Genomic DNA, 144,179 nt, shown 5'->3' with positions numbered 1-144,179 from the left:
AGTTCCTTGTGCCTTTCTCATGGACCCCACCAGACCTCAAGGGCAGCGGGGGTCTTTGCATCTCTGCATGCCCAGCATCCGGCTTGGTAGGAGCTCAGAAAGTGCTGGATGAGCTGAAATCAAATAATGTTCCTGTCCACCCCGTCAGGGGTCCGCCCACTCTCTGGCTTTCAGGTCTGAATGGTACTCCTGCCAAAACAGTGTCTGGGAGATTAACATACAGATTCTGGAGTCAGTTTATTTATTTCTAATTGAAGAGAGGGGACCATCTTATTTCGAGGGGACCATCTTATTTCAGGCTGTCCCTCCTGGTATTTGCAAGTCTGGTCTTTTCTAAATGTTAACTTTTCACAAGCTAAATTATTCATTCATTCCTCTAACCCAGTGACATTTTGATTGCTGCATTCACTGTTTAAATTTTGGATGAGCCCAGGTTCTCTTTGCACCAGTCTCGGCACAGCGATAAAGGCAAGGGGAGGGGAAGGAACCGCTCGCTCTGCCAACCCCAGCCGCACCGGTAATTCTACAGACCAAGTGACACTTGGGCCGGGAGAGAAGGAAGGCATCTGCTTTCAGCTGTGACATTCTTTCCCATGGGAAATGCTTGCCCATGTGTTTCATTCCTGCCTTTTGCTTTTGCCTCTTTGCCTCTTACCAGCAGAACAATGTCATATTTTTTCCAGAACACAGCTCAGTCTTGGGTACGTGGGATGAAACGATGTCTTGAAATATAAAACACGAAAAATTTTCTAACTAGTGGTGAATTTGGGAAGAGTTCATGTAAGGGAATGCGAGTGTAAAAGATCATTTCTCTGCATGCGTCGTCCAGTAATGATGCAGATATTTAAATAAGTAAAACAGCACGCCACTGCTGTTGTCCTTACATTCACAGTTCTGGCGAGGCAGGAGTGAGGTCTGGGCAGTAGGAAGGGAGAGTGTAGCAGTAGCTTTGGGAAGTCAGGGCGAAGCTGGTTCTTGAAGGCTGGGGCAGAGCTGCTTGGGGACAGCCTCCCAGATGAAAGACAACAGGTGCCAGGCACTGTGTTAGCTGCAGTCTCAGATTCAATCCATGCAATAGTAACTAAATACCCATTTTCTTCATCTCCCCATTTTATGTATGGTGTATTTTTCCCTTTGTTTTTCAGTGAAACCACCCCACCACCTAAAACATGAGCTCTTTCTGGATGATAGGTTCACGTTGTTGTCCCTGCCCTTTTTAATCTCTCCATCTCATTTCTGTTTGACTGTCATTGCTTTGGCTTCACATCTCTCCCCACAACGCTCCTGAGGTGCCCTTTCCCCTCTTGGGTCCCGTGGCCACCTCTGGCCCTCCTGTCTGCCGGTGTGCAGTGAGCCAGCAGTTGGCAGTCTCCTTCCGAAGATGAACGTGGCCGAGTCTGGAGCAATTGGCAAATAATCGCACAAAGCTATATTTTCCTCCCTAATATCCACTTAACAAATGTTTGGCGAATACCTACTATGGAGACAGACAGATGAACAGAAATCCTCGTACATCTTGTCAAATCATAGGTGATATGAAGTATTAGACACAAGGCAAAAGCGCTGTGTGGCCCCAGAAGGCTGCCCTTTTGGGAGCTCATGTAAAGCTTAACAAGAGTGGTGATCTGAGGCAGATGGGGAGGGGTCTCGGGCTTGCAGGGTTCTGAAACTCATTCGGTTTGGATGGCCCTTTAACCAAAAATATCTTCTATCCTTTTACAAAAACAAAAAATGTCCATGTGAACACATTGCTAGAACTGCTCCCATGGTCTTAGAGGATTGTGTAAATGTGAGTCCAGAAGCTTAAATCTCACTGGCTTCACAGTAAATCTGTCGCTGGAGATGATGTTTGAGTTGGGTTTTGAAGGCTGTCTAGGAGTTTGCCAGAGAAGGAAAGAAGGCAATAACCCACCTGGTAAAGATATAGTATTTGCAAGGGCCAAAGACATGAAAATGATGTGTATGATGGCATTGATTGTATGGGGTGAGTGATGGGGGATGACACTGGAGAAAACGTCCTGGGGTCAGATTGAAGATGACCGTGATATCTCAGGACTTTTGATTATACCCTATATCATATGCTAAAGAGAGTTTTACACAAAAAATAGTATGACCAGATTTGTTTTTTCAGACGACTCTTCTGGAGCAAGATGAATAATAGCTTGTTACTGGAAGTACCTAAAACCCTTGATGACTGATATCATCTACTTACTGAGTTCAGAATTACTATACTGAGGTTTCAAAGAATGAATTCGAGCTATATATTTCCATATAAATAGATCCTGGAAACATACAATGAAGTGGATAAAGCAAGTTGCAGAATATTGGAACAGTATGGTATCATTTACATAAAAAAATGTATAAATCTTACAGAACCACATCGTGTTCTGTTTATGGATGCACACACCAGAGGCCCTCAGGAACCTCACCACACTTCCCCTAGGAGCAATGATTCCGTATTGGCTAATTAAGAGTTCACGGCTACTTTGTAGAATGTAACTATCATCAGTAATGAGAATCAATGTAACTTATGAAATATATACATGTTAGCAAATGTTAACTATTGATTTTGAATAGTGGATACACGAGTATCGTTCTATTATTCTTTATTATTTGTATTTTGTTCAAAAAGAAAAGAAACAATTTGGAGTGTAAACATGGGATAATTAAAGAAAATTTTTCTTTCCTGTTAACTGATATTAGCTTGATATATACACGTACAATTCTTACGTTAAAAAAAAAAAATCGGAGGGGTCAGGGGTTTCTTAATCAAGGATTTCAAGGGAGAAACCCACTAAGGTAATCTTTAGTACCACATAAATATTGAAAGACTTGTTCTCAACCTCTGCATTAGGTCTCAAATTGGACCCACAATTCACTCGCTTTAGAATCTCTGTTCAGATTTGCATGAGGCCTCCAATGCATTCTGATCCACCCCAGTTGGCCACACCTCACCTGTTGGTTTTTCAGACCCAACACTGAGCTGACAAAAGTCGCATGGTGAGAGGCGGCAAAGGTGCCCAGCTGGAAGAAGACAGAAGCCAGCCAGAACAAGGCCCCTGCCTGGAGCACCAGCCAAGGTGCAGCCTTTGGAGTCAGTGGGGCAACGAGGCACAGAGCCTGGTCCCTGCGTACCTCCGAGCTGCTCAGATGGTTGCCTTTTAAGTACCTGGTTCCTCTGGAGGCCAGGAGGTTTGCTTTTCATCTTCATAGGAAGGAGAAAGTTGCTCTTTCTCTTTCCAAATCAGCAACTCTTGCTATCATTTAGTAAAGAACCGAGGAAGTGAGGCTATGTGGGCAACAGATGTGGCACTGTAACTCTTGGTCCTATTCTCAGTCTGTCGTAACAACACAACAGACGTAAAACTTCCTTATTCTTTTCTTATTTCATATATTTTTCCTTGGACTATTTTCAATCTTCAAAGAATAAATGAGTTGTCCATTAAGCTGGGCAGTTTACCAAAATGCTGCTCCAAAACAGAAAGAGTGTTTGTCGTTTTCCTACTGCTGAGTCAGGGAGGCCTTTGTGGGGGAGGAGGACGTACTTGGGTATCTGCTGGGATCCGGGGAGGGTTTGGGGGTTTTTCATTCCATTTCTGTTATTGCCTGGAAGGTTTCCCTCTCTGAGACCCTTATGCTTCAATATTTTGCTCAGGCCATTTGCAGGGACTGCAACAAAGCCTTCAATTGTCACTGTTCAGAATGAAGACTGCATTTTCTAGTCCCCCTTCCAGCTCGGTGTGGCGATGTGACTCAGTAGCACTAGTTTGATGGGATGTAAGCAGAAGCTATATATGTGGTTCTTGAAAAGTGTCCTCATAGGAAGGGGGCAATTCGTTCTTTACTCCTTCTTCCTTCACTGTGATAACTGGGGTGTGAGCAGCCATTCTGGACCTTAAGTTAGAAGCTATCATTGAGGTTGAGGATGACAGAGCTACGTTATAGAAGCAACTTACCTCCGTATGATTGTGGACACCAGCCCTGCGTTGCCTATGTTTCCATGGGAGGGAAACAAGCCTGTCTTGTTTCTGGTACTGTTCTTCTTGGTTTTCTGTCCCTCACAGCCAATCTCAATTTATAGCTCTCTTTTCACCATTATGTTGGCATCTCAACCTCATCAAGACCTCAGTCCTCTTTATTCCAGATTCTCTCTTGATATTATTTCCTTCCCTATCCGTACTTTCTTTCCAGCCCATGCTAGATACTTCATGCTATGACTCAGAGTCCTATGGCGACCTATTAGTCCGCAGGGCATAAAGAAATTGATCTGCTGTCCTCGTGGCCATGCAATGAAGGATCTGTTTGTAGATCAGTTTCCAAACGAAAGCCTGCTTCTCACAGCTGCAGCTACAGCCCAGGGGATGACAAGTTTACCATCAGTGGATCCTGCAGAGGAAGCAATGGCACCGAGCACAGCCCCAGGCTGTGTCCTGCCTTGTAGACAGCACTGGGCAGAGCCCGTGGAAGGACACATGCTCATTCAAGGAGATCAGTGGGTACAGATGGGTCTTTTAGCTGTTGTCTCAGCAGAAGACTCAGCAGCCTGAGAGCTGCATCCCAGACAGGGAAGCACTGCAGAAAATGAGGTGGGACTGGACCCCACCACCATTACGCGGGTTAGGAGGCACCGCCACCTTCTTAATGAGAAGGAAGCTGTGATCTGCAGTCAGCGTTTATGGCTCTGATATGGATGCTATGTTGGAATACTTCCTAATGTACATGTGAGTTCAGTCAATCGCAATAAATCCTTTTGCTATCTTTGTGGAGCTCTGAATTCAAGAACCTAGCTAGATATAGTTTATATAGAAAGCATGAATTAGAAGGGCTCCATCTGAGTCAAGCATCTCACCCCCAGATCGGATAAACTGAGACAATGATGTCTTTGTGGGCTTCACCTTTGTTTGCATCTGCTACTCCCAGGGTAGAATGAGGCCCAGGCTCCTGTGTGCTTAGAGCTGTAGCATCCTACACAGTAGTGATGTGGAATTATGCCTTTCTCTTCCACTGGACTCAGGGGTTCCTTGACACAGGTCTCTACTGACTCATCTCCATATCCTTGCAACCAAGACTGGAATGTAGGAGATTTAGAGACGGCATGTGATCAGAAGTCGGAAGGAAAGTTGGATTATGGTTGGCTTTGTGGTCCATGTAGAATTGTGTTATGACTAATAGAATGGCACACTAGGCCCACGTGATCTGTATTCACAGCTCTCTCTCTTGTACTTGATGTGTATGAGAAAGAACAAGTGGTACAAAATAGCGTGGCTCCTTACCCCAGGATATCCTGGCATACAGCCGATAACAGGAGATGCTTTGGAAGGAGGAGAAGGGTGTGCCCTAGCTGCTTAGTGTAGGGTAGCCAGTTGGCCTGGAGCTATGGTTCCCTGAGAGATGGGCTGACCCACTCAGGGGGGAATTGTGGCTTTGGGGTGACACAATCCTTAGGGGGCATCTTAGGTAGGGGATAGTTGTTAATGCCCAGGTGGAGGTTATCAAGTGGCTCTTCCTTATGGGAGCCATGGATCTGTTATCAGACAGGGCTTTCCAGAAAACATCTCACGAACTCCACCAATGGTCTCTTATTACTCACACAGCTTCCCCATTACCATTTTCCCCTTTCTTTTCCTACAAAACCATCCCTTCTTCTGACCTGGGAGGATGTCCTGGGGATCTCTGAATAACCAGTGTCTCAGCATGAACAAGAGCATGACATGAATGGAGGATGGACAGATGGGTGGCTGGATGGGTGGGTGGACAGGGAGATGACTGAACAAACAGGAAGAAATTGATGATAACAATAAAGGAGTTAAACCAGGAATTAAGGCAGAGGCATAGGACATCTCTCTGTGTCATCTGGTTTGGCTGGCGGATAAGGACCTAGTTACTGAAATCCAACAGTACCCTAAAACAGAACTGGGATTTGAAGCACACCCTAGTCTAAACCCTGCTCATTTGTTACCCAGTGCTTGTAAATGCTTCATGATGGCAGAACCTGCACAATTAAGACAACAATGGACATCGGAGAGCAGTGATCAGGGGAGGAAGGAAATATGTATATATTTCCTGGAAGATTTTGAGAACTGGCTTATTCACGTGGGTCACCTATTTTTGACAAAATGTCATCTTACAGAAGCACACTACTCAACAAATGTCAGCACAGGAACGCTCCTGGCCTCAGGCCACCCCAGAGACCGGTGTGCTTCTGTCCTCAATCACCCTCCATTGTCTGGTGCAATGGCTTGGGTGGAAACCAACTTTGTTTGCCACTGTGTGTTTGCCAACATTTTCAAATAGCCCCTCAGTAAATCTCAGTATGTGTTGATGCTGTAGCAAATGCTTAGCCAGGCACTTTTTCTCTGTGATAGGTCTGGTGGCAAAGCTGTCAGCAACTTGCGGGCAGGAGCCCAGTCTGTTCTGGCTCCCACCATGTGCCCAGCCCCAGCAGAGTGCCAAGCACTTGGTAGAGGTCAGCTGTTTGCTGAAGGACTAAACGAAAGGTACCACTGTGAGGAGACTGGGGTGGGACCTGTCTTTTCAGGACTAGGGAATGGTCTGTTTACAAGGTCTCTGGGTCCTGACTCCTCATATACCAACTGTGGGGCTTAATCAGTCTTATTTGAAGGTGACCATGGAGGGTTGAGCTTCTCATCACCCCATACGGTGCATGGGGAGGAAACAGATTAGTAATGATGTGTTTCTGTAGATATTTAGAAATGCTACTGGCAGGTTTCTGCACTGAGCTGGGACAGGATGAATGGTGCAGAAGGAGCACCTGCTGGCTGCTGGCTGTGAGCATGGGCTTTGGGTCAGCTGATTCAGGATCCGAGTGGCTGCTTCCACACTTATTGCCTATAATGACCTAACCCCTCTGAGACTTGGTTTCTTCATCTATAACATGCTTAGGATTGTTTGACTAAATGTGACAATACCTAGTACACAGTTAAGTGCTCAATAAATGATCGTTACTATGTTAGTGATTAATTATAGTTCTTGGATGTATTAGGTCCCACCAATAATTGTGGGGTTTAGGCAGAGGAGGAACACAAACTGGCCGGTTTACTGGAGGCAGAGGGAGATGTGAGGTTTCTGATACCTCCGTGTTCCAGCCACCCCTTGTCTTCTTCCCCTGAAATAGCTCAGGATCTGCTTGGCCCATGGCAGGCAGGGGCCTCTGAGAGATGCCCCAGGAGCAGGTAACGGCCAACTGACCAGAAGATTTGCATGAGGGAAAGCTCTGGAAAGGACTGAGAAAGAGTGACTAATGGGAAACAGGCACTCTATTCAGGTCCCCAAATCATAAACGTATTAAAAGAATGATGTGTATCGGAGGGGCAGAGCAAGATGGCAGAGGAGTAGGAGACCTAGATTTTGTCTGGTCTCAGGAATTCAGCTGAATAGGGATCAAACCATTCTGAACACCTACGAACTCAACAGGAGATCGAAGAGGAGAGTAGCAACAACTCTCTGAACAGAGAAGCGACCACTTACTGGAAGGTAGGACGTGCGGAGAAGTGAATCCGAGGTGATATTCGGGAGCATAGACGGCGGGGGAGGGGGCCTCCGTCGGCCGCTTCTGGCAAGTGATAGAGCCGCGGAGCACAAAATCGGAACGTTTAGAAGCCAGCTCCGCTGAGGGACGTCACTGCAGTGGCTAAGCGGGGGGTGGAACACTCCCGGGACAGTGTGGTCTCAGGACCCTCGGGGTCACAGAAAGACCGGGGGTGCTTGAGTGCGGCCGAGCTCCCAGGTAGCGGAGCGGGGAAGCTGGCTGCAGAGACGGAGCCGAGGCACGGGCTCTCAGGTCGGGGTTGCCATAAACTGTGATCCGCGGCCCAGTCGGGCCACTGCTCCTGCAGCAGGGACCCAACAAGTGGCAGATCCGGGGAGACTCCCCTTCCTCTCCCGGGAGGAGCGGCGCGGGAGCGCACTGCAGGGATCTGCTGGGTTTGGAGACTCCACACGGGGTCGGGTGCCAGAGATAGAAACGCTCGGTCACAGGCCGGGTGAGCACGGAGTGTGGCCGGAGACCAGGGAGACGGGAGTGACTGCTTTTCTCTGGGTGCGCACTGAGGAGCGGAGCCCTGAGTTCTCAGCTCCTCCGGGTGGAGATTGGGAGGTCACCATTTTCGCCCTGGTCCTCCAAAGCTGTACCGAGAGCTTGCAGGGAACAAAAGCTCCTGAGAGCAAACCCGAGCAGCTTGCTTAGCCCGGACCGACAAGGGCGGGGCAATTCCGCCTCCGGCAAAGACATTTGGGAACCACGGCAACAGGCCCCTCCCCCAGAAGATCAGCACGAACAGCCAGCAAGACAAGACCAAGTTTACCGATCAAGGAGAACGGGAGAACTCCAGCGCTAGGGGAATACTGCACATAGAATTCATGGCTTTTTTTTTTACCATGATTCATTAGTTCATCAAAGTTAATTTTTTAACTGTTTTTTTTAATTTTACTTTTTCCCTTTTTCAACCAACATCTTATCAATCCCTTTTTAAAAAAAAACATTTTTTCTTTTTCATTTTTAGAGTCATATTTTATCACTTCATAGTAGTTACCCTTATTTTTGGCATATATATATATGTTGTTCTCTCTTTAAAATTTTGAGATACAGTTTCTTCTAACAGATCAAAATATACCCAAAATCACTAGTGTATGGCTTTGTTCTAGTCTCCTGCCTGATCACATTCTCTCCCTTTTTTCTTTTTTTTTTTTAAATCTTCTTCTTTCTTTTTTCAAACAACTTATCTTATCAATTCCTTTTATAAAATCTTTTATAATTTTCATCTTTACAGTCATCTTCCATCCCTTCATTGTATCAACCCTTATTTTGTACATATATGTCTTTCTTCCTTTAAAATTTTAAGAGGCACTTTTTTCTAACAGACCAAAATATGCCCAAAATCTAGTGTGTGGCACTGATCTATGCACTAGGCTGATCATATTTGATCATATTCTGCTTTTTTTGTATTGTTCTGTTTTTGTTTTTATCTTTTTTTTTTCTCTTTCTTTTTTCTTTCCCTTTCTTTTCCCCTGGTTTCAGGTCTTTTCTGATTTGTATACAGTATATTTGCTGGGGACATTGTTAACCTGTTAGCATTTTGTTCTCTCATTCATCTATTCTCCTCTGGACAAAATGACAAGACGAAAGAAATCAACTCAGCAAAAAGAACAAGAGGTAGTACTGTCAGCCAGGGACCTACTCAATACGGACATTAGTACAATGTTGGACCTAGAGCTCAGAATCATGACTTTAAAGATACTAGCTGGGCTTGAAAAAAGCATGGAAGTTATTAGAGAAACCCTTTCTGGAGAAATAAAAGAACTAAAATCTAACCAAGTTGAAATCAAAAAGGCTATTGATGAGGTGCAATCAAAAATGGGGGCACTAACTGCTAGGATAAATGAGGCAGGAGAGAGAATCAGTGATATAGAAGACCAAATGATGGAAAATAAAGAGGCTGAGAAAAAGAGAGAGAAACAACTACAGGATCACGAGGGCAGAATTCGAGAGATAAGTGATACGATAAGACGAAACAACATTAGAATAAGTGGGATCCCAGAAGAAGAAGAAAGAGAGAGAGGGGCAGAAGGTATATTGGAGCAAATAATAGCAGAGAACTTCCCTAATGTGAGGAAGGAAACAGGCATCAAAATCCAGGAGGCACAGAGAACCCCTCTCAAAATCAATAATAATAGGTTAACACCCCGACATCTAATAGTAAAACTTACGAGTCTCAGAGACAAAGAGAAAATCCTGAAAGCAGCTCGGGAGAAGAGATACATAACTTACAATGGTAGAAATATTAGATTGGCAACAGACCTATCCACAGAGACCTGGCAGGCCAGAAAGGACTGGCAAGATATCTTCAGAGCACTAAACGAGAAAAATATGCAGCCAAGAATACTACATCCAGCTAGGCTATCACTGAAAATAGAAGGAGAGATAAAAAGCTTCCAGGACAAACAAAAACTAAAGGAATTTGCAAACACAAAACCAGCCCTCCAAGAAATATTGAAAGGGGTCCTCTAAGCAAAGAGAGAGCCTAAAAGCAGCATAGATCAGAAAGGAACACAGACAATATACAGTAGCAGTCACCTTACAGGCAATACAATGGCACTAAATTCATACCTTTCAATAGTTAACCTGAATGTAAATGGGCTCAATGCCCCAATCAAAAGACACAGGCTATCAGATTGGATTAAAAAAAAAGACCCATCAATATGCTGTCTGCAAGAGACTCATTTTAGACCCAAAGACACCCCCAGATTGAAAGTGAGGGGGTGGAAAACCATTTACCATGCTAATGGACACCAAAAGAAAGCTGGGGTGGCAATCCTTATATCAGACAAATTAGATTTTAAACCAAAGACTGTAATAAGAGATGAGGAAGGACACTATATCCTACTTAAAGGGTCTATCCAACAAGAAGATCTAACAATTCTAAATATCTATGCCCCTAACATGGGAGCAGCCAATTATATAAGGCAATTAATAACAAAAGCGAAGAAACACATTGACAACAATGCAATAATAGTGGGGGACTTTAACACCCCCCTGACTGAAATGGACAGATCATCTAAGTAAAAGATCAACAAGGAAATAAAGACTTCAAATGACACATTGAACCAAATGGACTTCACAGACATATTCAGAACATTCCATCCCAAAGCAACGGAATACACATTCTTCTCTAGTGCCCATGGAACATTCTCCAGAATTGACCACATCCTAGGTCACAAATCAGGTCTCAACCGGTACCAAGAGATTGGGATCATTCCCTGCATATTTTCAGACCACAATGCTTTGAAACTAGAACTCAATCACAAGAGGAAAGTCAGAAAGAACTCAAATACATGGAAGCTAAAGAGCATCCTACTGAAGAATGAATGGGTCAACCAGGAAATTAAAGAAGAATTTAAAAAATTCATGGAAACCAATGAAAATGAAAATACAACTGTTCAAAATCTTTGGGATACAGCAAAGGCAGTCCTGAGAGGAAAGTATATAGCAATACAAGCCTTTCTCAAGAAACAAGAAAGGTCTCAAATACACAACCTAACCCTACACCTAAAGGAGCTGGAGAAAGAACAGCAAATAAAGCCTAAACCCAGCAGGAGAAGAGAAATCATAAAGATCAGAGCAGAAATCAATGAACTAGAAACCAAAAGAACAGTAGAACAGATCAACGAAACTAGGAGCTGGTTCTTTGAAAGAATTCACAAGATTGATAAACCCCTGGCCAGACTTATCCAAAAGAAAAGAGAAATGACCCAAATCAACAAAATCATGAATGAAAGAGGAGAGATCACAACCAACACCAAAGAAATACAAACAATTATAAGAACATATTATGAGCAACTCTATGCCAGCAAATTAGATAACCTGGAAGAAATGGGTGCATTCCTAGAGATGTATCAACTACCAAAATTGAACCAGGAAGAAATAGAAAACCTGAACAGACCTATAGCCACTAAGTAAATTGAAGCAGTCATCAAAAAATCTCCCAAGAAACAAAAGCCCAGGGCCAGATGGCTTCCCAGGGGAATTCTATCAGACATTTAAAGAAGAATTAATACCTATTCTCCTGAAACTGTTCCAAAAAATAGAAATGGAAGGGAAACTTCCAAACTCATTTTATGAGGCCAGCATTACCTTGATCCCAAAACCAGACAAAGACCCCATCAAAAAGGAGAATTACAGACCAATATCCTTGATGAACATGGATGCAAAAATTCTCACCAAAATACTAGCCAATAGGATCCCACAGTACATTAAAAGGATTATTCACCACGACCAAGGGGGATTTATCCCTGGGCTGCAAGCCTGGTTCAACATCCGCAAATCAATCAACGTGATACAATACATTAACCAAAGAAAGAACAAGAATCATATGATCCTCTCAATAGATGCAGAAAAAGCATTTGACAAAGTACAGCATCCTTTCTTGATCAAAACTCTTCAGATTATAGGGATAGAGGGTCCATACCTCAATATCATAAAAGCCATCTATGAATAACCTACAGCGAATATCATTCTCAATGAGGAAAAGCTGAGAGCTTTTCCCCTAAGGTCAGGAATGCGGCAGGGATGTCCACTCTCACCACTGCTATTCAACATAGTATTAGAAGTCCTAGCCACAGCAATCAGACAACAAAAAGAAATCAAAGGCATTCAAGTTGGCAAAGAGGAAGTCAAACTCTCACTCTTTGCAGATGATATGATACTGTATGTGGAAAACCCAAAAGACTCCACCCCAAAACTGCTAGAACTCATACAGGAATTCAGTAAAGTGGCAGGATATAAAATCAATGCACAGAAATCAGTGGCATTCCTATACACCAACAACAAGACAGAAGAGAGACAAATCAAGGAGTCAATGCCATTTACAATTGCACCCAAAATCATAAGACACCTAGGAATAAATTTAACCAAAGAGGCAAAGGATCTGAACTCAGAAAACTATAAAATACTCATGAAAGAAATTGAAGAAGACATAAAGAAATGGAAAAACGTTCCATGCTCATGGATTGGGAGAACCAACATTGTGAAGATGTCAATGCTACCTAGAGCAATCTACACATTCAATGCAATCCCCATCAAAATACCATCCACTTTTTTCAAAGAAATGGAACAAATAATCCTAAAATTTGTATGGAACCAGAAGAGACCCCGAATAGCCAGAGGAATGTTGAAAAAGAAAAGCAAAGCTGGCGGCATCACAATTCCGGACTTCCAGCTCTATTACAAAGCTGTCATCATCAAGACAGTATGGTACTGGCACAAAAACAGACACATAGATCAATGGAACAGAATCGAGAGCCCAGAAATGGACCCTCAACTCTATGGTCAACTCATCTTTGACAAAGCAGGAAAGAATGTCCAATGGCAAAAAGACAGTCTCTTCAACAAATGGTGCTGGGAAAACTGGACAGCCACATGCAGAAGAATGAAACTGGACCATTTCCTTACACCACACACAAAAATAGACTCCAAATGGTTGAAAGACCTAAACGTGAGACAGGAGTCCATCAACATCCTAAAGGAGAACACAGGTAGCAACCTCTTTGACCTCAGCCGCAGCAACTTCTTCCTAGAAACGTCACCAAAGGCAAAGGAAGCAAGGGCAAAAATGAACTATTGGGATTTCATCAAGATAAAAAGCTTTTGCCCAGCAAAAGAAACAGTCCACAAAACCAAAAGACAACTGACAGAATGGGAGAAAATATTTGCAAATGACATATCAGATAAAGGGCTAGTATCCAAAATCTCTAAAGAACTTATCAAACTCAACACCCAAAGAACAAATAATCCAATCAAGAAATGGGCAGAAGACATGAACAGACATTTTTCCAAAGAAGACATCCAAATGGCCAACAGACACATAAAAAGGTGCTCAACATCGCTCGGCATCAGGGAAATCCAAATTCAAACCTCAATGAGATACCACCTCACACCAGTAAGAATGGCTAAAATTAACAAGTCAGGAAATGACAGATGTTGGCGGGGATGCGGAGAAAGGGGAACCCTCCTATACTGTTGGTGGGAATGCAAGCTGGTGCAACCACTCTGGAAAACAGTACGGAGGTTCCTCAAACAGTTGAAAATAGAGCTACCACACGATTCAGCAATTGCACTACTGGGTATTTACCCCAAAGATACAAATGTAGGGATCCGAAGGGGTACGTGCACCCCAATGTTTATAGCAGCAACGTCCACAATAGCCAAACTGTGGAAAGAGCTGAGATGTCCAGCGACAGATGAATGGATAAAGAAGCAGTGGTATATATACACAATGGAATATTATGCAGCTGTCAAAAGGAATGAGATCTTGCCATTTGCAACGACGTGGATGGAACTGGAGGGTGTTATGCTGAGTGAAATAAGTCAATCAGAGAAAGACATGTATCATATGGCCTCACTGATATGAGGAATTCTTAATCTCAGGAAACAAACTGAGTGTTGCTGAGTGGTGGGGGATGGGAGGGATGGGATGGCTGGGTGATAGACATTGGGGAGGGTATGTGCTATGGTGAGCGCTGTGAATTGTGCAAGACTGTTGAATCACAGATCTGTACTTCTGAAACAAATAATACAACATATGTTAAGAAAAAAGAAAAAGAAGAAGATAGCAGGAGGGGAAGAATGAAGGGGAGTAAGTCAGAGGGGGAGATGAAGCATGAGAGACGATGGACTCTGAAAAACAAAGTGAGGGTTCTAGAGGGGAGGAGGTAGGGGGATGGGTTAGCCTGGTGATGGGTATTAAAGAGGGCACATTCTGCATGGAGCACTGGGTGTTATGCACAAACAATGAATCATGGAACACTACATCAAAAACTAATGATGTAATATATGATGATTAGCATAACAATAAAAAATAAAAAAATGATGTGTATCAAAGTAGTTTGTGAAACCATGGATCAGTCCACAAACTGTAACTATTAGCATTACAATGTGCTTATTATTGTGCCGCGCGTGTCTGTATGTGTGTGTTTCTTTCAGGTTATGTGGGTTAGGCTATGTTCCTTAAATGTTAATGCTTCTATTATTCCTTAAATGTCCCCCCTCCAAAAAAAATTGGAAATGAGCGTTGGATCCAACAAGCATTTCTTGAGGGTCTGCAGATTTGTGCAGGGCACTGTGAAGTTACAAGGAAGAGAACCCCTGCCTTCATGGGGCTCACAGCCCAGTGTGCCTGCGAAGCCACACTGCCTTCATTCAGCCTTCCAAGGAGGCCAGGTAGAGGTCCCCTTGGCTTTCGTGTCACTGCAAGTAGCAGAGCAAAATTAGGCTGCAGGAGGCTGGAAGTATAAACTAGCCTTCCCTGGTGAGTGCACAGCCACCTGCCGGGCCACGCCACCTGCCTGGACACACATGGGGTGTGCTCCTGCCCAGGGGAAAGCAGATCAGGTCATTCTAAATGCGGAAGAGGAGGTAGGTTTCTGGCCTCCAAAGCACATGCCCCATCCGCTCTATCTTCCACCTGGAGCAGGGACTTAAAACCCATTTTATCATTTCAACCCATTTTGTCGAAATGCCAGAGTCCTGTGCTCACCAGACGCCGCTACTGATGCTTATGAGTGACGTCTGCGAGGTGTTGCTAGGCAACCAGGCGGCTCCCTGCACATCCCCCAGCCGCTGGCCCGGGCGTCACATCCTGCCTGCAGCTCCAGGCCGCTCCGGGCCGCCATGGCGCACAGGTGCGGACCCAGCCTCGCCTTGACCCCCGCGTTAGCAGTTTGCTGCCCATCTGGTCTCCCAGGTGGCCAATTAATGTTGGATCCAACCTCGGAAGCGGCCACTGGCTAATTTATGGGGCATCAGTGTCTTGAGTACAGTGTCCCAAATTTCATTAGAAAAAAAAAAAGTCTGCTTTGGTTCTGGCTCCTCCCCTAAGTGGGTCAGGGTAAATTTAGACAAGATCTTTAGTGGCTCTGAGAATTCAATTCAATTTGAACTTGACCTTTGAAGACACCCTGTTCTCAGGGGGAAGATGTTCCTGCCTTGTTACTTTAGGGTTTTGCTTTAACTAAACACTATGGCCTAGAAATGACCTCCTTCAGGATCGAGTAGCCAACAAGTGACTGGACAGATCCCCTTTTGTGGCTGAGAGAAGGGTGGCTTTTCATACCCAGAAATCCTCTCTGCTTTCCCCAGGCATCAAAATTGCCAGCACAAGGGACCGTACAGCCCTGCAGCCCCAGAGCCCACAGGGGTAAATTCTGCCTTAGCAAAGCTGTGGCTGCTCCAGAATGCCGGGAGAGGAGCAGCTTTGGGGCTTCATTCTAGTTGAATGGGGACTAGGAAAATTCCTGAAACTCTCCTCATGCCCCGCAGCCGTGAAAAGTCAATTGTTTCTATCTAAATAAAGGGGTGAGGGGATAATAGAGATGAGAGCAGATGGGCTAAACAGCCCTGTCTCCCACTCCCATGCCTGCCCCAGCCAGCCCCAGTGCCGCACCCACCAAAGTCACAGTTTTGCTCACACGGAAGGTGTGGGGTGGGAAGGCCCCTAGGGCAGGGCACTGGCCCCTCCCTAGTGAGGAACACATATTTTAAGTAAACAAAGTAAACCCGTGGTCATATCCGAGGGTGCTGGGAGCCCCATCTTGTTCTGTGGTTCTATACTTTCCCTTCAAAGGATTACATTCTGCGATGTAGAAGTGCCTTGGACAATTTCCCTGCCTTCTCCAGAATCCATGAAGCAAATATGAATAACGTGTCCCCAGTGCCCAAGTTCATCCTTCTGTGTAAGGAGTTCTATGAGGGTTTAACAGGCCATGATCCCTTTAGAAAAGGTACCATATTAATATAAGAAACAGTTGTGAGTAACCATTACTTTTCGTGATCGCACTGAGAAAAGGATTCTGGTCAAGTAGGTCAACTGAGCCTATGTTACAATCTTGAAAAGAGCTGCAGTCAATGAAATTTAAGACAAGACTTAGCCGCAAGCTCCAGGGCAGAAACAAGTGAGCTGAGTTGGGCCCAGGTCCACTGGACCACCTAAATGTGTTCCATAGCAGGGTCACTTCAACATGGCGGCCTGGCCCCACTGCTTAGCCCCAGGCGGGGTGGGGAATGGGGTGGGTATGAGGCAGCTGCAAGCATCTGTACAGTAAAGCCTTGGGATGAGTCATGCTTTGTCAATTATTATCGTGTGACCTTGAGGCAATCAATGCTTTTCCAATCCTCAGTTCCTTTAGCTATAAGGTTAGGACATGATTTATAGGATAATCGAGAGAATGAAATGAGATGATACTCACTTGTGTTTCTTGAGCAGTTCTTGCAGGACAGACAGTGTTGACCCACTGTTTCAGTCCTCACAGCCATCTTATGAGGCAGCTGTGGTTAGCAAAAACCGAACTCCAGAGAAGGTAAGGACCATGGCTGTAGCCACACACTGTGGTAGAGTCAGGATTGGTGCCCATGTCTGTCTGACTAAACTTCAAGCTCTTAAATTTGGTTAAGATTATGGCTCCCCATCTGTGCTGTAAAACAGAATTAATTCTGATAGGGATTAATTCTTTAAAAATTTCTGACACCCAGGTCTCATCCCAGAGCAAGTATATCAGTAAGTCTGGAGTAAGAGACAGGTTTTATTTTATTTTATATTTTGTATTTTATTTTATTTTATTTTTTAAGCCCTAGGTGACTCCAGTGTGCAATGGTATTTGGAAACCACTAGGTTAAGAAATTCTCTACTGGTGGTTCTCAATCCTGGCTGCACAGAACCACCAGGGAAACATCTAAAATTTACCAATGGCCACACCCACAGGAGTCTGATTTATGTGGCTGGGGGAAAGGCCTTAAGTTACTCTGGGTGATTCTCAAATGCAACCCGGTAGAGACTGCTGTGCTAAGTTACAGGGAACCCCCAGAAAATGGTTGCATTCTTCAGTTACTTAACACATCAGGATACTCTTAAGGTCTCTTCCAACCTGTACTTGTAATTCCCTGGGACAATCACTACTCACCTTTGTCTCAGCTGGTTGGCTCAAGGGAGGAGCTCAAACTCTACTTCTCCAAGAGCAAGTGAAGCTAGGAAGAAGCAAAGGAGCAGGAAGCAACATGGCGGGAATATTTGGCCCATCTGGTTCTGCTTCATACATGTAGTCAATTAGTTTCTTAATAAGCACAGTTCTGCCTTCATCTACCCTCTTGGCTAAAGGAACTGGAAGTTTCTTTTATTCTGAATTTGAAGAATTCAGTAAGAAAAATAATAACCATTTGCTTAACTTTAAATTCTCTTACATCTTTGTTAACATAAAGTAGCACTTCTCTATGCTGTGAAAATTTGATCTTCTGTTTGGATTTCTTCATATTCTTCATACACATATTTAAAATTTTTTGGACAGTTATTTGAGTCGGGATGGGCTAAGGCATGATGCATTAATGAACAATTCCCAAATCTCAGTGGCTTAACACATCAAGGACTTCTTTGTCCCTCATGCTGCATATTTAAAGTGGGCCCGAGTATGACAGTCACTCGGGGACCCAGCTGGATGGGACATGTGCTTCCACAACTGCCAAGGCACAAGGTAAGCGGTGTACCTCCTGGCTCTTAAAACTTTCAGGGGAAAGTGACAGCTATTGCTTTTTAGCCACACCCAACTTCCAAGGGGGTGGGAGGAGCGATTTTTATTACGTGCTCAGGAGTACACGGAATATTCATGAAGAACTCTCATGACTAACACAACCACATTCACACTTAGCTCCTTTTTTATTAGCACTACCTTGAGAACACTGGTACAGTCCAGAGTCTAACTCACACGTCCGCGGGCATGAACCCATGATAAACAGAGTAGATGATGATGTTGGCATCACGAGGGGTGCCAAGACTGCAAGTCTTCTGGGAGGACTATATTGGGATGGATGGCAGTGTCCTGAGGGTCAGGATGGACGAACAGCTATTCTCCCTTTGGTTTTCTTTCCAGTAAGGTTTAGCATGGCGTCACATTAGATAAACATATCAGTTCAATATACAAAAGTCATTGAAAATAATTTTGAATCAATCTTGGAAAATCTGAAAGGAGTATTACATGCATAACTTTGACAGTACTTCTTAGAGTTCCACTCTCTCCCTTCCCTCACTATTTCCACCTGGAGAAACCTTATGCATCCTTGAAGACTCTTACCAAACAGAGCAGCCTGTGATCCTCCTAGACCATCGCCCCAGGCAGAACTAATCCCTTGTATGCGCTCATTCTACACTTACATATACTATTATGATGCTTATTATATTGTATGATAATGTGACATTTATATAATCGCTTTATTTAACAAAACCTAGTTCCAGGCACTATTCTAGGTGCTTAATAAGCATTATCCCCCTAACTTACCTATTAGGTGATTACTACTATTCTTTTTATTTTTCACAGGAGGAACAGGCTCAGAGGGCATAGGTAACTTTCCCGAGGGCATCTGGTGAGAAAGCAATGGAGCAGGATTTGAACCAAGTAAATTGGACACCCTTGACCTGGTCATGAGCCTCTTGGGAGCAGACAGGTCACATTTTTGTTTGTATTTCCACAGGCCTAGCCCAGTCCCTGGTCATTAAGATTGTTTTTTAAACAAATGAGCACAGTATTCAAACCTGTTGATGGACCATAACTTATTAGCCTGTTCCCAAATTTCTCTGTATAATTTGTGCTGTCATGAAATCTGTTTTACAAATTACCTTGATTTCACTGGGGTTATTTGGGGGTAAATGACCCCAGGTGAAATGATTCAAGAAGTATGAACAGTTTTATAGATGATTGCTTAATCACGCTCCAGAAATTTGGGATTTAGAATTTAGAATTCCACAAGCTGTTCTTAGGCGTGCCTATTTCATCATAATATCTTCAGGGTTTTGTTTTTATTCTAATCGATTAAAAGTGAATTTAGAGGGGGCCAGTGCTGGCCATGGGTTGATGAATGATGAATCGTTCCAGGATTACCGTGGGGATGATGAGGTTTGGAGTCCTGGAACCCTGCTGAAGTTTATTAGCTCACTGGGAAGTTACAGAAGCTTCTGTCATTGGAATGGAGTGGGTTCGTTCAATCTAATGGATGGAATCTGGCCCAGGAAAAACCTATCCCATTCTTTTAGATTAGGTTGTTCAGGCCCTATCACTGCCTCCCAAGCCCTCCTCAACCACCCCCAGGGCCTGGAGTCCTCATTTCCCCCCCCTACAGAGACAAGCCACTTCTATTAAATTACAAATGATGGATGATAGCTCAGAAGTGCCAACTTCCTTGTGACAGATCAGAGCTTAAAAACAAAACAAAATGCAACAACAGGGGAATACGAATACGAACCTTGCTGTGCGATTTTCTGTCCCTGAAGGGATGGGAGCTAAGAGGGAAGACCGGTTCTTCTGGGCCCTAGGCCATGGGCCGGACTGCTGGCCCAGCCTGAGAGGCCACCGAATAAATAAGGGCTTCCTTCAGTTTTTATCTGAACCACGGGGGGTAGATCCTGGAGTTTGGCGGTGGGGCCTGCAGAATCCTGAAGAGAAGATTCTAAAGCCGGGTACTTGATGAGCAGCAGGTGGCGATCCTGGTGGTGATGTGGCTAATAAGAGGAGCTAAAAACCATCATGGCTTCTCTGGGTCAACACAAATGTCTTTAACCAGGATGCCTTCCAACCTTGCCCCGTTCTTATTCTTATATCACAGTAATCTAAAAAGTAACTCCCCTGCTTTAATTATCTTCCAGTGGATTTTTCCCCCCACCTAGCCGAAAATCCGAACACTTTCCTGTGGGCCACGGAGCCTCTCCCAAGCTCCCTGGTCTCTCCCCCTCTTGCACAGGCTACAATGGCCTTCTTCTGCTTCCTGAAACAGGCTGGGCGCATGCGCACTCCTCATCCCAGCTTTGCACTGGCTAGTCCCTCTGCCCACCTGCAGCTGACAGCTGCTTTTTCCTCTGCTCAAGTGGTATCTCCCTAGGGGAGTCTTTCAGTACGTCTACACCACACTCCCACCTCTGTTCTCCGGGTTCTCATCGCTAGAACAGAAGCTCGGCAAAAGCAGGAGCTTGTCTTTTCTGTTCATGTCTGGTGTTCGCAACCCCTAGCAGAGGATATTGCACACAATAAATCTTGATCCTTACAAGCCTGGGATGTAGGTATTATTGTTGCTGTTTTTCAAATGAGTCTTCAAGAGATGGCCCAAGGTTGTACTACTTTAAGTGTTCAAACCATAATTCAAATCCAGATTTTTCCACTAGCAGTGCCACACTGATTCTAGTGACCCAGGGTGTATTAAAGACCCAGTGTCATCAGATCCATTCAAACAGCCAGCTCGCTTATGACTCAGCCTGATTTCTTGCTATACTGGTTTTCAGTGCACACTGCATTCAAAGAAAGATGTGGAAAGGACTAAATGCAAACTAAAGACAAGCAAGGTGAGCAGAAGACGTACTGGGGGCCTTGTGAAAACAACTATGCCTAAAAGTTAAAGACACCAAAGTGCCTCAATGCTGTAAGTTGATTGATAAGTGTCTTAATTATTCATGAATTGCCTCCTTTTTGGCAACTGGGGAATGCTTTGCTTAAAATAACCAAAGCATGTCCTTTTGGTTTAAAAATAGACACGTTACCATCAACTGATGAATGAGTAAACAACATGTAAGTGCATCCATACAATGCAATAGCATCTGACTATAAAAGGAACGAAGCACTGACGCGTGCTACAGTATGGCTAAGCCTCGAACACACTACGCTAGGGGCGCCTGTGTGGCTCAGTCGGTTAAGCGTCTGCCTTCAGCTCAGATCATGATCCCGAGGGCCTGGGATGGAGCCCGCAAGGAGCTCCCTGCTCAGTGGGGAGCCTGCTTCTCCCTCTCCCCCTCCCCCCGCTGTGCTCTCTGTCTCCCAAATAAATAAAATCTTTTTTTTTAAAAAAGAGACTGAAACACAAATGTACTAAATAAAAATTAAAACCAGGGAATGCACAGATATTAAAAAAAAAAAAAAAAGCCCAGGTCGAGTACAGTTTGAGGATATCTGTCTCTGGGCGGCTGGTGCTGGTCCCGACCCAATGGGCAGGGCAGGCCCCACGTGTGAGGGCTGCTAACTGGGCTCCAGGAATCTGCCTCTGCCTCTTTCTTCAGGACGTAAAAGCAAGTGGCATATTGAGGACAGCTCCTGAAGATATTAACAGACACTCCCTGCAGGCTGGCCCCTGATTCACCTGCTCCCCTTTCAGAGCCCAGCATTACCCACTTAGCTGCCCAAGGCATTCATGTGGACAGGAGTCCAAATGATTTCATCTGACTTACTGTCTTGCTTTTGCAGGAGTTGGAGTAGTTCCACAACAAATGGACTCAAGCATACATATGCCCAACTATTAGAAAATTGGACGGTCGGAAAAGTTCCAAACTGGCTTTCAAAGCACTGCATGGTGTGGCTCTGCTCACTCCAGGGTCTGCTTCCAGCCCCATGAGCCTGTCACTGCTCCCATCTGATGTACTTACTGCCACCACCTCTGCTCCTACTGGCCCCCCCGCCCCCACCCACTCAACAACCTCTCCTGCCTTCTCACTGAAACCAGACAGCACGTTCTCTCTGGGGCACACTGCCTTCGCTGCCTGCCAGGCAGCTTCGCCTCTATTCTGCCAGCACCCTGGTTCTCCCCTGCTGGGCAAATCTGTCAGCAGTTGGCTCAGGGAGCGAGCGACATGTGAGTTACAGGAGACCCATGAGATTTAGGACTCCTGGGGCTTTTACTGGAGCCACTGGTAAGAGATCTTCTTTCTCCAGGAGTTGAGCAACAAATAGGAACTGCTGGGGGCCACTGTAGCTGACTGTTGGGAGCAGAATCCTGATGGCGCTGTTGGAGGCTCTGGATTGTGACTGCACTTCTAGCACTTTTCCAGTTATGAGTGCCAACGATTTCCCTTCTTCCTGCTGGCTGGTTGCTTCCAACTGGAGAAACACTAATGCACCTTCCAGCATTTACCGTGGGCACAGGATAGGCACAAAAGTAAGGTTTGTTGACTTGTTAGTTTGTTGGCACCTATGTCTAGAGTAGTTAGGCAGAATATTTTTTACATTAAAAATCGTTATTCTGGTAAAATGTACATTAACATTCACCATTTTAATCATTTTAAGTGTAGAGTTCAGGGGTATTAAGTACAGTCATCTTGTTGAGCCACCATCACCACCATCCATTTCCAGAACTTCATCATCCCAAACAGAAACTGTACTCATTCAACACTAACTCCCTGTTCTTTTCTCTCCCCTTGTAACCTGGTAACCATTATCTTACTTTTTATATCTATGAATTTAATTACTCTAGGTACTTCTTAGAAGTGGAACCATACAGTATTTGTTATTCTTGTGATTGAGCGGCTCCTTTCACTTAACATAGCATCCTCAAGACTGGTGCATGTGGTAGGCAGCACGTATGTGCCAGAATCTCCTGGCTTTCTAAGGCTGAACAGTATTCCAGTGTGTGGACAGACCACATCTCGTTTATTCTCTTGCTGACTGACAGGGTGTTTCCACTGGTTGGCTTTGTGGATCACACTGCTGTGAACATCAGTGTGCAGTGTTCAAGTCCCAGCTTTCAATTCTTCTGGGCTATGACCACAGCTGCTGGAGCACAGATGATTCGCTTTCCCTTCAGGACCCATCATGCTGTTCTCCACAGTGGCTGCCTCAGGAGTGCCCCAAGGTTCCAGTGTCTCCACGTCCTCACCGATAGCTGCCATTTTCCATTTTGGGGGAAAATATTTAAAGGTGGAACTGTGGTAACACTGGGAACCAAGCTTATTCTTTCAGCAAGTCCAGAGAAGGACATTCGGCCTGAAGTAGTTCTTACGCTCTTTGGCAGCATCACCTCTTTAAAAACCCCTACTCTTGTCACCTACTGACAGGTCGGGTGACATCTCTCGGTCAGGGAGGGAAGCACCGGCCAGGTGATTGGCCACTCCCACTTTCCCAAGGAGGGGAGAGGGAGGGAGGCTGGGCACATTTGGATTTGTGGATAACAGTTCCCTCACACCTCCATGCCCGCCATGTTTTCAACCACAACAAAGTCGCCTTTTCATTAACCCCAGGACGCTCTTACAGAGAACAGGGAAGCTGTGGCACACCACGCACTCAGGGTGTGTTAGTTAGGTGAGGTGTGTTAGAAGCAGGACCTCCCCTTTCCCTGATTCCCCTGGCTAGGAAAACTGTCGCTTGAGCCCTTAGGAGAGGATGCAGGGCACGTGAAACATGAGGTCCCGGCACAGGCCGCCATCTTGTAAAGGCTTTATTTCTACTTCATCATGGTCTCATACAGACTCCGAGGCACCATCCTTTGATTCAGTGTGGTACCCTCCTGACTTTTTGTAGTGCTTTTCCTTAAACAAGAAAATTTTGAGTAAACACTGTATATTGCCAGTTCATCGTTAACAATAATTTAAAAATGCCATTGCTGTTGTATCTCGATGCAAGAGGACAATGGTAAAAGTACAGTATGAGGGATTCACAACGTATTACGGTGGGACAGATGACTCACACTTACAGGCAATGGTGAGACCACAGTAGCGATATGTACATGCACCCCAGCGCTTCGAACCCAAAGACGTGCGAGTCGAGTAGAGGATGTGGATTATACAGCGAATTTGGTAAGCCCAGCTGAGGACTCTGTACCTTTGTAAGAATGCAGATGCGTATCCCCTCCTGTAGAGAGGATTTCTGTCTTGTCGACTGGCTTCATGGCTCTTTCACTACAAAAAAGTTCATTGAATCAGACAGTCTGACGCATTTCAAAAAATTCTTAAAAAACAAAAACACTGACAAAATAAAATCAACTTAAAACAGTCTAATTCAACGTGGAAATAAACCAAACCAGTGTAACAGTGCAAATTTAACAGAGAGGCAGTCAGTATTGAGAGCAAGGGTGTTCAGAATCTCTTAAAATGTACATCTTTAAAACTTTTATTTTTTTAAATTTATATCTTATCTAGCTTTTTTTTGCTTAATATACTGTGTGTAAAAAAGATGGAGACAAAAATAGTTTTCTGAGCTATGAAAAAAATTAAGTTATTACAGGCACGTTTACGGTTTCGTTCTAGAAACATCTCAGGTTCACAGGTTGGACATTCAGCAGCTGTGTGTTTTTTAAAAAACATTCTTTGACCTTGGGAAAGCTAGATCTCTTCTTGTGGGCGGAGCTTGGTTGATGACAACGGTGTGGTTATGCAAATTATAGGGAATCATTCCCCGATAATCCATGCAAACTTGCAGTCGTCACAGGTGTGTCTTCTCCCCGGGTGGCTCCTCGTCGCCGAGCTCCTCCAACGAGGCTGGGTCTCCGGGTGACTGAGCCGGTGAGGCAGTAGGGGAATGGGAGGCCCAACGGGACGGAGGGCGACGGTTTGCTGGTCTCTCGGGCCTGGAGAAGCAGGGTTCTAGGGATGGAGCTAGTGCAGAACAAGGTAGTTCCTTCAAAGCCGAGAAAGAGAAAGACAGGGTTACTCAGACTGACAGTTCCTTGGGGGGGGGGGGGAGTGACTCTCCCCAAACACACTTCTCAACAGACTCGAGGTCAATGCAATGGACCAGGGGCAACTTCAGAATGTTAATTTATATTTGCTCAGGGAGCATAATTTAAAATGTTAAGTGAAAAATTCAACTCGGATGATCAGTGGCACAGTAATGAGAAGATAGCAAATTATGATCAAAATATGGCAATGCCGTGAGATGGATATGTTTGCGCAGCATCTTCAGAATTGGGCTGGAGCCGATGGAAGGTGGGGAAGGCCACAGGCCACCTGGTCACATCCTGACCCGGCTGACCCCAACCTTTTGGCGCTCCTGAATGATCTACTAGCCACAGTGACCCGGGCCTAAGAGGCCAACCTCCCTATGCTTTGGTCTGTTGGAGGCCCATGAAGAGACCCATGATTTATCCAGCTGCATTAGCAACGAGACTCACCTTAAAACGAACTCTGCTACTGCTTATTCCAAGTTGACTGGCAGTGGGTTAAACAAACTCCCACCACATGGAAAAAATGCTGCAGGCAGAAATTTTTTAACTTTGGTCTAGTTTTAATGACCTTTCCTTGCTGCAGCATTTTAAAAAGTGGAATCAGAGTGCTTGTGCTTCTGTCACAGGCATCCTATGCCTTCTGAGAATAGATCATGCACGACACACTCAACCGGGGGGCCAAGCATCTATCATACTTCTCAAGGGCCCGTGCTCCTTTTCTAGTGTTAATGAGTGTCGATCTACTTAGTCTGCAGGATAGGAACCAAGGATGCCCACACCTGGAGCATGCTGGTGCCCGGGAGGGCCGTGGGGGCGTGAGAAAACGGTGAGTTCCACAGGGCGGAACCCGGCCGCCCAAGGGACACTCAAACGAGAAAAAGCCGAGATGGTAAGCCACTGCAACGAAGAATGCCAGAGAACACAGGCGCTCAGAGCCCGTCAGGAAAGGCGGCAGCGGACCGACAGAGATGTGACGAGCAAGCGCGCAGAGGCCGGGATGAGGGCGGTTTAGTCTGCGGAGCAGGGAGTGACAGCAGAGACCAGACGGTGGGCTGTGTCCATGGGCAATGGGAGAAGGAGGGGGAAGAGGGAAGGCGAAAGGTGGAGCGCCGGCGTGGTGCTTCTGGAAGACTGATGGAGTGAGGTGGTCCCCGCCTCCCCCCGGGCCCAGCGGAAAATTGCATGAACACTGGAGACTACTCCTAACCGTCCGGGCCTCTTTGTGACTGCACGTCGTCGTAGCACAGTATGGGGAAGCCTTGATTAGAAAAGCACTCTGCTGATGGGAATCATGGCAACCAGGAAGACCTCGCCCACGAAGCCCAGCCTGAAATAGCTGAAATGCAAACTAGGCGGGGCGAGCTGTCCTCCCCTCACCTCAGCCCCTCCCTGCGCATGCCCCGCTTATGCGGGGCTTGGGAAATCTGCCACCTCTTAGTCTTTTTCTGTCTCTGCTCCTGGTATTAAGATTTGTGTGTTGTGTCGTGTTTGTATTGTGTGTGTTGTGTAGTGTATAAGCGTGTTGTGTAGGTGTGGCATCATGTGTCGGAGGATACGCTGTGTGCGCGTTGTGGGCCATCTTGTGCGTATTATGTGCTGCATGTGCTGTGTATGAGTGTGTGGTGTGTGTTACACGTGTGGCAGGGTGTTGAACGTTGGGATGGCTGCTACCATAGGTTTTTTTCCTACACCACTGCAGCCCTTTTCCACCTGGCCGATGCTGAACCAGAACGGGCTTTTGATCAGACAGTGTGGTGCCACCTCTTCCCCGTGTGAACGCCTAGAAGAATTGTGTGACCACGGGTTCAAGAATGAGCCTTTTCTTTAGTAACACACCAGCACAGACAAGCAAACCATCTTGTCCTTCCCTGAAAGGCTACTGCAGTGGGCTATGCGGCCATTTTATCTTGGGAGCACCTTTCTCGTCTTTCAGAGCCAATCGCATTTTTGCATTTAGCACTCCAAGTTAAGACCAGTGGGTGAGGTGGGTGGGCAACTAATTCTTGATCAAATGCTATGCTGGTATTTTTTCAGCCTTGATTCAGGCTCAGCAATTCTGAGGCTATTTTTTGGAACAAGGGATGGCTTTGCTGTTGATTCATTATTGAGTGCTTACTGTGTCATCTATGGTGATCACTTGGAAGGACAAGATACATTTGGATTTATTCCTTCTGGTGCAGTTGTTGAAAAAGAGAGAAAAGCTTCATTGTGTTAAGGTCACACCTCATTACAGCATCTGGTGATGTGCATGTGCCTCCCGAATACCAGTGAGCAGGTGCAGCTGACTGGGAAAACACTGGGCTCACAGACCCCCACAGGCCAGGCCTCTATGCCCGAGACAGTCCCCTCTCTGGCCAATATTCCTTTACCCCCTGAAAGCAGAGAGCAGAAATCTCTGGAATGTCTGGCCTACCAATCGGTCCCTGAATTTTATGGACCCCAGGCCAGTGCAAGCAGGTGGCGGGCTCTATGGACAGGGCAGATCTATCCGGTATGATTCGGCCTCATTTCTGAGTGTCAGATACCAACCCCAAATTACACAGAGGACCTTTCCAGATGGTGTGCAAAGAAGGTAGAAAGCACTTACGGCGTGAGGCAGGCAGGGCTAGAGTCCCCATGGGGCAGTTAGTAAGACAGTTTGGTTCTGGACAGAACAGACAGAGAAAGAAAAGAAAAGCAAGTAGGTTGGAAAGTATTTTTTTAAAAAAAAGAACAGTAAAAGGTTTAAAGTCAACAAGCCTGGTGGCAGTTCCAGGGACAGCTATCAGGAGAAACGTGAGGCCCGCAGAAGCGGGCAGGCGCCCTCGCCCGTACACAGGCCTCGCTCTGCCTGGGTCCAGGTAGTCCGGAGCACGGAAGGTCCCTCGGGCCAGAACAGCAACAGACCTCTCCCTTCTGCTTTCTGTTCTTCCCTCATTTGCCCTTTAGCATTTCACATTTCAGAAACCCTTTGGTGTGCATAGAGATGGGAGTCACATGACTGTTGTATTTGAAACAGAGGATTAAATGGTCTGTTTTAGTCACAGTGATCACGTGGTCATTGCTCACGCTGAAAATTTCCCCTTGTATTGTCCACTAGACCCGGGAGGGAAGAATAGCACTGCATTTCCAGATTATTCTTTTCCTTCACCCCACAACTCCCCTCTTAGCTTCTCTGCAGGGTGGAGCTGGTGCTACAGCTTCAAAGAGAAAAATATAGCTATGGGGCGGGAGCGAGAAAAGACAAGGGAAATTTACTGTTGTGCCCCCCCACCAGGGAGGTCCCTGTCCAGGCATCGGCGGAGCGTTCAGGGAAGGGCCCAGAGCCGGGCGCTCAGGGCAGGTTGGATGATCCGCATTAGTCCTGGTAATTTTGGAATGAAAACCCAGAACTACTTACTACATAATTTATGGAGTGATGGGAAAGGATTTCCAATAGGCCTAATATAGGAAGTCAGTTTAGACAAGGAAGAACTCCACTGGAATCTAGAACAAGCAAAATTCCAACAGAAAAGGAAAAAAGAGCCCACATTTACTCTCTGCCAGTGAGGCTCCACACAGGTTCTGAATCCCCCCAACTTGGCCAATCATCTCTTTGGTATCAAACACACCCAGTGAGAAGAAAATCTGAACACTTTACACAGGACCCAAGTGGCAGGGGGACAGGCACAGTTCTGAACTGATAAAACCATTTTCACGCCTTGGAGCTGTGATTTAGCCATTAAGCGGTTGTCTTTCTACTATCACAGATTGCCTGGAGCAGTTGTTGTAACTCAAAGCCCTTTTTGGTTCCTAAACATGAATTTCTCTTTAGTTTCTAACATTAATGGACACTGCAGACACACCCAGTTAATGCTTTGGGACAGAGCCCTCATTTCCCCGAATTCCTCCAGAGCCTGAAGAAGGTGGGGCATTCACACAAATAAGCCCTCTGCAGTAGTGAGTCACCTACCTCAGGCCCCTGGAAGGATGCGGTAACAGAAGCCCGCAGAAGACACCATTTGTCACCCAAGAACTCTCAACCTTGGTATTTGTTCTTCTCAGAGCATGTAAACAACTGTATCACAAAGACTCGTATATTCGGAACGTGGCCAACATACTATCAATATTAGGTTGAATGAAATGGCAATTGCCATTTCTGTAGGTCACTGGCAATTTCACGTGGTTTAAACTCTGTATTTTGAGCTGACTTACCACTTGGTGGGTTAGCCTGGGAGCCACTGACCACCATCCCCCCGCCCTCCCACCGGGGAAATGTGCAAACACACCTGCCTCGTCTCTGCACCTGTGAAGCCAGGGCTGCAGCCCAGGGAGTGTGTGTCTCTCCTCTCCGACCCTTGCCATCTGCAGGAGCCTCCTGGAGAATGGTTAGGGGTGTCTGGATTCCACGGGTGTGGAGTCTGTCCACCTGGGCTAGTGGTGAGTCGGCCTCACCCTCCAGTCTGCACGCGGGATCCCGGGCCGAACAGTGTCTGACAGTGGCGGGGACCATGTGCGGCCTCACCGCCCCAGGCCCACAACCCCATGCCTTCGGTCCCAGCATTACTGTCAGGCTTTGTTTCGCTCATTCCTGAAGTGGAAACGCGGATTGTTTTTAAAGTGGTGTAGTATGGACATACTGCGTGTGGAAATGTGTGAGAACAAAATTCATTGCTGACCGATCAGTGAATAATGCTAAGGGGGATGTAATAAAAATCACATAGTAATAACAGGTGCCGGGATGTGTGGTCATATACAATGTGATGATGAGAGATGTAAGGGGGGTAATAGTAATAATCACATCGTATGAAGGCAGGATTTTGATCTTATCCAACTGTCTCACCTGGTTTTACGGCCAGGGAGATTCGTGGTCGCAGGGGGCATGGGATTTGTGAGACAGAGGACTGCTATTCTGTACTGAAGCCAGCACTGGAATCCAGACCTTCTCATACATTCCTGATGAAGGATGTTCTAGCATCCACTCTATCACACCCTCTCTGGCACACCTCTTGTGTTGTCCTGGATAAAGATCTGGAGCATGCAGAGAGGCCTGACGTGACTCTCACACATTTCACACATACACTTTTCTAGGACACAAATTCACACAGAAAGAGGGCAAATTATAACCCCAAGTGAAAGGCCCAGATAAACAGACGAGCATCAATCACCTATACCAGACCAGCGAACCTGAATCAAACCTCGAGCTACATCTTCAAGAAGGGATCACTGAGGACAATAATATGAACTTTTCTTTAGGAGTAGCTCAGGGCTTGTGTTTCTGCCTATACCATTCTCCCATAAACCCTGCATCTTCCCAGCTCACAAGAACCTATTATGGATAAGGATCCTTGAAATCAGATGACCTAGCAAAACCCCAGGTTTACACATATTTTCCTGGCATTTAAACAGAAGAGCTGGTGGGGTGAGGGTTGGAATACTCAGCCTTATTACCTCGATGGACCCTGGTTCAGCTTTGACTGTTTCTCCCATGTGGCTGTCACTGTTAAGACTTGGGGGCCCGTGGGGGGCCTGCCTCCTCTCCTCCTTTAAGGCATGCTCCAACAGCTTCTTGTTGAGGATCCGGGCTACATTCTCAGTGAGCGTGTAACCAGGGGGAGCAGATAAGTCCTGCCTCAAGGGCGTGCCTTCTCCCCCTTCCTCCCTCCACGTCTCTGAGCCAGCCCCGATGGGGCTGGGGGACCGTCCCCGGGAACTGGGGCTGGTTTCCTGGCCTGGGCCCAGATCCGGCCGAGGTTCTGCTGAGCGAGACCGACTCCCGGCCCGCGTTCCCTTCTGGAAGGGGTCCTGTACCACAGGGCTGTGGTCGATGATGTTGAAGAGGCTGGAGAGGCCATCGTTGATGGCGGTGTGCACGGGGCTCTCTCGTGTAGTGGTGGAGCGGGCCCAGGCCGACTCGCTGCACCCCTTTGGGGCCAGCCCCAGGGAGGTCCTGCTATTTGGCTGCTCGACTTTGGGGAGGGGCTTCCTCTGCAGCTTGGGAGACCCATACTTGGGGGAGCAGCATGTGCGCTCAAACTTGGCCTGCACCTTCTCGATGGCGGGGGCCACCTGCCTGCTCCTAAGGCCGCGGGAAGGAGATGACGCGGGTGTGGCACCACCCCCTGCCTTTGGCGTGAGACACTTGTGGGGGCTGCTGGTGACGGCGCCGCCACGCAGGGCTTCGGTCTGCAGGCCAATGTTGATGGTCTGAACGGTCTGTGTCCCCGTTGTCCGGGACCCATTGGTCTGGCAGGCCATGTCCTTGAGTGGAGGCTTGGGGGGACCAGAGCATATGGCATTCCTGACAGAGAAGGCCACCTCCTTCATGTCATCACTCATGTTCTTGGCCATCTGCAGGCTGTGAAGCGGGGAGGCAAACCCCAGGGGGGTGCAGAGGGCACTTTCGAGGGGGCGCAGCCCTCCCTCCACATAGTCTCGGGGGTGTCTGGAGGGGGCACAAGGCCACCTGCTAAGCACATGTTCTGAGGGAACCCCCTTTGTGTCTCCAGCGCCCACCCTGGCTCTGCTTGTGGGAAACTGGCACTCGGGCTCTGACCGGCCCTTGCCCTCACCCCCAGCCACCACAATGCTGTCCAGCCTGCGGACGGCGGGCGGGCTGTGCAGCAGCCGCACCCCGGCCTGCTCGGTGCACACATGGCTCCGTAGGGGCTGCTTCTGGCAGTGCTCTGGGCTGGTCACAGTGTCCGTGGTCATGGTGACACTCGTGGTGAGGTACCAGGAAGAGTCGGGGAAAGGCTCGGCACTGGCCTCATCCCCTGCCCGCCCTCCCTCGGTCCTGTCTGCCCAGGGCTCTGGGGGCCTCTCGTCCCAGCTCTTGCTGTTGAACTCCTCGATGTACTTCAGGTCGTCTGGAGACAGGGGTGGGGTGACGTCTTCCTTGTTGCTGGCAGCTGGCAGGCCCTTCTCCGGCAGGAAGGGAGAGACGTCCATCAGACGCTGGAACTCAGACATGGAGGACACAGACACAGCCCTGGGAAAAGTGGGAGAGAAGATGATGTCAGCTGCCTGCCAGCCAGGAAGGGTGCTCACCTGCCACTCCTGACCTGGGGCAAGCACGCGGGTCCTGCCCACACAAGAGGTGACTTTGTAACCTAGTAGTTCCCAAATGTCACTGCACACTGGAATCACCTGGGGCTTAAAAAATGAAATGAAATGAAATAATAAAATAAAATATAAACCCACTTTGGAATGCTTTCATTCTGGCCTGTGGATGCTCCATAGCAAGAAGGACACCTGGCTGATGACCGCCTCCGATTCCTAACCTACGAGGGGTTTCCTGAGTCCCAGGCACTGCGGTAGGTGCTCGCGTTACTGACAGAACACAGCCCAGCCTGATCCCAAACTGGCGAATGGTATACGCGCAGGGGGTTGGATACCACAACATCGCAGCCATCACCTGACGACCGTTCTCCCGCCAGCCTCATCCTCTATTTCCAGTGAAGTACAGTTGACCCTTGAATGACAACAGGGGCTAGGGGGTCCGATCCCCATGCAGTCGAAAACCCATGTACAATTTTTGACTCCCTCAAAACTTAACTACTAGTAGCTTACTGTTGAACGGAAGCCCTATCGATAAGATGAACAGTCTATTAACCCATACTTTGTGTATGTATTAAACACTGTATTCTTGTAATAAAATAAGCTAAAGAAAGAAAATATTAAGAAAACAATAAGGAAGAGAAAATACATTTACAGTACTATACTGTATTTACTGGAAAAAGTCCACATCTAAGTGGACCCGTGTAGTTCAATCCGTGTTGTTCAGGGGCCAACTGTACTGACTGCCATCTCCAGAGGCCAAATGGAAGATGTAGAGCAAAGAAGGGAGGTGGAAGGTGTGACAGGTGGGCATGTAATTTCCAAATACGACTTCAAACGGAAACTCCATCCAGCTCTGTCGAAATCTACCACCAGGGCTCAGTTCTTCCCTCCCCCTGCTCCCTCCTGTACAGCCCAGCCTGTCTTGTGTTCTTGTTCTCCCTGTATTCCTGGACAAGAGGAAGATGCCTGCAGACACACAAACACACGGGAGGGTGAAGATGCGTGAGCTAAAGGAACAGCCAGGTTTGGGTAAGTGCTGCCTGATGGATATGGATTTGGATGTAGATTCCTCCCTATATATGTGCTTTCATTCAATATATTTCTATTTGGTATGAATTTCCTAACTGCCTCCTACAGGCCAGGGCAGGCACCGTATGGGATGTTGGGGATTCCAAAATGCTAAGACAGGAGGTTGCTGGAGCGCTCAGGCAGCTTGTCAACCCACCCAGGGCACAGCAGGGGTGGCCAGGAAGGAGGCTCAGGCCTGGACCCTCTGGCCAGAAATCCCTCCTGCTGGGGCAGGGGGGTTGCATACGCAGATTCACTGTCTCTGTAACTAGACCACTTTCTCATAGAACATACTCATATCTGCACACCCCAAACAGAAGTTCAAATACCTAGGGCTTCAGACCAGCACAGGTGCTGCCAAGTGGGTCCCAGATGGAGAGTACCTGGGTTACTTCACTGCAGAAACCATTAATGATGGTGAGACCAGAATTGGGGTCTGTGTGCCACATGGATTGGCCCACAGAACAGGCAAAGCCCCGGGTGCCTTTGCCCTCACCCTGGGAACATATGCCATTGTGGTCGCCACCCTAGTAAAAGAGAGCAGGCTACAAATGATACCAGTAGGCCTTCTATCTTGTTATTTCTCACTAGGGGCAAAAGTTAGTGGTATTTTTTTTGTTAGAAATAATCTACAAACCCTCCCATGGCCCAGTGAATAACAGAAAGCTGGCTACAACCAGCACTGAAAATAAAAAGAAAACGAAGGGATGGGTCAATTTCCGGTAAGTGTGATTTTTCTCTTCTAGCCTCTGGCCAAGTCAAGGAGTTGCTGAATTAAGAATGAGCTTCAGGTGCCTGGGTGGGTCAGTCGGTTAAGCAGCTGCCTTCAGCTCAGATCATGATCTCAGGGTCCTGGGATAGAGCCCCGCATCGGGCTCCCTGCTCAGTGGGGAGTCTGCTTCTCCCTCTGCCTCTCCCTCTGCCCCTGCCCCCACTTGTGCGTGCATGCGCGCTCTCTCTCAAATAAATAAAATCTTAAAGGAAAAAATGAGCTTCAGAACGCTGTTCACTGGGGGCTGGAAGTGCTCCGTGGGTACCGGAACACCAATCCTTTCTGCATTTCTTGGACACAGCTCTTCTAAGCCCCGTTTCTGCCCACGGAGGAACTACCCTCAGAGGTAAGCCAGTGCACCTGTGTGGGGCCTTTCTGCCTCCAGCCCTTGGATGGATTTCATGGAACAGAGGTGATGTGGGCAGAGAAAGGGAACACATCAGCCTTAGCAGTGGCCAAAGCAAGACAGATACAAAACCAGGACACATCGGACACGTGCCAGCATGTGAGGGCACACAGAAGAAAGTCCGGAGGGAAGACAGGAAACTGCTAGAAGCAAGAGGGAGAAGGGGATGGTGGGGACAACACACGTACTTTTTTACCTCGGACATTTTGATAGGTAAGGTTTTTTTTTAAAGAAGTTATTCATTTATTTGAGAGAGCTAGAGAGAGAGAACACATGTGGGCAGAGGGGCAGAGGGAGAAGCAGGCTTCATGCAGAGCAGGGAGCCCGATGCCGGACTCCATCCCAGGACCCTGGGATCATGACCTGAGCCGAAGGCAGACACTTAACCGACTGAGCCACCCAGGTGCCCCGATATATAAGTTAATTTAAGATTAACTTTTCTAAGTATGGATGACTTTTGAAATTAATAGCAGCAATTAATATAAAAAAGGGGGGGCGCCTGGCTGGCTCCATCGGTGGAGTGTACGACTCTTGATCTCGGGGTGGTGAGTTCAAGCCCCATGTTGGGTATAGAGATTACTACAAAAAATAAATACACTTTAACAAAAAATAAAAAAATAAGAGCTACTATGCAGGGAAGAGCTCTGTGAAGATAGCTAAATTTTGTTGACTGTTTACTCTGTGTCAGGCATTGCTTTGTTTCATGTGTAGAAACACATTTAAGCTGTAAAGAAATTGAAACGCCTTCTGTTTACAGATGAGGAAACCGAGGCACAGGGTGGTTACCTAACTCACCCCAGGGCACATGGCTGGCAAGAGGAAGATGTGCATTTGAAACCAGGCTCTAGTTCTCGAACGCGGCCCTAGACTGTCCGAGAATGACCAGACAAGACAGAGCCTGAAGGACAGAAATGCACCACAGGCGTTTTGGGTGGTTTTGGATGAACCAAATACAGGGCAAGATGGGAAGAAGATAGTAATTTATGGACTTGAAGTTCATAGGGAAACCAGAGATGAGGAGATCTGGAAACAGCGGACTGCCCTGAGGAGAAGTTTCCTGTGGTGGAAATAGCATGTGTTCATCTATAAAGAAAAAGCATGTGTCAGGGGTGGGGAGTGGGGGGTGGGGGAGTTGTGTACAGGAAATCTTTCCACTCAGTTGTGTATTTTTAGTGCTTAAACAAATTTGCTTAGATATGTCTTTTCAGATATATCCTATCATACAGATGAGCTAAAATAGACGATAACTAACATCACCAACATCACTTACTTTGTATTTACTTTAAGGTTTAGGGCCGGGAAATATTTTAATAAATCCTCCGGGCAGAGCTTTAAATGCCCAGTATATAAAATGTCTCACAGCACATCAAGAGGGAGTCTTTCCAGACTAAACGAGAAGCGGGGGTTTCTGTGGACTTTCCAGCAACCACTGGACACGACATTCCTTTATACACACAATACACTACTATAACTGTTCTCACCATGATACTAACACCCACGTGAGCACAGTGTGTCTCTGGCCTTTCCATTGCTAATAATAGAAAATGCCATATTTATGAAATCAATAATAATAAAGCAACTACTTATTCAGAAGTCTTACTTTAAGTCATTCTCAAGACAGTGTTACCACAGACTGCGGTGACAAAATGGAATTTTAAGACCAAGAGCCTTTAATTTCAGTAGCCGACGATTGTTTTCATCAGTCTTACCTTTGAAGATTTCCCTTGTGATTTTCTTCTTCCTATAAGAAGAAATAAGATCGTCTGAATCAGTTAATAGGCTGCCAGGCACTTTCAACGTGCTAAGTGATTTGTTTTGCTCTTCGACCATAGGAAAATACCATTTAAAATGTACACCGAGGCCAAGTTTTGGTCGGGAATGTTCCTGTCCCTCAGCCCTTTGAAATATAATAAAACCAGAACCCACACAGCTGAATGTGTGTATGTGTGTGCGCGTGTGTGAGAGAGAGAGACAGAGAAAGAGGAGGAGGAGGGGGTGGGGAAAGGGAAGATGGGGCCCCCGAGAGAGGAAGCGGGGCGGCTATGTCCCTTGGTCTCGGCCTCACTGTAGAAGGCGATGCAACAGACTTACGCTTGAGCACTTTCTCAGTTGTGAGCCCTGCCATGTGGAATCAGAGGCGAACTGACAATGACTTGTGCTCTGTGCAGCTCAGTACGGGCCCCCCGTCACAGTGGACACAGTTGGGACCGGGCTCCCGACCCCGGGCTGCTTCCTCTCTGCTATGCAACTGCACCATGGGAGTTGCCAAAGGGTCAAACAGGGCACCATCCTGGTGATGTCATGCCACCTGGCTACATACTGCTGAGAAGGTACTTGACCTCACAGACACCTCACTGAAATCTAGCTGCCCTACATTTCAACACTACTTGACACGAACTCTTCGAAGTCTGTCTTCAGACAGGTTAAGTGACAGGTACAGCAACTGTCAAACTGACTCACAGGTAATGATTCCTAAAATCCAACCCGGTTTTAAAACCCAGTTGTAGAAAGGGCATAATCAGAAAAACCTGACATTGTGCCATGGAAATCTCAGCCCAGAGTTTAGCTCACCGCTTTGCTGATGATCTAATTTATACACGGCTTCAAAGTGTTGGGTTTTCCCCATTTTGCACAGAATAAGAATTTATAGCCTGTCATTGTTTAGTGATACTTATTATTTCCCAATGTGAGGTACTTGCTTTAGAACAGATTTTTTTTGTTACCAGTAAGTTGTTTAGAATCAGAAGGCTGCTGTGATTTAAAGACAGGTTGCAGACCTATACGTCCCAGAATGAATTCTCTCCTCCTGTGGGTTCCACTGGACCTGCTCATGGGTGAGACCTTTTGTTTACACAGGACACAGTCCTGTGTCTGCAAACCTGAGACACGTTGGCCAAGTGAAATCGAATGTAGCGCATACTAGGAGTTTGGGGTCGGACCACCAAGCAAAGCTCTTAGCACTGTGAAGGTTTCATGCTTACTCAACCCAGAGGCTGTGATTTGCAAAGCCCGAGCCTGCTTGACCAGGTGGCCAGGTCTCCTGACAACCCCTTGGTCCTGCAGCGGTTGACTGGACCCCAAATCCCAGGCTGACCTGGGGGAGGCAGTTCCTGAACTCCCGCTGGGGCCCTCGGGCTGGAGGCTCCTCTGGCTCATCATCTAGAGACAAGGCATCCAAGTAGAGGTTTTCCCGTGCTGAACACCTGTCCGACTCCTTCAGCTTGGACAGCGGCCGGTCTTCAAACGGGGTGGAGTCGGTGTCTGCACAGGGCCACATCTCCAAGGGACGGGGCATTCGGGGGCTTCCCGGGTGGGCAAAGGGGCGGATGTTGCCTTCCTTTTGATCACAGGGGAAACTGCCACTTCTCCGGGGACTGTTTTCTTTCTGCAACTTGAGGGTTTTTAAAAAAATGAAAACCATTAGTCTCAGTCTTCTGTCAGCTGCCCCCCCTAAGACTGCTGCTTCTCCACAATCTGGAACTACATCCGGGTCCGTAGCAAAGACTGGGAGAAGTAAATGTTCCTCAAGTTCTGCCCTTAATTTCAAAAGTAACACAACATTACAGATGTTTTTATTAAAATAAAAAAAAAATCACAATTTTATCCAGACTGGAAAATGTGCATTAACCACACACACGAGCCAACTCCTTCTGATGAGAATATATATATATATATATATATATATATATATATATATATATATATTACTGTATATAACTTGAGTACTGTTCATGGGAAATTATACATTTATTTTTTTAAAAACTGAACATTGTTAAATGACATATTTAGAACTCTTTTTTATACCTTCTGAACTTAAGGCACACTCACTGGAAAACCATCAGTGACAGCAAACTTCTGAGGGCGAATTTGATTTTCCTGACTAGCAGAGTTTCCTCATTCCAACACTATTATTTCCAAATCATTTGGCATGGGTCCCGTCTATTAACCCAAGTGATCGAATTGGGTTGTAACCACTGGGTGTCAAAAACAACTTCGAACTTTGCTTGAGAGGATTACAACTTAGCTATCAAGTTAATGAAAGATCTGGACTGACTGAAAAAGGAAAAGCCACATACTTTAGAACCATACCTTTTTTGCCTGACTTGGGAAATGCAGGAAGAAATAGTGGGGAACACGCAGGCGCCCTTAGAGTGAAGAAGGTCTGAGTTGGGCCCACTGTCCTGTGGCTTGGTTTGCTGGCAGGAGTGAAGTCCCCAGTGGTCCCCAGCTCAGTGTCCTCATCTGTTAAGTGGGGACCGCACAGCTGCCCGCTGTGGAGGGGAGGAGTGCGGGGGCCACCAGCAAGGCGAGCCCAGCAGGGCTCACTGTTTGTCAGTAAGACCAGCACTGACCTCCCTGGGGTCTGGGTGCGCTGATACACGCCTTGCTGATTTACGGCACTAGAATGAACCATGTGGAGCCACTTAGGAAGGGAGCCAATGTGAAATCACAGGGACAGGCAGGGAAATGGTGTGCAGAGCGGATGCTCACTCCCTGGAGAAGCTGTAAACTTCCCCCTGGACTCTCCAGAGCTTTCCTCACTGCATTCCTTTCGAAACATGCACAGAAAGCACAGCGGAGGGCTGAGGAGAGTTCCACCTATGTATCTCCACTGGGGTCTTTACTGGATGACATGCTCACACACTCAACCACCATGGCAGCTGCCCTCTTGGCTAAGAAAGTTATCTGAAGGGTGAAAGTGACATTTGGATTTGTCAAAGAAAGGTGTTCAGTCTTCAAGTGCTGAGATGGCGCCAGGAAGTTCTACAACTCCCCTGGAAGCATTAATTTATTTTTTAACCAAGCATCTTTCACAAACTACACCTCTGTGTCCCAATTGAAGCCTTAGTCCAGGAGCTGGAGGTAAGTTTGTGGCCTGCGCATCATCAGGAACCAAGCCACATAAAATAATGGAGATGAAGGACTTTTACTCATTTTTAGTCATTTCTGAGACAGTGGATTATCTTCATTTTCTGAGAAAGATGGAGATTCAAGCAGCCAGAGCTTAAATGTTAGTATCTGAGGCAGGGTCACAGTTGAATTAGGAACAAGCCAATCACTCCAGGTTTCAGCTCAGCCCCTCTGATCTCTACCTGCCCCTCTGCCCCAAGGCACAGTTCTTCCCAGTTCCCTTAAAGATGCTAAATGTTTTCTTTAGCACACAAAAAACAACAAAAAGGGAAAACTTTTTATTATGTTTATCTAATGCATGTCAGCGCAATTTAGTTCTAACACATGATCATCTCTAAGCTATTTTGGGCAAGGAATTAAAATGCAAGAATCACACTCGGAGCTGTAAATGTGCACCGAGGGTGTGTGTGAAGAGGAGGAAAGAATGACTAAGTAGGAGGGCTTTGAAGGAGCACATTCTAACTCAGCACAGTGGGTATTCAAAAATAAACACAGGCAGCCAGGAGCAATGCGCACTAATGCTGGTCAGTGTTAGGTTTCCTAAAAATGAACTGGAATGGGTTTAGCTGGAGGTATCTGGTGCTAAGATGCCTCTGGGATGTTGTAATAGAATAATGGGTCCTTAAAAGGATAGGGTTTCTTAGGAGAGTCATTTCAAACCAGCCATCAGCACCCACTGTACTTTGAATCCTGCAGCAGAACAACTTTTAATGCAAGTAGAAAACTGAAAAGACTTGCATTTCAAATAATACAGGAAACAATAAACCCTCCACAGTGTCACCTTACCTGAACTGGTCAAAAGAAAAAAGGTCACTTTGTGATCGGGTTTTAAAGGAATGGCCTTTCAGGTTGTAGAGGCAGCTGATTTAAGGAAATTACTGGAAGGAGACTGGAATGACACATGGTCTTTCCTTTAGGTCTTCAGTACAGCGGCGAGTCCTATATCATCTGCATGCTAACTGGGAACTTAATTCTACGGAGAAATGTAGTGTGACTCCATAAAAGTTAACTATCGCCCAATCAAATCTGGACCGGGACAAGGGATGCTGATAAGATAGATGGCATGTGTTATGTGACCTTAACCACATTCCCACAGTCCTCTGTCATATAAAAATGCCTCATGTGGCGCAGAAATTATGTAGGAATTTAATGACACTGGACAAGTACGAAGCATGTGTTCTAAAAGTGGAAAATGGATTTAGTGTTACTTCCTTCACCAACTGTATTAGGTTATCAAAGTCAAGGTTACATGGCTCACCAAGTAGTTAGATATCAAGAGCATATATTATGAAGAATGTTCACCTGTATTCCTTGTTTTTCTATGGAATGTGGAGCTAAAAATTAACGAACGATAAATGAAATCCACACACACACACACACACACACACACACACTTTGGTTAATTTCCTCTTTTGCAGAGAATGACTATAACTGCTTCATCTAATTTTTGGGGTTGGGCACAAGATTTATAAAATCTTCTTTTAAAATGCTGACTATTTGGGGGAAAAGGCTGGGTTTATTTTTGAAAGCCACAACTGCATATCTGAAGCATCATTCACTGGCAGTAAATCTTCTCCTAAAAACAGCAGTGAGATCATTGTGCAAAGCCTGTGGGATTCACCCCACAGATTTCAGGAACAGATGAACGCCTGGAACCCACGAGTCTCGAATCCATTATGCTCAGAGATGTTAACCTTGAGGACTCAAGTTCTGAGGCTGTTGGCTCGGTAGAACTGCTCTAGTCCTGACTTGGAAGACTGACCTGAATCGGAAATGGGGTTCAGCGCATGCCCAATTTTACCCTTCAAAATACAGTCTTAAAATGGGGTGACTGCTCCTCCCCTGGTCATTAACTCTTCAGAAGTTCACTATCATCAGATGTCCTACTACTTTTTCCTTTACTAGGAATTCCTCATTCCCAAAAGTGAAACCCTAAAAGACTTGCTTAAATTATATCCAAGCTGTGACTTCCAAAAAGAAGCTATGACAAGACCAAAGAGCCCACAGCTAACAGGCAAAGGGGACCCAGAAGGGCTGTGGCAGGGATTGTGATGGCCTTGCTGTGCCACAGGAGAGACAGAGTGAGTGCTCTTGGAGGGAAGGCCAAGAAGGAACCTCCCTGATAACAAGGTGCCTGGAGTTTCTGAAACACTGGTTAACTAAAGCTGGATATGATAAATCTGTGACCGTTTTTGCCCCTGCAATTTCCACCTAACCACTGATCTGTTCAGGAGAGCACAGGCACATAGGGGATCTAATATAGAAGATTCTTCTCAAATGATGCATTTCTAGGCCAAGCAGGAAGCAGCCACCTTTCTTTTGACTGACTTTGGGGAATTTTGAAATGAACCACATCAAATACCAATATGGTGTGACTCAGTTGTGTGAGTAATCAAATCTAGGAAGAACTTCTGCACCATTCTATCTGAAGTGTGCCTTCTCAACTGAACAGTTTCTGAGCCAGGGGCTCCTGGCTTTTTTTAGTTCCTTCACCTTCTCTCCCTCCCCAACAGCATGCAGAAACTAACTTTGGCCATTGCACCAGCATAACACAGGTATCACATCTGGGGATGATAGAGCATAAAAGGCTCCCACATCAATGCAGGGAGTATGGGTATTTGTAGTAGAGTAATAAGGTTATTTTTCCTGAACTCATTTTCTTATTGATTAATACATTACCTTGAGGCCTCATAAATTTTTAAGTGTGACAGGCTGAAATAAAAAAAAAAAACAAAACAAAAACCATATATGCTATGTAAAAATCCAGCCAGAGAAGAATTCCAAAACTTTATCAGTTTAATGTGAAAATTTAATTTGTGCATCACTCAGGCATGACCGCAACTACGCAAACTGTCTTAAGCTGACGCAATGCAGAGAATGATTCTCTGGGAGGTAGAAAAACAACTCCCCTTCTCCCTCTAAATTCATCTGGGTGTTTGCATTGTTTGTTTAGCTGAAGGGGATGAGCTACCAGCTCCCTCCCCTGACACGGTCCTCCCTAATCACAGCTCAGCAATATCCACAGCAGGTGCAAACAGCCTGATTTCCAACTTAACTGAGCAACCTCTTTACTAATGGGCAGCAATCCCACTCAAGCTGGAGCAGCCACTGTGACCACATCTTTAGGGGCAAACTTAAAAGGCAGTTTGCTTTTTGGCAGGAATCACACCTTATAAGACCTGAAAAAACCTCATGTTTCAAGTTTAGTCTTTAAATTCCTTCAGGGGGCGCCTGGGTGGCTCAGTCGTTAAGCGTCTGCCTTCGGCTCAGGTCATGATCCCAGGGTCCCGGGATCGAGTCCCACATCGGGCTCCCTGCTAGGCGGGGAGCCTGCTTCTCCCTCTGCCTCTGCCTCTCTCTCTCTCTCTCATGAATAAATAAATAAAACATTTTAAAAAATATTAAAAAAATAAATAAAATAAATTCCTTCAGAATATTAGCGCCCCCCCCCCGCCCACCCAGCCCTGACCACAGACATACCACACGTATATACACACACAAGGAAGTTACCTACAGACTCTGCAATTAAAAGATCTGTGTAATGTAAGGGCTGAGTCTGGGTCTCCAGTGCTAGAATTCTATGATTTTTTTCTTCTTCCTCAGGAAGCCCATGAAACATTAGCCTGATATATATATATATATGTTTTTTCCATGTGCTCTGATCTCCAGGTCAGTTTAGTTGTCCATATTCTCTTCCCTGTTCGCTGGTGCCAGGGTGCTCCCTTACCTGCTCTATTCTGCACAAGAGCTCCTTCTTCTGCTGTTCCCACTCCTGCCGGTCTCTGTCCAGCCGGTCGAGAATTTCCACCTTCTCCCGGTTCCAGTTCTTCTCACTGTGATGGATCTGCCAGCGCAGGTCCATGACCAGGCCGTGACTGTCGGCGAGGAGCTTCTGGTGCGTCTCCCTCTCCTTCTTGAATGCTCCTTTGCTGTCGGTGGAGGCGCCTACTTCTCCCAAGTTCTTCTCAGTCTTCTCTTCCAGCTGGCAAGGAGGAAAGACATAGACCTTAACCCCTAGCAAATCTTACATCAACAGGTGAAGAAAATCACAGGACACTTGCATATTATCCCTGGAAACATGTTTAAGCCAAAATTTGACCAATCCCATGGGAAAAAAAAAAACAATTCTCATTTTTAAAGTCTTAATAATGAACATTTGACATAGGGAGTCACATAAAATGTAAAGCAGTGAGTCCATTTAGCTTCCTGCGGTCTGTTTCTCAGCTCCACTTCCTGACTCAGTTACCACCGTATCTTGCCTGCCTTTATACTGAGTTCCTTGAGGGCAGGTCCATGTCTGTCCCTAAATCCTCAGCCCCCACATGGAAACGAGGGATGGAGCATCGGTGGGACCTACCAGTCTACAATAAATATCCATTAAACATCCCTGAGATTAAATACCAAAACAAACAAATGAGCAAAAAATTTTCCATCTAGACATATCATAGTTAAACTGCTGAAAACCAAACAGGAAACCTCGGAGGCAGACAGACACAGGACACACAGACATGAATGACAGCACACCTCTCCTCTGAAACTATGCAAGTCAGGGACGATGGAGTGGCATCTTAAAGGGCTGAGGAAGGGAAAACGTCCACCTCGATAGACTTCTATCTATGCTTTCAAAAATAAAGGGAAAAAAGGCTTTTTCAACAAATTAAAAAAAAATCATTGCCAGCAGACCTGTACTTCAAGAAATGATGGAAGTTTTCAGGCAGAAGGATTAGGATACTAAAAGACACTGTGATCTACACAAAAAATGAACACTGGAAATGACATAAGAAATACAAGTAAAAGCTCACTTTTCCCTATTTTTAATTGCTTTAAAGTATTATTGAGTGGCTAAAGCAAAGCCAGTTGCAATGTATTGTGTTTATAGAAGTAAGCCGTGGCAACAAGAGCAGAGGATGGGAGGAGGGAGCTGGGAGCACACTGTTGCTGCAGAACATGATCGATTTTAGTGAAAGAGCAGTGAACATAAAGATGCATTTTTTCCTATTCTAGTTCAGCAGACCTCTGGATTTTTACCTATGGACCATGTTACTCCATTCAATTCCAATGACTTCTAATCCATTCTCTTCCTCGAAGCCAGGATAATCTTTTACAAATGTAAATCAAAATGCTTTACTTCCCTGATAAAATCAGGATTAATGTTTCAATCTTCTGCACGTTCTTTTTTTTTAATTTTTTATTGTTACGTTAATCACCATACATTACATCATTAGTTTTTGATGTAGTGTTCCATGACTCATTGTTTGTCTGCACGTTCTTCTTTTCCCTCATACCCGACCAGGTGCAGCTCCTCAGATACACTTACTCCTTTTTTTCATGATGCTTTTTTTGTCTGAAACATTCTTTCTCTCCTTTTCCATGTACTTACTCCTATTCATCTTCTGAGACTCGTTCTAAGCAGGACTTTCACAAACAACCCCTCCCTGAACCCTCAGGCTGAGGTGTATGGCCTGCACACCCCTATTTCCTGACAGCACTGTGTATACAGGCCTGGTGGGGCACTTATCACACTTATAAATTACAGCCCTTGTCTGGGTCTCCCAGTGCACTGAGAGCCCCTTCAAAAAATGTCCTCTCTGTTGCTGGATCCTTGGCATCTAGAACAAGGCCTGACTTGGGGGTTAATTGAAGGAATCACAGATTTGACCATGGACACAACATGGCCTCCACTGAGATAAAATACTTAACTTTTGGTAGAATACACCTGTCTTGCTTTTAAGTAGAAGAAGAGTAAAGATGGGAGTATTATAAATAAACTAGCTTTAGCCCACATTTATTGCTTCCTGGGCTGCAACTGTTTCAGAAACTTCTTAAAATGATTTGGGCGGAAGATGAATCTTTACCCATTACCACCTGGCTTCTAAGTCTGAAGTCTTAATTTTATTTCTTTGTGTCTAGTGATTCTCCCTGAGGCTTTCTGTATAGCATGTGTGTGGGTGGCTACCAGGTTTCTCTAAAACAAAGATGAAATATTTTGAAATTGGCTCATATCAAAGATTAGGCCTCCTTTCTTCAGCTACACTTACATCTTTGAAAATATTTAGCTTTCTCCCCCATAAACATATTTTAAAATAGTTTTAAAGGCAGCTCACCAGAGAGCATCTTACTCATTTTGCCTCCACGGCTGTCTCTGCAGGCTGTGCACTAAGAGAAACAGGGCATCTCGTAAGAATCTCCTACCAGGCAAGTAGGCAGGATTCAGAACTGGGTCAGCGGCTCCACCAGCCTGGCCTGATGCTTTGGTTTTGCTCTGCTTTGCTGCTTCCTCTGTGGAAAAGGCAGTGTCTGTGCTCTCCCGGGGGCTATGAGCCTGAATCCACTGCCCCCCAGGCCAGCTGGCCATGCAGCTGAACTTGTGGGTACCAGGGGGGTTGTTTTCTTTTGACATGACAGGCTCTTTCATCTTTTATCAAAGCCATTTGGAAGATGTCTCCTTTCTGGGCAACTTTTTTTTTCTTTCATGACCTAGCCAATTCATATAAAATTTTAATTACTTTAAGATTTGCCTCAAAATAGGGCTTAGAAAGTAGATTATCCAAGATGCACAGACTTTTCCTCCCATCATGATCAAGGGGTTGGAAGAAACCTGGAGAAACAATCTGAGCAAGTGGACTCAGGGCAGGAGGTGATATTGCTTTTAAGGGTCTCCAGGGCACGTCGTGGAAGGTCTACGAGCTCTTTTCAGTACTGGGAGAGGTCTAAAGGAACGCATGTGCTCTCCTTTTCCAAAGACAACTAAGCCACAATCTGCACTTTCTTTGCGCCTGTCTGAACTATGAAGTGGTGTTCTGATCACCACTTCATGCTGGCCATCCTCTGATGGGGCTAAATACAGCCTTGTTCAACGCAGAATGGAAAAACAAATGCTACTGTCAAAAGGTGCTCAGTGGAGACTGTGTTTCATACTTGGGAGACGGACTAGGAGGGAGAAGAAGGTGCCTTGGGAAGGCTGGGAATTTTTTTTTTTTTTTTTTTTTTTTTTTAAGGAGGCTCCATGCCCAACATGAAGCCCAACACGGGGCTTGAACTCACGACCCCGAGATCAAGACCTGGGCTGAGATCAAGAGTCAGATGCTTAGCCAGCTGAGCCACCCAGGTGCCCCGAGGCTGGGAATTTTAAGGAGAGAGAGAGCAGGTAGCTGTTCTGGGCTTTCCCCTTGGAGCCCTAGCTCTTTGGACAAAGATCACCGTGGATCTGAGGAACTGTGCCTTCGCCCCACCCGGCCCAGATGGCAGAGGCCCCGCAGAGCTGGAGCGGCGGAGAGCCCACGGGCAGGTACCTGTTCCAGGCGGCACTTGAGCGCGGCCCACTCCACGTCCCAGGCAGCCTTGTCACTGGCGTACTGCTGCTGCAGCTGCCGCCGCGCATGCTCGTCCTCCCGCAGCTCGGCGCGCAGGTCCTCCAGCAGGCTCTTGAGCGCCCCGAACAGCTGCTGGTTTTCCACCACCTGAGGGAGCGAACATGGAGTTGGTTCTGCCCCCTCATGTAAGGGTATTCTTTAGGTCCTGGAGTCAAGGTGGTGCTGCGTTGTGTCCAAGGTGCCATTGCAATCGGTACAGAACAGGTGAAAAGTCTGCAGTTAGTGGGACAGAGCCAGGGGGTCCCTACGCTGCCAGCCATCAGGCTCCCGGAGCTGAGACTGCTAAGGGCCTGGTGGAACAGGAGCAGGGCTGGCGCTTAGGGCTGGTGTTCCGGGCCCAGAAGCAGAAGGGAGGAAGCTGCGGGAAGCCACAGGGAGCCCGGAAGCCAGGGCTGCAAGGAAGCTCCGTGTGATTTCAGACATCCGCAGCTATGGTTGGAGATGCAGATCTGGCAAGATATAAACACTCACCTATCTTGCTGTCATTTTAGTACCAGCCATTGAACCAGAAGAGAATAAATAAAGGCTCTGTGTCTCTTATAAACATAGGGTGGTCATACTCTGACTTGGATGGATAAGCATGGCCACGGGGGGAGAGGGCATTTGAGCTTTAATCCAAGTCAAACGTAAACGCTTAACTTGTTCACGAGGGCCTCCTCATGGTCCCCTGAGAAAGAATCACTGCGCCCCTCCTTTCAGCTGCAATAACCAGCACCTACTTGTTCTCCTGTGCCTCCCTGACCACCCCATGGTGCACGGGGCACAGACAAACCCGACCCGCTCCCACGTTTCCAGTGGCCCACACAATGCTCAGCTCGTGTAAAGTATGCAAACAGGTCAGATAAATGAAAAAGGGATTTTTATCACTAATCTGCTTACACCTAAAATATATTTTATTTTCTAAAACTCATCCTGCTCTTTGAAAGCACATTTCCAAAACCATGACTGCTATCTTTGTACATTTCAGCATGGGCATTATATCAGAAAGGCCTGTCCAAGTGAATTAAATACTGAATCAATTATGATACCTGGATAATAAAAGCACCACGAGCTCCAACAGAAAACTTTAAAAGTTCATCACGGGCTCCCAGACTGGTCTCAGGGCCATCTTGTTTGGCGCATTTACGAGGCCGGTAGAATCAAAGCTCTCTCAGTCCTGCTGGAGTCAGACTGTCTTGACTTTGGGGACACAGAGCCCCTTACTCTCAGAGAGACTGCCCCCTGCTTGATAAGCCTCTCAGGCCAAAGGCAGCAGGACAGTGCCCCCAGCTCTCCTCTGCCACGTGGAGAGTCTGTCATGCTCCTAAAACCATCTCGTTAATCCCCTAAACACACATGCGCAGAGATGAAAATGGACAGCCACATTTGGGAAGAATTTAAGATACTTTGGCTATCTATATGGTTGGATTTAAATAAAGTTGAATTAGAAAAGAGAAACTCCTCTGTATGAGCAGATTTATTATTGAAAACCCCAGTTTTCCCTGTAAATTGTCTGGAGTTCTAATATTAGATGCGGTAGACTTTCGATGGGGTAGAAAGGCCTATTTGTTAACATTTATAGCTCTTTGGTTTTTCTCCCCTTGACCACCAATTTTTACTTTAATAGCTCTGAGGCTAAAGCCAGTAAGAGACAATCCAGTTAACGCTTGTAAGATCCAGCAGCTAGAGAGCCTTCTAAAAATGCTACATGTCCCATCCAACCAAAAATATAAGTAAATTACCACTACACTCAAAGAGATGCTCAGGATATGTGTACAACTGTAATAAATGCAGAACAGTTTCTTTCAACTCTACACCAAAAGTATTTAAAAATTATATAAGTGCAGGTGAGTGAGAAGAAGTATTGCAATAATCTTTTCAGAAATATACATCTTTTGAGTACAGAATTTATTTGAAAAAATACATTTTATAATAGATTCATATGCTATTTTCATCTTTGGATTTTAAACTTAAAAATCACTACTTTTTAAGTCAAAGTATTTTAAGCATAAAGTAATGGGACTGATTTTCATCTAGTCTCTGAGTAGTCATCAAATTCTCACTGAAGAAAAAGCAGAAAACCATGTAATCAATTCTTGTATATAATCGATACTTCCCTACAAACCCCACTTTGTGAATATTGTCAGCCTGTGGGGTTCTTAACCCCACAGAAATTGGCTCTGATAACATCAGGACCAGAATTTGTGGTCCTCGGAAGCAGGAATTCACAGAATAGTCCTTTTGCAGACTGAAATTTTGGTTCCTCTAGAAATAAGTACTTTCTGGCATTAGCAAATATCAGATTAAAGAAAATTAAGCCTTAATGTTTTCATGCACATTTGGGTCAGCGTAATCATCATAATGTGCTATTATACAAGTATAATATTGATCATCATGGAATGAGTTCAAAAATTGCTCTGGCATGAAGGTGGTCAAAGGGAGCAAGAGAGTCCACGGAAGGGATGTTATTGGTACTTGTTATGATAATCACCCAGAAGCAGCATGTGACATGGCAAGAAGTCAGCCTAGCATTCTGCCACTGGTGTACAACACCGAGAACTGATGTCCAAATAAAAACTTCTGAAGACCCAGATGGGCAGGATGTTTCTAAACTTCTTCAGGTACAAAAAACCCAGTAATGAAAAGTAATACGAATTGTCTCTGACAGAGGGCGTGCTAGGTCAGGTGCGCTGATCGCCCACCTGCAGGATCTCATTGGCATCTCACATCAATCCTGGGTGCATACCATCAGGCCCCACCCTGTGACAGAGGAGGAACTGGAGCAGGCTCTCCCTGCTAGGAAGTGCAGAGCACGGACTGCACTCCGGGTCTGTCCCACCCAAGGCTGGACAAACCCAGCCAACATATCTAAATTTGACATTATCCTCTACCCAGGTTTGTTTGTTTGTTTTAAATTTTGCCTAAGAGAAGCCACCTCATCTCTGGAAACAAATTCCATCCCCCAGATCAGTGGAAATACTAGTGAGCCATCCTAAAAGAATGCCTAAAAAGTTACTTGTCTTACGTTTCCTCCCTGTGGGGGCCCTTGCTGGGCAATGTTTGGGGTAAAAAGAGGACCCTAATTAAGAATGGAATCAAGATTCTCTGGGCCATTTAGAGGTCTTTGGGTGAAAGTCTTCTTGGATACAGAACTTTCTGAAACTTCTGTGCCAGGGGCCCAATTATGCAACCTTTTAGTTTATAGATGTTAAGTATAGGTCGATTTCAATCAAAAAGACCAATTTTTTCAACCTCTCCAAGATCAGCTGGTTGGTTTTCTTGCAAAGAGGCGGGATAAAATGGCCCCACCACTTCCTTTTCAGCTCTTCCATGTTCATCTCTCTTGGGCAAGGCTTACAGTAATCCCAAAATTGGGATCAGGAGCTTGACAGTGCTATAAAGTGGTAAACTTTATAACAGGTTCAAGGTTGAGCTTCAGCCAGTAAGACTGCTACCCAAATATACAATAAATATTACTAGTAGAAAGTAAAAAAGGAAGTTTCTGGGAAAGAGAACACACCAAGGTATTTGTGATGCAATGCCAGCTATTTGATAAAATCATTCTTGCCTAAGATTTCTTAAGATAATGTGTTTCATAATTCTGTGAAGGGGCTAAACTACCATCAACCACTTTGTCTCAGAGCCATTAATTTTGGAGATGAGTTTAATCTAAAGTTGGAACAGATATACTAACTGGCTGCTATGGGCTGACCCACAGAAAGCCAGATGGTCTCTCCTTCCTATTCATCTAGGCTAGCAGACATAGGCAGGGAGTTCCAGAACGCTATGGTAGCTGCCCCCAACACAGGCAGAGTTCCTATTTCATACTTATAAAGAGGGGGCCCTCACATCCTATTCAATAAAGTAACTCCTCTACCAGCAAGAGTCCCAAGACAAGTCCTTTACTGTGAGATCAGACTGAAAGGATACATTTACACATCCAGCAACATTTTAATAAATAAGCCATTTGTCATTCTTACTTTCATTGTTCCATTCAGATTAATTTTAAGATTCTTTTCTAAAACTACTATCCTCCCACAGATAAAAGAGAATGAGTCACTGAAGACTGGCCATGAAAATCCGTGGTGGAGGGTTAGAGAGATGAGAGATTCATTTATGTACAAAAATCATCTGTCCTTTGGCTGAGAACATACCAGGTGATCCGTGCCATGAGGGCTTCTCGGGGCAGGTCACTGTAATTTTCAGAGAGCTTCCCAAGCATAAATGTGGGCTTGTGAAAGAAGTGCTGGACATATATTTAGTAAGTTATAGTGCGGGTTATCAGCCGAAGGCTTCAAGGAAACCAGCGCAGGTGTGATGAAAATCAAGTGGCCACATGGGAAGAAATCCCTTATGAGCAGAGGTTTAGGGTTTACTGCTGACCGTGGCAGACGCTGGGAGGGGGGCGGGGGCCGAAAGAGTCCTTTCCTGAGTGTCCTCTAGCATTTGTGCTTCTTCACTCCCGTGCCCGTGCTATCTACACAGTAACAGGGATAAACAAAAACACACAGCCAATATAAAATGTTTCATAATCATAAGCTCTGGTCTGGTTCCTTCTATAGAGAGCTGCATGTCTCCTAGGTGAGGTTATAAAGTTGCAGAATCTGAAAAATGAATCACCGTACATACAAAATAGAAGGTAAAAGTGATCCAGGCTCAAAAGGAGAGCTTCCTTATTTTACAAAAAAAAAAAAAAAAAAAGAAAAGAAAAGAAAGAGCAGATCACAGTTTCTGACATACAAGGCCTTGTCTGGCAAAGGTGCTCTTTCTGGAAGTTTCCCCATCTTGGGCAAAGCAGAAAGGTGGGCACCAAAGTGAGTCGATGTCTAGGAGGCCCAGGGAGCCAAAGGCACTCTGTCTACAGGAGAGAGGCTGACTGCTACTGAGGGTGGCTTCTGAAGGCCCTAAGCCCCAGACGAGTCCTGGACAAGTGAGTGACAAAGGTCCAGGGGAATAGATTCTACTCGGTCCCAAAACTGGGTCCTGAGGGAGACTCCTAAGTGACCAGCTATAGTTGAAGACTAACATGAAACATAATTTCATTAGCTTTTGCTCTAAATTTTATTTTATTTATTTATTTATTTTTAAAGATTTTATTTATTTGACAGAGATACAGTAAGAGAGGAAACACAAGCAAGGGGAGCGGGAGAGGGAGAAGGAGGCTTCCCACTGAGCAGGGAGCCTGATGCGGGGCTTGATCCCTCATGCCCCGAGCTGAAGGCAGACATTTAATGACTGAGCCACCCAGGCGCCCCAAATTAGGTTCTATACACTTATACTTAGATGCTTTAATAAAGAGTATTATGTCCCATCCCTGGATGAAAAAGTAACTTCTCTTCGAATAAATTAATCCAATTCACAGACAATTAGCTAGTGGAACCACAGGGCCATAATGCTGGCACTATTAGTCACCTTGCATTAAAAATCTTGATTTTGGGAACTACCAGTAAGCATAAAATGCAGGGGGGTAGCCTTAGGTCTCAAAAGCTTAACGTTGTGGCCAACATGCTGGAGCTCAGTGAGAGCGATACAGTAAGCTCTTGCATATTTTCCAGTTCTTCCAGAAGGCCGGGCAAACGGAAAGTGCTTTCTGTTCTCGAGGACAACCGGGTCGCTGCCACTAGATCACTAGTCCTGGAACTAAAAATCAGTCAACAGGGACCATTCACACAGCTGAACATTTTCCAACCTGATAACTTTTTATGAACTATTCTCAAGGTTGACTTGATACACATACATTTTTTTTTTTTTTTTACCTCCGGACAATGATACATTTTGCCATCTACTGTGTTCAACTGTGAGAATGTTCACTATGACACAAAGCAAAGAGACCAAGGCCTGGGAAATTGTGTCACTGGCGAATTTAGCCTTGGGACAGGAGGTAGGCCACGTTGCCCATTCTGCTTATCACCTTGGCAGGTTCTCAGAGTTGTTGAAAAGGGTGCGGCCCTCTGGGATACGTGTTCCTGCTCTTGTGGGCCGACTGCCTAGCTAATACCCACGCCACAAGAGGGCAGGCAAATCTGCTAGCTGAGAATGTTCACTCCCAGGCACCCAGGTGTCGTACAGTAGATCACATTAATCTTCTGTCCTTGGATGGGCAGCACTGTGCACTTAACTCCTACAGACAGACGGGGCCATGAAAGGCTGCCCGGATTCTGCCTGTCGGCACCCTGTGCTGCAGGCCCCCCGGGTGCCCCTACCACACACCGTACAAAGTGGAAACTCATGGCTCCCACCTTCACTTCCGAGGGGACTAGTGGAAACATCAGCTCTGGAAGGAGGAGGCAAAGAGAGATAATGTTAAAATACACTGAGTGTGAGGTTCCAGCTGAGTGACTTTACATTATTTTCCACCCCCAGGGTAACATTTTCCATGAGAACTGTTTGGAAAACCAGATGTGTTACATTTTTCCCCTTTTGCTAAGTATCTGGACGCATGGGTGGGAAACACCCAGCACGTGACCTGAGATGCAACAGGTTTAGGGCTAAGTGGCAGTCAGCAGATGCTATTTGAGTTAATCACAGATACTTTATAGAACGAACTGACATCTCTGAAAAATAATAAAAGTGGTAGGTTTTCGAGGATTATTTGCAAAGTAGCATTTTATTTTCTAACTAGATCAACTGCTGGAAAACTCATTCCATGTGCTAAAATCTCCCCAGGGACACTGGCATAATGACAAACTTCCTAAGAAGTGTAATTAAACATTCATTTGAAAGTATAACATCGTTCTTGAGCCATATTTCAGGGGAAATGAAGGGCAGATGGGCATGCAGAGAAAACAGCTCTTTAGTTGTGAAAATCTGATTTGTCTATGAAGAGAAAGCAGACGGGGGGGGAAAGACACACATCCCCTAGGCCCGGGCTCAGACATCAGGACTTTTCTCATTTGGATCCGAGCCAAAGATCTGATGACAGCCCTCTCCCACTCGACCCTTTGCGGCTCTGGGCCAAGGGAGGAGCTGCAGCTGTGGAGTCCAGCACACAGGGAGTGCCCAGAAATGCCTGTGGTCGGGGGGCCACAGCTCCACCCGGGGTCACTGTGCACTTCGGGTCCCCCTGGTCCTGCCCCTCACCCCAGAGCCAAGGGTCTAGGGCTTGGGGCCCCAGGCTCTGCCCTGTAGAACCCTCAAAGAAGCAACTTAGGATTGGATAAGCCTCAGACCAGGAAGTCTGGGAGCAAGAAAGCTTTAACACTGGGTACCTCCTAGGGTCTCAGCACTCCAAACCCACCACAGCTGCTGTTCTGTAGAGAAGAGCAAAAAATCTGGGTGGCATCAATAGTATCTTTTGCTTTATTAAGCAGGGGCCGCCTGCTAAATAATTAATAAATGTGGCATTTGGCAACATTAATAATTATTTCATATTACACACTGAAATCCCATCTCCATATATGCTTTTAATTTTTTTAAGTGTCATCAAATATTTTTATTTCAAGTGGCCCAAAAAGAACCTAAAACACTTCATACATGTTTAGGATTTTAAAAAAATACGTTTTCTTTCCTCCTTATGCATTATGTTGCCAGGTTTGTGATGTTGCCGATGCCCATTCAGCTAACTGTCAACAAAAAAGCCCTGTCCCTTCTTTCTCTGGCCATGAGGAGGGCACTGCACTTGGTAATGTCTCTTTTGTGGAAGAATGGTCAACCTTTCTAAAGCCACAGATTCCTCCACACACCACTCTACATTCCCCCCGCCTTCTCAGGTACGTTTGCTGGCCCCTCCCATTGATCTGATCCTACTATGCCCCTTATTTATACGTGGAAGCCAAATGAACCAATAGGCTGACAATGAAATAGAGTCTTAATGATATGATTTCTAGCACAAACACAGCGACCGGCAACCGCAGGCAGTCAGAGTTTTCTGATCCCTGGGAACACGAGCATATAAAATAAGATGACACAGATATAGACTAGGACTATCCTCTCTTAGATGTGGGTAGAATGGGGGGCTGGGACCTCGGCACCCACCTGCTTGTGGAGCTGTCCCCCGTGCACAGGCTGCAGCCTCGATCCGTGGTCACCAATCTGCACAGGGGAGTGTGGAGAATGCTCTCCCATTGAAAAGCCACAGCCTGGACCATTGTCATCTCGGTCTGGGCCGTCCCCCTTCGGGTCCCCCTGAACTCCAAGCTCACCCAGCCTGGGGAGGGTCTCTGGATGCTCCCTCTGAAAACAGCAGGAGACAATGATCACAACTCCACCCAAATCCTTTGCTGTGCAGCCTGGTTTTTATTGTTTGAGGGTAATTCTCCCCTTTATGGCTTACCAAGTCTTGACTTCTCAGCCCTTTCCCGAATTATCCTCATTTAGCCCATTTCACTCGCCACCTTCTTCATTTAAACACCACACCGTGGGTACCCAATTGGTCAGAAGAGATTAGAAATTTTACTGTTTTTAAATCATTTTGATAATGAAAAATTTTATGATTTATAAATTATTATTGATTATGGTTATGGTTTTATAAGCTAGAGGAGAAGGAAACTTTACAACCACTTCTAGGCTTTGCTTAACAATGGTTTTCTATGTCAAGGCTATTTGGAAGCAGGTTGAATTAATTTTGGAAGACTCTCTTTCCTCCCTGAAGAAAGAGTATCTTCCCCTTCAGAGGATGACTTAAAATTACATACAGTGAAAAGCAGATGAGAAGTCTTTGGGAGCTAAAAGGAAACCTACATTTATGATGCCCTGAAGCAGCTGACAAAGGAGCCAGGTGTGTGGATGCCCAGCACACACCCAGCAGCAGTGGCCAGAAGGCAAGGCCTGAAGGAGCCTGCAGAGCTGGACTGAATCAATCAGAATCAATCAGAAAGCAGATGACTCTGCTCTGGTTCTGTGATGAATCTGGGAATGGAGGCATAAGGGGGAAGCAAACGCACATTTCAGAGGTGGCAAAACCCTGACCCATCTGGAGCCTAGCAGGGAGCCTTATCAAACTGCAGGGGCAGAACGGGCTCTAGCATCTAGGAACAAAAACTGAAATGGAAAGGAGAGAGAGAGGTTCAGAGCTAGGTCTGACAAACCAGCAAGGCAGGACGAGAGACGCACAGGACCTCAGGGTGATAATGTGCATGAGTTCAGAGGTCAGCAGTGGAAGAAACGGCCGCACAACTTTGCCACAGAGGGGAGTTAGAGACAAGAACTCTGAAAACGAGGCCACAGGACAGCGCAGAATTCTTGGTCTAATATAGAACGACAACCTGTTGCATTTCCCATGCCTGGATTGGGCTTGATAAAAACCATCTGAAATAACAGAATGTGACGTTGTGTGTAGGGCGCAGAGGGACAGCAGTGCCTGGGGGTCAAGAACAAAACAGACACAAAGAAAATGAATTCTCCGTGGAGGGTGGGGTGGGGGAGGTACCTCAGTGAAATCCTCGCCTTCCTCCTCCATCTGCTTCCCCTGCCGCCAGTGCTTTAGCAGCCACCTGAGTTTGACGTAGAAAAGGAAAATGTTCTGCTTCAAGGACCGGAGCTCCTGCTGCATCAGATTCCTCTCGTCGCTCCAGGTTCGCTCATGGAGGGTGTTCTGCAAAGCCAGGCTGTGCATTTCTAGTTCTTTCCATCTCAAGGCATAGAGGTGCTCCTCCTCCATCTTGAATGGAGAGAGAGAGACAAGAGTGTGACAGCAGCTATTGCAATTTGCCACCCGAACCAAACCAAGTCTTGGCAAAATGTCACTCAATCTTGATCATGTTGCACTTGGCATGGGAAACACAGACGCCCCCAAAGTTCAGGAAACTCCTTGAGATGCGTACTATTTAGAAAACCTCAAGGGTTTTCTGACTCCGAAGTAAACACTATTTCAAACCAAGATGTTATCGTCAATTCTCATTGTCAAGTCTCTCTTGGTGTTTTTGGAGGTCTCTAAACTTCTTCAGGAAAATTGTTTCTCAGATGGACGCCTTGCAGCTGGCTCCCGTGCAGATTCCCCTTGCCCTCTGTGGGCTTGCAAAAGGCACACTGCAATTGTAAGGGGGGGGGGGCGGTTAAGTGGTAACCCTTCCCCTGGGCTTCCTGAGCCTTCTGGTGTGCACAACCCTCAGGAGAAAGAAGAGACAGCAAGCTGATGGAGAGGCCCACAGAGAGCGGGAGAGCGAGGTGGTTGGGTTGGTGGGGGTGGGGGAGCAGGGATTCTCCCTGACGCAAGGTCCTCTGCTGCATATGGTGGGGGGCAAACAGGAAAGTAAGCTGAGAACCTACTTCCATACTTAGGACTCCCCATTCCTATTGGCCAGGAGTAAGTAGGGAAATAAAGCATTACTGAAAAAGAAGTGTTTTCCATTTCTATGCTAAGTTCCTGCTTTTCAACATGGGTACAGGCACTCTTCCAAGCAATAAACAATGATTATGTCGATAATGACTAAGCCAAGTGGTGTGAATAAAATCTCATTGCACAGATAAGGGCACAAGAATAGTATCAATAGTAGCTAAATGAAAGCTTTCTGTTCCACAGACCAAAAAAAAAAGGGGGTTCGAATGCCAGCCTTGTAGTTATCAGCTGTCCTCTCCCGATTTAACACTCCCTCTTGGCCAAACACCAAGGCACTGAGTTTTGTTTTGTCTTATTTTCCTAAAGTACTCGCTCAGTGCTCAGAAACCATGCAGATGTGACTACGGCTGCCCGCGGTTGACACCAATATGTCCTGTGCTAGCGCCAGTGAAGAGTGAGAGGCAGCTCTGGGAAGATCCCGGGTCTGCACAGAGACTTGTGCGGCCACCGTCATAATACCAGATCTTTTTTGCACTTCAAGCTGAGAGAACACAAAATAGTGGGGATTTAATTCACTTTGTCGGCAGCCCTCGGAGTCCCACGTGTTCTCTTCCCTGTTGGCACAAAAGCAGGACGAGCGAGGAGGGGGGCAGCCTACCATACTGGAAATCCAGCGTTTGCAATTTACTTGCAGTATTATGTCAGCCACCGACTGACGGGGAAGGCTTCAGCTTCCTCGACAGCAAAAGGAAGCTAACTCAAGATGTGCAGAGCGCCTAGCTCATGGCAGGTATGCCAGAGACGCTAGTCTTAGTTGGTGGAGGCGCCGCGCTGGGAGGGGATGTTCTGTTGTCCTCTCATCTGAAGCCTCCTGGAAATGTTCCTTCCTGACCGGCTCTGACCTCCCCACTGCTCTGGTTGCCTCCTTCTTTCTGTTCCATGTCTCCAAGCACATCCCAAGGCCCAGAGTTGGTCCTCTTCCCTCTGATACGTTAGGGAATGTTAGGGATATGTTAGGGAACATCGACCCTTGTTCCCTCTGAACAAGCCTGGATGATCTCTCACCCCCTCCAAAGAAGGTCTAAAGCCTCGTCTTCAACACACTCCTTTATCCTGAATCCAAGTACTAGACACACCTGGGACCCTGCTATTTTGCTATTAGCATCTCCGGGGATAAACTCCCTTCTCAAATATGATTTTTGGTGAAGAAAAAAAAAAAGGTTAAATTATTTAGGAAATGAGTGCTCATGTCTGTGAATCCCTTCTCCTAGCAACTCTGGGAAAGGATTTAACAGATAATGGGTAATTAGCCAGTAACAGGTTATTCTAAGATAAGCTGGAAGAGTTAATAAGGCCGCAGCTCAATTAGTGGCAGTTTTCTGAAGACAACCGTTTAGGGTGAGTTGTTGATATTTCCTATCAAAAAATTTACCTAACATTGAGAAAGCTTACAAATCCGTGGGACAACAAAAGTTATGGACACACTTTCCTGTCCAGGTGCGTGAAGGCCCCTCTTTGATTTTCCTTTGCTGGCTACGGCTGCAGGAAAATGTAGGTTAGACGTTAGGAAGAACTTCCAGAGACCACAATGTAAATAGTGAAAAGCATGTTTTAGAGGAGAAAGATGGACAACTCTCTTTATGAGATGTCCGAGGGGCAGCTCAACTAGACGATTCCCTAGGAGTCCAGGAGCCTGAGTGGGACAGACAGCTCTCTTTCAAATACATCCTGTCATCTGTCTCCAAGGGGCTCCGCGGTCAGAGCCCTGGTTGTGCTGAAATCGGGTTACATATTTACCTTCCGAATCGTGTTTGTAAATTTCTCTGTCTCCTCTTGATGCAGTCTGGTCGCCTGTGCAAGCTGACCCTGCAGCTCCTCTAGCGGTACACTCTGTTCAGGTAAAACAGGGGGCCCTGAGCTGATCGGTGGGATAAAGGAAGGGGTTTAGTGGGAGACGCAGGACAGACATCTGCAAAAGCCAGGGACACACACGGAGCAACACAGCACGGACGGGCGCTGCAGCAGTGGAGTGAGTCCTGTGGCAATTCCCCTGAGGTCCTGCCCGGGGCTCCGGGGTGGTCTGTGGTGGGCAACCCTGGCCACCCTCAACAACCACCTGGGAGACAGGTGCGTAGTGGTGCCTGTCACCTGAACTTGGACCACCATGGTCCCCACCACCCAGGTTGAAAGCAGGGAGCCAGGGTGCGCCAGAGGAGACATGGCCAGCTCACACGAGTTGGTCTCTGAGATTCACCGCCCCAGTTCATTCCAGGTTGCAGCATTCATTTGCTCATAGGCTTAGTGGAGATTTTCCTGCCCCATGGAGGGTGCCTTTGTTTCCTCTGGGCACTCCTACCCTGGGCACTAGGGATGAGCAGGGTGAGGTGCCTTCAGGGACCAGAAACATGCTTTGAATTGCATACGCTGCCTAAGAAGAACTGCACAAAGATCTGCTTTATTACATTTTAGGTTAAAAATAGCTAAAGGAATACTTTTTTATGCCCTTTACTGGTAAAGTCTACCTATTGGTAAAAGCCTGTCTTTTGTGCTTTTATGTCCAAATGGCAATGATCGAGAACTAGGGGCTATTATGTTTTAAGTAAAGTGTATTTTTTAAGAAAGGGAAATGGTTATATTTAAAAATCTCAGGCATCGTTAAAATCGAAACATGACGTTTTACCCACTTGTTTATGCTACTTGAAGACAGGGGTTCATAAATCTGGGAACTAGAGTGGATTGTTGCAATTAAAACAGGTGTCATCCTACTGGTTCATTCTGATGAACTAATCTGTTCTTTCTCACAGAGGACACTGTTCGCTCGTCCTAACTGGATGTGACCTGGGTTGTCAGGACTGAAATTCATGCCCCAAGAACAGGAAATGCAGGGCAGGGGTGGGGGGTGGGGGGGAGCAGATCTCTTCCTTTAGCACAAGGGATGACAGAGAGCTTACAGGAAAAAGGATAGAGACAGAAAATCAGAGACGCTGGGGATCCGCCAACTTTTGGGTAACATTTTTGAAAGCTAGAGATTTAAGCTCATCCTTCTTTCAAGAAATCAAGAACTACTGAGGATGTTCATGCCTCTTTGAGTTCCTCGTTACTAGATATGATTACTATAGACTTTTATATCTACTAGGCCAGGCTTCCGGTTCTGAAAAGAGGGATTTCTCTCCACATTAAATTTATGCCAATGACTAATTTCTTTTTAAGAGAACTACTTTATTGTTTTTTAATATGTGTGGTCTTTTATAGTAATGATTTAATCTTTTCTCCTGTTTGCCTGCCTTTCATAGTTGTGAACACACCTACTTTGTATCTTGAATAGCTATCTGATATTCTAGAATCTGAAGGCCTGTCTTGGAGTGGAACCCTGCCGTCGGCCATCAGCTGACTCTTGATCCAGGTACGTTATTTTTGGCTTGTATGTTTGCCGTTTTGCATTGTGAGCTCATCTTCACTGGGGAGTTAGCTGTGATCCTGTATGTAACCTGGGTAGAGGATGTGCCTTCAGGTGGGTTTTGTGTTTGCAGAAGCCAGCGACAGAACATCAACTCTCCTTTCCCTGGGGACCCCTAGGCCACCGGTGACATCAGTTCAAAGCCAGATCCTGGTGAGGCTGGCTGCCAGTATGGTTATGTGGGGGAGACTTCATGCTGGTAGATGAGCTTCCCTCTACCAGCAGGCAGATGTCTCTCCAGTTGAGGCTTACACAGTGTGCAGCCCTTGGGGGCCCTGGGTCATTGCTCTCTCTGCCTGTGTTGGGCCCAAGGCTCTATGTCTAATAGCCCATGCAGCTATTAAAGCCCAAGGCTCTGGGTTCCCAATTCTGGCAACTCTCCCCCTAATCTGCTTACCTAAAAGCCACAGACACTGCTGCTCTGATGTTCCCTTCTGAAATCAATTCCAACCCCTGAAGATTTTCCTAAATTTTGGGGGGAATTCAGCTACATATTTAAAAAGACATTTTCTATTTTGTGCAGCACTTTATTCAACAAGTACTTACCGAGCACCTATAGTGCTTGGCACTGTACTGGGGATTTACGAGTACATAAAGCTGCCCCAAATCCCTGCCCTCCTGGGGTGTCCCTTCTGGCAGCTTAGGTATTTTGCACAGGAGTGTCTTTAGGTGACCCATGCTACTCTCTTCCCAGCTTTACTTTTTTCAGTTACTCATTAGTCCATACATTTAAGATATAAAAATCCTCCATATTTGGATACATACGATACTAACCCGAGGCTCCCTATGCAGAGATGTTGAAAAAGGCGTCCTAATCACGCCTATCTTTCAAGAAAACCCAAGATCTGTTAATTTAGTTTCTATATATGAAACCGAAGGAGTTAGTTTGGTTTTAATCTTAATAAATAATGTACACAAGCTGATTTATTTTAAACAAATATATGAGCCTCATACCTCGGCATTGTTTGATTAAAAAATGTGTCCCTCTGTTGGAACCACGTCTTTGAAAGGTCACAGAAAAGGACCCTTGAAGTCCTACGAAGTTGTTCATCTGGGGCATCTGATTTACCTCCAGTGGCTCCCTGTCATCCACGGAGATGGGTCAACAACAGAAACTGTACGATCATCTTCATCTGCTACAGATTTTATCTTACTGTCCGTTTTTGCTAATGGAGTCTTAAAACCCCTCAGACAAGTAAGTGTTCCTAGCTGGGATGCAGTCACTCCAGTGTTACAAAAAACAAAATACAAACATGCTACAGTCAAAGTTTCAGTCCAGAATTATTCCACAGCCACACAACTGCATCAAACCACATACATTTGGAGCCAAGTGTTCACATGACACATAGACCTCCTCTAGAAAATAGATACTTCCCTTCATCACCATTTTCCCAAAGGGTTGATTCTAAAACCCATCCTTTGCCCACTTACCTAAGATTCTGACTGCACATCAAACAAATTCATCTTGACCTCTCTACGTAAGGCAGTCTATTGAAACAAATACCATCCTTACTTGATCCCGAGGCCATGGAGACATATCAAGCTCGACGTCACAACCACCTTCCCTGGCAGTGTTCTGAATGCCACCGCCCATGCTTTCCTCATGTGGTTGAGTCCCTACACCAATTTACAATGCGAATTTCCTGGACCTCTTCAGAGAAAGTGGCTTATAGATCATTCTCCACACTTAAGAAGTTACCTGCATCATCTCGAAGCAAAAACAGGAATGCTTTTCGTTATAGTCAATATTAGCAACGCTCCCTAAATATTAGGACTCTCTTCTACCTCTATCCCCAGGACTTCATTTTCTGGTGAGGTTCCATTTTGTTCTGGCCAGTTTTGTTACTGCTTCATCCAAAAGCCGTAGAGGAGGTCAACACATGTGTACACATACTTGGCACAAAACCCCACATCATTTTATCGTGGCTGGTATTTCACAGCTGTGGCATGAGGGGTCCCAAATGCTTCATGTGTGTCGTTGATTAAGGGATCAAAGGAGGAGCTAGGGAAGAGAGCTCTTTGAGATTTCTGATCTAGAAACTCGATCCTCTGGGCACGGGCTTGGTTTCATTTATATCTGAAATGTGACCAGGGCCCATGCTTGGCCACTTCTTGTTCAGAACTATTTTTAAGGCACCCTGCACATTCCCAGCTGCATATCCTATACACTGCTCTCTCTTAACAAGTCGGAATCTCTCAGGAGATTTGTCAGGAGCCACAGGGAGGAAAGTCAGGGAAGAAATCTGGTGCATGATATGAGAATCTAGCTAACATCTACCGAGATGAATAGGCACCAGAAATATCTGTCCTTCTGAAAAAAAAAAAATTTTTTTTTGGTGTGCTTGCATTAATGGGTTAGTGGATATTAGTGCGTTCTGACTTCAGCTTGTTCTGCCTATAATTGTTTTAAGAGTGCCGTGTGGATATTCCCTTCCCTCCCTAAGATTAGTGTGTGTACTAAGCAGCAGGCCTCCTGCTGCACAGATATGTCATCTCCTGAAATGTTACAGTTGTTCAAAGGTGGTTTTTCCTTTTCTCTTTCTTGGTGTTCTTGCTGCTACTGGTGCTAGTTCTAGGAGTAGTGGTTTAATCTGGCCCAAATACCCAAATCTTTCAAAATAGGAATGCACTTTCTCTCCTCTTACTGCAAATATGAAAATCTACATAGGTTTCAGAGAAGGCATTTCACAAATGGAACTTGAGAAATTGATCCTTTGTTAAAACTTCAGCTTAAATAGAGAAAGTTTTTTCCTCTTTTAAGCTGTTGGTACTAGGTGTCCTATCAGCTCCCCACCCCAAGGAACTAAGGGCAGAGCTAAAGGAAATTCACACGTGTACAGTAGTAATCGGCTTGCACAGATAATTAGTAATTTCAAGGACAATGTAAGAGGAAGGAAGAACACTGCTCGAGGTATACTGGCTTCAGTCTTGGACTCATTCTAGATGAAAGTGTCTGAGTTCACCTTTTCTGCAGTTACGGTGGTGCTCTGTGGTGTCGGGCTGCGTGCATGAGGCTCCACTGGGAGCAGCTTCTGGGTCGGGCTGCCCTGCTCACTGATGGGAGCTCCATGTACCGTTTCCATGAGAGCCTCATTGGAAAGTTGTGGGCAATGAATCTGGGATGTTTTCACTAAAACGCCTTTAAGAGTTCTGCCTCTAGGGCGCCTGGGTGGCTCAGTTGGTTAAGCGACTGCCTTCGGCTCAGGTCATGATCCTGGAGTCCCCGGATCGAGTCCCGCATACGGCTCCCTGCTCGGCGGGGAGACTGCTTCTCCCTCTGACCCTCCCCCCTCTCATGTGCTCTCTCTCTCTCTCTCTCTCTCTCATTCTCACTTTCGTAAATAAATAAATAAAATCTTAAAAAAAAAAAAAGAGTTCTGCCTCTAACATTGTCCATTGTCCAATTCTTTAACCCAGTGTAATACTGGAAGACCAAACTCCAAGCAGGGGACATCCACCCCAGGGACCGAGCAGCTCCTCTAAGACCCCGACTCTGCAACAGATCTATGTTGGGCTCCTCTCATAAAAAGAAAAACTACAGAGCTATCCAAGTGGTCCTAGAAAACGTTTTGTCTTTTAAAAAGTATTTAAAAATATAACGTGTTTGCATACATAATTGAGTCTTCCGTGTGAAATGCCGTAGTGGATAAAGAAGTCAGAACAAAGGATGTTTCAGTTCCAGTGAATACTATTCCCCCTTCTAGGAAATGATGTTGTCTGGGACTTGCCTTTCACCATAAGCTTTTTAACTTTCTCACCAAACTTTGTAAAATTAAAGGAAACTGAACAGATGTTTAAGGGAAGCAACAGAGCATGGCAAGAGAGCTGGTGTGCAGTCCGTCACATGAGTAACCTCGAGTGGACGGCACTCTTCCGAGCAGCGCTCTTCACGGCAGGGTGGGGAGGTGGCTGAAGCAGGCCTGGGGAGACCATTCTAGACCCAGCTCACCCACCAAACTCCCGGGGGCTTCATGGCAAGCCGCCTCACTCTCAGACCTCCATTTTCTCATTCATGGAATAGAGGAATTCGCCTGAAGATCTGACATTTCCTTCTGAGCTGTATTGTGCAGTGATCCCAAGTCACCACGTGGCACCAGCTAGCTCTGCTAAACTACCTCTTGTGGAGGTTTATATTCCCACAACACTCAGTTTGAGTCAACGAACTAGGTTTCTCTCCCCAAAGTTGCTGGTTTCCGAAGCTACGCGAGGCCATGCGCATATATGTCAGGTAACAGGGAAACTTATCAACGCCCCAGTGTTAAACAACATCTTACCAGCGTTTAGCTAAACAAGGTGACGTGTGACATGCCCTGAGTGATGAACATATGGGAAGGAAGCGGGAGTTAACCTCAAACTGCTCTCCCAGAGAACGGGGCTGCCATGTTCAGCAAGAGCTGTGCTTGTCCAGATCAGGAAACAGCCAGGGAAAAATGAGAAAGGGCTAGAGTGGGCAGAGGAAATTGGGCCCACAACTAGGGGAGCTGAGACAGCCCTTCCCACTTGGTAGTCTTCAGTGGCGGGACACCCTTCCCTCTTTATTATCAGTCAGACTTTACGTTCACACAGCATTTAGCACTGTTCATGGTGCTTTCTCAGCCAACAGCTCCTCAGCTCTGAGAATCATCCACATATAATCACACTAGGCAGGTAGGACAGTATTTTTCTTCCCATTTCACAGATGCAAAAACAGAGGCTGAGACTTGCTTGAGAAACAGAGCTGGTCATGGACAGAGCTAGACTCAAGCCCAGGGCCCCGGATGCCCCTGCCAGAGTGGATTCTAGCACAGCGTGGCATCCCTGCTAGAAAGAGCTAGTGGTGCAGTGTTCACTGAAGACTAGGAATTGTGTCTTCCTGAGGGTGTCAGCCTGGAGATGAATCATTCAATTGTTTTGAAATGTGCATAATTGTGAGTTTGCTACTGCCAAAGCAACCAGCATTCTCAGACGAAGCCCCTGTGTTGGGCACAGGCTGATCGCAGGGGCTTCCTGTAGAAGTTTCATAGAGATATAAGACACACCAATCCTTAAATCCACATTTGTTTTTATGTAAGCTTTTCAAGGGCAGTTTTCATGTCACTGTGTGCCCAAATCAATGAGGGTAGAGATGTGACGTACTCTCCTACAGGACAAAGGAAGAACCCAGACTGGAGATCTGGGAACTTGGGTCTGGGTGAGCAAGCAGTCCCGTGTGCCCACCTGGGACCGTGGGACCCACAGCTCCTCAAGGCATTGGCCACAAGCTGAGCTGAAAGGCGCAGGTGCGGCTCTACCCCAAGTGCCTCTGAGAGCATCATTTCCTAGTCAAATGCCTGACTTTTTTGCTGAATGAGCTCAGTGTGCTTACAGGAGTGAGTCCCTTGTTTTTGTCACCCCTGCTGTCTGGGAGTCACCAGGATCCCCTGGAGCTGAGCAGTAACACCCCTACTGGGACTGATGAATTAAGAATTTTCATGGTGTGGGGTGCCTGGATGGCTCAGTCGGTTAAGCGTCTGCCTTCGGCTCAGGTCATGATCCCAGGGTCCTGGGATCGAGCCACACATCGGGCTCCTGGCTCAGCGGGGAGTCTGCTTCTCCCTCTCCCTCTGCCTCTCCCCCTGCTCATGCTCTCTCTCTCTGGATCTCTGTGTCTCAAATGAATAAATAAAATCTTTTAAAAAAATAATTTTTCATGGTGCCCTACTCCTGCAATAACCCGCCTTGACCAGCAGTATCAGAGCCAGGGATTCATTCCTTGGTGACACCTGTCTCTGTCGTGGGTAGAATTACTTGCCAGGAAGAGCTTTCACCGACAGGACTGCTGACAACTGTTTCGTATGATGGAGTCCCTCTGGTAGCCTTTGTGGGGGCTGGGAGTTTTGTTGACAAGAGGTTTCTATGGCAACAGAGAATGCTGCCACCCAGCCCCCAGGCTGGGAGTGCACTCCCTGATTCTGCCCACTGGCTGGAGCCCTGTCCCTGGAAACTACAGGGCAGGCCACAGGAGACACAGGGAAGGACAGTTTCCACCAGCCCAGCAAAGACAGTGCTTGGTTTTCATGCCTGTTTTCTTTCCTGTTTGACAGAAAGCTACATAACACTCACAAATCAGTCCCCTATGCCTTGCTGTGTTTCCAGGCGTCCACAGGCAGGACGATGCTTGTCTGACAAGGGGAGCTGGCAATTGCCCGCCTTCACCCTGTGCGGACCCTCCCATTCCAGTTGCATGCAATGGATCCTGATTTCGGGGGAGTCCCGCCTGGTTCCGTACCCGCCCACCACGTCCCTTAAGGGCCCTGGACCCAAGTAGGAAACACCACACAGCCAGCCACACAGCCAAAGGAGGGTTGGGAGGCAGGGGTCGCTGGCCGCTGGGGCCAGGTGGTCGCTGACCTCTAGACCGAAGCAGCTCTGGCCTCCCAGCCGGCAGCTCCCAGCGTCCCCGTCGGCTCGGCGGTGCAGCGGCTCTGGCTCATCCCCGTGCTCCTGCCCCGGCTGCCACTCCGGCTGACCTCTCAGTTTGGACTGTCAGGTGCATGGGAGGGATTTGGATTTGTTTTGTTTTTAATTTTAAATAAACAACAAAGGAGAAGAGGGGTGTGGCAGGGAGGGGAGGTGCTGAAGAAAACAAAAATGGGTAAAGTAGACGATGGAAACCACCACCGGACGAGGAAAGGCATGAACAGACACAGTGCCGTACAAGAGGGACAAGAACAGAACCAAAATGAGGATGAGCAAAACAATGGCTGAAAGATCTGAAAAGCAAACGAGAAACAGAAGGGGATAGAAGGCAGAACACTGGTTATGAGGCGCATGCAATGGGGATGCGTGAATCAAAGACTCAACCGCAAGCACACTACCCATGAAGGATACGGAAACAAGGCTCCTCCTTCCTCGCTTGTGGTCGAGCAGCAAAAGCCATAATCCAGGCGGCAGCTGGGTCATGCACCCAAGGGCGATGCATAGGAAAACAGTCCTTGGAGGGCCACTCCACTCCGCCCTCACCCTCGGCTTGGGGAGGGCAGCGACTTGCTCCTCAACGCCATCCTTCTCCCGGGCCGGCTCCTCTCCCCACTCTGGCTCATCTTCCAGTGGGAGCGGGTGCGCCTGGCTGCCTAGGGCCTTTCCGACCTGCACTGCGTCCCTCTGGCCATCAACCCAGGTAGGGATGCACATGCTCCTGAGCCAGTCTGCTAAGTATCCTGACTGCGAAATGAGTTTGTACTTTGTTTTAAACTCCTCTGCTTCTTCACTGAGACAGCTGGTCGTTTGAGACACCAAAAAAAAAAAAAAAAAAGGAAAAAGGATGGATTGCGTCGGTCCCTATCGCTGCCATTGGGGTGAGCCTTGTGTCATGAGGGAGGGCCTCTAAGCCAAGAGCAGCGGCGCAGTTAAAAAAAAAAAAAAAAGAGAGAGAAAAAAGGAAAAAGAAACAAGGAAATAAAAGAAAACTACAAAAAAAACCCAAAAAACAAAAAACAAAAACCAGAAACCCAACCAATAGAAAGGATTTGGTTGACACTTGAGGCTTTAGTACAATGCAGGTTTGAAATCATAACCAAGCAGCCGTGAGCAGGATGAGTTCAAGTGCAGCAATGCCAGCAAGAAGGAGGAAGAGCAAAACGGAGCAGGGAGGCAGAGCCAGGAGCCCCCTTACCTGCAGGTCCGGGACCAGCTCCTTCCCCAGGGTCCCGACTGGGGAGTCCCGGGACACGGAGGTCACAGTGGAGAGAAAGCTGGAAGATTCTGTGAGGTGGGGCAAGGGAGACAGGTCCTCCAGGCGCTCCCTCAGGCCGTCCCCGAGCCTGCGCACCTGCTCCAGGAAGGCCTGCAGCTCCTTCCTAAAAGCCTTCATCCTCGAGTTGATGGTGCCCAGCAGCGGGGGCTCCTTCTTGCCTGTCTCGCCCGTCTCCCCTGCCCCCTGGGCGTCAGGCTCCAGTGAGGCCTCGCCACTGCCCCGCAGCCCCACGTTGTCGCCGAAGCCAGCGGTGTCCGTGATGAGGCGCTCCACGGTCCGCTCGAGCCGCTCAGCCTCGTGCTTTATGCTTGCCAAGCACTCGGTGTCCTCCCTGACCCGCAGGAGCTCGGCCGGACACGGCTCGCTTGCCTCCGACGGCTTTCCGCTGCCAAAGCCCGACGTCTTCTCAAACATCTCCTCTGAGTCGCTCTCGCCGCCAATAGGGCCCTCCCGCTTGGGCTGGGGCTGGCGGCCTTCCTCCCCGTCACTCTCCTTCTTGCCCTGGTCGCTGTCCGCGTCGCTGTCCCGGGGGCTCGGGGCGCGCAGGCCCAGGTGGGCGGCCAGGTCATAGCGCTGCACGTTGGAGAGCAGCACCCGGTTCTCATACTGCAGCTTCAGCACCTTCCCACTCAGCTCGTTGATCTGCAGCCGCGCCGACTTGAGCTCCTCCTGCAGAGGGGCCCCGCTGGCCGCACCCTTGCCCGTGCCCTCCGCCAGCCACCCTGGCTCTGGCCGGGGTTCAAATTTGAACTTGCTCAGCTCATGCGTCAGCTGCCGGTTGTGGTCTTCGATCTCGGATATGGACCTCCGGAGCAGCTCCGCTTCCTCCTCCACGAACTGCAGGTGCCGGCGGAGCTCCGTCGAGGACTCCAGGGAGTCACCGAAGGGTGAGGTAGGAATGCTTGCCATGTGGTCCCGGCCTGTACCCTCTCGCTCATACTGGACCCGCAGGTCCTCCATCTCCGCTTTGAGGCCTCGGTTCTCCACCTCCAGCTCCACAATCTTCCGGCCCAAGATGTTGGCCTCTTCCTCCACCAACTTCAGCCGCAGCTTCAGCTCAGCCTCCCTGGTGCTGGGCGGCCCGCCTGCTTCCCCCGTGGGGAGAGGGCTGTCCACGTCTCCGTATAGGGCCTTGTACTTCTGGAGCTCCTGTTCCAGCTCGTCCTTCTCCCTCCCCAGCTTGGCCATCTTCTTACGCATCAGGGAGCCTTCCTCTTTGGCAAACTGAAGCTGGCACTTCAAATCAGCACTGTCATCCTGCCAGGAGAGAACATTTAAAAATACCACATGTTCGTGTTTGTGGTGATTTCCCTTGCACCTCGCCCCCAACACACACACACACACACACACACACACACACACACACACACACACACACCCATGATCTTTACATCAGTGTGTCAAGTTCCAGGTCAAAGGAGCCAAGACAATGCCGACGTGAGCCCAGGCCTTCACGGGACAGACACTGCAAAGGCCTACGGTCTGTGGCTTTGTCACAGAAACCAAAGAAACCAAACAATTCGTTTGGGAAAAACATGCACGTGGATTCCATGGTACAGATGATGAGTGCAGAAGACGCAGAATGAAATGAGACCCAGTGCCTGTTAGCAACGCGGCAGTCCCTCCTTACTTTGTGGGTCCAATCCGACTAATCAGCAGCACCAGTGAGAGATGCCAGAACCCCTCACTAAGCCTGGTACCACAGACAGGCATCATCAGTAGCTACTTCTACCTGCTGCCACTCACTTCCTCCAGTGTGGACCTCCCTCACCTGAAGTGGCCGGCAGCCCACAGGTAAGCCAGGACGGGGAGGCCCTGATCATTGCACCCATTTGCTGAGACACTGAGATGTGGCAATCACCTCTACTCCTCCTCGGGTCTCCCCACCCCCAGCATATCACAAGGATAACACGAGGACAAGGGCACGGGATGACAGGCAGGAGGGGGCTTTGGAAGCTGCGGTCTAGAGTAAGTACCACGCTCTTGCGGTTAAGATGAACTGTCACCGCAGACCTAACACCCAGGTTACTCGCAACCTTTCACCAGGCAAGGGCAACGTCAGAGTCTTTGCTTCTGTTCCACCCCCTTTACTTGCTGTAACACAGCAGGAAATGAAACTCAGAAACCCAAGGCCAGAGTTAGGGGTTTCAGAACCAGAGAAAAGGTTCTCACTGGAATCACTAGAGGACTCTGGAGGGTCACCAAAGCAGACTCCCTGCTACTAAAAGGCCACACCGTGTGGCTGAGGTCCTGGAGGCATGCTATGGACCGTGTGGAATGCTGACTGGGCCTTCCCAGGGCAGATCTCAAGCCTGGGAACTATATGAACTCTGATGTGGGCCTGCACAAATGTTTCACTAGTCCCATTCGGTGAATGGGAAAAATGACCGATTTCATGAATCATTCCTCTCTGATTGGCTATCACAAGTTTCAAAAGGCTGTTGTGGGGACAAAGACTTTGGCAAAGGCTTCCCCATCCCACAGAGAGACTCAACAACATGGTCCACGGTAGCCATACCCCATCAGCCCCCGGGGAGGGAGAGGTATCACACCAGTCTTGGAACAAGTCAGCCCTCTGGGGGAGAATGAACTTTCAGGTCATTGCTTGTGTTCAAATGGTCTAGGGGAGTTAGAGGCAGATTTCACACTCAGAGAACAGGGCTCATTCTCTGCCATGGTCTTGCTGCACACTCACCATTGGGTCGCAAGATACAGAAATACCCACCTTGGTGCCTCCCAACAGTCTTCCTTCTATCCTGCCTCGATCCCTCCTCCTGCACCCCAAACCCATATAGCAGGAAAAAAAAATGATGTGACAGGGAAGACTCAAGGAAAAATCTAAGGCCAACTGTGAGCCAGTGCCACGGGGCTATAGAAGATGTATATAATCCTAAGACTAAGGGAAAAGCATGCTTGTTTGTTGATTTGTTCGTTCTTTCAGTGAATACTGAGAATCCACTATGTACCAGAAACTGGCACGTTACTTTTAAATGACCCCAGTTCCTTAAAACTTTCAAGAACAGATCAAAAGCACCCTTTCAATTATTTGATAAACATAGATCTGCAAGAAGTCTACGCATGCAAATACACAGAGAGGGCTCTGCAGTTCACATGAACAAATGGAGTTTAAATAAGCAAACATAAATACCAATGGAGACAGATTGTCAACACTTTGTAAATGGATTAATTTGGGAGTGAAAAGCCTAGGATGGGAGACAGCCCATGCCCTCAGCCCCAACATTCCACTTCATAGCCAGTGGTGTGTCCTTTGTCCACAATCACCTAAATGATCCTGTCTCCACCCTGAAGCACAGAATCCACCTTTGTGCCTGAGGACAGCAGCTGATTTCGTGGAAGAGAATGTCGCCAGCCCAAAGGGAACGCCACCATCTGCCCACCTGGAGCCTGGGCAGACCCAGGAATGGGCAGGACCACCTGCTGTGACCAATGCCCCACCTCCACGCACTTCCATAGAAATCTGCAGCTCCTGAGGCCCTGGTCGGTGGGAGAACAGGCTGGAAATGTGCAGACAAGGGGCAGCGTTACCTGCATAGCTCAGGAAGTTTTGGTCTCAGACCAAGATCTGGGAGTCTCAGGTGATCTTCCCCGAGGGTCCTCCCCACAAAAGTTGAACTGAGAAACTGAGAAAAGGGGTAGGATCTCTGAGTGGCCTGCAGAACCCTGGCCTTACCCAATGGTTCTGAAACGCTCAGCGCTAAGTGCTTAGGGTAGACAATCCCAAAGAGCCCTCATATCACCTTGGTTTCTAGAAACTTTTTTTAAACCTCAAATCCCCCTCCCCTATCCACCACTCCCAAGTCTGACTAAAACCAGAACTGTTCTTCTTCCTGAACCTAGCTAGACCCCAGTCCATTAAAGAAGATTCTACAACACACCCTAAGGAGGGTCTGATTCATAGATTACCTGAGGACCGATAAAGTATTCAAAAAGTCTTCTGGTTCCTTAAAAACAGAAACTACATACACCAGGAATTCTGACACAATTCAAGCATGCTATCGTTTTAACTCAACACCCATGAACGACACCAGACCTGCCACCAATGTTAAAGCAGTTTTCCAAAGACAATCTTTTAAGCCAAGAGAGTGTGTGCATTTAGCAAAAGGGTCAGACTTGCTCACGCTGGTCCAGGCGACTGGAGCTGGGCGCTGTGCGCTGCGCCTGCCAGGGCCCAGCGCGGGGCGGGAGACAGGAGGCCCAGGGAGCCAGGCTCAGCCTGTTCTGGGGGCAGGGGGCCATTCCTTCTCATAAGATGGGGAATCACAGCCTCAGCTGGAGCAGCAAGAGGCTGGGTCCCCATCTGATCTTGTAACCACACACTTTCTAAAACCCTGCCAAAATTCCAGGGGAGGGGTCTAGGCTGAATCCTAAACTGAAGGATATCAAGCTCTGGTTTCAAGACATCATCAGATAGCTCTGGGAATGCAGTATGAAAGCAGACGGTCCCAACTTTCCATACCACACGGGTCCTGTCGCAGGCAGAGAAGGCAAGCACAGCACGGAGGGGAGGACACACAGGGACCACCACCAGCACCACCACCAGCAGCCGGAAAGGCCTTGTCAAGCAGCAAAAATATATCGCTCTGGGTATATATTCTTTGGCTTGCAAGTCTGACGTCTAGCCAGCACCCCAAGCGCTGACTACTCGCGTTCCTACCTTGCGCCGGGGTGCCGGTTTCCTTTGAGTTTTGGTTGCAGACCTGCAGTTTCCAAGGCGCTCGGGTCCACCACTCTGCTGGACAGAATACTCCTTTTTCTCAATGATAGCGCAGGCGGAGGGGGAACGTAACACATTCCCGGTGCCCGGAGTAGTTCTGAGAGCCTGCCAGGGGCAGCGGTGGCCATTCTCAGCCCGAGCGACACCCCCCCACCCCCCCACCCCACCCCCGTGAACACGGTGCCATGCCACTCAGTCCGGAACGAGGAAGTGCTTACCCTCTTTAAGGGAGATCTGCCCTGCTCAAGAGCCAGGAAGCTGAGACACCCTCGGAGCCCAGGAGGGTCCCAGCCCCCAGCCCAGGGACTGCAGTTTTTTATTTCCCCGTTATTAGTGGACGCCAAGTGAGACGAGGAGAGGAGTGAGGCAGAAGAGAAAGGTTAATCTTGGGCTTTCCCGCTGTTCCCATGGCCCAGTCCTCCTTGAAGGACATTCCGGGCATCAGTGAGTTTGGCTAAGGGCACAACAAAGCAGATCAAGGGTGGGGTTCACAGGGCAGGCCAGCGGAGCTCTCGTTACCCGGACTTCTTGTGCCTCTCTAATTACTACTTGCTCTGAGAGCTCGGGGAGCTGACACCCACTCCTGCCTTTGTTCTCTCCGATACCTAATACCAGCAGCATTCATTTTTTTCCAAAAAAAAAAAAAAAAAGTAAGGAATCTAGTAAAGCAAGTGTTCAGAAGAGCTCAGGCATTTCTGTAGAACACAAACTGTGCACACGAAAGGGCGATGCTTTTACCATCCCCCGGCGAGAACACTGCATGTTCAATTAGGACAGTTTGGGATACTGTTCAGCTTGCACATTAAAAACAAACAAACAGGGCGCCTGGGTGGCTCAGTTGGTTGAGCGACGGCCTTCGGCTCAGGTCATGATCCTGGAGTCCCGGGATCGAGTCCCGCATCCGGCTCCCTGCTCGGCGGGGAGTCTGCTTCTCCCTCTGACCCTCCCCCATCTCATGCTCTCTCTCTCTCTCTCATTCTCTCTCTCAAATAAATAAATAAAATCTTTAAAACAAACAAACAAAAAACCCAACACTGGAAACAGTGCCTTATGAATGACCCAACACGACAGTAGCTGTACTATTTTACTGTGAATGACTTTGAAGGCCAGAATACATTCCATCAGTTGTGAGTACTGCCAGACAGCCCTGAATTACACCAAATTATGTTTCGCAGAGTCCGTTTGTTCTTGTCTTTCTTGAAGACGTCACCAGCTCATCAGTGTGAGAAACAAAACAGAGGAGCTGGTGGTTTAGAGTGAACGTTTTCACCCCGCGGAGGTTTTGAGTGAGTCCCCATTTTTTGGCAGGTAATGTTTCTTTGAATATTTTAAAGGCAATGCTAATGCTTTTGAGACAATTCAGAATGAGATGATTGCCCCTTGAGGAGCTGTAACATGAGAAGGATCCCTCTGCTTACCTGGTTAAGGGTTTTCTTTTCTTTGTACATTTCCCGGCTGCCTCTTCTTTTCAGGGAACTCTGAAATAGATCCAAGGGACATTCTGTTACAGAGGAGTCATATGCAGGCACCAGGCTCACACCATCCCCACTGGTAGGGGATATACGCAATGGACAGAGGCACTTTTTTCCCCCCTGGAATCAAGGAACCACTTAGAGTCAATGTTTAAATGCTGTTGAATAGGCTTGGCTAGGCCTCTTAACCCTCATGATTGTATCTGGAGTATTCCTCAATTATTCAGTTTAATGAGAAGGGAGGGTGGTTTGGATAATTTGTAATAGTGGGGGGGAGATGGTAGAAAGTTTTGAAAACAGATATGTAACATTTCTGGAGCTGCTTTACCTTCCTAATTACATTTTTTGGGGGCGAATATCAAAATTAATTGGTGCTTCCTGAGTGCCTATGGGTAAATCACCAGATAACACAGTGGTAGGAAGGGAGAGAAGGGTGGCCTGTGTTTATGGAGAAAACCTAATCCAGGTTGCCACACAGCCCCCTTCAATTCATGACTAAACCTACATCTTCAAGTTCCTGTAAGTCCGTAAGTTATTCATGTGACATGGCCTTGGCTGTGTCCCTTCAGTGGGCTGGGTCCCTGCCTAGTTTTACATATGGTGCAGTGCACCTCTGCCTGCTATTAGCAAGAAATGTGTCTGAAATACAAACATGAATATAAATAAAAGGGCCAGGGATGTCTGAGATGGAATAGCAGGGAGCCCAAACAGTCCCTGCTGAAGTATGGTATGAAGACTGAAAGAACTGGCCAGCAGATTGAGAAGCATCCTAGGGGGGAGACAAAAGGATGTGAAACCTGAAAAGATGAACGGAATCCTGAGATAAGCCAGGAGAAGGCGGTTTGGACAGTTTAAGACTTGCCGGCTCTCATTCAGACCCCAGCAAGCCTGTGAGTGGGAAGGGGTTCTCCCTGAGGGCTGCCCCCTCCCCTCCACAGCCTTGCCCTACATGAGGCACCAGGCACAGACCTGGAACCTTGGATCCTCTGGGAGTTCATCTCAAGGGGGCTCAGAGCCTCTCTGCTCATTCCTTTGCTGCAACCCCCGCCCCTGCCCAAACAGCCTGGGAAGGAGGCTCCCACGCAAGTCACTTACATCAGGGTCAGACCTACGGTAATGAATTCAGTTCTGTTTACATTCAAAGTGCCTCACTCACAGAAGGCCAGGGAGTGCCATTTACTGGATGAATTTCGGGGTTATGAAACAATTAAAATTCCAGCTGCCCCTTAGCCTCTAGGAGCCAGAGCCCTCGAGAAAAAAAACGGTAATTGAGAGAGGGTGAGAAGGTTACAGAATCAGCATGGAGTGTGGGTACTCCCGGGTCAGCCAAGACGGGGTGTGTGGAAACAGATTGCTGAACCCCAGCTGCAGAAGCAGCTTTGTTTCCTTTAGCCTTTTTGGTAAAAGCAGGGCCAAACTAGAGAGAACCAGCCTCTTCCAACAGGTTATGTTAAGCCTGTCTTAAGAAGGGCTTGAGATTTACCATCCAGAGTCCATAGGCTTTCCAAGATTCTTCACACTGCAATGAAGCAGTTTCTTTGATTGTAATGAGCTGAATGAGATGAACACTTCTGATGATTCACTACAGAGAAGAGTTTCCATAAAGAAGCAGGGGAGAGAAACCATTCCCAAGGAAGGCTTCAGCCTATGGGATTTAATTCTGGGACCCAGGTCAGTGCAGTGAGCCTGCCCTCTACAAGCCACCCTGCACTGCATCACGTTCTCCCAGTGAATGCAAAGTACATTCTGCATACCCGAAAGGAAATGGTGTGGAAGTAAGATGAAAGCTAGAAGTGGAGACAGGAGAATTATGGTGCTGCATTTGAGGGGGTGGTGGGGGGAGGAAGGACCTGGGTGAGCTCTCCTGCTGGGAGGCAGCCAATGGGGAGTCTGTCTGTGCACAGATTTCTCCCACCCGCTTGATGGGTCTTCCCCCTTGCTGAGCCTTGAGTGCAACTGCCTCGGAATCCTGTGGTCCTCCTAGCGAATCAGGGAACAGGTGGGGGGCCGTGGGATCCCCAACACAGATCCCAGTCACAGTTTCAACTACAATGAAAAACAACGCAAAGATTAAAGTTAACCAGAAACTGGCAGAACCTCTATGAAAGAAACCATACAATTTTGGTGCTGGACATAAAGGAATGCTTGATGCTGTCCAAGGGAAAGACCCTATTTTATCAAGATGTCACATTTCTCCCACATCACTGTAAGTATGATGTCATGTTAACCAAATTCCTCTTTCCTTCCATATATGTAATGTTATACACACATATACACAAAAAGTATTTATTAGTATATATACACATACACACACACAGATACTCACACACAAATATTATTTGTGTATATGTGAGGGAGGTAAGAATATGGAAAGATTTGACACAATGACTCAAAAATTCATCTTGAACAGGGGCTGGGAAACTAAGGCCTTCAGGACAAATCACCCTACGGCCTGTTTTATAAATGAGTTTCGCTGGAGCACAGCCTTGTTTATTACTGTCTATTTCTACTTTGTACTACAGAAGCAGAGCTGAGTAGCTGTGACAATGGCCTGCAGAGCCCCCAGCATTTACTATCTGGCTCTTTTCAGAAAGTTTGCTGACCTCTGACCTAGAAAAATAAATTGGTAAAAACAGCCAAGAACACTTTGAAGAGGAAGAATAATGACAGTCGGTTTGCACTATTAGGTGTAGAAATACAATATAATGGTTTGGTGCTGGTACAAAAATAGTCAGATAAATGGAACAAAACAGAAAGCCCAGAAATAAATTTGAGAGTATATGAGATTTTAACGATCGATACAGGTAGCATTTGAAAAGTAGGGGAAAGAATGGGCTATTTGGTATATGCTGGAGAAACAACTGGCTAGCACAAGGAAAAAAAAAGCAAGTTCAATACAAGGTATCAAAAAAAAATTCCAGATGAATTAAAAATCTAGATGTAAGGAATCATAAAGGAACTAGAAAGAAAAGGGACTAATTTGTTTGTTCTTGGGGCATAGCCTTTATAAACACAGAAACAAAAGCCAAAACATCCAAGGAAAAGACTGATCAAGTGGATCGGTAAAATCTTTAAATTTTTACGTATCCAAAAAAAAATATTTACAGTATTAAAAAGCAAATGACAAAATGGAAAAAAATTTTTTTTCTAGTGCAAGACAGACAAGAGTAATATTTTGCAAGCAACAGGAAAACTGCTTCAATTAAAGAATTAAAGAGCCTACAAACACATGATTATTAGCAATTGAAATAAAATATCATTTTTTCACTGAGAGGTTTACAGACCAAAAGACATATGACACCCAGCGTTAGCAAGTGTCGTATGTCTGCATGGGCATTTCCATCCAGATCAGTGAGAGTGGGGACTCCCACAGCATTTCAGGTAGGCAACTGAGCCAGGCAAATGCGTACGTTGTGAGCCGGGAATTCCACTTCTGGAAAGAATCGGCTAAATTCCCATGACTAAGATGGCCTTGACTCACCCAGTGTTAATCCAGCATCTACTATGTTGCCTTGTCTGAGCAACAGAGTGACAAGTCCTTATTTTCAAGGAGCTGTCATGAGAGTGTGGAGAGTCAGACAATAAGAAAGGAAACAACAAGAACAAAATAATTTCTGTTGGCCTAAGGAAACATGCAGAGATACCGAGGGAAGATTTATGGGTAAGAATGCTGATCACACTACCTTTTATAATAGTGAGTGAGTACTGTGGAGGGTGTTAAAATTATGTTTTTAAAGAATACTTAAAGATTTGGGAAATACAATGTGTTAAAAGAAAAACACAGCTTACAAACATCATGTATTTTGTAATTTCAATTTATATCTAATAAAATATAAATATAGATATGTTAGAAAAGCAGACTGGAGAAACAGATATCAAGTGCTAACAGTGTTTGGGGCACCTGGGTGGCTCAGTCATTAAGCATCTGCCTTCGGCTCAGGTCATGATCCCAGGGTCCTGGGATTGAGCCCCGCCTTGGGCTCCCTGCTCGGCGGGAAGCCTGCTTCTCCCTCTCCCACTCCCCCTGCTTGTGTTCCCTCTCTTGCTGTGTCTCTCTCTGTCAAATAAATAATAAAAATCTTAAAAAAAAAAAGTGTTAACAGTGTTTATCCTCAGGTGATAGAATTATGAGTGATTTTCATTTTCTTTTTTGTGGCTTTTTATAGTCTCCAAATTACCTACAGTGAATACTATTTCCTTTACAATTAAAAAAAAAAACGAGGAAATTATTAAACAGGTCAGAGAAAAGAGGCCATCACTGATCTCCTATGTAGGATCGCAGTGGTATTTTATCATAAATTATTGCCAGGTTCTTGGATCTCTTTCTGTAGGCTGACATTGTTTTTATCAGCCTAGCACTTCAGGTATACCCTAGTATGTATAATCTATATGTATATTGTTTTAATAGACCAGGAAACCCCCTGAGGAGTGAGGAAACCTGCCAGGTGCCCCACTGTAATGCAGGTCCCTGGCATCTGGCTCCCTCACCAACTGTCATGGGGTCACAAGGCCCCCAGCCTGGGGTACGGTGTCTTTCCAGGCTCACCTGCTGCGAGTCTCATCCAGGGCAGAGAGCTGAGTGCTTTGGGTATACTTGGCCAAGGGACCCTGGGTGTAAGACGATTTGTGTGCACGTGATTCACGGCCAGTTCATTTCTCTAGATGATTCAGAGATCCAGTGGAGAATCTCTTCCAAAAAACAATAAGAAAAAGAGGAAAATGTTGACCATCAAATAAACTGAACCCAGAATGGGGGACTTGCCTGCTGATTCATTCGACTCTTTCTTTTTATTCTGGCCAACTGCCAGCAAACCAACTCTAAATTCCTACTGAAAGGGGGAAAACTTGAGTTTCTACCTCCAAATTGAATCCATCTAATGCTGATGCATTTGCTGAGTACTGAAAATGATTAAATAAAATATGAAGTTAGGCAATTATTTGGACTTTCAAGTCATTTCTTAATGTTTCCTATTTTAAGTCAGCAGTTTCTTCCAGGCAATTTCAGAAAAAAACAAACACGCTCTCGATTGCTTAAGTGTTTCAGAGATAGGCTTTGGGCTTAAAATTTAGATTGGTAATAAAAAGAGACAAAAATTAGGATGCTGTGAATCATGAGTGAGGATGGGAAGGAGGGTAGAGATGTAGGCAGACGACTTTCAGAATTCTTACAGACCCTTATTATTTAGAAAGTTTTTTAAGCTTTTGGGGCTGATTCATAGCACACATGCTTATAAAATCAGAATAAGAAAATGAAGGTGTATAGGCCTTCTTTCTGTTTAGGAGAAAGTTACCAAGATTCTCTCACCCACATTAGTCCTCATTTAAGTGTTACGAGATGTGAGGGATAAGACTTATTAGCTTCTCCTTCAGTTAGAAGCACCAGGTCCTGGCTGGTAGATACCTTTTACTCTTCCTTCTCTTCACTTGCCTCTAGACGGCTCCCAGGGAGATGGATTCCCATCACGCCATTCAGCTGAAGTCCACTGCACACTGTTACACTGCAGGGCCCTGTAAACACAGCCCCCCTTGGATTCACACCCTCCATGGCCACAACTGGGCGGAAACACTTTCTCCTTGGCCGTTTGGGAGAATAATGATGGATATTAACAATTACCGTTTGTTGGGCACATACTCACTCCAGGGGCAATGCTAAACTCCCTTCCTTCCTTTCCTTCCTTTCCTTCCTTCCTTCCTTCCTTCGTTCCTCCCTCCCTCCCTCCCTTTTAATTATGGGGGAGGGCCAGAGGGAGAGGGAGAATCTCAAGCAGACTCCCCATTGAGCGTAGAGCCTGACATGGGGCTTGATCCCACGACCCCGAGATCATGACCTGAGGCGAAATCAAGAGTCAGATGCTCAATGGACTGAACCACTCAGGTGCCCCACTAAACTCCTTCTTTATGTGTCTGATCTAACCTCCTCCTCACAAAAGCCCTGAGAGGCGTGCATTATTATCACTGATTAACAGATGAGAAAACACAGTCCAGAAGTTAGGTGACGTTTCAAGATGCCACAAACTCAGAGATGGGGCTCCAACCTGAGCCTGACTCCACCCTCTCATTCACAGTCACAGCCCTGAGACCCTCTGGGCTGCCCTCTGTGCCTCTGACAGCCCAATCTTCCAATTTGGGCTGCTTTTCTTTTTGTTTTCTTGAGATTTTTGAGCCCCAAATTGCTGAGTCTTCTCAAACAAAGAGTCTCTCCTTTCTCTAGGGAAAGAGCACAAAGAACTATTACCAGAATGGTTGCAAATTGCTATGCTCACGAGGTACCTCATGGCCATGAAATATTTGTTGGCACTGGTGGTTTCTGAGGATCTGAGGTTGCAGACAGCACAGGTCCTTATATGGAAAAGACAGAAACTATTATCAGAGGACAAAATACCACAAAGTAAGTGAGGAGAAGAGGAGACTATATTGAGACGCTCTGGCTGAAGGGTATAGCCATAAAAGTCAGAGTTGGTTTGGATCCCAGCACCCAACGTCAAGAGGGAGAAGGCCAGAAGGAGAACAGCCTGGCCACAAGCCACACTGTCCAGGCTGCGAGACCCACCTGGGAGGGACAGAGACCACCAGCACACCCAGGCTGCCTACTAAATGCCACCTTCTCTTGGGAAGAGAACATGGTGATAAAAATGGCAGGTTGCTGCTTGTGCACATTTGGGCAACGTGACACATATTTGCTTTGCAGTAGGGGCTGGTTGATGCATTTTAAGCCCCAGAGACATTCATCCTGAGGCCTAGGAATTGGAAAATTATGGCTAAAACATACTATAACACGGTGGTCTCAGCCAAACACAAAATAAATGAAAATGAAGGTGATAAAGCCATTAATATGTAAATTATCATTAATATGCAAACAGAAAATGGAAATTATCATTACTATGCAAACAGAAAAATGGAAAATCATGACCATCACAAGAACAAAACGATGATGGTACAAAAAATGTGTCCTTCCCCCAAATTATAGGAATTCCCAGTGTGCGCACACACACATCTAGGCACTCAGCAACACCACCAAGCAGTACATGAAATATTGAATTAGAATCTGTATTTCAGAAGCTTCTATGGACTCACCTAGTAGGTGACAAATAAGTGCCCCTTGGGTGTTCATAAAAGTTGAAAATCTATAAAAATGTATGCTATTTGCCAATCAGAACTGAAGATAAGGTTTGTATTTTATTACTAATAATCTGTTCCTGGCTCCCATTGGTCTGGAAAAAATATACTAGTCCATTGAGAGAGGCAGATTATTTTCCAGTCTAACAAAATAATACAAAAAAGGCAGAAGTACTTTGAAAAACAAAACAAAGCTGGGGTGCCTGGCTGGTGTGACTCTAGATCTTGGGGTCATGAGTTTGAGCCCCACACTGGGTGTAGAGCTTACTTTTAAAAAAGAAAAGCCAAAAAATACAAATAAGTGATATACTAAAACATTGCTCCCTTTTCAGAGAAAATTAATCACTCATTTTTTTTCAGGTGTGTGTAACATAAGAAAATATTTAGTACTTTCTTCAGCTTTTGAAAAAAAGAGCACGTGAAAAAGTTCTGAATTACTTGTGGTATATTTCATAATAACCAGCCATAACACCCTTTGGATCTTCTAAATTGACTCTGAGTTATAGTTCTAAATAATAGAGCGTACTATTATACCATTAAAATTTATGCACACATTTGTCAAAACTCAGTGAATATAAATTTAAGATCTGTGCATTTCAGTATACATAAATTAACTCAAAAAAAAGTATAAGCAAAAATTAAGTTCTGGTTAATAATGTATATTTAAGGAAAGTGAATTGGTGCCTACATTTTCAAATGTGTCAAAAAAATAAGATGAGTTAATAGATAAAGAGATGGCTAGATAAATATATAATAAATCAAGTACTGTAAAATGTTAATGCAGAATTTAGATGGTGAGTATACAGGTGTTCACTATATGTTTGAAAATTTCCACAGTGTTGGAAAAAAAATTATGCACATAAATTCCCAATTTCACTGAAAACAGCTGATATATTATACTGCCATTAAAAATTATGATTACTAAAAATGTGAAGTTTAAATAGAGTTAAAATACTAAAGGTTTTCATAAAATGTCAATCTTTGAGATGTAGGATAAAAACATAAATTTAATTATCTCATCAAGATGAAATACTTTTGTCTTTGAAATATTTAGAAGGAAATACACTAAAATGCTAACAGATCTTAGCAATGGGCAGCAGCATTATGGGTGACGTCATGTTTTTCCTTATAGATATATATATATTTTTTATTTCTAACAGTCAAAATGATTATATATTACTCTTTCAAATCAGAAAAATCCTTATATCTTAAGGATAAGAGAATTGACCCAAAATGCAAACATACCCACTAAACTTACTACTGTGTTGTTTTGGCCCAGACTCCCCTAGAGGCAAGGCAAAAGACTGATGGACCTTCAGCCCTCAAGTGAGACAGAGAGGAAATTAAGCTAAGGGATTAGCCCCCAGGCAGGATTAGCTCTGTGCTGCTGGAGATCATCAAATATATTTTCACACAGAGGACAAAAGAGGGCCTAATAGACATCTGGGGATAGCAAATAGATCTGAGATTCTAATCACCACCCCAGCTGAAGGCTTCCTCTTGGAGAGGCTCCCTGACCAGGCCGAGGCTGACTTGCTGACCTGCGTCTGTCCTGGAGCCCCGTTATCTGGAGGCACTGCTCAGTTCCTTTAATCATCCACCCAAGGCTCTGAAATCTAGAAAGCATCCCTGGCTAGCATTCTGCATAAAGCCAATCCTGTCCCTTTGGTAAATCATCTGCAATTCTCATCTCCAAACCAGAGCACCTTGGATTTCCACCTCTAACACCAAGGCGCACTCTTCAGTGATTGGAGGGGAGAGGAGATGCTTACCCCACAGTTTCGTGACTCCTATGGAGCCAAAGCCCTCTCTATTCCGTTAGTCTGCACCACCGTTTGGGGGACTGCAGAGGATTCAATTACGCAAGACAGTCACTGAGCTTCGGGGTGAGGGGCAGGATGCTACTTGCTCTTGCAGCATGAGAAACCCCTCGGGGCCCAGGAGCTGTTGGGACACTGTTGGAAGGGGCTGGCTACCCCTGCCTTCTGAGGTGGGCCAGCCCGTGAGCACAGGGAAAGAGACTTGCTTCCAGCAGAATGTAACCTGGGAGGAACAGAACATCATGGCAGGAATAGTGGCCCTGGGCTAAGGACAGGCATGGAGCAGAGCAGAGGGAAGGCCCTGGGTCGGAGCAGCATTCTCTGGAAGAAAGCAGACAGCCCTGGGTTCTGGGGAGTAAGAGCAAGGAAGCCAGTTTTATCAGCTGTGGTGCTGTCTTCTGTGAACACACGGTAAAGAAGCTTGATGCCCAAACCAGCATATTTCTGCGGGCATCTCATATCCATGAGACAGAACACCCAGACTGCTTAAAAACACAATCAGCTGCCAGAGCAGGTGTGTCCACTGCAGCCCTCAACAGTGAAAGCAGAGCGGCCACCTGCAAAGTCCTCACTTCAGACTCTGACAGTGACAGTGGCCATGTCACAGAGGCCAGAAGCAAACATATTCTTTATTTGGACTCGCAACAGCCTTTTGTTAGGATGGCTCCTTCTGGGGCTGTATACAAATCCATTTGTGCAATCAAACCAGATCCTAATGGCTTCTGAGTGGACAGAGGACAGAGGCTTAATCAGGAAGCACCGTCTGCCTGCAAGCTCGTCCTGCTTCCTTCTCTGATGCAGCGTTGGGGCCACGGCCCGCTGGGAAGATCACTCATCTCTGACAAGCCTGTGTGCCTGCTTCTGAGCCCTCGCCTCTCCCAGGATGAGAGCAGATGTCCCTGGTCCCTCCAACCTTCAGAACCTCAGATTCTCCCCTTCGGCAAAATCATTCCCCGCCATAGCAGCCTGGGTTGGGAAGCGTGGGGGAGAAGGGGAGACCACACATGCCCACGTCACCTTACCTCTCACACTCTGCAGGAAGGACAGCAGGCATGACAGTAACCTTGCAAAGCTTCCCTGATACAGCCAAGGATGTGTGTGTGTAGCAGGGGAGGTGTTCTCTCTAAAGTGCAGGGACGACTGGAGGCTGAGGTGTCTTTGCTTTGCCCAACAGCCCTCCGTTTTAGACACCCCTGCCCCTCGGGTTCACCAGAGCAAGTTCCTGCACTTGGTGGGACAGCACCATGTTTCCATCCTCCTCACACCACCAAACCTTTCGCAGGTTTCCAGAAGGAAAGTCACAACCAGGTGCCGGCCCCTCCACGCCCGCCTGCCTGGCCAGCGCCACACATCGATTGGTGGTGGGGGGGGCGCCCACAGTGCATCAGAAAATTAGCTGGCACGCACAGAAAGAATCCTCTAGAGGTTTAAGTAACTAGTCTGCAAATGGGAAAATACCGGTGGAAAGGCCTTGTTTCATCCCAGCAGATGTCCACTGACTTTTTTTGTGTGCCACTCAGCTCACACTTCCACAGCGTTTTGATCACACATCTCTATGCTCCACTGATTCACTCTAACTCTCCTTTTAGGCACTTTATTTCTTCCTTGACCATCTGCAGTACCTACACCTGAGAGCTCTCAGAGTCGAATGTGTAATTTCAATGGTCTTTTTAAGTAGGCACTACACCCAGTATGGAGCCCAAGGTGGGACTTGAACTCATGTCCCTGGGATCATGACCTGAGCTGAGATCAAGAGTTGGGTGCTTAACCAACTGAGCCACCCAGGTGCCCCCCTCAATTGGCTTTAAAAAGCTTTCATAGTGTGGCTTTAGAGAAACTTCACAAATTTTGAATAAGTTTTTTGTACTCCAAGATTGGCCCACATCTTCATGAATTTTTAGTTTTCCAGCAAGCATATGAAAACATGTATGTTATGTGTGTAAAAGGGAAAGGTGGGCGAAGACCATGGGCATTCATGTCCAAATCCAGGCACATCACTGGTAGTCCGTGACCCTGGGCTAGCTCCTTGAACTCCTGGTGCCCCAATTTCCTTATTTAAAAGTGGTAATAATATAATACCTATTTTAGAAAAAGGTTTCTTGTAAGGACTAAATGAGATAATATGCTTAATACATGATTGTCATAGCCATGAAAAACAAACATTAGCTAACCAATTATAATTATTTTCTTGATTAATATTTTCAGATGCTAATCATCTTTCTTTCCCCCAAAGTAGAGAGCAAAAACCATTATTATTCATTCCGACTTTCTTCTTTCTACGGCAGCAAAACCAATGTTCACAAAAATGTCTTTTTCATGCTACATGAAAAATGTATGCTTGCAGTGTCAACTGTGTGGTTTCCTTATATATATATATATTTTTGCATATGTAATAGAAATGGCTATTTTAGAACTTTAAATTTGTATCACAGGTCGCCTAAAATCTTGCTATGGTCTGTTACCAAGTCACAGAGGAAATTTTAACTTAGAAAGAAATTCTCTCCCGCCCTGAGTAGACGGTACTTCTATCATTTCAGGGAGTGAGTAGGTCAGATTTCCCACAACGCACTTATGCGTTCCAAGAGCCACCAGCAAAGATGTGAAGGATGAGTCCAACCATGAGGAGAAAAATGAGGACACATGCTCTCCCTCCCCATCAGATCCTATCAGAGCCTAGCTCTCGGAGGGAGGCACTCCTCTTTGTGACCAACAAGGGTGTTCTTTGACATATTAGCATAAAGTGAATAATGAGGCTGAGTGAGATGGGCGGAAGGGAGGGATAAAGGATAGCATGAAGCAGGGGACAGGGAAATCAAGAGAAAAGAGATCATGAAAGCTCTTCCAGGGGGCGCCTGCGTGGCTCAGTCAGTTAAGCATCTGCCTTGGGCTCAGGTCATGATCCCGGGGTCCTGGGATGGAGCCCCGTGTGCTGGGCTCCCTGCTCAGCGGGGGACCTGCTTCTCCCTCTCCGCCCTGCTGTGCTTTCTCACTATCTCTGTCTCTCTCAAATAAATAAATTTTAAAAATCTTTTGAAAAATTTTTAAAAAAGGAGAAAGTATGCATAGAAGCTGAAATGCAAGGGAGCACAGAAGCAGCGGTGGTGATGACCAGTGGTGCAGACGCAGCCTTCAAGGGGCAGGCTTTCCCTGCACACCCACCCCTCCTGCATCACCCTCTTTTCTCACGCTCACCTCCCCTTCTCACCTGTCTCCAGAGCCTCAGATCTCATGTCTGTGAGCCACACGTGGAGGGTCCCCGCTTGGTACCCTTCCGCCACACCCTGTACCCTTTCTGCGGATACCTTCTCATTCCTCCGTTTTGGCTGCAGTCTCCGGCCCTGCGGGGGAGGGAAGCGTCCCCACAGCCCCCTCCTCTGTCCGCAAGAAGGGAAGCCATGCGCTTTTCATCAACCCCTCCCTCCTTACCCCACATCTGTAACATGCCATCCACTGCCCATAATCGCTTGCATTTGTCCTTCTCTCCTGCAGCTACAAGAAGACTAGATCACCAGGGCCATTCTGTTGGAAGGCTCCTTGGTGGTGATGCCCCCTCTTCAAGCCATGCTCAAACTAATTAGTAAGGTTTTCTTGGAGCGGGGGACACAGTGATATCTCCATCTTGTTTACACGTCCCCTGTGCCTTTGCTGGGTGGCTGCCTCGGGCTCATGGACCACGCACTTTGTGTCTGTGGCATCCACAGGCAGGAGGGCAGATTTAACTACCCAGACTGCACAACACCCAGACTGCACCAGGGACTGGTCTTCATGGCAGCAAGTGGATGCCATTCATTGATGGGGCCTGTCGCCTTCTCTTTGAAAATCTCAACCTCCAGAGAGATACCTTTTAAAAACACCAGTTATCAGAGACGCAAGTGGATACTTGCTCAATAATGTTTACTGCATCATTATTCACAACAGCCAAACGATGCAAGCAATCCAAGTGCCCAGATGAACTGATAAAGAAACTATGAGGTGATCATACAACGGGATGTTATTCAGCCATAAAAAGGAAGGACATTCTGATACACGGATGAATCTTGAAAACGTGGTAGGTGAAATAAGCCAGACAAAAAAGGGAAAAATATTGCACTTACATGGGATACCTAGATTAGGCAAATTCATAGAGACAGAAAGTAGAACAGAGGTTACCAGGGGTTGGGTGAGGGAGGAATGAGGAGTTACTGTCTAATGGATGCAGAGTTTCTGTTTGGGATGATGGTAAGTTCTAGAAATAGTGGTGATAGCTGTACAACACTGTGAATGTCTCCAATGCCACTGAACTATACACTTAAGAAGGATAAAAATGGTAAATTTGTTATGTATATTTCAGCACAGTAAAAAAAAACACAAAACTATATCTAAAATAGTCTAAGAGCCATAACAAAGCACTCCAAACAAATCTCTAGCTATGGATCGCTATAGCTTATATTTTGGGTGTCACTATAAGATCTTGTGATTTATTTCATTTTCCATGTGTACAATACTATAGATTCTCTCTCTCCTTTTATGGCAAAGAAGCTAAGATTCACTAGTACTGTTTTTAATCTATAAAATACACATTCAGACGGATTCAAACTGTTTATAAATGTTTTGAAGGCAGCTTTTAAACAGTGACCAAAGCTTTAGCAAGTTTTCTTCTCCAGAGCCTAACCTTTTTTTAACAATGGCACATTTTAAAATTGTATTTTATTATATCACCAAAGGTAGTTTTTCCTCTAGTGATATTTTAAGTCCATACATTTTAACCAACTACTACATGCAGGCTCTCTTCATAAGAAATACATAATTTCTCTGTAGTCATAACTTATTTGTGGGAAAAAAATTCTCAAATTTGCCAGAAAATTTGGATTTTTTTCATAGAGGTATCAAATCTTGAAACTTGTTGGAAGCAATGCAGGAGTATCTTCTACAATCCTTTATGTTTGTTTGTTGCATATATACACAGAAATACATTGCTTCTTATGGAAATATGGGAAGGAAAAAGAATGAAAGGAAAAAGCAGCTGGGAAGACGGGAGGTGAGACAGAGGGAGGAGACCAGGGAAAAGGGCAAGCACCGTGTTCTGTTCCTAGACAGAGCTCTAGCTGACCCGCTACTTTATCAGCCCCTGTGTCAACTGACAGGTCAGGACCCTGACGCTTGCTTTCTGGTGGGTCAGCACGGCAAACGCGGTGACGTGACAAGACACCCAGCAAAGGGCTGCCATCCAGAACATCAGGTAGCTTAGCAAACTCGCTGCTTGTGTTCTGTATCTAGTAACTTGTTCCACTAGAGCCAAACACCTTATATTCAAGGTCTGGCCTCCTCACAACCCCTCTGTGGGGTGGGTGCTGTTATTCGCATTTCATATGTGAGGGAAAGTAACTCACCCATCCCCACAGGTGGGACTTGAACCTGGGCTCTCCACAGAGCTGAGCTGCCTCTCTGATGAAGGAGCTCAGATGCAAAGGGGGTCAGAGCCCCTGGCAGGCCACTCATCTCCATGCTGACTGTGCTCACGTTCCAGGTGGACCAGAAGAGTATACAAGAAAAATAATGCTGTGCCCTTGATATTCTGGGGGATCAAAAGGGAGCAAAGTGATGGCTACGCACTCCTTGCCCCCACTAGAGTCACTTCACGTTTATCTGTCCTTTGTGATGAGAGCAGAGCCAGCCTCTGAGAACTCGGGGGCCCTAGAAGCACGAGCTCTTCAGGGCCCCCTGCAGAAGATGGAATCCCAAACACGCTACCGTCCTCTCAATCGGGACACCCACAGCTCACCACTGTGCCTCCCACTCTGCCCTCCTCAAGCCTGGGCACCCTGCAGACCCGAGTCTAGTGTTCTCTGGGTTACTGGTGAGCACAAAACACCTACATAACAACATTGTCATTTATGGACACAATACTCTTCTCTGGAAATTTATGCCAATTACATGCTTCTTTAGAAATCCTGGGTTTGAGAGGACAACCTTCTTTTAATAAGGGTCTCACCATGGTGTTCTGCTTTTTAAACGTCTTTTCTTCCCAGGAGACTGTTTCCACATTTGGGACAAATGAGAACCTCTTCAACTCCCCCATTTGAAGGGTCACAGACGGTCCTGGGGGTGAGGGGAAACAGTCTCATGTGAATTAAGAGCACAGAAAGAACCCTTCCTCCTGTGCATTCTTGGCTGCACGGAAGAAATCATAAGGAACTCTTGAACCTCAGGGAGTCTATTTCCCTCAGTCTTTGAAGTCAACAGTATTCCTTCAGAATTCCTCCTGAACTTGGTTCCCCAGTACAGCCAGAGACTAGCTAGGGCCTAAGGATGGGTACAAGTGCTGAGCTCCAGGAAGAATCCTGAAAACACGCCACAATTTTCTTCCGCCTAGAGAAGCAAAGCAGCAGCATTCACTTTTAGAGCTTTGACCACACAGATGCACTTTACAGAAAGGCTTGGAAGACGCTATCAATGAGTTTAAAAGCACTCAGCATAATTTGTGTGTGATCTACTTAAGTCTTTCCACTCAAAGGCAATTTTCCTCCCAAAGTGATCCCAAATGCAGATTATAAAACAATAGCAATGCCCCTTAACTTACTCCCCCATCCCTTTTAACCTTTTATTCTTCTGTTCCTCTATGATTACTATCCTGGACTGGTATTCTGCAGGAGGCATTTCAACTATTTTGTACTGTCTGCAATAAATGGAGAAAAAGAGGAGTTTTTGAGAGAAATCTACAAGGTTGGTTTATTCAGCCCTCTTCATCTGTTTTGAACACTGCACCTGGTTTCCCGGGCTCTCCACATGATCTGCAATAATAGAGTTTTGTTTCCTCAGGCCACTTATCATTGTCTACCTATTGTGTGATCACAAGCACCTAATAGCCAAGAATTCACAATTCATTGAGGTCTCCTGGCTCTTGAAAGGTGAATGAGTGCCTAAATACATAATAAACATTAACAATTTTCAGAAAAACTTCAAAAGCACAAAGTAACACAATCATAGCTCAAGTAAGACCAGACTTCTATAGACTTATCAAGTGTTTAATTAGTATCCTAAGGCAGAGTGCCAAGCTCATCACAGATGAGATCAATCAACCTGAAAAAGTTATCCATTGTCTTTATTCCAGATGCTCTGCTGTCATGTATATCTTCACTTAGAAAATGGGAAATGAGCCACAGTTAGATAACAGGAAAAATCTCTCTGGTGTTGTTTAGCATCATTCTTTTTTTTTAAGGATGTTATTTATTTTATTATTTATCTGACAGAAAGAGACACAGTAAGAGAGGGAACACAAGCAGGGGGAGTGGGAGAGGGAGAGAAGCAGGCTTCCCGCTGAGCAGGGAGCCCGATGCGGGGCTCGATCCCAGGACCCTGGGATCATGACCAGAGCCGAAGGCAGACGCTTAACGACTGAGCCACTCAGCTGCCCCGGCATCATTCTTGAAGAAAGGATTAGCAGAGTGGGTGCTACCATCTAGATTATGAGTCGCTATTGAAAAAACTTCCTTTTATCTTTCTTGGATAAAAAGCTGACAAACCAGTCTTTAAACCCTTGTTTAGCCAATTCCATAGTTATAAAACCAGTTAAAGAAAGAATATTTCTATCAAATGAACATGTACATTTTATTAATAATACCAAAACAATAAAAATAGGAAATGATAGCATTTAATATAGTAAAAACATACTCCTTTTAAAGAACTATGACATTTTATCAGACTCCCTGTATTAGAAGACAATATTCCACTGAGATACTGTGATGTATGATAAATATGTATTTGGTCTTCACTGGTATTTGGTCTTTTTGGTACAGACTTTGGAATTTCCTAAATGACAAGAGCCATAAAGATGTGTTGATATTCATAATAAACCCCTGTCAACCACACCTGAGTTTATGTTAATGAGGTGACTTTTGGAAAGCTCCTCAGTCATCTAAGGGGATCTTAGAAGAACCAACCATGTAATAAGAGGACTTTCAGTCCCATCCTCAGACCTTCAGGAAGGAGAGAAGGGCTGGAGATGGCCAGTGATTAACCAATCATGTCTATATAATGAAACCTCCATCAAAACACAAAAGGATGGGGTTTGCAAAGCTTCCACAAGATTTGGAGAGAGTGGTGTGCCCTGAGAGCATGGAAGTGCCTCACCCTCCCCATGTAGCTCGCCCTATGTATCTGGCTATTACTGAAGTACATCCTCTTATAATAAACCGATAATCTAGTAAATAAGATGCTTCTGAGTTCTGTGAGCCGCTCTAGCAAATTAATCAAACCTAAGAAGGGCGTTGTTGGAACCTCTGATCCACAGCTGGGTGGTCAAAAGCACAGGTACCTGGCCTTGTGATGACATCTGAAGGGGGAGGGGCGGGGAGGGCAGTCTTGTAGGACTGAGCCCCTAACCTGTGGGATCTGACGCTATTTCCAGGTACACAGAACTGAGTTAATTGTTTGGTGGGATGGACAAAACCCCACATATCAGAATTGGTGTCAGAATCAAATCCTCAGAAATCATTTCAAAAATGCAAATGACCTCTTTTTACTAAATGTGTACCTCCAGACACACCTTTGTGTCCTGCAGCATTTTGTGGGTTAGTACCTGCGGGCATAACTATTTCCTGTCACACGCCCTTGGGACTTCCAAGATCTTCCATGGGCAGTAATATTCACATTTCACCTGCTTCCAGGTGTCCCTGATCCCTGGCCTTCTCTAGGTTTGTTACTGTCCCGTATTTCCTGTGAATCACCTGTTACAAAGTCAACTGGGGGTTGTTCTGGTCACCAGGACACAAGTCTTTAGTTCCTACAGTGACTGTTTGCTATTCGGGTATCCTCAGGGAAGGAGGGGTTCTAGGGATATAAAAGATTTTCAGGGACATAACACTTTCCCCTGTAGAAGCTAAAGCTTCAAACAATGAATTAACAGAGTTAATCATTAGAGGTAACTATGAAGTTCTAGAATCCGGGAAGTTTGGAACCTAGTAGGAGAGCATGGTGGTGGCCCACAGGCCTCAGTAATGGTAAAGCTAGGATTTCTGATTTCCAGTTACTCTTTCAGAAAATATATTCTGCTTTTCCTGCCTTCTTAAATGGAATTTACAGAACACAGGTCAACCCTGTCCTCGTGTCTGGGGTTCCATTACCAACTTTTGGGGGGGACTCTGCCATGGGCTCTCAGGCTGACTATACCCTGGGGCCAACTCACTCCTAAGAGGAGACTTTGCCCACCAAATACATCACTTGGCATTCCAACAGCCTCTTTGGGGCTTCAGAGCCTTTTTTTTTAAGCACTCTGGAGTTTTTGACCATGTTTCAGATGTGTAAAGCTGACAACACCTGAATTTCAGATAAGGACACACTCTCATCTTTTATATTTTATCTTTTCTCCCTCTCCTGTAGTCTCTGAATTTTTTTCTCCTAAAACGTTGCCTCTAACCTTCCATATTGCTGAAACTCTACATAATGAGAACCTGAATCTCTTGCCGCTGATATATATACAATTCTTTTTCCTGGCTAGCTACAGCTGAAATCTCACACTGTTCCACAATGGAAATGTGACAAGGACCAGAAGTCACCAAACTGCCTTATCACCTCCAGAAAGTCCAGTGACCCTACAAAAGGGACCACAGCACTCATGTGCTAAAGCTCAAGCATCCCACTCCTGGGACAGAGCTGTCTGCCCTCACTCCTTGCCTGCTCATTCTAATTCTGAATACATGTCTAACAAAACTGATGAAAATAATCGTATTTGTGTGATGTTTCATGACTTGCTGTATAACCTCTACCTCAAGCCCTGTTCCAAGCACAACTCCCTGTGAGCTCATCTTCTATGCACTTTATAGGACTGTATTCTCGCCCAAAGGTGACAGTCTGTCTTTCAAAGGTGCCTTAGACATTAAAAATAGTCATGACCCATCACAAAATAGGTCAGGTTATCCTGGGGGCTCCAGAGAGATGTCCTGGAATACTAAGAAGCCTCACTGGCGTCAGGAGGATTTTCTGGGACAGAGCTGGTTGCAGGGAAAGTGAGGAGAAGGGCATGAGATGCCCATGAAGCGTCCTTGATGGGAAAGAATGTTTGCTTGGTTGTCAGTCGCTCATCAAGAGGAACAACTGCACTCTCTGAAAGCATCAGGACTGCAGAATTACTTTGCCACCACCCTACCACTTCCTAAATTTGCGCTTGACAAGCAAAGATCAAGGACTAAATACTAGGTTTTTTGGCCCATGTGGAAGTTTTCATACAAAATAACAACGACAAAAACCAAAGCCCCAAAAGCACTTGCGACCCTGGCGTCCAAAGGCCTGAGTGCTGGACCTTGTCCTGTCACTTGTTGGTGTGATGTCAGGCAAGTCCCTTGACATTCCTGAGTCACAGCCTCCCGTGGGTAGACCAGTTAGCTCTTGACTCAGAGTGAAAGTGCGTGAGGAGCGAGCAGCCTGGGGCGTAGACACATTTGGTGTGACTCGAATATGCTGTCTCGTTGCACCTTCTCAACACAAAGCTACCTAGGGACTGTAATGTTTTCAGTGACTTTCAAGTTAAGTGCTTCCCTCCCCAATAGGAGTAAACAGTACTCAAAGCCAGGGGGGCGGGGAGTGGGGCTCTTTGATACTGTCAGACAGAAAGGACCAAAGAGAGCTGGGGGCAGAATTAGGAAGAGTTGTTTTTTTTTCAGGTGAGATCCATCTGCAAGCTATTTTCTTCCCACCAAAAAGCCTGAAAAACTAAACCCCGTTTCCATCAATACTTCTATGCTTCACACATCAGAGAGACAGAGGCAGAGAGAAAGGAAGAACAAGAGAGCACACAAGATGCAAAGAAGGGGAGGAGGCAGTAGCAAGTAGCAGGCCTTTGCAGAACTACATGCGCCTGCACTACAGCTATGAGCAACCAGAGGGGCTTTGGCTAGGGGAATATATACCAACTAAAAAATATGTAACCATTCTTGATGGAAATGTTACAACATGATTTGGTTGGGTTTTCCCTCTGACATCATTGATATTTCATTATCGAGCACTTGATACGTTTACTTTGGTTGTTCCAGGTAAGCCTGTCTTCATTATTCTAGTACGTTCTAAAACCAAGGGAAAGGGCTGAGTCATCCACTGCCTCCATACTCCCAGCGGCACCTGGTGGGATGTTATGCACACAGGAGATATTTTATAGATGACTGTTTAAAGTGGGGGAGACATCTTTTTCAAGCAGTTGTCTCACACGGTCTGCAGGAAAAGCAAGAGGATTTTCAAATTGTTTGAAATAAGAGTTTCTATATATTTTAAATGTGAAATCTATATAACCGGATTAAATGTGGTGAAACAGTTCTTCGTTAAACAGATGCAAATTTTAAAACTCCTCTCAGATGTTCACCTATGGACTGTCATATTTATTTTTTATTTATTTTTATATTATTAGAAGACCATATTTTTTTTTTTATATTATTAGAAGACCACCTCCACAGGTCTCTCACATTTCTATACAACCTGCTGAATGTACCAAGGACACAAGGCTCAGACCAGTCTTTTTACCTGGACCGTTTCTCAGGACTGTGCTTGTAGTGAGCGACCTTGAAGAAGAGATTATCTCTCCCTCTGTAACAAAGAGCAAGTGTGTTTACTGCTGCTATAAATGCTGGGTCCTCCCCACCAGCTCAGTGTTCTCCAGCGGCAACACAAGCCCACTGTGTGCACAACATCCATCTGGGCCGTCTGGGTCCTGCTCCTTGGATTTGGGGACCAGGGGGGCTGACTGCTGATGGCTGCCTGGTACACCCCAACTAATAAAGTCCTTTTCTCTGACAATGGAGTCTCATATCTTCCATCAGCATCCCTGGAACCATTAACAGGCCAGCTTAGCAGCTTGTAACTTCAGTAAAATCAAAATGTGGATCTATCAGTATCTTATTTCAAATAATGTGTGAGTGTCTCCAATTGACATTACAGTTGAAAAAAGGAAAACTGGATTAGAAGGCCATGCCTATAAAAATGGAATTTAATATGTGATATTTTAAAAAAGTGATTTTAACATTTTAGGAAAACTGTCCTGCCCACCTCGGGCTCTGCTATATCCGGTTCTGAGTGTGCACACAAAATATCTGTTTGTGACATGCATGTCTATCTAGCCGGGCACCCCTGCTTGAGCAGTCTGGCCTTATCTGATTCTACTGTCTTCCCTTTCTGAGGGTTCCCATGGCAATGCTGGAGGCAGCTGGTTTCATAGCCTAGGGATCAACAGTAAAATGTCAAGTGCAGCCAGCCTCTGCCCTCGGCCTGGCACCACCCTTCTTCTCTGCAGTGGCAGGCCAGAATGACCACATCTTGTGCTGCAAGTAACAATCGCCAAAGCAAGTCATGAAGCTTAAAGACTGATTTTTCCATTAAAAGTTATCAGCTGTCAGCCTTCTCTCAGCATGCAACCCATATGTGGAAGCTTAGCTGTTCGAAACGTTTGACCAAGTTTACAAAGCTACCATGTGCACATGATCTTTATGAAGCCATGATATTTCCACATCTTACTCAAAACTACAGATGGTTCCCAACTTACGATGGTTCAACTTACGATTTTTCAACTTTATGATGGAGAGAAAGCACTACACCATTGATAGAAACCGTACTTTGAGTTCGGAATGTGTACCTTTTACTTGGCTAGTGATGTGGGATGATCTTCCCCTGTGATGCTGGGCACGTGCACGAGAGTAAACGACCAACGCAGCTATGCTGCACCCACACAGCCATCGTTGGTCCCTTTCAGCATGGCATTCAACCAATTACAGGGAAGATTCAACACTTGATTATAAAATTGGCTTTGTGTTAGATGAGTTTGCCCAACGGTAGTCTAGAGTCAGTGTCCTGAGCACATGTACGGTGGGCTAGGCTAAACTGTGATGCAGGGCAGGTGTATTAAGTGCATTTTCAAACTTAAGATTTTTTCAACTTATGATGGGTTTATTGGGACATAACACATCGTAGGTCAAAAAAAAGGTCTATACTTTGATGTTCTCACTTAAAATACTGGATGATGTTTAATTTTATCTCAGTCTCCAAGTCAACCCTGACCTTGGCATCTTCTCCCAAATCAGACCCCTCCTCTCTGTCCTCAAGATGTCCCAGATTCAAAGCCCTGGAGTCCTCTCCAGCTCTCCCCTTCCCTTGTGGTCTTACAGGTTGAGCCTCCTTCCAAGATATGTCCACTTTAATCATCCCTCTTCCTCTTCAGCTTCACTATCCCCATCTAGCTCTTCAACAACTCATGCCCAGGTCAATGAAACAACTTTCCAAAGAGAATTCCCCTGACTCCATCCGTCCCAACTCAAAGCATTTCTAACCTAACCTAGTTTTCAACATGACAACCAAAAAAAAAAAAAAAAAAAAAGACTATTTTTCATTGCGATGTCTCCCTCTTCCAAAAAAGCCAGTGGCTCTCCTTGAGCCAGCAGCCAACTTCACTGGCACTGACTTGCCCCGTATCTTACCTCAACACCTACCCCAGCCTGCGCTGGATCTGTGGGATCCAGAACAATGAGAAAGTTTGCCCTGGGTCTTCTCGACTGTTTAAGGGCATGCAGCAAAACCCCCCAAGAACAAAAAATGATGGTTTTTAGTGTTCATCCACAGGAAATGAACATCAAAAACAGCACTGCAGTGAGAAATCATGACACAAAATTTAAGTTACCTTGTTACAAAACACCACAAACCTATTCTGAGGATGGTTGGACTGAGGACTGAGATGGTCAACTTTTGAGCACAGCCCAGAACAGTAGTAGCAGCAGGACCAGTCTCCCCAGAAGCACAGATAAAATATATTACACTCCTGGGTGGTCACTGAAAGATACGTGTTTCATGTCTCTGCACACAAAACTTAAAACAGAGAACCAAGAGGCTGGTGGACTACCCTTCTGGAGCTTTCTTTTGACAGAACACACACAAGCTATGTCCAAACATGTGCAAATTTCCTTATAAACATTCAAGTCAAAGTGCACAGTCAACAGCAGCTTGAGCCTTACAAACCTCTCTTTTGCAGAAATATTTTCTTCTCGATAGAATCCAGATACACACACACACCATGTGCTAAGAGACATGCATGTGGACCAGAGAAACGCTCAGTCACATGTCCACACCCACTGGTCCTGCTTTGGGTCTGGTGCCCAGAGCATCCGCCTATCCAACCCTGAGGGACCGCATGGGGACCCACTCCCCCACAGCTGCTCACCACCCTCCCCATCACCTTCTCACGCAGCATGTCTAATATATCAACAGATAAATAGAGAGTGGCTCTGTAGGCTTCAACCCCAGCAGAGCCTCAGGTGACCCTTGTGACTCCCTGAAATAAATTAAGTTTTACAGGCAAGCTGATTCGATGTAATGAAGATAAAGTACTCTAATTAGCCAGAAACTCCCTCAAGTCAGATGGATAATCTGATTATAGCTGCAATGCATTCAGAAAGCATGCTAATAATCTCATTACAACTCCTCCCACACCTAGAAAAAAAACATGTACTCAAGACTTTTGCAGAGCCTTGTCCTCTGAATTAATTCATCTGGGGTCCAACGTGGTAACCCCAAGGAAGAACCAGTGGCATTCTAGAGCTTCTCCCTGCCCTCTGTCTGATGAGAGGAGAGACAATTCCTTCCTCAGCCAGCCAGCCAGCCAGGACATGAGCACACGCTGCCCGGTGCTGGACACCCAGCCCTCAGCCAGGGACATGAAAAGCGGCCAGCAGGGCCCCGCCCATGAGGAGGGCTCGCTCCAGGCCCGTCTGGCTTTGGCAGCCAGATGCATTTAGCCAACCAGCTGACAACTTTAATATTCCCTATGGATTACCAGAAACAAATTCAAAATGTATTTTTATGTCAGCAAATTTTTATCCCATTTAAACATCAGAACACTCTTCTGAGGTTGGTGCTACTGTCTCTATTTTATAGTTGCCGACACTGCAGTTCAGATACTCAAGCAACATGCCACCGTCACCTAGTCACGAAGTGACAGGAGGATCTGACGTCTGAGTGGTGCCTGGCTTGGGCTTGACAGAACCACACACTGAGTTCTAGGGGAAGACATTGTTCCCACAAGTATTCAGCAGGTGGCAAAAGTCCTTACTGGCTCACAGACCTGTTGCCACAGCACCTGCCTGGCTCAGACTGCTCTTCCCATTTAGACCACTGCACACAGCCTCCTAGCCGGGGTCTCTCTTCCTGCGTCACTGTGTCGTCAGTCCGCTGCCAGTGATCTGCCAAGGAACGGTTCTGAGAGTGGCAGATCCCTTTGGAAGTCCTCCTGTGGCACCCCACTGCCTTGAGAATAACATCCTACCCTCGGAGCCCAGACAATAGATTCACGTGGTCTGTCCTTGGCCAGCCTGACCTGCCCGGTCTCACCTCTGGCTGCTCCACGCGCCGCGTCCCTTGCAGTCCCACGTGGTCAGACTCTCCGCTTCTCCTCCCAGTGCTTCCTTACTGTGATGCGACTTCATTACTGCTGGGGCCGCGGCTCGGGCCACTGCCCTTGCTATTTTCTCACTGCTCCCCAAAGCCTTTATGAACTAAGTTTGGGGACACTGTGTGGGGAAGAATGCCCCGGAAATGGAAAACGCTGCTGGCTGATCAAAAGCTCCACCTTTTGCTGCTGCCAAACAAATAAGTTAAGTGGCCAAATATCTCAGGTCATCTGAGGCGAGTCCAGGGTCTCCATTTATAACAGAACTAAAAGTAGAGATGAAGCATGACATTGTTAGGGTGGCATCACATGCTAGTGGGGCCAACGGAGGACGCTTCACTTGTCCTTGTGCACGAGAAAGTGCTTTGAAGGGACCAAAACTTAAGTGACTATGACAAGCCCTGAGAAGGAACTGCAATCACCTAGGATGTCTGGCTACAAGATGCAAGGATCTCATGTTGGTCCCCATTTACAAACCGTGGGGCTTCCCTCATCGTCAAAGGCTTGCACTCACTCAGTCTGGTGATTCTGTCCCAAAGACAGAGGCGCCTGACCCTGCACTAATGTAAAAAAAAAAAAAAAATTCTGAAGAATCTGTACTAACATATCAATAAACTTCCCCTGCTCTAACAGAAATATATGTATTATATATTTGTGTGTATCTTATATTTATATTAAAATACATATATAAGGTATATATCTCATACCTTAGCATCTGAAAATGTGAATCAGTGCTATTTTTCTGTTGCTCTCATTCATCCTCAGTTATAAGTTTCCACCAACTATTTTAGTTTTCTTTCTTAGTTCTAAATTGGTTTCATTAAGTTTGTTGAGATTTCTGTCTAATATTTTCTCCCCATTTGGAGAAATAATGGAGTACTCATTATATATATTGTATCAAAGTCACAAAATATTTCACTAATTGTCAATAAAAAGCAACCAGAAACCATGGGTAATCTTATGGGACTTAGCAGAAATGTTCCTAGTTCCAAAAAAAATCATGTGCTCTCAAGTTATTGTGTCTGAGCCAACAGTGAATCTGATGATGATGCCAAGAAGGTCCTGTGTTCTCAGCTGGAAGGCAGAGGAGCTGGGACCCGCCTGCTTGGGGGTGCCGTGCCGAGGGCCCTCACCCCCACACAGACTGGCCTCAGCTGCAGTGCTCTTGGGAGCGTGCAGCCAGTCATTCATTCATTCGTGCATGCATGCATTCAGCAAATACCCTTTAGAGGTTTACTATGTGTTAAATCATACTTCACTGTGATAGAGATAGAAATGAATAAGACAGTGCCTGCCTTCAAGGAGCTTAGAGTTGAGCAGAGATGTTGAGACCGATGCCCAAAGAAGAACAAGACAGGGCAGAATGTGATGAGAGCTCGAGGTCCCAGAAGAGAGAGCACTCACTTCCAGCTGGGATCCAGAAGCCTCTGCGGGAAGGGCCTGGAGGGGAGAGGGTCCCATGGAAGTAGCCAACTTTGCGAGCCGTAGCCCCAAAGCAGGCTTATGCAGGGGGTATGCAACACGTGTCAGAGTATGGTCATAAGGGCTCTTGGGAATAGGGTGGAAGACAAGGGTGGGAAATACTCAGACCAAGGGGGCCTAATGCCAGGGTAAGAAGTTCACTTCACTTGCCAGAAAGCAAGTCCCCAGTGATTTCTGAGCCTGGAAGTGACTGCCGTGGGAACTCTGTGCAGAGCTGAGTGGAGGGGCGGGACCAAGCAGGGGTCCCTCATGGGACTACTGCAACAGTTTGGGTGGGAGACTCAGAGAATGGAACAGAAAGGGCAGAACAATGGGCCCTGGGGTTCTGAGGACTCTTTGGGAACTGAAGACCAATGGCGCCACCACCACGACAAGGAAGTGAGGAAGGGGAGCTGGTGTGGGGATGACGTCCAGCTGGCTCTCCTGGCAACCTGAGGGAGGTCTCTCTCTCTCTCAGCAGGACCTCAGGAGGGGTACCGGAGGGAGAGGTGGTGAGGAACAGAGAGCCAGGACAATGCTGCCCAAGCTATCTCTGCAGGGGTGATTTAGGAAAAATACCATACAATGAATTACAGAAAAAAAAAAAAAATAGAAAATGTAAGCCCACTGCCTCTGTGCCCAGATGTCAGGGCAGTGTGAAAGTCCCAAAGGAATTTCTAAGGGCTTACTTTTCCATTTCTGTGCCTGTTTCCCAAAAAGATACGCTGAAGTCCTAACCCCCACTGTCTGTGAATGTGCCCTTAATTAGAAATAGGGTCTTTACAGGTATAATCGAGTTAAGATGCATTCACTTGGAGTAAGCTGGGCCTTAATCCAGTATGACTGATGTCCTTGTCAGAAAAGAAGAGACAGAGACAGACACACAGAGGGAAGGTGCCCTGGTAACGTCAGAGGCCGAGATTGTAGTTCGGTAGCTACGAGCCCAGGAATGCCCAGAAACACGAGATGTGAAGAGGGAGGCCTGGAACGGATTCTCCTCTAGAGCCTGCAGAGAGAATACGGCCCTTGCAACACCTTGATGTCAGACTTCCAGACTCTAGATCTGTGAGAGAAGATGTTTCTGGTTTTTAAGATGCCCAATTTGTGGCACTTTGTGACGGCAGCTCAGGGAACGCAGTAGTACCCAGGGTGGGGGGCACTGGTCAGCACCAGGGGCCCGGTAGGGAAGGTCTGGGGCTCTGGACCTAGTCACCGCAGGAGGCTGGCCACCCTCTCAGATTGCCACCGCAAAGAGCCAGGCCATTATGGATGCTTGGGAACAACGAGCTTTGTGATTACAAGGGCCTGGTGACAAGGCCCAGGGTTAGTGGAGAGAAGGAAACTAGCAAGTCCATATCTCCAAGCTAAACCTTAAACTGGGCCCCCTGTCCATTCAACTTTTGTCTTCTTTCTCTGAGAGCAGAAAAATACCCCTTTTTGCATTTACAGTAAGTCTCATTAGGACAGACGCTTTCCATGGGAAGCCCAGAGAAGTCAGCCCAATCGAAAAAGAATACCATTGAAGGTACACCCAATCCTCAGGTATTTATTCATTACTATTGGATATAATGAGATAATTATCTGTGTACTCATCCCACATCAATAACGCACACCCATCACTTCAGGGGCTCTGGGTTCGGCCACAACAAAGACTCCACTCTTCGGGGAATGAGCATGAGAACTTTCCAGCAGGATCTGGAGACCCCAAACGTGCAGATACCCTGAGAAAAAGCTTCCTCATGAGAAGGAAAACCACCAGTTTATTCCCAACCTTATTTTTACTCTAAACAGGATAAGTGTGTGGAAAAGCACTCGCTTTAACATCTCCAGGTTTTTCAGGATTAAAATTGCGTGGGACCCTCCTCCCTGCTCCCCGAATAACAACTCTGATAACAGCAGTGATAGCCCATGCATATATCCTAGGCAATCCAGATATGCCACCTCAAGTCCTCACAACAACCTGGCTAGGTAGGCATGAATGACCCCAATTAGAAAAGAAAATGCCAGCCTCCCAGAAAACATCAGCTCCAATGGGGACATGGTGGGGGGAAAGAGGGAGGAAGAGATCAAGAAAACACTTGCCAATGGGTGAAACAGATAAAGGGGATTAAGGGCACACTAATCATGATGAGCACTGAGTAATGCAGAGAACTGCTGAATCACTATACTGTACACTTGAAACTAATACAACACTGTATGTTAATTATACCTGAATTAAAAAGTTAAAATTTAAAAAACATCTGTCCTGAGAAAACCAACAATGTCACCCTTTTAGTTCTGCACAGTGTGGTGTTTCATTACACCCACATCACATTGCCTGGGATAAACTTGCTGACCACCTCTCCTTATTTCTTCAGAACACAGACATGCAAAAGTATATATATAATACAAGACAGCGTTGCCAGATCCAACCCTGAGAGGGCCAGATCTGACCCAGTTACCTCTACACAGAGCTAAAGGGCTATTCTGATGAACAGAACCATGTAGTATACCAGCCTTTTGCAACCCATAAATGTGTAAAATATTCCCCCTCCGTGGCGGTGGTTCTCGGGGAAAACAGAAAAGTCAAGAGTCTGCTGGCATGTTTTTCACAAGCATTCACACACATACACACCTGTTCAGGATTTCAGTTTTCAGAATGGGAATGTGTGCAGTTTGCAGAAGCTCCCTGATGACTCTGGGACACATCCCACTCTAAATTGAGACGGACTACTCTAAGAAACGATTCAACAAAAGGGGCTGGAACAACTGGTTGCCCATGGGGGGCAAACAAAAAAGGCTCCCTCACTCACACCCTATCACAGAAGATAAATCCCATTTGGGTCAAGAACTTAATTGTGAAAGTTGGCACACCTATAACATTATAGGAAAATATGTTCATGACTTTGGGGTATGTGCCATGAAGAAAAAGACTGATAAATTTTAACCACATGAAAATGTAAACTTCTTTTTTTTTTAAGCTTTTATTTATTTATTTGACAGAGAGAGAGACAGCGAGAGAAGGAACACAAGCAGGGGGAGTGGGAGAGGGAGAAGCAGGCTTCCCGCTGAGCAGGGAGCCCGATGCGGGGATCGATCCCAGGACCCTGGGATTATGACCTGAGCTGAAGGCAGATGCTTAACAACTGAGCCACACAGGCGTCCCGAAAATGTAAACTTCTGTTCAAAAGTTACTAACTACACATTGCGGTGAGCATTGCATAATATATAGAACTGTTAAATCACTCTGTGGTATGCCTGAAATGAATATAATGTTGTATGTCAACTATCCTTCAATTAAAAAAAAGAGAGGCTATAAAAAAAGTGAAAAAAAGATACACCACAAACCAAAAGACAATTTGCAGCATCTGCGAACTAAAACCATATGTCATTTCATCGGAAGATTGGCAAAAATTTTAAGTCTGACCATGTAAGAGTTGGCATGGATATAAAAACAAAAAAAATTTTCATAAACTGCTAGTGACAGACAAGTTGTTACAACCACTTTGATAAACCACTTGGCATTAGCTGGTAAAACTGAATTTATGCAAAGGACTTGAATAGACATTTGTCCAAAGAAGACACAGAAATGGCCATCACCAGTCACTAGGGAAATGCAAGTCAAAACCACAATAAGATACCTCTTCACATCCACTAGGATGGATACTATAAAATTACAAAATAACAATTGTTGATAAGGACATCTAGAAATTGGAATTCTTGGGCACTGCTGATAGGAATGTAAAATGGTGCAGCCATTGTGGAAAAAAAGAACAGTGGTTCCTAAAAACATTAAAAATAGAATTACCTCTGGGTGCCTGGGTGGCACAGTTGGTTGGGCGACCAACTCTTGGTTTCAGTTCAGGTCAGGATCTTGGGGTTGCGAGATCGAGCCCAGTGTTGCGCTCCGCACTCAGCAGAAAGTCTGCTTGGGACTTCCTCTCCTTCTCCCTCTGCCCCTCCCCTGCCCTGTCTCTCTAAAATAAATAGATCTTTTAAAAAAATTAGGATTACCATATGATCCAGAAATTCCACAGAATTCAAAGTGGGACTTGAATAAATATTCATATACCCATGTTCGTGGCAATATTATTCACAATAGTCAAGAAGTAGAAGCAACCCAAGTGTCTGTCAGATGAACGGATAAACAGGATGTAGTATACACATACCATGGGATATTTTTTAGCCTTAACAGGGAATGAAATTCTGATACATGTTAGAACATGGATGAGCCTTGAGGACATTATGCTCTGTAAAATAAGCCAGATATAAAAGGACAGATACTGTACGATTCCACCTATAGGAGGTACCTAGAGTAGTCAACTTTATAGAGACAGAAAGTAGAATGGTGGTTGCCAGGGGCTGGGAGGGAGGCAAAATGGGGAGTCACTGTTTAATGGATAGAGAGTTTCAGTTTTGCAAGATGTAAAATGTTCTGAAGATGGATGGTGGTGATGGGTGCACAATGTGATATGAACTTAATGCCACTGAACTGTACACCTAAAACTTGCTAAAATGATCATTTTTATGTTATGTATAGGTTACCAAAATTTTTAAAAATTAAAAATTAAAAAATCAAATGAACATGTGCACACCCTATACCTAGCACACCTACTCCTAAGAATACACATTAGAGAAGTTACGGTGCACGGGAACCGGGAGACAGCAAGGCATGTGCACAGAAACATGGTTTTGTATTCCCAACAACCTGGAAGCAAGCAACCAACCAAAAACACATACAGAAGAGATACTGACAATGGAATAATAAAAAGCAGTAACAACACATGAACTACAGCAACACGCATCTGCACAGATGACTATCAAAAACATATTGTCAAGTGATACAGTATGTCCTAGAAGAATATCTACAGGACTATCCCCTCCTTTGCTTATTCAAAATAAGCAAAACTAAATGATATACTTCTTTGGGATACATATAGAGTTGGCAAACAATGAAGAAAAGCAGGGAAAAAAATCAACACAATTCATGATAATGTTGAGTCAAGGGTAGGAGATAGTCATAAGTGGATTTTCGAACCAAATGGTAATGTTCTACTGCCTCAGATGGGCATCCTTCTTGCCATTCTGCTTTAAATTGTACATATATATAAAATTTACATACAAACATTTTATAACATATGTACACTTATGTACATATACGTATATACATATATATGTACAATTAAAAGTATATATATACTATAAAATATATATATGTACACTTAAAATGCATTATTCTTATATATAATGTAGTTCATAATTTTCTCAAAAATTCTAAAAAATTAAGATCACGTTTATAACCCTCTCAAATATTAGAAGGCAGGAAGGATGCCTTCCTCTTCTCCTCCTTTTGCAGCCCAGGCCAGTGCCTGTGGGTCGTAAGATCAGTGGAGATTCCATCTCAGTGGTCTGGCTACCCTGTTCCAGGCTCCCAGGCTTTCCCTGTACAGGCTTCTCACTGTCATCAGAACAAGAAACCAAAGGGCTGGGTGGGGGAACGAGGAACTCTCTTACAGAATTTCAGTGCAGCCCCGATCCTTGCAACCAAGAGAAGGAACAGAAAACAATATGTGAGTGCCCTAGCCTTTAATAAAGGGGGCCGTTAGCTAGCCACACAACCTGACAGATATCAAGCCGTGGTGCAAATGGGACATATACAGATTCAACTTTACACACTCTAACAAAAGTATCCAGACCTGTTAAAGTGAAAAATAAAACAGACAGAAGGAATGTGACAAAGACAGAAAGATAAAGAAATATGGGATTCAGCCCTAAGTAGAGGCAGGAGGCATAGCGAGGAACGGAAACCAGGTTAAGTTTTTATCTCAGAATTTCCACATAAATCTTCTGGTGTGTCTGAATTGGGTATTTTACAATAAAAATCATGCTCTGAGAGGATGGAAAAAAAAAATATATGGTGTCCCTTAGAGAAGGAAATCAGGAGCTACAAAAGCTAAAAGGGCTTGAAAATACCAACAAGACTTAAATCAAAAAGGAACTCCTGGAAAACGTATTATTACTTGTGTCACTGGAGGACAATGTGAGCTGGCAGAAGGGCATAATGGAAAAAGGATACCAGACAGGACACTGAAGATCTGATAGGCAACTACCCGTACCCAACACACAGCAGAAAACACACTAAATCTAACACCTCTGGGTGAGCGTCTCAGCTCTGCCACTTACTAGGGCAGGTCTGGTAGCCGCTCTGAACCTAAGCTTTCTTATCATTACAGTAAAGATGTAAAAATGCCTACTTCAAAGATTAGACAAGCACTTGGGAGCATTTAATACCCCAGGGAACATAACAAATGCTATACCCCAGACCTCAGTTTTCCAACTGTGCAACGCCGAGAAGGAAGAGATGTGCTGTAACCTCACCGGCTCTACAATTTTGTTTCTCTACTATGGCAGGTAGAACAACTTCCCTCCTCTCCCCAAATGTGCACTTCCTTAATCCACGGGGTCTGTGACTGCATTATGCCATATGGCAGAGGGTAATTAAGGGTGCTAAGCAGCTGACCTTAAGATAGGAAGATCATCCTGAATTATCCAGGTGGGCCCAGTGTAATCAGAGGGACCTTGAAAATGGAAAAAGGGAGGCGAGAGAGAGAATCAGAAATCTCTTCCTGCCATTGCAGGATTTGAAGATGGATGAAGAGGGTTTGCGCCAAGCAAGGTGGATGCGCCCAAAAGCTGAGAAGGGCAAGGAAACGGATTCTCTTTTCAAGCCTCCAGGAAGGAATGTAACCCTGCAAAAACCTTCATTTTAGCCAGTGAGATGAAACTTCAGACTTCTGAACTACAGTACCGTGAGGTAATACATCTGCCCTGTTTTGAAGCCACTCTATTCGTAGTAATTTGCTACTCTCTCAGCCAGTACACAGCTTTACTGGTTTTCAGCAGCTTTCCCTGAGACCTAAGTGCTCCCCACACAGTGTGGCCCAGCCATGGAACAGGGGCCCAGGCCTCCGGCTGCCTCCAGCCAGCTTGTTCCAAGGGCCATGTGCCAGTCTGTGATACTGTCTGACCTACTCTGCTTGGGACCGGACCTATACTGTGCTGGGGAGGAGAGAACCATGCAAAGAAAGAAAAAGAAGAGTATTTGAAAACACTAGCACACCAGTAATGGAATACGTGATTACACGTATCAATTCATTTATAGATGTTATAAATTTGCATGTGGATATATAATTTTTAAAAATTTGTTTTTAAACCTTACAAAACTGCTAGAATGGTGTTCTGTGCTAAAAAACAGGAAGATATCCCTGAATCAAGGTTAGAGTATCTTTTCCAACTTCTCCACCCTGGGCTTCTCGGCTCTGGGCTCCACCCAAAGTAGTTCAAAGTAACTCATTCAAATTTCCCACATAGTTTTCAGTTAACAAGATGATGTACTCTTAACTGTGTTAAGTAGAAAAATAATACTAATGATTTCTATTACCAATCCCAAAGGAAATGTCTGAGGCATACAGACGGATGAGCTGCATATGCATCCTGAAAATGCACAGCATTATGGCTGTCGTTACACTTGCTCCCTGCAAAGTCAAGGTTTTGGGAGCTTTGCTAGGGGGAAATGCATAAATTATGGGCTCCTTGAGTTTGTTATTATATGCTCTACATTTTTTGTTTGAAAAATAAGCAATTTAGAAGTAGTAAATATACGTACGTGTAGATATTTGGAATTTGCTTTGAAATACTCACCATAAAGGCAGGGAGGATAAAATGAAAGAAGGAATAGATAAAACAAGGTGGGCAAAATGTTGATAATGGTTGAAGCTGGCTGAGGAGTATCTGCAGGTTCATTACACCATTCTCTCAAATGCCATGTTTGAAACTCTCCCCAAATAAAAATAATTTTAAATCAGGTATGCTTCCTACCTGCCAATACACTCCCACCAAATGGGCTGGGCATCCCATGGAGAAGTGGCTTTTTGCAGTTCTCAGAGTTCAGGCGTGGTCTAGGCTGGGAGAGCCCCTGAGAAGACAGGCTGCCGCTCCCAGGGACCGAGCTAAACTGGGAGGAACGAAAGCAGCAGGAATAGGGACAAGGGTCAAGGGAAGCAGGCACTTCTTGAAGACACAGCTTTACTGGTTTCCAATAGCTTTCCCTGAGACCTAAGCCCTCCCCATCCAGTGTGGCCAAGCCACGGAACATGGGCCCAGGCTTCCAGCTGCCTCCAACCAGCTTGTTCCAAGGGCCAGTTAACTCGCCATTAACTTGATCTGATGGGCTCCTGGACAGCCACCAACTGCACTGAGAAATAAACTCCTGAACAGCAAGCACATCAAAATATCCTGCATCCATTAACTGATACGTGAGCCTGTACTGCTTGGCACAAAAGCAAATCATTGCAGTTTTCTGATTTCCCCTCACGTCCCTCCCTGGTTTGTGTGTGCAGTGAGTTGACTCCCCTCATCTCTCAGAGTTTTCTATGTAGCTGTTATTCCATTTATTTTTCCCATCCCATAATCTTTTTTCCCCATAATCTTTTATTTAGTTATGCCATTTGCTATCGCCACCCATATAATTACTGTAGACCTGACAGACACTTCAAGGCAAAAATTCGACAACCCTCAAACCATTTCAGAAGGTTCACAGGACCAAGTAGCTTCATGCATGAGACCAGAGCAGTCGACTGGGACTCAAGAAAAATCTTAATCATGTCACTTAACCATTCTGGGCCCTGGTGCCATCCTGTGAAAAGGAGATAGTCCAGGGTGCCTTGTGAAGAGAACACAGATCTGTGGGGAAAAGACTTAGAGGCAAAAGATCCGTTTTAATGCTCAGTCTTCAACTCTACTCACCAACTATAAAAGTAACTACATCCCAGGTACCACCCTGGTCCAGTGGGTACAACAATGAAGACCATAGCCCCTGCCCTGAGGAAGCTCACAGCCCAGCTGCTAGATGGCTTTCTAAATAAATGATCTAAGATTAAGTTCTTTAATTTCCTTGGGCTTCAGGGCCTCTGTCCAATGGGTGATAAAATAATTGATCAACTTGCTGCAAGAGCTATAAAGTGCAAGTAAAACCAAAGCATGAATGAAGCACTACCTTAAAATGGCCCTTACTTTATTTCTCAAGGATTTCTCATGCATGAGCAGGTTCCTGCTTCCCTGAACGCATAGGCACAAGAGAACTCTACAGATTGGATTTTGGTTAGTGGAAGAACAACCCAGATAAAGTTAAGTGAGTAAAAAGAGCAACATACAACTATTTCTTTACTAACCAACTACTAAGACAGTTTTGCCTGCAAACTCACTCAACAGAATGGGCTCTAGGAGACATTAACATGTTTTCTAAGAAGAGAACAGTTGTTTTCATACCCCTGAGAAAAGAAATGTTACTCTCAGCTCTTTACAATCATAGATATTTACAAAAACCCTTTGTATGGCCCTTAAACATGCACACAGACCTCCCTCTGACCAGGGACCTGGGGTCAGGAGGTCTCCCTGACCTTGTCAGTTCCTGAATTACTCTGACCTCTCTGAATACAAGACAGAGATGCTAACGTTAGTCTCTGGAATATGTATCCTTAATAACATGGAGAAAACATCCCATCTAGGATAAGGTGTCTTATAAACACCATCAATACACACAGGGATTTCTAAGGGAAACTCATTCATGCTTCTAGTGGAACACGTTTCTGTTACCGCCTTGCCCCCACTGTGTACAGGTGCATGCCTATACTCCAATCCTGCTGGGGGACATGCTTCCTGGTGGAACAGCCCCTGCTTGCCCCTTACTCTCCCAACACTTTAGCTCTCACATTTCAGAGTACATTTTTTTGGATAAACATATGATGTACACCAAAACACACCATTTCCAGACTTCAATAATGTCTTCTACGAGCTAGGTAGACTCTCACTTTAATGCAATATCTGCTACTCAAGGTTCTATGTGTGGTTTCTCATTCTGTTGAGCCTGGTTTACTTATGTATTATAGCTGCCACAGAATCATTCAGGGTAGAAGTTGGCCGAAAAGGACTCTGTGAGCTCCCCCTTCCAATTGCCAAAGCATTGTGTTCTACCTTATACTCAGACGAGGTCAGTCTAACCAGACTTTAAATGGCAGTTCTTGGGCAAAACTGTGTATTACGTGGAAGGATGGGAGAGCAATCTCAAAAGAAACAGCTCTGCTTCCTACTCCGAAAGCAAAAGAAATGCCATGTTTTCGTTCTCTGCAAATCATATGAGGTCAACTAGACCTTCACAATCTCCCTTAAGGTAGTTTTCTAATTATTTGTGTTTACTGGCCAATACTTCTCAAAATATTAAAGACCATCATCTCAAAAACCATGCTATAAACCCAAAGGGGTTCACATTAAGAGTATAAAAAGACTATAAAAAATAATTTTGCAAGAGAAGATAAAAATCACCTTAGCTGTTCATTCTTTGAATTCCCTACTATACGTAAACTGGGAATAAAAATACATCTGTGATACCTATAAATACAAAGACATTATTAATACATAGAGTAACTTAATTAGAATGACAATATTGCCTCATAGCAGATAGTGCATAAACTTTTTTTTTGAGAGAGAGAGATAGAGCGTGTGAGTGCGGGGAAGGGGAGAGGGAGAAAGAATCTTAAGCAGGCTCCACACGTAGCTTGAGCCCGATGCAGGGCTCAATCTCAAGATCCTGAGATCATGAGCTGAGCCGAAGTCAAGAGTTAGACGCTTAACCAACTGAGCCACCAAGGCATCCCTAAAATTATCTTTTAAGAACTACACTAGTAAGCCCAGAGCAGAGGCAGAAAATGGGCTCCTAAGCTTCTCAGTCAGATGGCTGCCCAAGAGAAAGCAAAGTCTTCTAGTATGGAAATGAGAGAGACAAGGCAAGATGTTTTTGGAAGGAAATGCCATTAGCCATGACATCACTGACTAAACTATTACTTCTTGAATAATATTGAAGGAGAAATAAGAGAAGTGAAAATTGTGTTTTTTAGACCACATGTACTCGAGTCAGATTGACATGATCCCCCCTCAGAGAGCCTATATTTAGTGGATACAGATTTTAACTTCTAAAAGCTCTGACTGAAATCTTTTGCTATAGTTCTGTGCACCATCATATGTGCCTGACAGACATTGCTAGGCAACTGGACCTGGACATCAGGCAAATACACTCTGAGCCAGGCACAATGGGCCATTAGACTCAAAGTGATCCCAAACACAAGAAATGAGGAAAGTGCAATAAAGTCCCAAGAGGGATTCACAACAAGATGCATCGTAGTAAAACTGCAGCAGTAACAAGAAAATCTTACAAGCAACCAGAGGGAAAAGTCAGGTTACCAACAAAGAATGACAAGAGGCTAAGGAGCTACTAATAGACACCAAAAAACTGATACCAGAAATAGATACCAAAAAATAATGGAATCATGCCTTTAGGAATACAGAGACAAAATGACTGTTAACCTAAAATTGTCTACCAAATTAAATTACTATTTCAGAGTACGGGCAAAATAATGCTATTTTTTAGATATAAAAAGACCTCTCTTAGAAATGATCTCCTACTTACACTTGCTGAAATAACACTAAAAGATGCATTCCAGCAAGAGGGAAACAGAATCCAGAAAGAAAAGTAGTAACTTGGGTTGGTAGGTCTAAATGGTGAATCAACACCAGTACTTACAATTAAAAGAGAAACAAATAGAAGCTTAAGACTGGGGGTAGCAAGGTGGGGAGGGTGGCCCTAAATGTGTCTGCAGGACACAATGTCAGAAGGAGCTTGTCTCATTTAGGAGGACGGTAAATACACTTTAAGAGAGTTTATTAAAATTTGCAAAGGCAATCAGTAAAAAGAGAGAGAAGATATAACTTCTAAACCCACAGAGGGAATGAAAAACAAGTCCAATGTTTTTGACAGAAGGCAGAAGGGGGGGGGAAGAAGAAAAACCATGGTAGTAGGAAATGTTAAACAGGACAGTAGAATTAAGTCCGGCTACAAGTGCAATCACAATACTCTAAATGGAATAAAGGTACCCTATTAAGACAAGCTCAGATTATCTCTTTGTCTCTCTCTCTCTCTCTCTCTCTCTCTCTCACACACAGACACACACACACACACACACACACACACACACACACACACACACAGCTGTTAAAAACATGATATGGAGGGCGCCTGGGTGGCTCAGTCATTGAGCGTCTGCCTTCAGCTCAGGTCATGATCCCAGGGTCCTGGGATCAAGTCCCACATCAGACTCCCTGCTCAGCGGGAAGCCTGCTTCTCCCTCTCCCACTCCCCCTGCTTGTGTTCCTGCTCTTGCTGTGTCTCTCTCTGTCAAATAAATAAATAAAATCTTAAAAAAACCCAAAAAAACATGATATGGAAAAGCTGAAAACAAGTAGAAAAATTTGGCCTAAAATTACCTAATTTAGGTAATTTTACAAATTACAGCAAAAAATACCTAAAAGAAAGCTGATGTAGCAATAGTGATACCAGCAAAAAATACCTAAAAGAAAGCTGATGTTAGTGATACCAGACAAATTGGAATACAAGGCAAAAGCATTAACTGGGATGAAGAACATATTTAATAACAGGAAAAGAACAATCTACCAAGTTATAACAATCATGGATTTTTATGCACCTAATAATAAAGCAGCAAACACTTACCCCAAGTCACTTCTTTTATTTTACTTAAATGGCTCAAAAAAGCCACAGACAGAAAGCCAGCCTACTGGTCAGAGGGGCCCACTAGTCGGATGGGCTGTGTCCCTGATTTAGCCACAGTTTCTGTCCTGCAGGTGGTTATGGAGCCCTGAGTGGTCCCAATTCTCTAGAAGTTTTGAAGGTATTGAGAGCTGTTTTCCTCCTCTATGAGTCATGGGACTCAAATCCAACCAATTTCCTCAGAGCTGAGAGGATGACGAAGGGGGATTCAAATGAAGGGAGACACCCCCAAGCCCAGCCGCCCTGGACTTAGGCACCTGCTTGGCCTCTTCAGTGGTTTCTGCTCACTTCGCGTGCTGTCAGTGAGCTTCTGAAGACAGCTCCAAGAACACCCCCCACACCCCCCAGGCAGGCCAGCCTACTGGCGTCTGCACCAGGTACCTTTCTTTGTCCACACTCCAGAAGCCTTCTCAACCAGCCCAGTCTTTAAATACAGGCAGAAGTGACATCACCGAAGGCCACTTCTGACTGCTTTCTCAAAACATCCTTAAAACTCATTAAACTTCCCTGTCTCTGTTTAAATTCTTTACTACTAAATGTCAAAACAGAGCCTAGTGCAAGAACTAAACAAAAACTCTAATGAATGCCAACCACTCTACTAAGTTTAGTTTCATCTGTTTGTTGTTTTTTTAAGATGAAAGTAAAGGAGGAAGCTTTGTGTGAATCTCTGGCCTCCTAGGACTTTTTCTACCTCCTAGGAAGGAACATGAAGGGTTACAAGACAGGCAGTATTCAGTGCGGGTTATAGGACTATTCTAAAAAGGAGCTACAAGAAAGCCTTCCCGAATCTTACAGGAATGTTTTCAAATCCCTTCATGTTTCCTTAGGTACCTAATTCAAGTGGGAAGTAATTTGGGCATGAGACATAATAGGGCTTATCCAAGGGCACTAAAAAAAAAAGTATTACCTGTCATATTCCATTGATCTTAAGATACACATTTTTGCATTTCAATATCTCTGAGCTCAGGTCGCATGCTATGATCTATGGCATGTCATGATTTCATTGGCAGTTTATGTTACTTGCCCTTAATATTACACGTTTTCATCGACGACAATCAATGGAATATGGTCTGTCAATGGAAATGGCCACAGCCAGACTGACTCTGTGACACAGGATTAAAAAAATGCGGTGGATTCCCTCCTTTATCCTCTTTGTTTCTTTGTTTTGCATATACACAGTCTTAATGTGCAACAGTGGGCATGTTTATACATTTCACACATAAGCCCCACTTCTCTTCCAGAAAGGGAAAGGCATTTTGATTAAAAAAAAAAATAATAAAGTATTGGCTCTGTCGCTTATAAAGTCGTTAATCACTGGTGTAAGATCCTGTCTGTTTACAAGCTGTGTGACCTAGGGCAGGTTACTTACATCACTGAGGCTCCATTTTCTCCACTGAAAATGGGTCTGCCCCGCCCGGCTCGCCTGGTTGCTTAAGGACGGCACTAGGTGAGGCTCTTTGAGCACTGAGTGCTGTGTCTGGCGCCCAGGAAACTGTCAGTTGTGGCTGGGATAGGGCCTCTGGTCTGTTCTGTTTGAGGGGCTCCACCTGCTTCTCCCCACTGCCTGTGTCTACTCCCCTGTCCACTCGCTCTAGAGGAACTCCCAGCAGGGGGAGACCCCGGGGCCAGCAGACCACCCTTTACCTCTTCTGTCCTTCTCCTGCCAAGGTGTTCTAATACCCCGAGGGCAGGTGACTACAAATGCAATCCCAGCACTCAAGGGGCATGGCTTCAGAGGCCCATGCCAGGCCTTCTCCCCACTGTCTGCAGAGGCTCAGAGGCCGCTGGAGCAGGCAGGAGGAAGCGAGAGATTGCTGCAGGACCGCCACTGCATTCTAATGACGGTTCCCGTCCCACCTCTGCCCTGGAGGAACAGAGCCACAGGGGACCAGCCCCGTCTGAGACAGGTGGAAAAGTGTGCTCCCAGATGAGTGAAAGGGGAAGAGGAAAACCAGCTAAACTGGGGGTGGCCAGAGAGTATGAATTTGATGAGTGGCAGGTTAAAACAAACCACAGCCAGGCAAAGGCCACTGTCGTGTGTGCATGCTAGAATCTGGCCTCCAACTTGTTTAGGAAAACAGTAATTAATGGACAGGAAGCCACACAGTCACTGCCCTTTACAACTTCTGCGGTCATAAACACACAGCTCTAGACTGTGAACTGGCGACCTCACTAGAGCAATTACATGCTCTGGCTCAGTTGTCTGGGGCCTCGGCTTTGATGCAAAGAGGTCACTCAGAGGCCTCATCATTCCCAAAACGCCTATTCTGGAAACTCTCATTTTAACCTTCTTAACCTAACCAACCTGTAGCACCTCTCCTGAGTGGGAAATAATTATGATTACAGAGAAGCTTCAGACTTACCATCTCATGGCAGGAACCATGGCTGATCTAAAAATCACCTGGGGAAATAAAAAAAAAACAAACCACGATGCCTGGGTCCTCCCCCCCCCCCCCCCCCGCCCCGTGGTGATGTAACTGGCCTGGGCGTGGCCTGGGCATCAAGATTCTTAAAAGCTCCCCAGGAATTCTGCTGTGAGGCCAGGGTGGAGCACCATGGGGCTAAAGGGTTCAGCTTCGGAACGCACTGCTAAGATCCCTTTCACTACCTAATAAAAAGCAGTGGTGCAAGATGCACCTTGTCACAATGAGCTCTGAGCGTAGCTGTTCTCTAATCCTCCTGCAAAAAAAAAAAAAAGATGCAAATGTCTACATGATTGTTTCAAAGGGCCCCTCTGAAGCTGTCTTGCAAGCAGTTGACAGCAAACACACTGTGCCCACCTCTGACCCACCTCTTCACAGGGTTAAGAAAACACAGGCTGGCCTGCCCTCTGGAAAAGAGAATCGGGAGCCAAGCTCTGGACTTCTAGGACTTGAAGCCAGATACAATAAGAAGGGAGATAAGAGAGCTTGCCTAAAGTGCTAGGACAAACCTTGTACAGGCCCCTCACAATCGGGTCAAACAAATCCTTCATTAAGAGGAAAGAACCTGACACCACGGTAATGGCCCAATGCATCCACATCACCACGTGTTCACTGAGTCAATCAGGACTCTTCCTCTGAAGATTGGCGGGGAGGGCGGGCGTTGGATGGAGGTGTCCAGGTTAGTTTTTGGTGCTCCACGAGTAGAGATTTTGGTCCCCCTCCAAGGATGTTTGGCAATGCCCACTGACATTGTCACAAACGGGAAGGGGGCTATTACTTGCATCTGGTAAGAGTAGGGCCAGGAATGCTATTCATCATTCTTCAATGCACAGGACAGCCCCCACTACAAAGAATTATCCAGCCCCAAATGTCCACAATACTGAGGCTTAAGAAACCCAAGTGATTTCAACGTGTGATGTTTCCATGATGGTTATATGACATCTGGACTGCATCACTTAGGTGACCCCATGAGTAACCCTGTCTCAAAATAAATCCAAACCCAAACCAAAAATCTTGGGAAACAAATAAGACTCCCAGGGTCACTTCAAAATTGAAAAGCAAAAGAGTGGTGTGGCCCATCCCTTAACATGCAATCGGCTAGCCAGGGGGAAAACTGCCTCCAGTTGACATAAGAGAACCTTCCTGCAACTCTCCACTAACAGGAGCGTTTAAAGCTCTTGATCACTAGAAGTGTTTTAAATGCACGTATTAGACCCAAACTGAGGCAACTGTTGCATAAAATGACATCATATTTTTTGATTAAATATTTCTTTTTAAGATTTTATTTATTTATTTGACAGAGAGAGACAAAGTAAGAGAAGGAACAAAAGCAGGGGGAATGGGAGAGGAAAAAGCAGGCTTCCCGCCGAGCAGGGAGCCCGATGCGGGGCTCGATCCCAAGACCCTGGGATCATGACCTGAGCCGAAGGCAGACACTTAACAACTGAGCCACCCAGGCGCCCTAAAATGACATCATCTTTAAATCATACTTTTCCTATGATTTACCAACATAATAAACGGAAGATTCTCAGAAATGATTCTATTTCACTCATTTATGAGAAAAGTTATTAATGCCCATGAACAAACACAGACCCAAGCATTGGAAAGCCTCTTCACATCCCCACTCTCTGTGTGGTCTTCGAACTGACCATGGAGACATGCCTGGTGCCCTGACGCCCCACTGCTGGTTTCCCCAAACTGCCCTCTTGCTCACTCCACTCCTCTGGCCAGACAGACGAAGCCACGGATGATGGGAGGACAACTGACGAGGGTCTACTCCGACTCTTCAGAATGAAGTAATAAATACAAATACGTGCTTGATAAATAAACATTGTTTTGTCTAGGCAATCAGCTCACATCAGCATCTAAAATCGAACAGCAACCCAGTTCAAATGCCAACCACCTGATGAACACACCCCACATTTTCCACATTCCCTCATTCCAGTAAAATGACTGTGGGTCATGAGAAAGAGCACCTGCGATGTTGGGGAACAAATGAGAACCCAGCATCCCACATGAACGTTCTTTCAGTAAAAAGATTAACCAATCTGCACAAATAAACCATGAGGGAAAGTGCCCCGGGACAGCTTAGGGTCTCTCCTTTCTCCGAGGCTCATCCTTAGGTCAGAAAGCAAACACTGCTGGAGCAACTGCTCAAAGGCAAGACATTCTGTGTGCTTGTGTAACTATATATAGGTATCACTTGGTACCTTTTCAATGCTGAGTAATTTTTGATTACTAGGGGGAAAAATGAAAACTGCTTATTTGGCTCATAATCATACCACTCAGTGTATGATGACTCTCACTTGAGTCAGAGAAATACCCAGAAAGTATACTCAGGAAACAGATACTACCATGTAGTATTTTCTAAGCATTTCTATTTCTCTGACTCTTGACTCTGCATTTGAAGACAAGTTACCTAAAGTATATCACATCAATAACACGACTTACAGCACATAAATACGACAGACTCAAGTATCAACCGTAAACTTTGAAAAGAGAAGTATTTTTTATTTATTCCCATAGCACAAACTTGATGCAATTAACATTCTACTGAAGTCAGAAATAGGTGCTCTGTCTCTACTTTGATTATTTTTTTTTAAAGATTTTATTTATTTGTTTGTCAGAGGGAGACACAACGAGAGAGGGAACACAAGCAGGGGGGTGGGAGAGGGAGAAGCAGGCTTCCCGCTGAGCAGGGAGCCTGATGCGGGGCTCGATCCAAGGACCCTGGGATCATGACCTGAGCCGAAGGCAGATGCTTAATGGCTGAGCCACCCAGGTGCCCCTCTACTTTGATTATTTTTAAAGACAAGCAAAGTGAACACAGTGTCTGTTTCACTGCAACTCACAAGTTCTAGTCTAATTGCTTATACAGCAGGAGGTAACATGTTTCTGCCATACACCCCACATTATCAAAGGTTCCCGTCTGCCAAGAAAGGTGGTGTTGAGGAAAGAGGAGAAAGAGCTGGGTCTTAAATCTCTGTGGCTTGCAAACCAAAGGCCGCTCACACAGCCTGGCTGCTTCTGACGTGGCCGTGCCAGGGGGGCCACCCTCTGCCTGAAAGGCCAGCTGAGCACCCCCAGTGCCTGCGGATGACCCGCTGAGGAAACAGCTACAGAGGAGCCCACTCAGCTCACAGGGGACAACTGGGTATGGTACGATCCCAGCGATGGACATCCCGAGCCTGCCTGAATACGCAGGAAGCTGACAGAAAACAGCTTTCCTTATCACTAACCAAACAGGGTGATTTCATGACCCACACAGGGTCATTATCAAAATTCTTGATCTGGAGTGGAATTACTGGTTTGTATTCACTGTCCTGAGGTAAACATTTATGGGAAATTTCTCACCAAGGAGATCTGTAAATATGTTATGGCTCTTTCTCAAGGAGAAATAAAGATGATGAAACTTTCACTCATTCAACAAATATTTACTGAATGCTTGATAAGGGCAGGGATGTGCAGACATATATCTGCATCCTATAAGGCAGAGATCGGGGTGTTCTGAAATGCCACTGAGGGGTCCAGTGAGACTCAAACTGCTGGTTGGAGCAGACACAGCAGTTTTAAGATTTATACTGCTAAGTCATCCAGGCTGTACTGGCAGAGATCAATGGAACAGAGAACCCAGAAGCAGACCTACACATATACGTCCGACTGAGTTTTGACAAGGTGCAAAGTAATTCAATGGAGGAAAGACAGCCTTTTCAACAAATGGTGCTGGAGCAATTAGACATCCGTAGGTTAAAAAAAAAAAAAGAAAAGAAAAGAAAAAAAGAAAAAAAAAATGAACTTGACCTAAGTCTCATGCCTTACACAAAAATGAATTCGACATGGACCATGGACAAGGATGTAGGGAAAGGAGAACCCTCTTATACTGTTGATGGGAATGCAAACTGGTGCAACCACTCTGGAAAACTATGGAGGTTCCTCAAAGAGTTAAAAATAGAGCTACCCCCCAGCAATCACATTACTGGGTATGTCCAAAGGACACAAAAACACTGATTTGACGGGGCACATGTACCCCAATGTTTATAGCAGCATTATCAAACATAGCCAAACCATGGGAAGAGCCCAAATGTCCAGTGACTGATGAATGGATAAAGAAGATATGGCGTATATATACGATGGGATATTACTCAACCATCAAAAAGAATGAAATCTTGCCATTTGTGATGATGTGGATGGAACTGGAGGGTGTTATGCTAGGCGAAAAAGTCAGTCAAAGACAAATACCACCTGATTTCACTCATATGTGGAATTTAACAAAGAAGACAGATGAACATATGGGAGGGGGGAAAGTAAAAACAGAGAGAGGGAAACAAACCATAACAGACTCTTAACTACAGAGAACAAACGGGGAGGGTTGCTGGAGGGGAGCTGGGGAGGGGATGGGTTAAATGGTGATGGGTATAAGGACAGCACTTGTGATCAGCACTGGGTGTGATATGTAAGGGATGAATCACTGAATGCTATTTGTATATTAACTAGAATTATAAAAAAGAATGGACCATGGATTTAAACGTAAAATAGAAAACATTTTCAAAACCGGAAGAAAATATTCAGAATCTAGGGCTAAGCAAAGACCATACCATAAAAGGAAACATTTATAAATTGAACTTCATCAAAATTAAAAACATTTGCCGAGAGGAAGAAAGACCCCACTGAAAGGATAAAAGACAGGCTTGGAGTGAGAGAAAATACTTGCAAATAATATATTCAACAAAGGACTAGTATCTAGAATACAGAACAAACTCTGAAAACTCAACAGTAGTTTAAAAACAAACAAACAAGCAATCCAGTTAGGAAATGGGCAAAAAACATAAAGAGACGTTTCACCAAAGAGGAAATACACATGGCAAATATCACAGGAAAATATGTCCAACATCATTAGCCATTAGGGAAATGCAAATGAAAGCCACAATGAGGGGTGTCTGGCTGGCTGTCAATGGAGCGTGTGACTCTTGATCTCGGAGTTGTAAGTTCGAGCCCCCTGCTGGGTGTAGAGATAACTTAAAATCTTAAAAATAATAATAATAATAAAATAAAACTACAATGAGGTATCACTTATCAGAATAACTAAAATAAAAAAACAGTGACAACACCAAATGCTGGTGAGGATGCTGAGAAACTGGAGCACTCTCTGGTTGCTGGTAGCAATGTTAAATGGTATAGCCACTCTGGAAAACAGTTTGGCACTTTCTTTAAAAAATTAGATATGCAACTACTATACTACGCAGGAAATGACGTCCCAGACATTTATCCCAGAGAAATGAAGCCTTATGTTCCCACAAAAACCTGCACACAAATGTTCACAGCAACTCTATTTGTAAAAGCTCCAAACTGGAAACAACCTGAATGTCCTGCATCTAACGAGTAGGTGAATGACTAAACACTACGGGACATGTGTGCCTTGGAACACGACTCAGCAGGAAGAGGACACCAACTATGGATATGCACAACCACCTGGATGAATCTCTGGAGAATGCTAGAGAGTGAAAAAAGTCAATGATTCCATTTATATAACAGTCTTGGAATGACAAAATTATCAAAACGGAGAACATAGCTGTTGCCGGGGATGGGTATGGAGTGGGGACAGGAGGGAAGTGGGTGTGGCCATAAAAGGTCACCGTGAGGGATCCTTGTGGTGATGGAATTGTTCCACAGCTTGACTGAATCAATGTGGCTATCCTAGTTCTGGTACCATACTAGAGTTTACCCCTGGGAGAAACGAGGGAAGCGGTACATGAGACCTCCCCCGTATTATTTCTTACAACTGCCTCCAAGTTTACAAGTATCTCAAAACAAAAAGTTTAATTAAAAATAAAAAATACTATGCTAAAAATACTATACCAAAAAGTATATAGGGTGTGCTTCCAATTTCATATGAAAAATGAGCTGTATCTCTGGGACGTTAGCATGATGGAAACTTTTTCCCTCCACTTTTCGACCATTCTCTAGCAACCATGTAATGGTTTAATCATATGAAAATGTTTGTTCAGAGGTCAGAAAAATGTTATAGAAGGCTTCAAGGAGGAGGGGGCATTTCTGGGAGAATCTTTAAGAATGGGCAACATTTCACAGGCATCTTGGAACAATCCTGGGGACAGAACGGCAGGGACCACGGGGCAGGATGAGAGGGAGAGGGCCACGGGAGGCCCCATGGCAGTGAGGGGTAAGACAAGCTGAGAGGCCTGCGCTCACTCTCTTCAAAGGTAAATTCTGCTCCTCTTCTTCCTATAATTTTCTCAGTAGAGATGAAAGAAGCAGCTTAATAAATACTTCTAAAAGTAGAAATTAATTTTATATGAAAGCATTAATGGGTCAAAGAAAGACACAGGTGCCCTTCCTCACCAACCCATTGGAGCAGGGAACCTAGGACTGCTCTCTCTTCCAGCAGCTTCCCCTGAAGACCACAGTCAAGCTGGCCCCACAAGTGCTTACCTCCTGCCCTGACCTGGGAACCCTCCTCTTCCTCCTGGGCCTACAGAGAAGGGAGGAGGTGGGGCTAGAGTTAAGGTCCTAAGGAAAGGAGTGGAGGAGGGTTTCTGGGAGTCAGGAGACCCGGGGTAGCTGCCATTCACAACCTACCCAGACCTTGGTTTCCTCCTGTAGGTAATGGGGAGGTTGGCTAACTCATCGCCAGGATTCTTCTGGCTCTGACGCTCAGTCAGCCTGAGGTCCCCAGGCCTGGGTCTGGCCATGCATGCCAGATCCCAGGAGAGCCGCCAAACTCAGTTACTCCTTCCGAAGTCCTGCCTGTGTCCTCACCACCATTTTCTTTCTTTTGCGATATAAGAGCCACACTATGTGGAAGTAATATAGCCCTTTGACAACAAAACTTAACAAAATAGCATAACCCAAGACACAAAAGCATTTCAGAAACTCGAACCTGGGCAAGCCCCACATCTGTCTTGGAGCCTCCACCACAGCTCACCGCGAAGAAGTAAATGTGCCTGCCCAGATAGTGCACGAGACAGTGCCCATGGAAGACAGCATGCGGACCACTGTGAAGTGGGTCACAGGACTTTTACTAGCCTTCTAGAAGACCTTTGTATGATTCTGTCTTGATTTTGACAAGAAATCGCTCCAAGGGCACCCGTTCTGAGTGACCAGAACAGATTGTGATCGGCTCTCCTGTGCCTTCCTGATAACAGCGTGAAATTAGCCATTAGTACTATTTATCATTGTTTAACTGAACACACATCCCCTTTCTTCCCAGACACCCAAACTGTTCCATTTACAGCTTAAGCATTCAAAATTATTTATGCCAAATCTTCCTACAATTGCTGCCCTCTTACTAATCCTCCCCAGCCTGTGATATCTGGATTTTCCGGCCTGGTATTTATTCCCCTTCAATTGGAGTTGAGGGGGCTCTACTCTAATCCCATCCCTGTCTCCTGGTCTGATGAGAACCTACAAAAGGCCATTTCCCTCCAGACTCCTGTGCAGACACAGATACATACGTGTGCACACGCGCGCACACACACACACACCAGACTCTACTTGTGTTTTAGTGCTTGGGAAGAAGACTTAACCAGACACCCTGATTCTTCCTGCTCCCACTCTCATCCCATTTCACCTCATTATTAACTCAGCAGGCCAGCTAACTGGGATATCATTCAGGGTACTGCATTTCTCTCCACTTCCTGTTCTCTAGTTAGAGTCACCCTGCCCCCCCTAACTCATGAGACCAGCAAATGGAACCAGATGCTACTTATTCCTCCCGAGGTATCTTGGAGAGCCTGCCAAGCTAACACAAAGAATGCCTGCCTGTACTCTGCAGGCCCTGCCAGCCGGCAGTCCACCACTGACTGGACCAGGAACAAGGCCCTCACTGACTGCACAGCAGCTGCCAACAACCTGGTCAGGGTCCAAGGAGATGCCCTGGCATGGGGCCTCTGCCCAAAGATGCTTTACACTGGCTCACTCAAGCATATCTTTTTCTTATAAGGAGGACCATAAAGTCTGGAAACACAGATAATGTTTTATTAAACGATAGCGTAATAGCAATAAATCATTTATTATGTTTATACACCTATGCTTCCAGACTTTATGGCCTTCTGAGAGTTTGAATGCAGTGAATGACAGAGAGAAAAGTCCTTACCCACTGGTTGAGAAAAAAGCAGAAAGACTATCTTAGTCTGTTCAGGCTGCTAGAACACAAATACTATGGACTGGGTGACTTCAAGGACAAACATTCATTTCCCACAGTTCTGAAGGCTGGGAAACCTAAGACAGTGCTGGCAGATTGGGTGTCTAGTGAGAAGCCACTTCCTGGTTCATCGAGGGCCATCTTTTCACTGTGTCCTCACCTGGTGGAAGGGGCAAGGGAGCTCTGGGCTCTCTTTGAAAAGGGCACTAATCCCATCCACAAGGGCTCCATCTTCATAATCCAATCACTTCCCAAAGGATCCACCACCTCATTCCATCCTAGTGGGAACTAGGACTTAACAAATGAATTGGCAGGGGGCTGGGGATATAAACATTCAGTCTCTAGCAAATACCTACAGAGAATATAGGCAAGTAGAAGCCATGATGTAACAAAATCCATGAGTTCAAAAAAAGCCCTGCGGCAAATGGGAACTGGTGCGTAGCAGGGTAGAGGGAAATGAACAGAGAGAGGCGGGGACATAAGTGCTGAGTCATGAGATGGAAGACCACCGGGGTTACTCATGGCACTCCAGAGCGCTACTGGAAAGCTTCCGCTGAACTCTGAAGGGTTACATCCTGTTTTAGCAACACAGCACACTGAGCTATCTTGCGCCTTCCCCCAACAGCTAGAAATGCTAAAGAAAACATAAAAAGCAGAAATTTATACACAGCTGACTGACACATTCACAAAAGGAAAATTCCCTAGTATCAGAAATGCACAGGATTAAGGGGGTAGAGAGCAGCAGGAACTGGTAGAAGTTCTCTTACCCAGAAATAGGCACTCTAGCCAGGAGCATGAGAAGAATCTTCGATAAATGCACCCAGACAACCCACTGAAGGGATGCATTGAAAGTAAACTAAAAATCACCTGGAAAGGGGGAGAGTAATAACCTTCTGCTCAGGATACTGGGTGATGACAAAAAAAAAAAAATCTCCCTTGAAGTATAAAAATATTTAGATGTATGCCACATACAAGTTTGATATCCCATTGACACACACCCTTTGGCACACAACTCCACAAGCCCAAAATTAACAAGTGTATTTATTTGGACCAATAATACTATTGAAGCATTTGGAAAAGACCAACGCAAAATCTCGCTAAAAGGACATTTCTACAAAACTTCATGGAATTCCCACTAAGAAATGAGTTCTTAGAGCTCATAAAAAAGTCCACCTTAGGTGAGAGACAGCAGATCTGAAAAATAGAGGGATTGGTAACACCTAAGAACTCAAGAAAATGGAACAAACTGAAAGAGGCTGTGATTTTTAAATGTTTCAAAATTTAAGGAAGAAATATCATAAGGAAAAAAGAAACTTATGAAACAGAACAAGCAAATTTTTAAAAATTCATTTCATTGAAATGAAAACTTAGTGGATGAATAAAACAGTAATTCTTTTGTAAAGAAGAGAATTCATAACTTGGACAAGAAATGAAGTAATTATTCAAAATAAAGCCCAGTGGGGCACCTGGGTGGCTCAGTCGGTTGAATATCCAACTCTTGGTTTCTGCTCAGGTCATGATCTCATATCCTGGGATTGAGCCCTATCTTGGACTCTGCTCAGTGGGAGGTCTGCTTGAAATTTCTCCCTCTGCCTGCACCCCACTCCCTCACGTGCGCAAGCATGCTTGCACGTGCACGTGCTCTCTGTCTCTGTAAAATAAATAAATAAATCTTTAAAAAATACATATAGCACAGAGAGATAAGAAGATTTAAAAAAGAAGGACAATTAAACGAGATGGTGGCTGGAATAAGAATGGCCAACAGAAGTTCCTACATAAGACTAATAGGAATTCAAGAAATGATACAGAAAATGGGGGAAGAAACACTATTTAAAGACATAATTTCACTACTGAACATTATTCAAAGAGTGAGAATTTTCCAGATGTCATGAAAGACATAAACAGATTGACAATTAATGTTGCCTAAAATATAAAAATAAATCTAGATACATCTGGTTGAAACTATAGAATACCAAACACAAAAAGAAAAGCATAAAAGTAACCAGGAAGTAAAGACAGATCATCTACAAAAATGAGAATTATCTGACAGCAGACCTCTTGATCGCAAAATAGAACCAGAAGATAATAAAAAATATTATCTTTGAAGTGTTAGGATCCCATGCCCAACTAAATATCTTTCAAGACTGAGGATGACATAACAGAATTTTTAGAATACCATTTACTGAAAGAAAACACTCAAGGATATGTTAATAGATCAGCAAGAAGAAAACTGAACTTGGAAGGAGTAACACTAAAAAGCAATGATAACATTAGAAAATATGTAAATGAATCTAAATAAGCATTAACTGTTAAATTAGCCAACTTTTGGGGGGAGGATGGTTTTAAAAAGATAAAACTAAAATGATACTACATAATGATTGGAGCTGACTGGAGTTGAAGCTTTCTAAGATGCTTATATTACTAAGGAGAAGAATGGGGATAATGATTAGTTTTAGATATTAAGTCAAACAGGCATGTTAAATAAGAGTAATTTTTAAAACAGTAACAGAAATTCCTAACGAAGCAAAAGAATATGAGAATTGAAAATTCAAAGAGAAATCAACGTAAAATAATAGAAAAAAGAAATGAAGAAAAGGCATGGAGTTTACAAACATAAAATACAGTGACAGAAATAAATTCAAACACATCAATAACCATAATAAATGTAAATGGGTTAAATTCACAAGTTTTTTTAAAAAAGGTATTATCAGATTCCATTTTTAAAAAGATAGCTATAGACCAGTCACAAGAAATACACCTAAAATATAATGACACAGAAAAATGAAAACTAATGGAAGCACAGAAAAGCTATACCAGGCAAATTAAAAAAAAAAAAATACGTTAGAATAAAGAGGTCATTATCAAATGATAAAGGGAACAATTCATCATCAAAAAACAGTTCTAAAAAGCAGTTCTAAATCTGTATGCATTTATATTCAAAATATATAAGCAAAATTTGACAGATTACAAGAGGATACAAATACAAAATTATAACAGGTGATTTTAACATACCTTTATCCAAAACAGATATATTTAGGAGACAAAACAAAACTATAAAGGATTTTAAAAATTTGAACAACACAATTAACAAATGATCTAAAAAATCTTTTTCCAAATTGCAGCAATCTACCAATGGACTGTAAATCAAACATATAACTACCATTTAAAAAAACAGAACTGGGGGCGCCTGGGTGGCTCAGTCGTTAAGCATCTGCTTTCGGCTCAGGTCATGATCCCAGGATCCTGGGATTGAGCCCTGCATCGGGCTCCCTGCTCAGTGGGAAGCCTGTTCTCCCTCTCCCACTCCCCCTGCTTGTGTTCCCTCTCTCGTTGTGTCGCTCTCTGTCAAAAAAAAAATAAATAAAATCTTTAAAAATAAATAAATAAACAGAACTGAACAGAATTGAAAATATCAAAATGCGTCCCATATGGCAAAGATAGGCATTATTCTGTGAAACCCTTATGTTTGTATTTCGAGTGATGATACAAAATGTACTGCTTGCTGTGAGTTAAAGTTTGAAAGTCTTCAATCTAATGGATTTAAAGTCTTCACCCCAAAACTGGAGCATATGCTTTCCTCTCAAGCACTCAGGAAATATTTACAAAATCCGAACCATTTACTAGCCACAGAAGTCTCAACCAAACCCAGAGAATCAATATCACATCCTGAACGGTGCTGAAAGATGGCCCACAAGAGCTATCTGGCTGCTAATTGGTTCCCTGTGGCTTCATTCAACAATCCCTAGTAGGGTGGATGGGTACAAGGGGGTAAGGGCAATCAAAGGATACAAATTTCCAGTTATAATAAAATAAGTAAGTCCTGGGATGTAATGTATAGCCTAATGACCATAGTTAACAATACTGTAGTGCATATTTTGAAAGTCACTAAGAGAGTAGATCTTAGAAGTTCTCATCACAAGAAAAAAAATTTTTGGACCCATGTGTTTAACAAGGAATGTTAACCAGTTATTGCAGTGATCATTTTGCAATATATACAAATATTGAACCATTACACCTGAAACTAATATGTTATGTGTCAATTACACCTCAATAAGAAAAAAAGAAAAAAAAGCCCAGTTCCCTGGAATGATCTAGAACATGTCTCTGTCCCTTGCAAGTGCCAACTAACTTGGCCAGTTATTATTGTGTCTAACATGTATAAGTACTCAAAAATTTGGGTAGAATGAAAAACTCCTCAGTGGAAGCAATCTTTAAGAAGCTGAAACTAAGCTAAGATTGACCATTTTCAACCTGTCGAGATATTTCATCATAGAGTTGAGTACTAGAAGAAATATACCCCTCAAAAGACAAAAACATTTTGAGCTTGCATGAATGGCAGGGTGTACAGGTGTTGGGTGCAAGGACCATGATGCGAATAGGCACAAGGAAGCAGGCAGGCAAGCTGGCTAGCCAGGAGGGACAATTCCAGATAGTTTCATATTGCCAACCCTCTTCAATCGTCTTATCTATCAATGGAGACAGTGACTTTCTAAGACCCACTCGGTTCAAACGGGACCAGAGGGCACAGATTCTTCTCATCTTGCTCTGCTGCCTTTTATTTCACTCCAGGGTCTGCAGCGGTGGGGTGGGGAACCCAGCTGGGAGACAGGGATGGTCCCCGGCAGGAAGGGTCCTCTATGTCACGCTAGAGAGTTAGACAATTGGGAGCCAGGGCAAGTTCATGTGTTTAAGCAGAGAGTCCCACTGTCAGCGTTGGGGGAGTGTCGAAGATAAAACAGAGAAGGGAAGGACCAGAAGTAGCATATGTCTTTAATGGGTTGACGGCATAGAGTCAGCTCTCAAATATTCACTTGAGAGAAGAGTGGTCAAAGTACGGGTAGAAGAGAGAATCCAAAAATGTTTATTTGAGGTGAAGACTGACCATCTTAAAGTGTGCAACACAGAGGCATTTAGTACATTCACAGGGTTGTGCAGCCATCACCTCTATCTGGTTTAAAACCTTTTCATCACTCCAGAAGCAGACCCCATACCCATTAAGCAGTCCTCTCTTCTCCCCAGTCCCTGGAAACCACTCATCTGTTTTCTGTCTGTGGATTTACCTATTCTGAATACTTCTGGTAAATGGAATTGTGCTATATGTCCAGCTTCTTTTCCTTGGTCTATTTTCGTGGTCCATCCATGGTACAACATGTATCAGTGAGAGAGAAAAATGGAATCTTGCCATTTGCATCAATGTGGATGGAACTAAAGCATATGATGCTAAGCGAAATAAGTCAATCAAAGAAAGGCAATTATCATATGATCTCACTGATATGTGTGGAATTTAAGAAACAAAGCAGAGGATCATAGGGGAAGGGAGGAAAAAATAAAACAAGATGAAATCAGAGAGGGAGACAAACCATAAGAGACTCTTAATCATAGGAAACAAACTGAGGGTTGCTGGAAAGGAGGGGGATGGGGGGGATGGAGTAACTGGGTGATGGGCATTAAGGAGGGCATGTGATGGAATGAGCATTGGGTATTATATAAGACTGATGAATCACAGACCTGTACCTCTGAAACCAATAATATTATTATATGTTAGTTAATTGAATTTAAATTTAAAAATGTTAAAAAAAAATCATGTTTTCAGAGGCGCCTAGGAGGCTCAGTTGGTTAAGCGTCTGCCTTTGGCTTAGGTCATGATTTCAGGGTCCTGAGATCCAGCCCGGCATGGGGCTCCATATTCAGTGGGGAGCCTGTTTCTCCCTGTGACCCTCCCCCTGACTTGTGTTCTCTCTCTTGCTCTGCTCTCTCTCTTTCAAATAAATAAATAAATAATCTTTAAAAAAAGAAAATTCCTAAGACTGCAAAAGCAGAAGACCAGAATCTGAAGGCAATCTCAGTATGAGCAGTAAGAGAGGTCAGGGTAACCACCATTGCTCGAGCCTGAGGGACTAGCATCCGTAGCATCGTGAAAACAAATAGGAAAGACAGAGAAGATTCAGGTAGGGCCAAGGGTGACAAGTCTGTTTCTGGACTCTCTGAGCTTGAAGTGCTACGGGAAATCCATCTTGGAGAAGTCCACCAGGCAGCTGCAGAGTCTGCAGCTCTGGAGAGAAGCCACCAGGCAGCTACAGGGCTGAGGAGGCATGGAGATGCGCTGTTTTACTGTCCTCCAAGGCTCAGGGGGCCACAGTCGTCTGCAACTACTTGTGTCATTCGGAGACACATGCGACGCACGAACTCTCCTTGCCTTTTCCGGAATGTGACTCATCCGATTACAAAACTTCAGAGGTGAACAATAACGAGCCAGACTCAAGATAGAGCAAATATTATCCTCATCCTAGAGCAAAGCTCATAGCACGTTCTGTTCTGGCTTCGGTAAAAAGAATCCATTCACGGAGCCCACAGCCGGCACTTACCAATAAGTATCTCCTCTACCACCTCTGAACCTTGGATCGCCTGGTTCCATCGTTCTCTGCTTCCAGTACAGTCCAGAGTATCTACCTTCCGCAGACTCCTGTCAGTTTTATGATTCATTTAGAATCATGAAGTTTGGTGCAAATATGTAGCCACCCCTAGTCTGACTGCAACTCTCCAGGTAAAATACTGACTGCAGCCCAGCTGAGTAATCCCTGTGAGTGATTCTAACCCATAAAGGCAGGGAGAGCCTGACCCTGCCACCTTCTCTGTGTACATCCAACCTCAGCCAACATCACAATTCTCTGAAGATCCTTGCCTCACCTCTACCTGGCATTGAATGTCAGTAATCATTTCCCTCCCTGAGGAGCTATTTGTGACCTGATGCCAAGTCCTACACAAATCCAGTTCCACGGGGGCAAGACGAACTTTGTTTGCTTTGAATGTATTTATTCACTTATGTGTATATATAATTTAAATATCTATATGTAGGCATATACACATATAACATTTACAAAATATACTCCTAAGATGTTTTCTGTACCCTCAAGGTCAGGCTCAAACTGGAAATTCTGAGAAAAGAAACCATTATGGCAAACTCTCTAGCAAACTTAGATCAAAGGAGAAAGAAGGAAGTAAAAAACTAGCACCTCCAAATGCAGAGGAAAGAGACCCATAAGGACAGGAGAAACCCCCCCAGTCCCTGGGGTAAGTACACACGTAAGTTAAGGAGCAAGGGTTACCCACGATGAAAGAACATGCTGTGAAGCTCACCGAGTCCCCAGGCAAGCTGTGGTCACCGCAGCTCCACATTCTCGCCCTTCACTCACTCCCTCACCCTGCACGTCCCTGACGACGCCTAAGTGCCAGGCACTGTTCTAGGCACCGAGACCCCACAGTGAACTACAAAGACACACCCTCTTCCCACAGAGCTCAGGTCCTAGAGGCACATTAGTGAAGGCGACAAAGAAATAAAACCCGTGGCAATTTCAGACAAGTGCTGACAATATACAAGTAATTCACCAAAATCCATAGTGTGTCAGACGGGAAGGTAGACAGGGATGGCCAGGGTGGAGGCAGGGACAACTTGAATGTGTAAGTGGGGGGGCCAGGTGGCTGAGGTGAGATGTCAGCAGGGACCTGAAGGCGAGGGACTGAGTCCCAGGGCTGTGGATCTCTGGAAAAAGAATGTCAGAGCCCCCCAACCTCGAGAACATCAGGGCATCTGAGCGGCTGTGAGGGGGCAGGGGTGGAAACAGAGGTAGCGACACCAGCTCCTTTGCTGTGATTTGTTTTGCCAGCCATGTGTCAAATGGAGTTGTAAACAACTTGGGAGCAGAGCCTGTGCTGCCATGTGCACATCTGCATCCCCAGTGCATGGTACGGAGCCTGAATTAAGTGTGGGCAGGTGCATGGCTGGATGGATGAGGAGTAACTGGGTGAATCGGGAAACTTGGCCAAAGGGAAAATGCACTAAGTGAGGCCGTTAGCAGGTAATAATGCTGGCTTTAGCCATCACCGTAAAGGCCTAACCAATAGCTTTTAACTCCATCAATATGCAGGATATTTTCCAAGAAAATATACAGCTTTAATCTTATAACGGAAGTCAACAACAAAACAGCTTTTGCGTTACTGTATGCAAAGGGGAATATATATATATGTATATATATATATATTCATTTTCTAGACCGCTTTGCTAGAATACATTCACTCCCTCAGATAAAAAGAAAAGCCCTATATTTAAACCATGGTACCTGAATAATAGATATAGGTGGCTTATTATTTGTTTACACAGCTTTAATAGACAACCATAACACATTTTCCAGCTCATAGGAACAGGAGACTCGAGGAAAAAGCTACTGCTTAATTTTGCATTCTAGTAATAATATTCTCCACTTTGACCCATAAAAGGAATTAATGGCCAGCTCATCTGAATGGAAATGATAAAAAAGTAGTTTTAGATCACGGTTCACCAAGCCTTTTCTGTAGAGGGTCAGACAGCAAATATTTTAGGCTTTGCAAGCAACATATAGTTATTGTCACATAGTCTTCTTTGCTTTTTTAGGTTTATTTTTGTGTGGTTGTTGTTGTTTTATAATGCTACGAAAAATGTAAAAACCATTCCTACTTTCTGGGCCCTACAAATAAACCATAGTTCACCAAATGGGACACTTGGAGTCCCAAGCCCCTAACAATTAAACCCAAGAAAGAAATCTGCATATATCTTGGGATTACCTCTTTCAGTCTCTCCAGCTCATTCTGGAGGGCTTGTTTGGATATTTCCACTTCAATCATCTGCTGTCGGAGACTTTCGTTTTCATCCTCAGCTTTAGCACGCTTTTCCTCCACAGTTTCAAGTTCATGATGCAATCTGACAGACACATCTTTGGCTACCTGTATCAACCAACAGAGATAGTCATCAGGACATAAAGCTTTCTGTGTGCTCAGGGCACATTCAAACAACTTCAGAGGCAGAATCATTAAGTGATAGGATATCACAGTAAAGGGCAAAGACCCTGGCAATATTAACAAGCCAATCTTTAAAGGAGGAGGTATCAGTTTCATACATGAAATCCACATTATGAGCGAGGATATGACCTTTATCTGGATTAAAAGGCTACTGTGGATAGCTCTACCTCGTTAGAGAGTATCACCAAGAATGCCAATTCTGCTCACGCACACATGCTTTAATGATAAATTAGAAATAATAACAATAACTACTAATCAATCAATAAACATTTCTGTTCCCTAAGGCAATACTAAAACTACCCGCAAAAAAAAAAAAAACAAAAAAAAAAAAACAAGATAATCCTGTAAATTAGGTAGTCAAGTTTTAAATTGTCTACTGTGGTAAAATATCTGAATGTTAAAAGCAGTTAAACGTTTTTACCTTCTAAAGGGAAACAAGGAAAGAGATTTTGCAAGAGAAATATAAATCACCCTTACATCCCACTGAATGACATTTTGTTAGCGGTTTATAGATTTGATAGAATTACAAAGATTCTTTTCCTGTTATCATAATGAAAGGCGAAATGAGATTTCATAAGTACTCCCATAATAAGGACTTTATGCATAATTCATCTCTTGATAAATGATTTGATAATCAGGGCATGAGAGAAGCCATGCTACCCATGGAGAGATCAAATGGTATGATGTCTGGAATTCCTTCACCTCATTCCCACCTCTGCCAATGGTTTTCAAAAACACCTTAGACAATTAGCTTCAGACAGTCAGTTATGATCCTATTTCTCCTTCAGTTAAATCAAAACACCATCCTTGGGTTATGGTCATTTCAGGTGTTCTGCATTCTAGAAACTTAAGTAACAATAAAAACATTAAGTGATTATAGTCAACCTTTATGAGTGGTCTTTGACTATCATTGAATTGATAATCAATAGATTTTTAAAAATATTCCAGATCTTTAGAAGACGTTTCTGTACAATTCTACCCAACTGTCAGACCAAGTGGCAGATATCTTTTTTAATTTATTTTTTTAAAGATTTTATTTATTTGAGATAGAGAGCAAGAGAGGCAGAGCATGAGCAGGGGCAGGCACAGAGGCAGAGGGAGAAGCAGGCTCCCCACTGAGCAAGGAGCCCTTTGCAGGACTTGATCCCAGGACCCTGAGATCATGACCTGAGCCGAAGACAGACGCTTAACTGACTGAGCCACCCAGGTGCCCCAATTCTCTTTTTTTAAATTGTAGATCCCTTACTACGATTTCTTTTCTTTTCCTTAGGTTTTAAGATTCCAGTTCATATGACAGGTTTAAATCTTGGGCTGTCAAAGCCATAAGACTACACATAACCTATACACCATAAGGTGAATGAAGAACGTGTATGCTGAAATCTGTTGAGAAAGAGAGAACTACTACTAGAATGGCAGGACCGTGGGTAGGTGGGTCCGAAAGCTGCCGGCCTCAGCCCTGCAATCCTGCCCCCTGCGGCCCCTTCTGGGAATGAGCACTCCATCAGTCCTGCTCACTCACCTTTAAGTCCTGTTCCAGACTCCGGATGAGCTCGCCATCTACCTGACCAGTCTCAGCCACTTTCAGGCTCTTCTGCTCGGCTTTCCTGAGGCGGTACTGCAGGATTCGGCAGTTTTTATGAGCGCGGTCCAGCTCTCGCCGAAGCTCCTGCAGCTGGTAAACATCTTCCTCTAAGTAACTGTCTCTCATCTCCTCCATTTCAGCGCGGAGTTCATCCAGTTCATCCTACACAAGCCAGATGGAGCAGACTTATAAGCCAGGTCCGCTGGGACAAGGATGGGTCCACCCCAGCTCTGCAATACTGGACGTTAACCACCTGTGCACTTACCCCGCGGCTGATGGGCACACCTGTGTCAGAGGACACAGGAACCTCTGGAAAGGGTCACACGAGACAATATCCTCAGATGTCTGTTCAAATCTCATGGATCCAGAAACTCAATACCAGGAGGGATTATTCACTACAGCCTGCCAGCATTTATTCTATTCCCAATATTTTCTTACATACTCAGAATCACAAATAAAATCAGCTCTGCAGATAACTGAACCTTTAGATTCAAACCAAACACTGACCTAAACCTTATCTCCAGGGCACAGTCTCGGGACAAAGAGGAGTTGCACAGAGCCCTGCCTTCGAAGGACATAAACTTTAATGGGATCATAACTGAACCGCCCTGGAATTATGACACACCTGCAAATGTCCCTAAAACTCGGTTCCACCATACAAGTCTCAGCACTGACTATGTGACTCACGATTCCAAAGATATAACTTTTGCATTATCTCAAATCCACATTGGGTTTGGTTTTTTTCCATTCACTTGGCCTTCATTTCCCATCTCCACTTTACTCTGGCATCAGCATGAAGAGACTGTGGGTACAGGAAAAACCCAGGAATTGTCCTTGCTCCCCCTCCTCCCCTCCCATTCCACATCCAAACCAGTGCTGTCAGCCCAAGAGCAACATACATGTGGGGCACTCTCTCCCCAGTGGCTGCACACCACAGCTAGTCCCTGCCTTCATCTGTCCCGAGGGAGCAGGGGCACACACAGGCAAGTTGTGTGGGGCTCCCTCCTTCCCCTTTAGCCAGTTCTCCACCCAGAGTTATCCTTTACTATGGAACTCAGACCATGCCCCTCAGACCTTCCAGGGGCTTCCCGATGCCCTGAGAAAATTCTTCAAAGTCTTCCCCAGGGCCTATGAGCTAGCCCCTTCTTCCCTGCCATACTGCTGGTCTCACGGGATCTGGATTGCTGAAGGCCTTCCCACCTGTTCTACCCTCTCCTTAAAATGTTCCTCTCCAACTTTTACAGAGTTCATTGTCACATCATCTGGAAGGCAGACACACAGCACCTTCCCTGACCACCCATCCCCCCAACCCCACCGTCTCTAATTCTTCCTGCCCTGCTCTGTTTTCTTCCCACCTCTTTATCACCAGCTACTAGTTATTTGTGCTTCTTCCTATTCTTGTCTGTCACCCATACTGAAATGTGAGTGGCAGCTCCCCTGCATTCACAGCGCCCAGAATGGTGTGAGCCACACAGCAGGCCCTCAGTAAGTATTGGTGGGATGAACACACACAAACATTGGTCAATCCCAACAAAGACCAAATTGTAAAGACGACCAAAATCAAACACAAACGCACCTTTGTTTTGTTCCAGTCTTGTAACCTAATTACAAAGAATTCTTCCCAAACCCACAGATGTAGCTGCAATAAGCGAGACATAAACCCTATTGAAGTATTACAAAAGATTTTAACAAGGAGTAATTTGGAAGGTGGAAGATTAAGAAAAGCATTCTAGGCATTTTCTTGATTAGTTTGATCACGATGGTTTAAATGTCTCCAGACTAGGATACATTCAGTCATTCCTTTTTGTTTTGTTCAATTAACAGTGAGGGTCAAGGAAAAAACTCTCCACGATGTGGACACCCTAAGTTGTCAGCTCTCATCCTGCTACTCAGTTTGTTCCTGATTCTCTCCACTCTCACTAATCCTGCATTTGTTCTTAAAAGCAGGGATTTACTTATAATAAAGAACGACAGCTTCCCAACATCAAAGCCTCAGGTAGATAAGAAATTGACCAGAAGGGAATCTCCTGAAGAGTAATTTAACCTGGAAAAGTTTAAGTGTAACAAATAAATCTTCCACCTTCAGATTTTGTACTCTTTATGGAAAAGTACAAATTGGCACAGACAGTTGCCCAGCCAACCTCAACCATAGGCAGTGGTCCACTGGAAGGAGCACAGATGTAGTAGCATCTCATTCCCCCAAACCACAGCCTGTAGCTTCTCCCCAATCTGTCCACACTACCCTAACGAAGACAATGGCCTACTCAACTGACCTTGACTCCAAATGGAGCCTGTCTGAATGGACTGCCAAGAGGAAGGAATGTTAAAGAAGAAAAGCTTTACCATGCCCCAGTAGTAAATTGATATAAAGTGGTTTTTTTCTCAGCTTCTGAATGTTCTTACACAATTTCTATAGCAGCGGTCACAACCTCATTAAAAATATAAGATGTTCTACTGTGTCTTAAGAAAAAGGTAAGTCTTAACGTTGAAAAGTGTTGTGAAGTATAAGCAAGTTTTGTTTCTTTCCTGTTTTCCTTCATGGAGAGCTCTTCCTATACATCTTGTTCCTAGTAGGAAAATTCGCTGCGACTGGGAGTTCACAGACCAAGCGTGGAAGCCAGTCAGTTGAACATATGTGAATAGGATGGACAGGCTGGGCTCTTCAGGGAATGAGAGAACGCAGCTCTTTCAGCACGGTCTTTGCCAACATCAGCAAAGAGTAAGTTGGCAGACTGATGCCAGATCCCTACGCTGAGGCTGTGATGCTGTGTGGGAGCCATGCCCCTGACCCGCCCCATGCTGGGGGAGACCAGCTGCAGACTGCAAGCTTTAACACAGGCCTTGTGGGTGTCAATCTTCTGGTAAAGATTAGGTAATTAATCCCGAAGCTTCAAAATCAAGGTCAAGTTTCTCTTGGGTTCTACCTGTATATATGATGGGTCTTTCAGAAAGAGCCTATTCTCTACTTGTGTCTGAGTATAGTTAAAAGGTAACTGTTTCATTGTATAACTAACACACAGTTCGATACAAGCAATAATCATGACATGTATATGTATACATATAAATATATAGTAACTGTGGCCATTCTGCTCATGGAAGGAATTGTCTGTGATTGCTTTTCCTTCTAGAAAGCTTTTCCTTCTAGAAAGTCATTAATGCCTGGAATTACCTGTTACTCAAACAAGTTTTCAAAGTGCAAAAAAGCCATAAGAAAACATAAAATACAACTTTTGGGTATAAAACTGTTCTCTAGCTTTCAGATTTTGTACCAGGAGGACCCTCATGGACCCAAATATCAAATGCTGGATATGCTCTATAGATGCGTAAACAACTACGCAAGCTAAAAGAAAAAAGTGTGTAAGGGCTAGATGAACCGGCACCTCCAAATCATTCAGTAGGCCAGATGTAAGCACCTCATATTTTTTGGCATAAATAATCACCAACATTAGTTGCACTGAAAGGAAAATTAGGCAGAGACTATAATTGCATGTATTTGAATCATTGCTTTTATAAGTCATATTTTATCTAAATTTGTAGAACAGAAGATATCTGATTCAGCACTTTACTTTCATTACTAACCCTATTCTCACCCTGCCAGGAACATATTGCCCATTTCATAGAAAAGGAGAGCAAACCCACGCTGGTTAGCATGTCCAAAGCCTCCACAGCTAATAAATAGAAGCTAGACTGCACACCCACGTGCTCTTTCCAGTAAATACTATAAACTATTTGCAACAATCAAGACAAATGAAACAATAATAAGCCTTAAATCATGCTTTTAAAAGCCCACCATAGGTATGACATAATAATGCAAGTTAACATTTTTAGATCTTGACAACTGTCAATGTGTGAGCATACCCATTTTCTCAACTGGCCCTCAGAAAAACACTGCTATATGCAGCGAAGATATTAATACTCCCATTTTAAAAATGATGAAATCGAGATTCTAAACATTTAAATGGCTTTTCAACACTAGTCTGGTACAGAGATGGGACCAAGGTCAGTGTTTCAACTCTTTTCATAGAGCCTTGAAAAAAAGCAGTTTTCAGGTTCAGCGAAAAGAAGTTATAAGAATAGCAAATTATAAACCATGTAAGCTGGCAGCAGACATTTGAAAAGCAAAAACTGCAATTATTCAGATTAGGGTCATGATGGATAGTGGTTTTCAGGCTACCACTACGTTAATTTTTCTGACAGCATGCTCTAATTTAGAATACGTTGTATTAGAGAACCTTAAAAATGTCTGCTTTTTAAACGTTTAAGAAAACCAAATCAAGCAGAACGTACAATGTTTCTGGCAAATATAATTTTAGACATAGTAAGTAAAAGTAGAAAATTGCTGTTGTTTTTTTTATACACAGAAACTAGTAGGAAACTCAGTGTATGCCGCTTGCTTTAGTGTTTATTTAGCTTGAAATGTTCTCAATGTTTAGCTTTCCTAGGGAGCCTCTTTTCATTTTAGGTGAAAGGGCCGTAATGAACACCTCTCCACTAGCCTATGTACAGATGGTCTTAATCAACAGTTTTATGTAGAATTAACATCAGGTCTGTTGCGTACTTCACTGTTAAGATCATTACCTCACTGAAAAGCTAATTTAGTTTTAATTAAATCTATTTTTCAAATTTCGTTTATAAAATGAAATCTTGAAGGAGTGTGAAACTCCCAAACTACTCCCCTTTGCCTGCAGATAACAGATCGAGCCTTATTATATACATCAAATTACAGAAATAATGAGGTACCATGTGTGCACTAGAGTAAACCAAGATTAAAATGAAGCGTTTCAATGCAAACTTCCACGAAAACAGTTTCACCCACAAGTAAAAAATAAAAACAGAATCCACCATATCTTAATTTAAGGGATGCAAACTCTTGATCATACTGCGATAGCTGTATTCAAATCTTAATCTCCTTCAAGCAACCTGAAATCAATAACTAGTTCTACATTAATATTTTAATAACCCTTCTTTAAATAGATCCCAATTTGGACAGGGGAGCAGTCATCTGGCTACTGTTGCAATAATTCCATCTTCTGGGAGTTGCAGACAGAAAGATCCTCTGCTGTAATATACAAATAATCCACCTCATTTCCCTCCAGACAATGAAAATGTTCTCTGCACAGTCCCAGCTATAGATAAGAAGGCACAGGGGCTGCTAACCATTGTTTACCAAGTGACAGTTCACCCAGCAGCTGATGGGCTCTCTTTGCCCTGGTCTACATTATCTCACCACCTAAGATTATTATAGCCACTCTTTCGCAAGCTGAATAAAGAATGGGTGTGGAAAGTGGAATGTCAGGAAAGAATAGGACCACTGTCCACTTTAACCCTTCCAAAAGAAAGGCAGAGGAGAGGAAGAGCTCGACACTTTAGCTGTTCAGAACTGTTTAATCTTGCCTCAGTGTCCCCGCTCCGGGCCACACTGAGCACCTGGAATCCACAGGGCCAAATTTAACAGAACCATTTCAGAGCTTGAAACTTAAAAGACTATGCAGGTGAGAAACAGGCTGGTAAGGCTGGATCAGTGGTGATACACTGCAACCTATAAAACCCCAAATGACCCTACCAATAATCTCCCTTAGGAAATCACTCCTCTCAAATGATCGGATGTTGCCTGCCCTAGTAGCTAGCAGGGACTTTTGTCTGAAACAAAAATAATTCTTATGAAATCACTGAGAAAGCAGAGCAAAAAAAAAAAAAAAAAAAGCAGCCTTCCCCCACACCAACCCGCGCCCATCCTGCAGGACACTGGGGCTTGGGAGAACACTATCTGGACACAAGTGGAGGGGACATTGTGAGCACGTCACCAGGAAACTGAACGGCATTTTCAAAATAGGCCAATAAACTCAAAGTGATTAAATCCTCCTGAAAAGCCGGTGGAAACAGAGGACATAATTAATATGTTCACGATGAGCACTAAGGCTGGTCTGATTGTCTCAGAGCACTCGAGCAAAACCGGGTGGTGGCAGGCAGGCAGGGAACACACCCACAGCATTTTGTCGATGCACTTGTCACTGAGAAACGTGCCTGGGTTCGGTATGAAAAAGCAGCAAAGGCCTCTGGACAACTGAACTCAACCGCTCACCTGAATGTCTGAAGATTTCCAGATATATTTAAGTTCATCAGGGGTAATGGGACAAGACTGCTTTTCTGACTGTGTTTTCACACATAAAGCCAGCTGCCTGGACTGAATAATTGTGCTACCTTGGTGCCCTTTGATGAAGATAGAAGTAGAAAGAGAAAGCAGGGTCAGGGATGCCCCAGGCAGCCCCATGCAGCACAACTGACATCTGTTAGAAAATACAGCAGACCGGCTAAAAACCAAGAGAATTCCACTTGAATTTCTCGGTCAGTAAGACATCCCCCTATGGCTTTGCAGGTCTTATGTAGCTGCTTGATTACCCTTTGGTCATTCCAGCTCAGGAAGGGTGACAGTCTTGCACAGTAATGGTGACAGAACTGACTTGGGAAAGAAGGGGACACTTAACATGGTCACAATCCTCCAGAATATACCAAAGTAAAATTTCTGGGTCAAGGCTCTTCTTGTTAGGTAACATCTGAATAGAGGAATGCTCTGTCTAATCATGAGAGCCCTGTGCAACATTCCCTAGGAAAGCAGTAGGTCAAGGATGAGTTTTAACCGCCATGAGAAAAAAGTACCAGTGAGCAATGAGAGCATTAAAAAGATAAGTTTTGATTTATAATGTGCACGCTCTACACACCCTGTGCCAAGGCATGCCACCCGCCTCTGCCCCTTGAGATCACTCGTGATCACAGTCCCATTTTGCACCAGTGGGCATGCTCACTGACCTTAATCTGCCAGGACTGCTGTGTTTTCTCCCGAATTGAACGACTGTAACTTAAGCTCCTGAATAACCAAACACATAACTTACACATACATCTGTGTGCAGACTTTTGGTTTCCTAGCTTCCTTCTGAGCTCCTCTACCTCCTTCTCCCTCCTGCTGTCAGAGGACAGGCTGGGAGATGCACTCAGGCAGAGAGAATGGTTGGCCACGACACTTTCTCCACAGGAAACAGCAACCCTACATTTCCCACAAATTAAGCTTCGTCAGTGGGATTTATTTGACCATCTGTACATAGGCTAGTGGAGAGGTGTTCATTACGGCCCTTCCACCTAAAACGAAAAAAGGCTCCCGAGGAAAGCTAAACATTGAGAACATTTCAAGCTAAATAAACAACACTAAAGCAAGTGGCGTACACTGAGAAAAGCAGCCTGCTGCGGTGAGAAAAGCAAAAGGTCTGGAGCTGGGAAAAGAGAAGCTGCACCTCCTACTTGCTATACGGCCTTGGGCGAGTCATGTAAGGTTTCTGGGCTTTCAGCATCCTTGTCTGTGAAACTTGGGGTTATGATAAAAATGACCACAATTATACCCTATGTTGTTGTGAAGACTCACTGAAATACCAAATACACGAGATCAGACTCCAGGGTCAGAGAGCTAGTTCGTTCACTGAGAATGGACCAATGTGAAAGGATAAAGCAAAAAAACAGTTACCCAGGAATGAACTCTGAAATGACTGTTGAGCTGCCTACCTTAAGATCAAAGACGCAATGGGAAACTTCTTTTACAGAACGCTCAATTTCCTGTTGTTTAGCAGGTCGTGTTGTGGATAAACCTCATTTAATCAGAAACACTGCGAGTCAGGGATCTTGCTAAGAGCTGGCGCTATAACCCAACGAGATCATCTTTCTGGCCCTTAGGGAGTTTACATTTGTTGAAGATCTACAAAAGTGTTGATTTCAAGATGGAGTCACATACAACATCACTGGTCTTTCTCTTCAGCACCTTTGAAAATCACTCTGTTGTCTATTACATAAGAGGGGGTGACACAAGCAAATGTACTGCTTGAAACATCTTACTCCAAACTCCCAATCTGTTCTCACCTCTCCTTCTCTGCCTCACTGCTACCTCTTTGCAGGCAAAACAACTACTGGGCTCAGTTGGGGAGAGCAGCTCCTGATAAGAGGTTTAGGTTTAGAATACTCAGCCGTAAACCTATTCTGATGTCAGTTTGAACTGCACACTTTACCACCTTAAATAAGCCCAGGCCCTTGGTCCCCCTGGCCAAAAACAGGGCCTCATTTGGGTAGGTTCAGCATTTGCTGAAAAAAAAAGTACAAATGACATAACCTAGATAAAGGAAGGCCATCCGCTGGTTTGGGCGGAGATATATATTAGAATCTTAACAGAAACATGAAAAGATTCATACCACTGTAGTAATTTACTAACTTGAAAACTGTAATAAAGCAGCTGCCCCCAAATCAATTCCCCCGTATTTTCTCTCAAGTCACTTGAATTGTCTTGACACCCCCCCCCACACACACACACACTAAGTCCTCTGTTCTGCAGGGCCAAGCTGCCCTCCTCCTGGGAGAAAAGATGGAAGTCAGACTGAGGGACCCAAAGCTAAGAGGACCGACAGGAGGCCTTCACTAGCAGGACCTCACAAGAAACACTCAGAGACAGGGCGGCAGAGGTTGCAATTCCCTCGAAAGTGCTCGGGAATCAAGCGGCCTCTCCTGACAAGGAAAACCATCTTGTGGACACCTACAAAGAACAGGCCGGCCAAGCCCACCAAACCCCATGCCTCAAACCGGGCCACACTCATGGGACCCCTGAGCTTAAGGTTTATCACTGAAAACACGGAGGCCCCCCCAGAGAGAAAGAGGGGGCCTCACTTTGTATAAATGCAGGAAAAGCATCTGGCACATCCACAGCCTGACCCACAGCAGGCTCCACAACCTACACACACCTGCACTGGGCAGGGCCCAGAGCTCCTTGGCTAAGGGTAGCCAGATCCCACAGGTGAGAGTGGGCATATTTTGGCCGGGGAGACGGTCAGCGGTGGATCCAAAACGTGATTCTGGCCCCCTCTCCCCCAGCACATCTACAGAGGCAAAGGCGTCAGCAGGAAGAAGCAAGACTTCAAGAAACAAGTAAAGCTAAGTGGGGTGAGAACCCGCCCAGACCCCCAGGTCTTGCTGCTCCTTCCAGAAGTTTTAGGTTAAGTTCCCAAAGCCCAGTGTGTGCGGGGACGGGAAAGCGAAGGGCAGAAGAGAGAACGTGCTTGTCAGGACCGGAAAGGCTGGGCTCGTGGGTCCCCGCCCGCACCCAGGCCATTTGGGATCGCCTCCGGGGCACCTGCGGCGGAGCCGGCTGCTCACCTTGAGATAGTCGTTCTCCGAGCGCAGCTCCTCGATCTCCCGCAGCAGCTCCTCCTCCACCGCCGCCGCCGGTACCAGTCGGGTCTGCTCGCCCGGACCGGGCTCCTTGGGGATCCCGGGGACCGTTCGCTCAAGCGGCGCGCGCCCCCCGGCATCCTCTGCCACACCCGTTCCCGGGGACCCCGCGGGGACCCCGCCCGGGCTGCTCCGACCCCCGAGGCAGGCGCCGGCGGCGGGAGGCGCGGCGAGGAGCGCCGGGGGCTCGGGGCTGCTGGGCGGCGCCCCGCGAGCTGCGGGGCTCGTCGTGGGGGCTCCTCGCAGCGGTTCCCGGTCGCTGGAGCCCGTGCCAGACTCGGCGTCGCTGCTGGCGGCGGGGAGCAGGCGTTGCTCGTCGGACAGGGGTTCGGAGGGGCAGTCGGAGAGGTCCGAGCTGCTGTCGGTGTGGCTGATGCGCGAGCCGGGAGCAGGGGAGCCGGCCGAGGAGGTCACGGCGAGGATCACGGCGGGGATCGGGGCGGCAGGGACCGGGAGCCCGGTGGCATGGGCGGGGGGCGCCCCGGAGCCGCGTTTGGCTTTGCGGCCCTTGGCAGCGGCGGACAGAGGCTCGGTCCCGGGCGGCGGCGGCGGCCTCCCCGCCCGAGGCAGCAGCTCCGCGGGCGCCGTGCGCGCCACCCTCCTGAGGCCCGGAGCGGCCTTGACGCCGCCCGCTGCCCTGGCCCCGGCGCCCGGCGGCGGCTTGTCCTTCGCGCCAGGGGCGCCGCCGCTGCGCCGAGAGAGGCGGCCGGGCGCGGCCAGGGTTCCCGGCGAGGGCGGTGCTTTGCCCGCGAGGCTGGGCGAGCGCTGGGCGCCGGGCGCCGGGGCTCGGCCCGAGGAGGGGGCGGTCGGAGCCGGGCCGGACGCCGGGGGCCGGCCGTGTAGGTCCTTGAGGAAGGGTCTGGCGGGCGAGGGCGCGCGGTGCAGCCGCCTACGCTCGGCCAGCGGGTGGAGGTGGTGGTGGCGGTGGTGCTGGCCGGGCGGCAGCGGCTTCGCGTCCGGGGCGCCACCGCCCGCGAGGCCGTTCAGCGTCTCCATGGCCGGGTCCCGGGCCGCGAGCAGCAGCTCCGGCGGCAGATGCTCCGGGCGGCGGCGGCGGCGGCGTGCAGCCTCCCCGCGCGCCCTCTCATCACTGTCCCCCAGCCCCGCCCGGTCTGCGCCCCGCGCTCCCGCGCCGCCGCCGTACCCCGCTTTCCCCTGGCCCCCAGGATCCCCGCGGGGCTGGCAGCCGCCGTCCTCCCGCTCTCCCCTCGTTGAGGTCACTGCCGCTCGAGTTCACCCGGCACAGCAGCGCGGCGGCTCCCTGCCGCTCGCATCCCCTAGACACGGCGCTCCGGGCTCGCGGGCCCGCCGCCGCGGCCTCGCACACCCGCACTCGCCCGCTGGCGGCGCGCTCCCCGCTCCCGCGTCCGACTCCCCGCCCAGGGCAAACCAGCTC

The 144,179-nt window shown here is 45.6% G+C and overlaps 1 protein-coding gene across 10 annotated transcripts; it reads right to left on the bottom strand.

Moving 5' to 3' along the window:
• Window positions 1-23,725: 23,725 nt before the first annotated feature.
• Window positions 23,726-143,904, bottom strand: MTCL1 (microtubule crosslinking factor 1). 10 transcript variants are annotated; one of them, XM_073898522.1, is made up of 17 exons: window positions 142,709-143,904; window positions 133,463-133,687; window positions 131,710-131,868; window positions 74,034-74,093; window positions 72,556-72,633; window positions 67,800-69,137; window positions 66,536-66,667; window positions 58,507-58,599; window positions 55,861-56,091; window positions 54,468-54,665; window positions 46,434-46,601; window positions 42,869-43,123; window positions 37,325-37,621; window positions 35,940-35,971; window positions 30,374-31,913; window positions 27,552-27,608; window positions 24,779-24,918 (listed from the first exon to the last, which is right to left on the bottom strand). In XM_073898522.1, exons 1-16 carry the CDS (start codon window positions 143,777-143,779, stop codon window positions 27,570-27,572), a joined length of 5,916 nt encoding a protein of 1,971 aa, XP_073754623.1. In that variant the 5' UTR covers window positions 143,780-143,904; the 3' UTR covers window positions 24,779-24,918; window positions 27,552-27,569. The 10 variants fall into 10 exon arrangements, with proteins under 10 accessions (XP_073754620.1, XP_073754624.1, XP_073754625.1 ...); XM_073898519.1 differs by lacking the exon at window positions 27,552-27,608 and having other exon boundaries at window positions 23,726-24,918; XM_073898527.1 differs by lacking the exon at window positions 72,556-72,633.
• Between the last annotated feature and the right edge of the window lie 275 nt (window positions 143,905-144,179).

Source organism: Callorhinus ursinus, unplaced genomic scaffold (assembly GCF_003265705.2).
Source record: "Callorhinus ursinus isolate GAN/ISIS: 27379988/994484 unplaced genomic scaffold, GSC_fseal_2.0 scaffold11, whole genome shotgun sequence".
NCBI classification, from domain to species: domain Eukaryota; kingdom Metazoa; phylum Chordata; class Mammalia; order Carnivora; family Otariidae; genus Callorhinus; species Callorhinus ursinus.
This window is presented reverse-complemented; position numbering and strand designations above follow the sequence as displayed.

Coding starts and splice junctions, on each gene's coding strand:
- MTCL1 (XM_073898519.1), bottom strand. CDS start 143,779: ATGGAGACGCTGAACGGCCTCGCGGGCGGTGGCGCCCCGGACGCGAAG. Junction 58,600..66,535: donor AGAGCTGCTTCGGTCTAGAG/GTCAGCGACCAC, acceptor TTACCTGAACAG/AGTGTACCGCTAGAGGAGCT. Junction 24,919..30,373: donor CTGAACCAGGGTCCATCGAG/GTAATAAGGCTG, acceptor TCGGCTTTGAAG/GAACTACCTTGTTCTGCACT.